Source organism: Gobio gobio (assembly GCF_949357685.1).
Source record: "Gobio gobio genome assembly, chromosome: 24".
Classification (NCBI taxonomy): Eukaryota; Metazoa; Chordata; class Actinopteri; order Cypriniformes; family Gobionidae; genus Gobio; species Gobio gobio.
In genome coordinates this window covers 7146976-7291154 of record NC_137120.1, presented here as the reverse complement: position 1 = coordinate 7291154, position 144179 = coordinate 7146976, and the positions used below count along the sequence as shown (strand labels likewise).

The 144179-nt window shown below is 40.8% G+C and overlaps 1 protein-coding gene across 1 annotated transcript; it reads left to right on the top strand.

The window, feature by feature from the left end:
* Nucleotides 1-41330: 41330 nt before the first annotated feature.
* Nucleotides 41331-113882, top strand: LOC307121190 (uncharacterized protein). The gene is made up of 9 exons (XM_079808682.1): nucleotides 41331-41433; nucleotides 41509-41623; nucleotides 61019-61333; nucleotides 63434-63763; nucleotides 66315-66593; nucleotides 79470-79595; nucleotides 109193-109501; nucleotides 113159-113488; nucleotides 113747-113882. The coding sequence occupies exons 2-9, from the start codon at nucleotides 41578-41580 to the stop codon at nucleotides 113833-113835; spliced, it is 1824 nt and encodes a 607-aa protein (XP_079664808.1). The 5' UTR covers nucleotides 41331-41433; nucleotides 41509-41577; the 3' UTR covers nucleotides 113836-113882.
* Nucleotides 113883-144179: the final 30297 nt, after the last annotated feature.

The window sequence follows — 144179 nt, the reverse complement described above, 5'->3', positions numbered from 1 at the left end:
AGTTCTGATTGTGCCAGCGGTTCCGGTGTTGTGATTCGACAGCAGCTTAGCGCACGTTGCCCGGAAAGGTCACGCCTCTTACCATAACGGAGATGCATGCGCTCAAAATACAGCATCCCTGGGAAGGCCAAACAAAGTGATTTGACTCCGGGATGAAAATAACAGCGTCTCGACGACATGGCGACAAACAAACTATACAAACGCAACACTTCCTCTTCTCCACGCGGGAGCAACAAGACCACGCCCCCTTTTTCGCGTATTCTCTTGGGCGGAGGTTTGTCAACAAACTGTTCTACTGACGTCATTAAAGCAGGAAGTACAGGGATGTAGTACAAACCCTCCGTTCGCTGTAGGCTTTGAAAGGGAACTTCTGTTAAATAAAATATCTCGCTTGGCATTGAACTTTGAGCTTTATAATTTTACAGGTATTATTTATGCTCTAACAGCAACATTACACACTAACTAAAGTTTGAAAAATGGGATCACGAAGAACAGGACCTTTAATGTGAAAAAGTAACTCAGATATTTAGTTGTAAATTTGAAAAGTAATGCGTTACTTTACTAGTTACTTGGAAAAAGTAATATTATTACGTAACTCAAGTTACTTGTAATGCGTTACCCCCAACACTGATCATCAGTATCCTCACTTATACCAGCTGGCACTGGCATTTTCATGTTCAACTGCATCCACTGTTCCTTGTGAAAGGATCTTTTCCAAGACTGGAGAGGTTTTGTCCAAGAAGAGGAATCATCTAAACCCCAACCCTCAATTCACGAGTTTGTGTGCCCATATAATCTTAGTGAAAGTGGTAAAAAGGTTTGGCTTGCTGTCTGCTATAGAGGGGCTCGGAGAGGATATTATACCCGAGCTCCGATTGCCCCCCTATAACTGTTACATGTCGGTCTGTTTCTGTTGTGTTCCTTTTCATGCATCACATGTTCCTTTGTTCAGTTTCCTGCCTCTTGTCTGTCTCCCCGGTTAAGATCATTATTAGTTAATCTATGTCAGCTGTGTTTAGTTATCATCTTCTGTGTCACCTGTGCCCCTCGTTAGTCAGTCATCAGTGTTTGTATTTAAGTTCCTATTGTTCACCCAGTCTTTGTCCGGTCTACGTTATGTTAGTGCTGTTTGGTGGTCTGTTCGTTGCCTATTTTGAATAAAGCCTATCTTTGTGGAAGTCCCGAATCGCCTCTTCTCTGCTGCACCAGACATTCGTAACAGAAGACCGGACCCAAAACAGGAAGGACTTCTAATTAAAGATGGGCCTTTTCCTCATCCCCGTCTCTCCTACGCCTCCTAGGACTGAGGTATCTGCAGAGGATCGTCTATGTGGGCTTCGGCAGGACTGTCGCCCACTGGAGAGGTATGTGGAGGAATTTTCTGAGCTTGCTTATCTGGTGAACTGGCCAGATGCACCGCTTAATGCGTTTTTTCTGATGGGCCTGGATGAGGACACTATTCGTTTCCTGGAACCTGCCTGTTCCTTTTCCCTAGTCAAGACAATCAATCTGAAATTGTTCCTAAATTGTTCCAATTTCGAGATTGTAGATGATGTTCCAAAGAATACGTGTCTTCCTCGTCCAGTCCCCTCAGAAAAGCACGCTGCCTGGTCAGTTCACCCTCAGCCAGTTTCCTCCGTATATCCCTCCAGTGGGCCAGCCGGTGAGGTCCTGCCTGCCCCTAAGCCCAGGCGGAGGAGGAGGGCTGTCGCAAAGCCCTCGATTCTGGTCGTGATGGCCGCGACCACGGCATATCCACATGAGCGGTGGTTAATAGACTTTGGGAGCGATCCTACCGCTCCGTGTCTCCTGGATTCCGCTCCAGACTCACCTGTGACCGCTCGTTCATTAAAAGACATAACCGACTATGTTTATGATGATTCTCGACAAGACATAGCCTAGAAATCTAGACGCACCCTAGCAGCAGCAAATCTAATTTGCCGCGAGTGTAGTCTAGCAACTCTCGGTAGACCTGAAATGAGAATAGACAAAATAGACAAAAATGAGAGACACAGGCACTTTCTCGTCTACGTGCGCTTGAATACTTAAATTGGCAAAGCTTACAAATGCAAAAATGATCAACTTCAGTGAAGATGCAGCACTGACCCGAGCGGGCAAGTAACATGTCCGTCAACTGGCCCGAGTGTCTTTCACACTGGCTCCGGGCCATTGGCAGTCTTTATTGTCGAGCCCTGAATCTAATTGATCTATGTTTTGACCATAGTTCTGAATCCGATCCGGATGTAGTCTTTGACAAAAACATGATTTCCTCCGCTTTTTTTTTAATGAAACCTTTTTTTATGAAACTTTAACATTTAAATATTCATACAACCAAATATTCTGGGGGCCATAAGCATACATTTGTGAATATCATCAAAAATACATACAGTTTGGATTGGCTGTATGGTTCTGTTCTATGCAAGAACAATAATTACAGAGAGCCTTAAGAGATTTTTTTATTTTTATTTTAAAATGATTTAAATTAAAGTAAATTTAAAGTTAAGCCCATGATTTACTCACCCTTACTCACCCTTTATAATGGCAGGGAAAGGGGCTCACAGAGTTTGAAGCTCACAAAAGTGCATCCATCATAAACATACTCAACACGGCTCCGGGGATTCTGAATAATATAGGCCTTCTGAAGCGAATTGATGGGTTTTTGTGAGAAAAATATCCATATTTAACATTTATGTTATAAAGTAAAATATCTAGCTTCCGTATTCAACTTATGAAGAAAGTGTAGTGCCTCTCGCAGTTCAAAATGCTTACGCTACGTTCAACGTCATCATCACGCCAGTTGACCTTTTTTTTTCGAAAGTTGAATATGGAAGGCAGTCTGCCGGAAGCTAAATATTTTACTTCAGAAGGCCTTTATTAACCCTCCGGAGCCGTGTGGAGTATGTTTATGATGAATGGATGTGATTTTTTGAGCTAAAAAATTGTGAGCCCCATTCACTGCCATTATAAGGCTGAGAAGAGCCAGGACATTTTTAATATAAGTCATATTTGTATTTGTCTGAAAGAAGAAAGTCATATACACAGAATGACTTGTGGATGAGTAAATCATAGCTTGGTTCCGCCCTCCTACCTACTTCTGCTCAGTTTTAATTTTTTGTTTTGTTTTTCCGGTCAAATTTTAACCAGTCCAATCAGTGAACAGATGGAGTGGCTGAGAACGATGACGTTGGTGTTGTGCGCTAGTTTGAGATGACATGCGTCATGACCAAATGTTAGTGATGGGTTATGGCAGATCCAGAGGGGCTCTGGGCAGATCCAATAGTTTTAAACTTCAACAGAGTACCCGCCTTCAAGGAAGTAAATGCTTGTCAATGAAGAATGGCCAGACTCTCTGTACAAATGAAATGTACAAGAGTCTGGTAGGACCAGGCTAAGTAAATCATGGGCTAATTTTCATTTTAAAGTGAACTAATCCTTTAAGCAACAAGTATGTTGCCAATAATAACCAGAAATGCCAAAGCAACAAGCATGTTGCTGATACCCAGATAGACAAGCAATGAGGATAAAGAAAAGTTGACTTAAGCCTAGTTCACACTGCCCGATTTTAGCCCCGATTTTGACTCGAAATCACCGACAAATGCCCGAAATCATAGGCAAATCGGTGCTCGTGCACGCGAGTGACAATCGGGCAGTATGAAGGCTCAAAGACGCGATCAGGGAGAATCCGTGAGATATTTGGCATGCTAAATATCTGGACCTGTCGGCGATTCAAACTCCTGCTGTGTGAAATGTGTTCTGACTGAAAAATACATCGGCAATGACCGACAGCCAATGAGAGAGGTTCGCGGAGGAGTTATAGACCATAATATTAGTATTTTAATAGATATATGTACAGTTATATCAAACAAACAAAGCACAAACATTTGCTTGATCAGCCGCAACAGCAGCACATTGCAATATTATTTATTTAACGTTACCTCAAACTCTCTTTGCAGAACACAATCCTTGCTCCCTGTGTCTCCCCAACCATTTCCTCCACCATAATCTTTTTTATTTTTCTCCCTTCTGCTGCAAATCAGCGCACAGACAATTTGGAAGTTTCTGCCCAGGAGTCTATATTTTTAATAACAATTCCAGTCTCGCGATTATTCCTCTTGTACAGTCATGCAGTGTGAAACCTTGTGTCGCCGATCCATCGTGCAGTGTGAACACAGCAGTGACTGAATGCTGGCCCAGATAGTCATGCAGTGTGAAAAGAGCAGTGATCCGACGAGTTTGAAAATCGTGCACTCTGAACTAGGCATTAGTTGCTTTGAAGACACAGTCAGAGGGTGAGCATTAGCCAGATGTGATGAGGATGCTACTTTAATCTTCCTCGGGAGCATGCGGGGAGGACTGATCTTGTCTGAATCTTGCTCTTAAGGCATACATTACCAAAACTCAGTGGGCAAAGATGGGTCCATTGTCAGTAATGCAGCGACGCATGAGCACCGCTAACTTGGAGATCCGTTACAAACCAAGCTGTTTACGTTTCGCATATTTAAGGTTTAACAAACTTGCATCCAATGCAAATTCTGTGTGGATTCCTATTGACTATTCTTCAGAGACTTTCGGCATCTAATTAGCTCCTGAGCAACGTGATACAGACCCCGATCTACCGTCTCCAAGAGAGATGGTACTTTGGCTGGTGGCCAGGGTAACCTGAGGGTTGCAGTGCGGTATAAACAACCCCGACGATCATTCCTCGGGCCACACCCCCCTCTCGCACACCGCTACCCGCGAGTGTTTGGACTGAAGCGGCGGGACCGTCTGTTGACGCCCCTTTGTTTCATTCACTCTCCAGATAGTGATGAGATGTTGATTGCCGCTTCTCAAGGAGGGCTAGAGCCTTTTGGGGATGAAGATTCGGCTGTGCTGCCGCCTTCGGGTGTGCCAGCACTGCCCGGGTCTGACCCAGAGTTGACAGCCATGTTATCTCGGGCAGCCATGGGTCTCGGGCTGGAACTCTCGCCCTATCACGAGCGTGCATGGTTGGGCGATTGGTTTTTGGGGGTGGCACCTGGCAGCTGTCAGGCCCCGCCCCCAATGCCTTTAGTTCCCGTGGTGCATGAGGCAGTCACGAGGGCCTGCAAGTTCCCGTGTCTTCCCGCAGCCTTTCGGTGGCCTCCTTCACCTTCTCTGCCCTCGATGGGGCCGCGGCCAAAGGGTCCCCCCCTGTTGAATGCTCTGTTGTGCACTATGGTGTCCACGGAGTACTTTGACGTGGCGGGGCTATCCTAAGCACCCTTCCAAAGCCTGTGGGCTCTCGTCTACTTCGGTGGCGAGGTCCTTCAGAGCTGTGGGACAGGCCGCCGCTCTTTTACACATGCACGAGGGTAGAGCCGACCTAGGGCTCTTCAATGAGCTGTGTGCCACCACCGATGAAGGTGACCACACGCTCCCTGGGTCGGGCGATGTCCCGGTTCCTCAATCCCAGACTGGCATCTTCAGCGGTGCGGTCGAAGACTTCGTCCAACAGTTCTCGTCCACCCAAAAGCAGACTGAGGCCGTTAAATATGTACTGCCCCCGCGGCCAGCTGCTGCCACCCAGCTGTCGGCTCAGTCGCCTCAGCCTGCTCGCCGCCGAGGGTGCGCTCCTGGAGCTCCCGCCACTCCCGCCTGGCCCCAGCAGCAGCCTTCTCCCGGGCCGCGCCGTGGAGGTAATCGCAGGAAGGCGCCCCAGTCCGCTCCAGCACCGCAGCCTGCCGAACGCCAGGGGCTCGGGTTCCAGTTCTTTCGAGGAGTTGGTAGCAGGGCCTCTCCTTCCCCCGGGTGAGGGCCGGGGGAGAATCCCTTTTCCGCTGCTGGCCCCTGGGAAGGAACTCATGTCCCCATCTCTGAGCCCCCAGAGACCGCGGATGGCAGTGTGCGCCGCCCAAAGGGCCTCGCCACTCTCGTCCCGCTCTGACGCCAGCCTCCTGTCAGAGCAGACCCCAGTGGAACGCTAGTCCTTCCAAGGTCTCTTCTGTCAGGGTGCAGAATTCGACTCTGCCCACACCTCGGGACGCTCCCAAGCCCCCCCATGTCTGGGCCGGTCATTCCCCTTCGCTGCCCCATCGTGGGTACGTCTGTGGCTTGCACGATCACTGGTTCAGTTCTGGATATGGCCTGGATATGTGCCCAAAGTTCCCACCAGTGTACCTTGGTATTCCTGTGCTAAGTTGGAGTCCTTTGTCCATACTAGTCTTACGACAGGGAACTCACACTTACGCAGGGCACTGGACGACAGCCGAGTGGCATGATTAGATTGGACCCCCATTCTCAGTCACTGACATTACTCAGAGTGACTGAACAAAAGGGAACGTCTTGGTTGCGTATATGTAACCCTCGTTCCCTGAGGAGGGAATGGAGACGTAACGTCCCTCTGCCACTTCCACTGTACTGCTGGAACGGCCGGGAGTTACATTCCCAGCTCCTCAGCAGGTAACATAATGCGACATTGTCAGCATACTTCCTTACATACCCACCAGGTGGGGCAGAGTTACACTATGCAAATTCCGCAGGGCCATGGCATTTCACCACCATTGGGCGTTTTCTAAGATCTCGAAAATGATAGGCTTCTAAGCGAAACCCCCATTCGTCATTCACGTTATGTCTTTCATACGTAACCGAGACGTTTTTTTTGTTATGACCCTGTCTTAGTCCGGGAGTAACTACTATTTGCCCCATATACGTTATAAACTAGGCCCTTTCGAGGCCCTAGTAATGGGTTTTGGTGGATGACCTCAGTATTCTGTACCCCTTCGGGCTATATATTCTTGAGTGTCTGTTAGAGCCCTGTTAAATGCTCCACACCCTTATTTGGTCGTCTCCCTACATAGCATGGCGTGATTGTACTGTTCCCGTAGCATCTTGTCTTAGTAGACTTAATAAGACGAACAATGCAGTACTCGTGTAGTATCGCAAAGGAACGTACTCGGTTACTAATGTAACCTTGGTTCCCTTTGAAGCGGAACGAGTACTACGTAATTTGCTATGCTACGCGCGAGACGCCCCTTGCGTTGCTTCAGTCGAAACCAATCGATTTGCCATGGTGAAACAGCCGCTTTTATAGCCCGAGACCCCATCCCTTTTGGCATGCTCGAGCATACCGTGCCGTCTTGGTTCATTTTCTTTAAAGGTCCCATGGCATGGATTTGTTTATTATTAGATAATGTTTCCTGAGGTGTACTTATATTGTTAGTATGGTTTTTACATCAAAAAAATTTATAATTTAGAAATAAAAATAATTTTTCTATCCTGATATTAGCCCTCTGGATTGAATGCTCTATTTCAAGGGGTGTGTCTGCTGTGAGACTTCAGTGAAAACGCCCACTGTTGTGATTGGCTGACATCTTTGCATTTGAAATGAGTATTAGATTATGTGGCAGAGGGGGCGTGGTTTAGCGAGATTTGCATGCACTGCCAGTGCCAGAGAGAGAGAGAGACAGGCTGCATGTGGACCAGAGAGACGCAGAGCTGGATAAAGATAGCTGAGAACTTTTTATTGTACCGAGTTGTTGAGAGCGCAGACCAAGACTGAGTCAGGGAAGAGCGGGATTGGGGCTGTGGTCTGGGTTGTGGATGGCCAGTAGGAGGGACTAATGAGGGAATACTGCTGTGGCCAGATAAGGTATAGCTCTTCGTGGCTGCCAACTTTGAAGGCTTAAAGGGCAAAGCACCTGACAATGCAGTCAAACGAGGCTGTTGAGACTGCAAAGAGCCACATGAAGGTGTCTCATGTCCACGATCTGGCACAGGAACATGATAGGGTCTGAGACGGTTGTAGTGGACAATCTGGGACTTATCAGACTGATCCAGGAGGTAGTGAATCCTGTATGTCACTCCAGGAGAATCCACATCAGATCCAAGGCACTCTAATACTGGGCGGCAGTGGCTCAGTGGTTCATGTAGGTTGTCTACAAACCGGAAGGTTGGTGGTTCGATCCCCGGTTCCACCTGAACAAGTGTCGAGGTGTCCATGAGCAAGACATCTAATCCCAGCTGCTCCTGACGAGCTGGATGGTGCCTTGCATGGCTGACACCGCCGTTGGTGTGTGAATGGGTAAATGTGAGGCAATGTGTAAAGTGCTTTGGATGGCCATTGGTCTGTTAAAAGCGCTATATAAATGCAGTCCATAATATTTCAAAGGGGCCTTTCCAGTGAGGAGCGAGTTTTTGTTTTGCTGTAGTGGGGTAATTTAACCAGACAAAGTCTCCAAGAACATAGGGAGTGTGCTTAACACTCTTGTCATACTGTAGTTTCTGCTGATTGTGGGCACAATCTCTGTTCCATGCAGCAGAACTGAAAGCGGACAGGAGTTTCTGCGTCAACTGTGCAACATAATCAGCAGGAGAACCCGTAGTAAACAAAGATGGTGTGTTGTTAGGTAACAGCATGTTGACAGGCATCCTGGCTTCATGTGTGAGGAAGAATGGTGTGAAACCTGTTGTAGAGTGTGGGTTGGTATTGTAAGCCAAAGCAACTTGGTTGAGGCAATCATCCCATTCACTGAGGATGATATAGTCTGGTTCGTGTTTTCTGCACGCCTAGCAGTTCACATAGATGTTTCACCAGGTCAGACTCAAACTGACATCCCTGATCAGTGTGAAGCATTTCCGGGATGCCATGTTCACAGATTAAGTTTTCAAACAGACATGTCGCAACTGTTATGGAGCGCTGGTCTGGAATGGCATAGAGGTTGACATACTTGGAAAAATAATCTTGGACAACAAGCACATACCTGTTGCCAAGACTTGTGATGGGGAGCTCAAGTATGTCAGCTGCAACCTTTTGGAATCGCTCAGTAGCCACAATTGTTTTCATTGGAGCTCTCTGATGAGGTGTGGGACTCCGTCTGGCATCACATGGAGTACATTGCTTGCACCACATCTTGATGTCACGTTGATGTCACTAGTTACAGAATTTCCATGCAGCATCTGCAGAACATTGTCTTTCAAAGCATGAGGGACAATCAGTTGATGGAGCACTGATGTTGTAGATGGGTTGAAATCTTTACGGCAGAGTACACCATTATGAAAGGTGTTGTGGCGATTTGTCCTTAACCCTGTAAGACCCACTGTTGTAATATTACAACATCAAGCTACTAAAATAAACCTTTAGATATTTTTTTTCGGTCTAAGACCACATTTACACAACTAATAGGTCCTATTGTTCAGTCTTGCAATGCTATTGGATGGAAATATTTGTGAATAGGCCTGTTTACCTGCCCATGAACTCACACAACCTGCGGATTTGACTTGAAGCAGATCATGAAGTTTTACTGGCCTGGATAAATCAACATTCAAGTAAGTAAAATTCCCCCAAATATTTTTTGATGTAATTAGTACTATGTCTAGATCATGCAGATAGTAAGGTACTGTTGAATACTGTAATCATATTAAATTTTGAGCTTGTAATGTCAATGTTGTAATTGTACAACACTGGGTGAAAGGGGTAGCTAAATGTACCCATGCACCTTGCATATTACATGGATGAAATGTACTTCTCACCTTTTCCGTGTTAAGTTAATACTAAAAGAAACAATGTTTTTCATCATTTACAAGTTTTAAAATGTCATCTTTGTTACAATTTTGAGTTTTAATCAACATTTAATTATTATTAAATACGTTCAAGTTGAATTAAGGAATACATTATTTCTTTGAGAATTTGAAAGTATTTGTTTAGCAGTATTTGAAACTATCTGTCTCTTATCATTTATAAAACACACTCAACTGGTTTTCTTGTATGGGCTTTGTTTGCCCAAATATCTGCTTCCTGTATAAGGGACAGGTGATAATGTTCAGGAATGTGGGGGGTAATAGTGCTATTAGCATGATAGTAGAGAGCACAATAAGCTAGCCAGAAGGTATTGTGTGAATTCTGTGGAACGTGTGAATTCTTTATATGTGTAAGTATCATTGGGATATGGAAAATAACCAGTGTTTTTTTTTTCCATTTCAGAATGTCACCAGCCAGGAAAGACTGTATTATCTACAAAGTGTATGATGTCATTGATGGCATCCAAAATGGGAACAGTGATTTTGAAATGGATTCTGATACAAGTTAAGAAGATGAATGTGGAGATGCCTGTGAATTGGAAAAGTAAAATAAACAACCCAGTGACCAGCCATCTGATGATTATGTGGACATCATGACAACAAAATCAATCCCTCAAGAACACAGACCATGCCCTGTGACAGGTATCGCTGGCTGATAAAGGATTTTATCAGTCCCAACACTGATTTTTCAGGTCATATCACTAATGATGCCGAGCTTAATACACCACTGGAGTATTTCTGAAAGTTTGTGTCGGAAGATATTAATAAAATAGAGGACGCTGCAGACACTGTGGTAAAGGCTATACCAACACACTTTGCAGCAAGTGCAATGTCTACCTCTTCTTCTCTGAGGACAAGAACTGCCTTTGGGACTATCATAACTGAATATGGCTATGAATATAGCTAAATCACATAAATGCCAAAGTTTTTATTCAGTTCATCATGTTTTGTAAATACAATCTAAACATATTTTTTTATAATAAATTATTTTTCATAAAAATATGACTTGTCTAATTATCAATATTGTGTGATTATTAGTGTATACATATGCTACTAATATAATCATTACACCGTGCAAATGAACCCTTAGATGTTCTCTACATTTATTCAGATAGTGAATCACTGAAATTCTGCTACCCAACAGGCCCAACGTTGCAATATTACAACATTCCCCTAAAAACGTACTAAAATGTCGAAAATGTAAAAAAAAACATTTATTTCTGCATTAGAGGCCTCCTACAACAACATGTATAGGGTGGAAACATTTTTTACAGTTTTTTTCTATATTTGAGTCTTTCAGGGTTAACTTAAATCAAACAATAAATCAAATGGCCACTGAGGCACCTAAAGATTGTATCTTACGCAGGATACAATAAATCCAATGTCCAGGCAACCATATCGTTCATGCGGTTTATTTCCATTTGAGCAAGCATACAAACAAAGGGTGTCTGCAGCCTTTCTTTCCCTGGTAAAAAACCAACAACCTTTCCCAGTGCCTGCCCGTCCTAAGTGTAATCACCAATATATACTGTACATACAAACAGGTGCTCAGTACTATCAAAATAAAAGTCCCCACAAAAATGGCTCAAATTAATGAAAATAATAACATTAACTTTCTGTATCTACATCAATAAAATAATCATGCAAATTAGTTAAAGTAAAACAAAAATAAAGTAATTTAATTATTAACTTAATTACAAAACAAGAAAATAGCTCCAACAAAAGGTAAGTCTGTGGAACTCGTGCCAAAGTGCCTTCTCAGCAAGTGTGCGTTTTTTCATGCGCCAGTATGGTGGTTTCTGTCCTTTAACTGTCCAGCTAATGGCCTCTGACAGTATGGAGTCTTGCTGTTGTTCCTCTTTGAAATCCTCTTCAGGGAACTGAAGCACAAATGTGGAGGAAACAGACCGTGAAACACACTGCGAGGAGGCTGGAGGAGGATGTAGTCTCGTCAGGTTACAGCAAACTGGCTTTGTATCAGTACTGCCAAGGCTGTGATTTACATAATTTACAGGACTAGACAGACTCACAGGACTCAGACTAGAATGTCTCTTGTCAGAGTGTGGATTACCAGGAGCACTGTAGATGCTCTGCTCTGTTGGTCTGATGTCAACAGGGAGACGTGACATTGCATCTGCATTGAGGTGACTGTGGCCATCCTTGTGAATTACAGTCCATTCAAAAGGATCAAGCTCAAGAGCCCAGCGTGCATGACGACCAGTTCTGTCATTATCAATAGGTATTTTCCTGAGACCCAGGAGAGGTTTGTGGTCAGTGACAATAGCAAAGGGCTGTTTGTAAAGGTATTGGCGGAAATGTCGCACGGCCCAGACAATGGCCCAGAGCTCTCTATGATATGTTGACCATTTGCTTTCTGCTTTTGTGAGGACATGACTAGCATAAGCAACCACTTTTTCTTGATTCCCCTGTCTCTGCGCAAGCACAGCACCAATAGCAGAGCCTGAAGAATCTGTGTAGAGGGAGAATGGCACAGTAAAGTCAGGGAATGTAACCACTGGAGGGTTTGTGAGTGCATGTTGCAGTTAAGTGAATGCATCCTGACATTGAAAAGTCCATTGGAAAGGTGCATTCTTCTCTGTGAGTTAGTGTAGGGGGACACTGTGATGTGCAAAGCTTCGGATGAACTTGCGGTAATTAGGCATGTGCATTTCTGGCAAAAATACTATTCGATATTTGCTGATAAGTATTCGAATATTATTCGAAAATCGGTCAATCAAGAATTCCCCGCGCATGCACGCACGCACAGACACAACTTTGGATACACGCACACACAATGACACAGGGAGAGGTTTTTATGATTTGTATGAAATCAATCTGTTTAATACAACAACTGTACCATCAACATCAATTTATTTCAACGTAGGCTGAGGCAGATAGGCCTACATGCCCGAAAACAGATCGCTATATATATATATATATATATATATATATATATATATATATATATATATATATATATATATATATATATACATATATATATATATATATATATATATATTTTTTTTTTTTTTTTAGTGAATGCATCCTGCATGACTGAACTAGACACGTCTTTAGTCTATGCGGAACACAGTTGCCTAACGTGAACGTTTAACACCTCGTTTTATTAACGAAAGTAAGTGGTCATAGTCTAGTCTAGCACTATCTATGCCATATTTTTGTTCAAAAAAATTAGCATATCCACATGTTCGGGATGAAGACGGGTGCGCAATCTGTTGACAATTAGTCCAGCTGCGGAGAACACGCGCTCTGATGGCACTGATGTAGCAGGCACACCCAAGTATGTGTTTGCCAATTTTGCCAGGCGGGGATATTTGCAGTCGTTGGCTTTCCACCAGGTCATGGGGTCTGTGTGGAGAGGTGGGCATATATCCTGGCAGTAATTATCTAGCTCTGTTGTGTGTGTTGTGTTTGTTTCTCCGCTGTAATCTTCGCCAAACAGTACCGCAATTGCAGATGCAGACAGGCAATCACTCTTTGTTTTTTTAGCTGACGGTTCGGGTTCATTTGATGCAGCTGCGTCTTCTAGGTCCCTCTCGCTATCGGGGCAGGAGAGGAGGGCACTCACCGCGGCCTTCACAGCGCGTCTGACCTCTTCTGTGGCAAACCTGAGGTGTTTGTGTCTCGGGTCCAAGAAGGACGCGATGTATGCAACCTTGCTAGCGTTGCGGATATCTGCAGGTGCAAGTCGCCGTTCCAGTGAGGCAGACACGGTCTGTTTGAACTTCGTGACTTTGGGGGATTCTCCAGGTGTTTCTTTGAGGTGTTTGGACAGTAAAGTTGACGTCACCGGGTAAATCATTGAGATGGATACTCCAAATTCTCCGCAAAGGGCAGTGGTGGCACATTTGAGAGAGTGCAACACAGGTAAGAGCTCTTCCATTACTGTCCAGCTTTTGTCAGTCTGATCAAGGGTACGTGCATCGGATAGTTTAGTGACTGTCCTGTCAGATAAAACAGCAGACACGGCCCACCTCTGCTCCAACAAGCGCTCGAACATATTATGAATAGAGTTCCACCTTGTCTTACAGAACTGCACTAACTTGTGCTCGGGCAAGTTTTGTTGTTGCTGCTTTTGTTTCAACGCCTCGGTTGCAACTGTGCTATGGTGGAAATGTGACACCAGACGATTGCAAGATGAAATTACGTGGTTTATTTGCTGTAGTTTGAAGCCGTCGTTTATGGCCAGTTGTAATGTGTGCGCGAAACAAGGCTGAGAGTCCCAGTAAAGGCCAGTGTTGGCTAGAACCATATTGCTAGCATTGTCATGCACGCAGGCCGACACTTTCCCACCAATACCCCACTGATCCGTCACGTTAGTGAGCACAATTGACAGGTTTTCAGCCGTATGCCGTTCTGACATGGCTTTGGTCTGTAGAACAGCACTGTGCACCTCCCAGTTATGTATATAGTGAGCGGTGATTGTGAGATAGGACTCGGTTGTCAGCGCTGTCCACGAATCTGTTGTCAGTGACACTTTATTGGCACTTGCTAATTGGGTGCGTAGATCGCATGCACCATCATCATATAACTTCTCCAGTCTAGAAGTGACCGTCTTTCTAGATGGGACCGTGTACTCAGGTTCAACAAATGCCATGAACTCGCGAAAACCCTTCCCTTCAACGAAACTGATGGGTAACATGTCTTTCGCGATCATCTTTGAAAGCAAGACAGTCATTTTCTCTGCCCGCTTAGCATCTAACGTTCGTGGTCTAACCAAAAAGCTAGCCACTGACTGCTGACCTGTAGATGGACCCCCAGTGCAAGCATGCTTTGATCGTAGGTGGTTGTGCATGGTTGTGGTCGATCCGTGGTATGCCAGCTTTACTTGACATAGTTTGCACTGAACTTCGTTTGCATTTATTTTATTAAACGAGTTCCATACAGAACTTTTACTCGGCTGAGTCTGCATCGTTCACGCCACGCCGCAGTTAACGGTTGCAAGACAGGCAGTATGCTCTTTTTCTGTTCTCAGGGTTGCCAGATGCCAGCAGGGTTTTCCAGCCCAAAACTTCGCCAAAAACCGCCCAAAACCCGCCCAATTTTTTTTTGGGCTTGTTTCTCGTTTAAATACATTGAAATCATTAACAAGCTTTAAAATGACCCATTTATCGACTAGCCTATCCGATTTCAGAAACAACATTCAATGAAATGAACGCAATGGTCTGTGTACTTTTGCGCCCATTTTTCGTTTTTAACCATGGAAACAAAAAACAAAAATGGAATGGTTGTTGTATTTTTAAATACTATGTTGAATAACAAAATTTAAATCAAAACGTAGGCTATAGCCTACACAAATTCCATGCACACAAAATAAAATAACTTATTTTTGGATTTTTTTAAATTACGTTTTGCATTTTTATAAACTAAAAACGAACAGATTCATATAAAAAATGTCAATTTACAAATGTTCTTTTGTAAAATTATTTCCAGGTAAAGATGGATCAGTCAAATGAAACACAATAAACTTACAAATAATGATTACAAATGAAAAAACCATCGGTTGTTGTCAAACGATGACAACAATACATTTGGAAAACAAAATACAGCCATTTCTGCTTTTTTTCTTTTAAACAAAAAAACAAAGCTGCACCCTTTTTTAAATTTCATCTTTCATTCCGAAATAGAATAATGAATGAACAAAAAAGTACACGGACCTTCTATGCTGTCCGTAGTCATTCTATTGATTCCAGAAGAAAAGGCACTGCTATGGGCACTTTTAGAATCTGTGTAGGCCTATTGACGCAAAAACGCTAGAAATTAAATTGATCATATTTACACATTTAAAAAATAAAAAAAGTTATAAATCACTTATATTATTTTTAATAAAATAATAATAAGGTATTAGGAAAATAACCTTGTATCTGCGAATTCTTTTAATCAGTGTTAAAATAAAAAAAATAGAAGAAACCGCGTTTCCATATTTTATTTCTGGTTTAAAAAAGGAAAACGGAATGGACGCAATAGCGTCCTCAGTCTGACCATTATACTATTAAACTATAAGCTTATGTTACGGAAAATAATGCGATCAACTTAGGCATTCAATGAGTCAGTTTATTGTTTATTGTCAATAAAAGTCGCTTGGAACGAAAGCAGCCTAAAATGAAAACACTGAGTGGATATATGGACATACAAAATAACCCACTTTAACATTTCAATTATTTCAAATAGCCACATGAAACATGCATATTCATGAATAACATTAAATGAAAATCGCGTTGAACATATTATTGATAGAACGTGTCAGTGTGCTCTTTGCAGAAGCAGAACGCCATCTCTACACAAAAAATATTTTCATACGCTAAATATAATAGCAAACTTGAGTTTAACACCTGTGATTTTGAACAATTAGGCCTAATATCATAAAGCTATAGCCTTTATTCCACGAACCGATATGAGCTGAAGGTAGTGGGAGGGAGTGTCTGTTGTGAGTTTATGTCAGGGCACGTCAGCCAGCCCAGAGCTGTAGTGTGTGTGTGTGCGTGCGTGCGTGTGTGTGAGTGAGTGAGACTGCTGCCTGCTGAACAGAGGGTCGCAGGAAGAAGGATCTGAAGTGCCGGTATCTCGGCTACAAAAAACCCGCCGAACTGATCCAAAACCAGCCCAATTTTTATCCACCCGCCCAAACCCATTTTTGCCCGCAAAATAGATTGCGAAACCGCCCAATTGGGCGGGAAACCGCCCGATATGTACAGGAGCACATCTGCCTTTCTAGTGCGTGTTTCTTTTATTTTTTTCTTGAGTTTCTTTAGTAATGGAGATAACGATAGTCACATTCATTATTCGATATTCGACGTGATTCCGACTATTCGACGATCGTTGCCCATCCCTAGAGGTAATATGAACAAAGTTCCAGAAATGCCCTTTGTTTCTGTAGCAGACCGTGGAATAGGCCAGTCTTGAACACTTCACATTCCGCGGGTCTGGCTGAATGCTGTCCTTGGATACAACATGGCCCAGAAACTGGACCTGATCTCTGGCAAAACAGCATTTTGAGGGATTCAGCTTCAGGCCACTTGACTGGAATCTGGAAAGAATTTCTTCCAGGTGCTGGAGATGTTCACTGAAAGAGCGGCTGTAGATGAGGACATCATCCAAATACACCAGGCAGGTTTTCCATGGGAGGCCACGTAGTACCATTTCCATCAAGCGCTGGCATGTGGCTGGAGCGTTGGTGAGACCCATTGGCATAACTTTAAAGTGATAAAGACCACTACCTGTTGTAAATGCTGTTTTTTCACGGTATTCCTCCTGCACCTCAACTTGCCAATAGCCATGTTGCGGTCCATTGTGGAGAACCAGGCAGAGCTCGACAAAGCATCAAGTCATCGACTCTCGGAAGAGGGTGGGAATCTTTGATTGTCACTGCATTAAGTTTTTCTATAGTCCAGGCAGAAACGCCATGTGCCATTTTTCTTGCGCACCAAAACAACTGCCGCAGCCCAGGGACTGTAGCTTTCTTCAATGACGTCTGCTTTTAACAGGTTTTCGACTTGAGTCTGTATTTCAGCTCTCTGTTCTGGTGTCACTCTGTAGGCTTTCTGTTTAATTGGTGTGACATCACTGGTGTGGATTTGATGCTTGATGATGCTCGTGCGACCTCTGTCCTCTGAGTGTTTGCTGAATACTGCTGAGTATTTTTGAAGCAGTGATTTCAGGGACTGAACTTGGGAAGGTGACATGTTGCTGTCATTAATATGGACAGATGGAGTTAAATCATGTACGGGGGAGGTTGCACACCCTGTCCCTTCACCTAATATGTCAACAGATGAAGCTGAATGAAACTCACCCAGGTGTTGACCTGAATACAGCTCAACGTCATCTCTGGAGGGATTTAAGATTCGAACAACAGTTGTGCCATTTTGAACCTCACTGAGAGAATGTTCCACAATGATGTCACACGATGGGTTGGGCATGAGAACACCATAGTAGTCAGTTGGCATGGGAGAAGCAGGTGTGGCTGCTGACACACAGGCTGTGATGAGGGTTTCACTCATAGCTGGAATCTTAGTGGGCACTAGCACAGACACATTACAGCAGGCAGCCACTTCATGTCTTTTGGGCAGGAGAGGAATTTTCATGTCCCAAAGTTGCAAAATGCTGTTGTTGATGTCAAGGAGGGCATGGTGTTTCCGCAGAAGATCGAAACCAAGAATGACTGGCTGGCAAGCACCTCTGAGAATTTCAAAGTCCTGTTGCCATACCTGATGTCCAAGTCTGGTCCCAATCGTTAACTTGCCTAAAATGTCCAGGCACTGACCATTGACTGAGTGAGCTGGCAAAGAGGAGGGTGTCATGGGGCGTTTTCTCAATGCTGGGTGAGAGTTACGAAAATCTTCGATCACAATGGAGACAGTAGAACCAGAGTCAATTAAAGTACACACTTCAATGCCCTCAACAATAGCCAGGATTGTAGAAGCGACAGATTCATCAGGGTGTGAGTCATTCTTGTTAGGCCCTAATTTAGGGGAATTATTCTGGGGCTGTGAGACCGTAGCTGATGTTTGCCCCTCAACAGCAGCTTATGGAAGTTTCCCTGATGGTTGGAGCCAGAGTGTGGATATCTTTCAGGAGACTGGAAGCGAACACTGCCTCTAGCGTGTGGACTCGCATCTCTGTTTCCCCGTGGAGAAGGACTAGGACTGCGTCTGTATCTGTTCGCGTCATGGCGACCATACCTGGAATACTGATAGGACTGGTGTGAGGGAGAGCGATGACTGTCACGTCTGTCATTGTCATGCCATTGACGGTCTCTCTGAGTAACAGGGGAAGGAGGACAACGTTCATAGCAGAACCATGGACAACGACCATGATACTGCTCAGGTAAATAGTTGTCTCTGCGGTGTTGTCTGTTATGGTAGGGTTGTGGAGAGACACTGCGTGTACTGTATCGAGCATCGTCGGAGGAAAACCTTTTTTAGGTTTGAAGTCTACACGCTAAGCCAGGTAACTGTATTTCTCTCGTAACAGGTATACTTCACTTTGTAAGCTGTTGACAGTAAGAGTCAGCTGCTCAACTGCATTCAAAAGCTTGTCATCAGTAGGTTTAGGACGAACCATAGCTACCTGCTCTGAAGACTGAGTATGTGGAGACCCTACAGTTGTTAGTTGGAGCGCTGCACGTGCTCTCTCACAGCGGCTGGCGATACGCAGGGCTTCCTCAAGATCATCCGCACCCATCTCATGGACTTTTGACTGAAGATTTGGGTCCAGGCCAGCAACAAAGCGGCCCTCTAGTGCATTGTGGTCATAGTTGGGAAAGGCTTCTAGTACAAGATGAGTGATGTCTGCACTGTACACATCTAAACTTTCACCTAGTCGACGAGGTCGAGCATTCACATGTGTCTGGAAGAATGGCAGGGAGTATATTGGTCCAAAAACATCCCTGAGTTTCTCCTTTACTGAATCATAGTCCCTCTGGGTCGAAGAAGGAAGGCTGTCGCAATACAGAAATGCAGCATCCGCTAGGCGAGTAGGGAGGACGGAGGCCATCACCATAGGCAGATCCATATCAGTTGAACTCATAGCCTGCACTGCCACTTCAAAACGTTGAGACCACCTTGTGAAAGATTCAGTCCACTCTCCTTTAAGAGCAGGCGGAAGATCAATTTTCAGGGCACTGGAGACAGCACGTGTGGCTAGAGAAGCAGCACCTGTCGATGTAACATCTCACCATCGTTGTGAGGGAGGAGACTGCAGCACAGCTTCACTTTCATCAGCGGACATGGTGACAAAAAGTCTAGTCCGAAAAACACAAAAAGCATGTAGAAAAAAAAAAATACTGCAAAAGTCCATTAATATCACCAACCTAGTTTTTAGGTAATCCACTGCTCTCAAAGAGTGTAAAATCCAGATGGAGCTTCGAAGCTCATGAAGCTTCGAAGCGTTATGAATCAGCGAGTCGAATAAGCGTTTTGAATCGCCAAATTTCAGCAGTTTGGCGGTTTGACACGCGATCCGAATCATGATTCGGCTCATTGATTCATAACGCATCGAAGCTTCATGATGCCTTGTTTTGAAATCGTCATCACTATGTAAGTCGTTATTTAGGGGTTTTTTGCGCACAAAAACTATTCTCGCCGATTTATAAAGTTATTTTAGAACCACTGTAGTGAGATGGACTTTGTAATGACGTCTTTAGTACCTTTTAAGGGTCTTGAGAGTGAACCGTGCCATTGTGCCAATGGAGCCCTTTCAGAGCCATCAGATTTCAACTAAAATATCTTCATTTCTGTTCCGAAGATGAACGGAGGTCTTACGGGTGTCGAACGACATGAGGGTAAGTAATTAATGACAGAATTTTCATTTTTGGGTGAACTAACCCTTTAATGTATTAACATTACAAAGAGCGAATAGCTACATTTTTACAGAAGTTATTATTTTTTGATAATGTTAGTTAAAAAAAGCAACTGTTAGGTCCATTAAATAATACAGTTACAACTTTTGATTTTAATAATGTGTTATTGTTTTGCTGAAATGTACATTTAACTAAGATTAATACATGCTTTAGAAGTATTTTTCATTTTCAGTTTGTTAATGAATTAACTAATGTTAAATAATGGAGCCTTATTGTAAAGTGTGTGATTGAACAAAAATCAGAACATACAGTGAGGAAAATAGCAAGTTCTCCCACATGGAGGGGTCTGAAATTGTCATCGTAGGTGCATGTCCACTGTGAGAGACATAATCTAAAAAAAAAATCCAGAAATCACAATGTATGATTTTTTAACTATTTATTTGTATGATACAGCTGCAAATAAGTATTTGAACACCAGTCTATCAGCTAGAATTCTGACCCTCAAAGACCTGTTAGTCTGCCTTTAAAATGTCCACCTCCACTCCATTTATTATCCTAAATTAGATGCACCTGTTTGAGGTCGTTAGCTGCATAAAGACACCTGTCCACCCCATACAATCAGTAAGAATCCAACTACTAACATGGCCAAGACCAAAGAGCTGTCCAAAGACACTAGAGACAAAATTGTACACCTCCACAAGGCTGGAAAGGGCTACGGGGAAATTGCCAAGCAGCTTGGTAAAAAAAGGTCCAATGTTGGAGCAATCATTAGAAAATGGAAGAAGCTAAACATGACTGTCAATCTCCCTCGGACTGGGGCTCCATGCAAGATCTGACCTCGTGGGGTCTCAATGATCCTAAGAAAGGTGAGAAATCAGCCCAGAACTACACGGGAGGAGCTGGTCAATGACCTGAAAAGAGCTGGGACCACCGTTTCCAAGGTTACTGTTGGTAATACACTAAGATGTCATGGTTTGAAATCATGCAAGGCACGGAAGGTTCCCCTGCTTAAACCAGCACATGTCCAGGCCCGTCTTAAGTTTGCCAATTACCATTTGGATGATCCAGAGGAGTCATGGGAGAAAGTCATGTGGTCAGATGAGACCAAAATAGAACTTTTGGTTATAATTCCACTAAACGTGTTTGGAGGAAGAAGAATGATGAGTTCCATCCCAAGAACACCATCCTTACTGTGAAGCATGGGGGTGGTAGCATCATGCTTTGGGGGTGTTTTTCTGCACATGGGACAGGGCGACTGCACTGTACTAAGGAGAGGATGACCGGGGCCATGTATTGCGAGATTTTGGGGAACAACCTCCTTCCCTCAGTTAGAGCATTGAAGATGGGTCGAGGCTGGGTCTTCCAACATGACAATGACCCGAAGCACACAGCCAGGATAACCAAGGAGTGGCTCTGTAAGAAGCATATCAAGATTCTGGCGTGGCCTAGCCAGTCTCCAGACCTAAACCCAATAGAGAATCTTTGGAGGGAGCTCAAACTCCGTGTTTCTCAGCGACAGGCCAGAAACCTGACTGATCTAGAGAAGATCTGTGTGGAGGAGTGGGCAAAAATCCCTCCTGCAGTGTGTGCAAACCTGGTGAAAAACTACAGGAAACGTTTGACCTCTGTAATTGCAAACAAAGGCTACTGTACCAAATTTTAACATTGATTTTCTCAGGTGTTCAAATACTTATTTGCAGCTGTATCATACAAATAAATAGTTAAAAAAATCATACATTGTGATTACTGGATTTTGTTTTTTGTAGATTATGTCTCTCACAGTGGACATGCACCTACGATGACAATTTCAGACCCCTCCATGATTTCCAAGTGGTAGAACTTGCAAAATAGCAGGGTGTTCAAATACTTATTTTCCTCACTGTATTCAAACAATATCTAGGGCGTGTAATTTAGTCCAGATTAAAATATAAAATGTTTAAGTTTGAAAATGTATTTCTTTAAGTATTAAGTATTAGGTTATGTGATAACAAGCACCATATCATTTTGTTTACGAGGGTTACCAGGGAAACGGCTTCATTTCTGCTGTTCCGTCAGCGCCCTCTGCTGTCAGAGAGTGAATGTGCACTTCAGCGTCTCCTTCACTCCTTCCGCCATGTGCTCGGCTCATGCACGGTCTGTTTACATCAGTGCGTTCCTGTTTGACATGTTGTTCATTTTATAAGATTGATGGGTAAAGTATTCTTAAAATGCATTCTAAAAATCTGAATAATTAAAGAAATAATTTAAGAAATAATTATCCACGGTATTTTGAAGTGCCCACTATAACAATATTGTGCATGTTCATTATTGCGGTATATCGTATTACCGTTTACCGGCACATGTCTAATTTCATCACTTGAATGACTGCAGTGATTGTCAGGTAACTGAAAGAGAGACAGGAGGATCCAATAGCGATTACAGAAACTCTTTATTCTGCTCTCTAGTGAGAGTTAAACAATAATAGTCCGAAGACTACAATGAACCAGGGGCGTAAATTGCGGGGGGGACGGGGGGGACAGGACCCCCCCAATCTGAGGGCTGCCCCCCCCGAAAACCATGCTGAGTATTGTAAATAATATAATGATATATACTTAAAATAAATGTGTAAGTAGTAAAACAATACAAACGCAAACGGGACAAAAAATGCGTTTTAAGTTTAGAAACATTTTGAGTCCCCCCTCCCCCCTTGCCCCACAGTGGTTTGATCCACCGCGCACCTCAACTAACGTTACACATAGAACGTAAAAAAAGTACCACACAAATTTGGGGAGAGAACAAAGCTCTTCAGACAGCAGTTGTGAAACTCCAGTAAGCTGTCAAGGCTATTTTATTCACTTTAAACATCAGATGAAGTGATTATTTTCTCTTTAATACAGATTAGGCAAAACACTGTTAACATCACTTGCCCACCGCGGCACTGCCCCGGGCCACCGTCGTCTTAATTTTTATAGTAATAAAATTATTTGGTTCAGTTAGAGAACAGACACAACTATTAAAAACTGAACGCGTCTGCTCAATACAGCACGAGGCGAACGGGCAAACAGCTGACAGACAAGATGATCGCGGAAGATTTGGTTTCAAAGCGAAATGTAAAAGCGCCTATTTAAGTGAGTATGTCATTGTACTGTTTTCCTGCTGTGTTTTTCATTACGAATAATAGGCTAATGAACCCAAAATGCAAGCAACCCGCCCCCGAATTGGCGCTCATTCTAAACCTAAAGTAGCCTATATGCGCACAGCCACTACGCCAGGTCTGTGTTGGGTTTTGCTCAATATGAAAATAAGTGGCAGATCAGAGGCTTGCTGCAGTTGAATATCTAAAGATCTGAATATCATAGTATAAAATACTATGTGGAGGATGCAAGATAATTTAATAATTATAATATGACTGCGTGGTGAACTTTAATCGTATTTAAACAACTATCAATTTGTGTTGTTGGTAAGATAAAATGAAAGACAAAAGAAAAATGGACATTAGGCTACATCATTTTTCAGTGCACCAAAAGGGCAAATAAGTACGAAAGATTTTTTTTTTTTTTTTTTGGTACACATATCCTTATAAGTACGATTTTGGCTGTATTATATGTGTCCCCTTCAAAATTTGCTCTTGAGAAATCTCATGTTTATTGTCCCCCCCAACTGTTAGATGAGATTTACGCCCCTGCAATGAACACGATGTAACAGAGGCAGGAAGTAAGCAGCAGTATCGTCAGGAAGATCCCAGGTGAAGCAGGCAGGCAACCACCGATGTAAACACGAACTTAGGCAGGTCAGTCCGGGAAAGGCTGTGACGCAGGGAAGCAGCGGGCAACACAGATCACGGCGATCCAGAGACCGGAACGGAGAAGCACTCAGGAACCAGAGGAGAACAAACACACACACGAACAGCATGAACCATAACAGTGATGAGAATTGAGCACACAGACAGTCTGTTGATCGCGTGAATGCAGTGATCTTGTCATTGCAGCCCTATTTCTCACACAAAATGCTTTGACCGCAACTAACAGCAATCATGACATTGACATGAATACAGTAAGAGCTTTGTGCAGTATAACAGTGTCATTCATTATAACGGCAGTTTGGACAAGTGTGCAGATACACTTGCGACGTGTGATTGACAGATCCAACATTATAAAGAGTGTTCTTTGATTGCTCTCTAGTTTAATCATTTAAATAACAGATTTGTTTCATGCTACTAACAGAAACCATGTGAAGTTGATCGTTTAGTCACTGGCTTGATTCACTGATTCATAAACAACAGTTAAACGATTTCGAAAGAAAGTCTGCATGAACTTGAATGATTAGCTACACATCAGAATTCACTGATCACAGATCAGGTATTAATGAACACTGTTACTCACTGTTTGTGGCGGTGCTGTCGAATCCATATGGTAAAAGTCTGTTTGTAAAGCCTGTGCTGACATCGCGACTGACAACGGAATCCATTTATTCCAAATTCTCTGGGCGGGCAAAGCAGAGAGACCCCACTGGATACCACTCATCTCCACTACAAATAGGAAAAAGACAATTTGCACGAGCTCACCAAAATTGGACAGTTGAAGACTGGAAAAATGTTGCCTGGTCTGATGAGTCTCGATTTCTGTTGAGACATTCAGATGGTAGAGTCAGAATTTGGCATAAACATAATGAGAACATGGATCCATCATGCCTTGTTACCACTGTGCAGGCTGGTGGTGGTGGTGTAATGGTGTGGGGAATGTTTTCTTGGCACACTTTACGCCCCTTAGTGCCAATTGGGCATCGTTTAAATGCCACGGCCTACCTGAGCATTGTTTCTGACCATGTCCATCCCTTTATGACCACCATGTACCCATCCTCTGATGGCTACTTCCAGCAGGATAATGCACCATGTCACAAAGCTCCAATCATTTGAAATTGGTTTCTTGAACATGACAATGAGTTCACTGTACTAAAATGGCCGCCACAGTCACCAGATCTCAACCCAATAGAGCATCTTTGGGATGTGGTGGAACAGGAGCTTCGTGCCCTGGATGTGCATCCCACAAATCTCCATCAACTGCAAGATGCTATCCTATCAATATGGGCCAACATTTCTAAAGAATGCTTTCAGCACCTTGTTGAATCAATGCCACATAGAATTAAGGCAGTTCTGAAGGCGAAAGAGGGTCAAACACAGTATTAGTATGGTGTTCCTAATAATCCTTTAGGTGAGTGTATAAAGGCTTCAGAATCTGAGAAAAAGGAGTTTTCCCGTAGCGTCTTGTCTTATTAGGCTTAATAAGACGAAAGACGCAGTACTCGTTCCGTATCTAAGGGAACCAAGGTTACGTTAGTTACCGAGTACGTTTATATGCACACTAGAAAGGTTATTGTAACAAAGGTGTTTAAGATTTGAAAGTGGTGCTCATGCTTAAAGGGATAGTTCTCCCAAAAAATTTTATTCTGTTATTAATTCCTCACCCTCATGTCATTCAGAACCCATAAGACCTTCGTTCATCTTAAGAAAACTAATTAAGATATTTTTGATGAAATCTGAGAGCTTAGCAATGTTATTACCACTTTCAAAGTCCAGAATGGTAGTAAAAACATTGTTACAATAGTCCATGTCACTCCAGTGATTCAACCTTAATTTCAAGAAGTGATGAGAATACATTTCATGCGCAAAAAAACTAACAAAAATAACAACTTTATTCAAGAATTTCTTCTAGCCTGTGTCAGCCTCTTACACTGTTGACGTTGTGTAAACAGTGCAGTGCAATGCTGTTCATGTGAGCACCACGACGCACACACACAAATCACTCTGCCGTACAACTAGAAAGCACTGCACTGTTCACACTAGTGTGGATGTCAATCATTTTACATCAGATTCCAATCAGATACACAAATAATCGGATTTGGACTGACAGTGTGAACGTAGCATGTGTGAACGTGTTTTCTGAAGAGTGCATGAGTATGAGAGATAAAGATAACTAAAGAAACACAAAGGTTTGGTTAAAGCTCATTACTGATATTGGCCATTGTGTATGAAGGTTAAGAGCATGACTCCGCGTTTACATGCACTTTAATGTTACTTTTTTATCAAATATGTTTCTAGTTGTGTTTTTTCTGATTATTGTGATCCTGCATGTTAATGTGTCTTTCAGTTATAGTAAAGGTTAAAAGACAACTGCAGAATAATAGTACACATTTAATATCGTGATAAATATTACCAGCAAACAGATGTTTTTGGTGTATTTGTACAGTATTGTATTCAACAGACTCAAACCACAGAAGGCCTCATTTTTAGATCTGAACGTAGTTTCAGATGTTGGGTAGAGATCATGTGTATGAGAATGTGGTTTATCACTGAATGCTTGTGACTCATGTGCGCTTGTGTTTGCACGTCTTGAGGGATGAATAGTACGAGTGTGTGTTCTTATGAATCTTGTAGGGCTGAAATTGAACTTCCTCTTTATGCAAAACATAACGGCTTATAGCAAAATGTAATTTTACAGAATGGAAAATGTTTGACAAAAATAAAATTTCTGTGAGATCTTACTGTGTGAATGTGAAATGTTAAAATGTATCATATATGATTGTGTATGTGAAATTTAAGAATAATATTCAGCGTGCATCTCTCTGTGTCCATGACCTTATACTGTTATACTCTCATGCTGTGACCCTGCAGGTAAGAAGTGTTAGTTTCAGCTGTTATTTGCAGCTCCAGCAACACTTCCTTATTTCTGAGAAGCCCGTCTATCTTTTTTGCTAAGAACATATCATGTTGGCCTGTCAGTGTCAAAGAAAAACAATTGAATCATTTAAAAAAAATAAATGCAATGCCTTATTTACTGCCAGTTGCAATATTTTGTGTGTATCATGCATGAAGTGATTATTTATTTTTGTTTTCATCCATTTTGGGGAGTTTCTTACTAAAAACATTTTTCATTAGCATAACTGTTGTTTTAAACTGTAATAAACTTTTTTTTCAACCACTAGCAGTGTAGCATGGCAGACAACAACCACTTGAGTGATAGTCATGATGTGACTGATCACTCTAGATTAAAACTTCTTTCAGCAGACAGTGAAAAGCACATCTATTTTACACTCTTTAGAGCAGGGGTGTCCAAACTCGGTCCGTTGTCCTGCAGAGTTTAGCTCCAACTTGCCTCAACACGCCTGCTGGAAGTTTCTAGTATGCCTAGAAAGACCTTGATTAGCTGGTTCAGCTGTGTTTCATCGGGGTTGGAGCTAAACTCTACAGGACAGTGGCCCTCCAGGAGCAGGATTGGACACCCCTACTTTAGAGCCTTTAATTATTTTTTTTTTTACTAAGCCATCAATGGAAATGATTTTATATGATTTTTTTTTTTTGGCATTAAAAGGGTGTAATTACAGTATCTGTAGGGGCTAACAAGGCTATTCTAACCTGCTAAACTCTGACCCCATTATTAGAGAGTCATGATACTGTGTTCTTACTCTGTTACACTGCGCCCTCTAGTGTTCAAAACAAGAATTTACCTTTATAAGAATAGCTTATCAATGAGAGTTTAAATCTAACTTTAGGAAAAATAATAAAAAACTTACAAAATTTTTTTTTTAACATGTTCAGGCCTAAAAATGGTTTTATCTGCAGTAAAGAGTCGTTCACTAATAAATTCAGCTTAAAGGATTAGTTCACTTCAAATTTCCTGATAATTTATTCACCCCATCTTATCCAAGATGTTTATGTTGTTTATGTGTTTCTTTCTTCAGTCGAAAAGAAATGACGTTTTTTGAGGAAAACATTCCAGGATTTTTCTTCACATCATAGACTTCAATGGCAACCAATGGTTGAAGATCCAAATCAATGTTGTTTCAAAGGAAGGGCTTCAGAGGCTCTGCACTATCCCAGATGAGGAATAGGGTCTTATCTAGACAAACCATCAGTCATTTTCAAGAAAGAATAAAGATTTATATACTTTTTAACCACGATTGCTTGACTTCAGTGCTGTGATTCTTCACACTGTATGACATCATCATGTCGGAAAGGTCAGGTCTGTGACGTACGTGGAAATACTGACCCAATGCCAAAAAACTCCATCTCATGTTCTCCTCCAACTTTAAAATTGTCCGACATCGTTGTTTTACCACGGAAGGAGGAAATATCAACTCAAGCCCAGAGCTGGAACCCAGCAGATGTAAACACTAGGGTTGGGTACTGAAACCCGGTGCCACCCATAGACAGTAAAAGAAATGGACACAGCGACCCCATAGACTTCGACGGAGAGAACTGAAGTCAGGATAGGAGCACTTACTTCCTGATGGCTGAGCTACTGCACAGCCTCAGACTGAGCTTGACGACGTAGATGTGATGTGATCAACCTGTCCGACAGTGGCAAGTCTTCTAGTAGTTGTGCAACGTGAAATCTGAATCACCGAATCTTGCAGAGACAGAGAGGGTGAGCAGGAGCAACTTTTGATGAATGAAGCAGGATCTGCAACATCTCTATCTGCGTTTATGCCTCCACGTCCCCCCAATTGCCTCATAGACAGTAAAAGATTTTTATTACCTACGAGCTTCTCCTCAGGTCCATACGGTAATTTGCTCAACAGTACGACACAGTCGCGTGGTTATGACGCAATCGTTAGCCTATATTTTAACAAAACAGCTTCAGCGGGGCGATAGTGTAAGATACAAGGTAATGGAGCCTTTTGTAAATTGTCGTGTTTGTTTAGAAATAAACAATGGACGAATGGAGTCTTTAAACGCTTCAGATGTAAAGATATTCACTGTCAAAGTGAGGCCAAAATGAATGGGAGTCAATGGGATGCTAACAGATGGTTACTACTAACTTGACTACGTGTTTTATTCATATCAGATACACATTATTTAGTAACTTTACTCTATTCTTCTCCCAGTTCAGCGGTCACTTACTTTCATGTATTTCGTGAGACGTGAATGAATTTACTTGATGTAAATCCGACAGATCCGATTCTCTGAGGCGCAAACTAACATGGCGCCGCCCATCGCGCTTTATATATCAGCTAACACACATTTACTCACACATATTTAAAAATCAGAATATCAGACAGTTCATGACATATTTAGCAAGTTTGTGAATATTTTGAATAAAAAAAGAAAAAGCTTAATAAATCCCATACAGCTGAGCTGTCATACAGCACTATTGTGGCAGCTTTGTGTCATGTGAGTGTCAGGGTTCTGTCACTTCTGTCTAGTTTATTCATGGTTTTGTGACAGAGCCCTGACACTCCTGTATTGTTTGTCTTCTGTCCTTGTGTTTTGTGTGCTGGGCGTGGTGTTCGGATCCCAACACTTCGGTCTAGTTTGGGTTTCAGTTTTGTGTTGGGATTTGGACATTCATGCTCCGCGCGTTTGTTTTCTGTCACGAGCGCACGGAGTGAGCATTCGCTCGTTCTCGTGCGCTCTGTCTTGTCATGTGAGCGTGTGCTCTTCTGTCTGTGTGTTCTGTGTAGCACACGGTTCATGTTTACATCGGCCGTGTGCTTTCATGTTATGTTGTCTTATGTTGTCATGTTTTGTGTGAACATGCAGCTGATGAGTTTTCATTAGCTGCATGTTCATGTCATGTTTGGTGTGAGCACATGTCTTGTTAAGTGTTTCTTTGTGCCATGTGCTCGTGTCCATTGTCTAACCCCACCCACCTTGTTTCCTGATTATTGGTTCATTTGCCCCACCTGTCTTCCCTCGTTACCCTCTTTTGTTTGTTCCCTATTTAATCTCCTTGTGTTTGCAGTCCAGTGCGGAATCGTCGTCGAATGTACCTCATGTTTCCCTGCTCCCGCCAAGCCCAAGCCCAAGCCCAAGCCCAAGCCCAAGCCCAAGCCCAAGCCCAAGCCCAAGCCCAAGCCCAAGCCCAAGCCCAAGCCCAAGCCCAGCCCAAGCCAAGCCTTTCCTTTCCCCCTCGGGGTAGTTTTGTTTTGTCTTGTTTTTTGTTTTATTATTATCATTAAAAGCCCATTCCTCTGCATCATTTCCTCGTCCTCGAGGAAGTCCTCGCTCCTTTCCCTACAACAAACCCTGACAGAGAGAGCATGACGTGTTGCCATGGAAACAATAAGGCAATGCGTTCTAAAATATTTAGCCAGAGAATATGGTCATATTTCTGCAAAATAATGCTGAAGCTTGAAGATAGTTTGTAGCATACCAAGAATACAGACTAGTGCTGTACTGTGACTGTTATTTAGTGTTAAATTAGTTGTAGTTGGGTTATGCCTAGTTCAGACTGCACGATTTTCAAACTCGTCGGATCACTGTTGTTTTCACACTGCATGACTATCTGGGCCAGCATTCAGTCACTGCTGTGTTCACACTGACCGATGGATTGGCGACAGGAAGTTTCACACTGCATGACTGTACAAGAGGAAGAATCGCCGACAGCTCTGTCCCGTCCGCAAATTACGTTTCACAACAAAACACACGCAAGAAGTGAGAAGGAAACAACGCAAGATCACACATGAGTCAGACCGGAATTGTTATTAAAAATATAGACTACAGTGCAGAAACTTGTGGTCTAAATTGTCTGTGCGCTGATTTGCAGCAAAAGGGAGAAAAAGTAAAAAGATTATGGTGGAGGAAATGGTTGGAGAGACAAAGGGAGCAAGGATTGTGTTCGTATTTTGGGCATTCGTCGGCGGTTTCGCAAAACCTGTCGGCGAGTCAAAATCGGGGCTAAAATCAGGCAGTCTGAACTAGGCATTAGGTGGCTTTAGTTTTACTGTGAATTTGTTTTGTATTTATTTATATTTATATATTTAATATACTTTAAACTTTAAATATATATATGTATACTTTAAACTTGTAATAAAGTTTTAAATTTAAATAGGCCCTAATAAAAAAAAATCTATAAAAAGCCATTCTTTATTCTAATCCACCTCGTTTTGTGGCTCTTTTTTTTACTGTTTTAAAAGTATCGGTTTGGCACCGGTAACGAAAAAAACCCAAACGATACCCAACCCTTGTAAACACCCTCAGAAATTATAACATAACTAGAGGGAAGAATCATATTCTCATAGATTAAATAGGCAAATAAAAAATAATAAAAAAGGTCATAATTTTTCAAATGAATGGACGTATTCTGATTTATACTGCACTAGAGCGCCATCTGATTATATCTGATATTAACCAGGACTTCACCTTTCCAACATCCAATAAAAATAGGCCTAAATGAAATAGAAAGCTTTTTAAATTACACTTGATTGGACACCGTGTTCAGGACTGAGTTGAGCAGCTAGTCAACGGGATCTAAGGGAACTCGCACTGCGTCGAAAGATGCTATGGGATATAACACCTCAGCGTGACAGGTGTCTGAAATCACTATCGAATCACGGTAATCCTATTGACCGGCGACAGCCCATTATGTCATCAATGTACGACCAGGAAGTATATAAGTGAGCCTTGCAAACACACATTCTTCTTTTCGTCTTCAGGGACTGTTCTGTCTGAAGCGCTTCGAGTTAAGTTAATACAAATTCATTTGTGTGAATTGTGAGCGTTTTTAAATCTGAGATCGCTCCGCGGTCGTCTGGCTCTCTTCTTGAGTGAAGAGGGATTGGCATCTGGGATTGGTGGTGCGGGTCCCACTCATGCCAAGGCAGAGCGCTGACGCGCATCATGGGTTTCCCAGATGGAGATCGTCGCGAGAGGTGTGTAATCCTAACGAGACTTATTAGCGAGTACTCTTAGGGATGGCTGGTGAGAGTGGTAATTAAATCCTGAATCCTCTCAGCCACCCTGCCCGTGTGTGCTGAGCTGATGTTATGGAACGTTATGGATGTTATGGAACGTGCTGCAGGCAGGCTGCAACTGCCATGTTGGCGCATTAGAGGAGAGATCGCTCGTGATAGATTGAATGATCGATTTCTCCCCGGCCATAAACCATCGGCTCAGGTGAGCCTTCCATTCCTTCCTGATCTTCTTACAGAGATCAAGAGGACAGGGAAGAACCTATATTTGGCCCGATCTGCTGAAGGATCTTGATCAGGGATGCGGTGGTCGAACTGCGCCGCACCATAGAGACATCTGTGGTTGAACTTGGATGATATTGTGGAGAAAGGAAAAGGCTTTCTCCTCGATTCGCCAGTTTCGCCTTCCAACCTTTCTGCCACCTCCGTTGGAGCAGTGGTGGGAAAGTTTGGGGAGGCGAAGGCGCGTTCGGCAGCATTTAACCTGTGTACCACTGAAATCCGGATCCATGCCCGAGGGCTGGAGACAGGGCCAAAGTGCCAGTATCGCCTCTCGTGCGCCCCCTCAGAGGAGAAGTAGGTTGCAAAAGAGGGGGGACTCCCAGAAGAAGGATTTGAGGGAGGTGATCCATTACAAGCGCAGTTAGTGTCGGTGGTGGATCTCCTCCCTGGGGGTGAACTGAAAACCTGACTCTCATTGTTCTTCTTCATCGTTTCCCCAGGCACTTCTTACATCAGGCCTGGTGCTGGGCGGAAAGATATTCGATGGCCCGCCTTGGCTTGATCAGTGAGAGAGCCGCTTTCAGGCATGTCACTGTTAGAAAGGTAGGGAGAAGTTTGGGCCCTGAAGTTAGGTGGCAGAATAAAGCACTAGTCATGGGCTTTGTATGTGAGTATGTGTGTATGCTCAAAGCTGCGCGCTCACACAAGACAAACAATACAGGAGTGTCAGGGCTCTGTCACAAAACCATGAATAAACTAGACCGAAGTGACAGAACCCTGACAATAACATTCTTTGTACATAACTTTTTTTCAACACGACTTATTTTAAAAATCGCATGAATAAAGAATAAATAAACTGGATAACCATTGCTCTTTTAATGCACCGTCAACTGGTAATTTCAAAGCAAACACTGCGCAACACGTCCTTGCATCACATAATCAAATTCAGTCAGCTAATAAAGCTTGATCATTTAATGCAATATAACATACCATTTAATACGAAGCATCAACCGTCTAAATAGAAAACATTGACCTGTCCTGTATTGGCAATCTGAAAGACTATAGGAAAAATGTTTGATAGATGCTAGTAACCTACTTGTATAGGCTTAAACGGAATCCATAAACTAGCCTAAATCAGTCTATTTGAGCTTAAAGTCCGTACTGCTTATTTAAACATACGAAAAGAATGTCCTCCAATACCTGCGCTTTCATTGTAGACCTCAGCGGGGAAAGAAATGTACTTGAGGCATGAAAATGCGCACTCTATACTGACTTGCGTTACCGGAAGATTCATAGATGACTGGTGTGCGGGCATTTCACTCTCGCTTGATCCGTCAACGTCACATGCTGTACTACTCTTTTCATGATTGGTCACTGCCAAATTAAAATATTAAAAGAACGATAAAATAACGTTATTAACCGGTTAATGGCCATTCCAAATTAACGTTTCTGTTCTGAATGATTCAAATTGATTTTGATTTCGTTTTCGTTTTTGTTCCTCTTAAAATGTCGTTCGTTTCCGGTTTTCGTTTTTGTTCCTTGAACCGGTTCAGAGCCCTGCCTCTGTCAGATACGATGTCTTCGGGAATGCCATAATACCGGAAGACGTGGTTAAACATGGCTTCCGCGGTCTCCAGGGCTGTGGGAAGCCCTCGTAGTGGGAGCAGCCGGCAGGACTTAGAGAAGCGATCCACCACTACGAGGATACAGGTACAGTTCTCAGAATTGGGCAGGTCTGTAATGAAGTCCACCCCTAGGTGTGACCACGGACGGTTGGGAACGGGCAGAGGCAGGAGTTTCCCAGCTGGCAGGTGTCGAGGACTTTTAGCCATGGCGCATTCCCGGCATCCCCGCACGTACCTTCTGACATCAGCTGGCATGTGTGGCCACCAGAAGCGCTGGCGTAGCAGCGAGAGGGTTTCATTGACCCCAGGGTGACCAGTGCCCAGTGATGTGTGCGAGGAGTGAATGAGAGGGATGCATTGTGCTCGAGTGATGTACTGCAAGCCCGGAGGACAGCCCGGCGGCACGTTGGTGGAGGCATTGGTAGAGGGCAGGGTCTCTTCTGACCAGGTGATGGGCCTGAGGAAGAGCTTCGTGGGGATAATGGGTTCCTCTTCTTCCTCGGAACGTTCCTCTGGGCCGTGGATGCGGGAAAGGGCATCTGCCTTGATGTTCTTGGCCCCTGGCCGGTAGGAAATGTGGAAGTCGAACCTCGTGAAGAAGAGTGCCCAGCGAGCCTGTCGGGGGTTAAGTCGTCTTGCCTCTCGGAGATACCCCAGGTTCTTATGGTCCGTAAGGACCAGGAACGGATGTTTGGCGCCCTCTAACCAGTGCCTCCACTCCTCCTGTGCGAGCTTGATGGCGAGGAGCTCTCGGTTGCCGATGTCGTAGTTAACCTCCGCCGGGCTGAGCTTGCGGGAGAAGAAGGCGCATGGATGGAGACGGCTGGGGTTCCCCTGCTGCTGAGATAGGACCCCACCCACCCCGGTGATGGAGGCGTCCACTTCCACGACAAAGGGAATCTCGGGATCAGGATGGACCAGGAGGGGAGTCTGGAAGGCTTGGGTGGCGGATGGGGTCCAGGACAGAGACTTGGGCTTGTTGCGGAGAAGGCTGGTGAGGGGACTGACGATGGAGCTGTAGTTCTGAATGAAGCGTCGGTAGAAATTTGAGAAACCCAGGAATCGTTGCAGTTCTTTCACAGAAGTTGGAGTTGGCCAGGACCGGATGGCTTCCACCTTCCTCTCATCCATCCGGATGCCACTGTGATCGATGTTGTACCCGAGGAACTGCACAGAGGGCTGATGGAAGGAGCATTTCTCGGCCTTGAGGTAGAGCTGGTAGTTCCTCAGGTGTTTTGTTGGACCTCCGCAACGTGACGGCGATGGTCAGCCATGCTCCGGGAGTAGATCAAGATGTCATCAATGTAGACCAGCACGAACCTGTGGAGACACTCCCGGAGCACCTCATGTATGAAGTCCTGGAATACGGAAGGTATTCGTAGTGACCAGTGGGCGTGACAAAGGCGGTCTTCCACTCGTCCCCCTCACGTATCCGGATGAGGTTATACGCGCTGCGGAGGTCCAACTTTGTGAACACAGTGGCACCACGGAGATGTTCCAGGGCAGCTGGGACGAGAGGAAGGGGATATCGGAATTTGACGGTGATGTTGTTAAGTGAGCGGTAGTCAATACAAGGCCGCAAGCCTCCGTCCTTCTTTGCCACGAAGAAGAAACTCGAAGCAGCAGGGGAGGTACTCGCCGGTGAAGGTGAAGGTGCAGGTGCGCTGGTGGGGAGAGCTCGCCGAACGGCGTCGACGAGCTCTTGGAAGGGATCCGGGGTGCTCATCCTGGTGCGCTGTGTTGGTCCGGTAATCTGTTACAAACAGAGGTGACACGGAGAACAAAGGCAGGTGAAAGCAGAGTTTATTGCTAAACCCGGAAGTGAGCAGGTGCGGTGAGAGTCTGAGAGAGTGTTTCTGGATAATGCTGGATATGCTGGTAATACGATACGTTTCTTGAATCTTGAATACAGGAACAATGGATCGAAGGAGACAAGGACCAGGAGACAGGACGAGATGAGGAGACACTCAGGGTATGTTGGAGATCAGGTAGGTTTTCAGGTGAGTCCGAGGAAGCAAGCATGTAAGGTCATGTGCAAACGTTACCGGACAGTGACTGAGTGTGAGCGTGGTGCTTAAGTGCAGATGGTGATTACTGTGGTGATGACGTGCAGGTGTGTGTGCTCAGTATTCCGGTGATAGGGATCGTTGTGGTTGTGAGAGGGTGGAGCCTGGCGTGCTTGTAACAATCTGCTTGGTTACAAACATTCTTCAAAATATCTTTTGTGTTCAGCAGAACACAGAAACTCATACAGGTGTGGAACAACTTGAGGGTGAGTAAATGATGACAGAATTTTCATTTTTGGGTGAACTACCCCTTTAAGAAGCTCTGCAACCAACAGAAACAAAAAAGGAAAAATAGGGCATCCTTGTCTGATGCCTCTCCCAATGACAAAATGTGGTGAAGTTCCATTTGACAAGGATATATTACTGTTGATGTCTTTATACAAGGTCTGTACAGTTTACACAAATTTTGGACCAAAGCCAAATCGTCCTAAAGCATCATACATAAAGGCATGCTCTACTGTATCAAATGCCTTGTAGAAATCTAAGAACAAAATAAGTGCATCATCATTGACCAACTCAGAGTAATCTAAGATATCTAAAACTTTTCATGAAGCCAGATTGTGTGGGTGAGAACTTCTTCTAAGCAGGGTTTTAGTCTCCTAGCATATTGTAACGTATCAGTCCACTGATGGCAAGTTGGATGAACCGATGTGCAGTTTATTGAAACTTGGACACAGTGACCCCATAGGCTTCAACGGGGTCAATTAGAAGCACTCACTTTCTGATGGCTGAGCGTACTGCGCAGCCTCATGCTGCGTTCCACAGTTTTAGACACGCACTTGCAAACTTCCCTAAGCACTTCCCCTCGGGGGAATCCCCGCCGCCATTTTGAAGTGTGTTCCACTTCGTGAAGTGGACAAGGAAAGTTTATATGGACAGATTTTGACAGAGGGAGCGAGTCTACTTCATATGTACACTTCAGGCAGCTTCATATACCACAATGCAACACTATTGTGATGTCATCGTATATCGCGTTTAATTTACCCCACCACAAACAACTCTATGATAATTTTATTATTTTTAAAAACATTTAAAACAACCCAAATACACCTATATACATATATAATGCTGCATTAAACAATTTCGTAAAGGAAAAAAATAAATACTAAATCAACTCCATAGTGGATTCGAAGTGATCATGGGCTTAGGACGTTCCAGTTCAGTCCATTGCAAATGTTCCTCCAGTAGTGGGCACTCATGCAACGTAAGCAATAACCCACATCCGAGTGAACGAGATGGAGGGAAGTTAACGAGTGAAGGGCATAATAAAAATGAACTGGAACTCAGCATCAGACTGAGCTTGACGACGTAGATGTGACTTGAGCAACCTGTCTGACAGTTGTAAGCATTCTAGTAGTTGTGCAAGTGAAATCTGAATCACGTTGTTTAAATATTTTGTCCCATTGCTTTTGTCTCTATGGGCTTCTCCCCATGCTTCTCCCTTGACTTTATCGGACTTTATGCCTCCACATCCCCCCAATTGTCTCATAGACAGTAAAAGATTGCCTGCATCTGCTTCTCTGCTTCTCCTTGGGTCTACACTGTAATTTCTCAACTATGCGACGAGAGTAGCGTGGTTATGATGCAATCGTTAGCCTATTTTTACAAAAACGGCTTCTACGGGGCGATAGTGTAAGATACAAAGTAATGGAGCCTTTTATACATTGTCGTGTTTCTTTAGAAATAAACAATGGACAAATGGATTCTTTAAATGCCTCAGATGTAAAGTTATTCGCTGTCAAAGTGACGCCAAAATGAATGGGAGTCAATGGGATGCTAACAGCAGGTGATGGCTTGGTTAGCAATGGCTGCCCCTATGGCAGGTATGCTTTCCGGGTGTAGGATTACCCGCTTGCTCTCAACGCACTGTGAGAGTTGCGCTCTGAATGAATTAACTTACCGCTGTCCGATTCGCCCCATGTACCCTCATTCTCCATTAATTCACTACTCCAAAAACGAGCCCTATAGCTCTTTAATTGTGTGGCACTGAATTTACTGGGGAAGGGTAATGAATAATAAAGTAACTCATGAGCATTTAATTTAAAAATAAAGACTTAATATTTGTATGTACAAATGTTATAGTATAAAATAGCCTATATATAGTATAGTATACATTTTATACTATATAGTAGGCTACTATTTATACTGCATGGGCGTCAGAAGCAAAAAAATTTGGGTGGGTCCTTTCACACAATTTTTTTTTCTGGAGTAGATGCAATTTACATTAAGTACAGATATTTCGGCTTGTTTACTAAACGTCTGGATGAGGCAGACAAAACTACGGAAAACTCAAAAGCTTTTGCAGCAACAATAGTGTATGGGTAAGAGGCATGGCATCAAGACTTGATGCAAATTGACCAGAGGTTCGAATCTGCCTTTTGCCGAACTCGCTCTATTCCTTTTTCCCATCACATCAGATCGGAAAGGCATTTATTTTCAATGAAAATGAAGAAAATATTAGAAAAGTGAAAATAAAGCTTCTAACGGTTTAATCAGTGTTTATCAGGGTAAACAGATGTGTGCTCAATTAGAGATAACGAACACACGCACGCAGCAGCCATTGTAAGTCCACAAGACCGAAAGTGCACATGAAGTGTGCCATTTGGGACAGGGACTGCCTCATTCCTGAACGAATCAGCCGTTTGAACGAATCGACGCAATGATTCACTCATTAAGACCTGCCGCCACCTACTGGCAGTTTAGTTTCATGTTTAAACATTCTTTCCAACATTTCTTATTTGTATTCAAAAAAAATATTTAAAACTCATAACATTATTTAATGCAGTTGTAGTTTTTCAGTATAAATGATTTAACTTGATTGGTAACAGCCCTATAGTGTCTTATTCTAATTGAATGTATTGATCAAATTTAAGAATATAAAAGGAAAGCTGAAGCATAGCCTATATGTAATAAAAAATGCCCTTTATATAAGGTAAAAATATAATAAATATGCAGATTTAAATACGTCAAAGCTGATTGATTATGGAATTGAAAAGAAAAATATATATATATATACAAATAAATGTAAAAAAGCAAAATAAATAAACAAATATATAAATAAATATACATAGAAGAGCAAAAAACTAAAATAAATAATTATTTATACATTTATTTCCTTATTTATGTATATATTTATTTTTTTCCATATTTATTTATACATTTCTACATTTATTCATTTCTATTTTTATTTATTTCCACATTTATTCATTTCTACATTTATTTATTTATACATTTTTTTTATTTTTACATTTATGTATTTCTACATTTATTTATATATACATTTATTTATTTTTACATTTATGTATTTCTAGATTTCTTTATTTCTACATTTCTTTATTTTTACATTTATGTAACTTTTATTTTTCCCAACATGGTTTTAAAACATCTTTTGCTGGATGATCTGTATTACATCCCTGTATACTGACCCAATAATTCAATGACAATTGCATTTCCCTAAGTGCTAAGGGCATTTCCCCCTGTTTCAATCTGTAATGCTGCAGTAGGTATGGAGTGGACCTTATAGCCCCTGTTAATAACCTTAATGTCTTATATTGAATCTTGTCCAATTCCTTCAACATGCTAGTAGAAGCCGATTGAAATACTATACACCAGGCACGTGCAGGGGTGGGGGGTTGGGGGGGGGGGCTTTGGGTGCTCGAGCCCCTGCCCTTTTTCAAAATGAATCAAAAGTACCCCTCTCAGACAAATATCAATGATAATATCGTAGTCAATAAAACTGAATACATGTGATTATTATAACATGACAATGTATACAATAGTAACGAACGGCTCAAAAGTCGGACAATATCTGTTGAGTCGTTGCCATAACGAGTTGCTATGGGTTGCGTGCGTTTTGATTGACGGCTGATTTTCCACTGCTCGGAAACGGCTCTTGAGCCAAATATGGTCCTTTCAGAGAGTGTGTGGCCTCACGGGAAAAAAGTAAACCAATATTTTTTTTTTCATCCATAATCAGAGCTAATGTGTTAATTTAATTACAAATCTATATATTATATATTTTAAAGTATTACACAATTCACCAATGCTCGTTTGTCATGTATATACACCAACCAATCGTGATCTGGCAGAACAAGTTTCAAATTCCATTGGGGATGTGAAGTGGAGTGGAAGTTAAGTCCATTCATAAATCGGTTGAAAATTACATGGTCAGATGAACTAACATTTGTGGAATGATTTCCTGCGGTTTGTCTCATTTTATTAATTGCATCCCTGACAAAATGGATTTTAACAGACAACAAACAAATCCCTGCACAAAACCACAGCAGCAAAAGTCGCATTAATGGTAAGTGTTAAATTCACTTGTATTCATGTATATTGATACACCGTTTACTATTTCATGAAACTATCAAAGTTAACAAACCCCAAGTGCCACCGGCACCTACAGGCCTATTATGTGAAGTGTAGGCTGGCGAAATGGTGACGTGAAAGGACTTTATTATATTACCATTTTTGAATATTAGGCAGCATTATGAAAGAACTCTATGTTCATCAAGCCTGCATTTATTTGATAAAAAACAGCAATATTGTGAAATATTATTAAAATAATGGTTTTCTATTTTAAAATACATTAAAATATAATTTATTCCAGTGAACACAGCTGGATTTTCAGCATCATTACTCCACTCTTCAGTGTCACATGATCCTTCAGAAATCATTCTAATATGAGGATTTAATGTCAATGATGGAAACTGTGATACTCTTTTCAAGATTTTTTGATTAATAAAAAGTTTAAAAGAATATAATGTAATTATATTTCATAATATGTATATATATATATATATATATATATATATATATATATATATATATATATATATATATATATATATATATATATATATATATATATATATATATATTTACATATTTACATATTTACATATTGCCCCTTTTTTACATTTGAGCCCCTGCCCCTGAAGAACTCTCTGCACGGCCCTGCTATATCCATAAGAAGTACTGAAAGTATTAGTGTGGTATACATATATATTTCCCAATGCCAACCTCTCGGCCGCCCCAGTCCTTTCCCACCAAACATCTCATTAAATTCTGTACTTTCTTGCATTTATCAATAATTTTCTCAATATGTATTTTAAATTTGAGTTTCTCATCAAACCCACTAAATACTTAAAACAATAAATTCTTTCTATATCTTTATCATATCATTTTATTTTTACCCCCTTGTTAACCTTACTTTTTGAGAAAATTACTGTTTTTGTTGTACCCCTACTGATATGACCATTTTCAAATTCAGTAATAGCATTTTCCTAACAATAAAATCCACATTCCTTCCACTTTTCCAAATTGCTCCGTCATCTGCAAAAAGAGAGAATCCTATTCCTTTCAAATAGATCATTAATCACAATAGAAAATAAGTGACTAATTATGCTTCCTTGTGGTGTACCATTCTCTACAATCAGAAAAGTTTTGCCCTAACTTGATCTGCCCAATAATGGGCAAAAACCCAGGCCAAACATGCATAAAAACACCTTTTACAAATCTATTGAAAATGTTTTATTGAAAGTAAAATATTTCAAATGCAATTAACTAATCATCTAATAAAAATAAATATTAAATATGAAGTGTTTTATGTTCTTTTATCAATTGTCAGGGCTTGTTTTGTTTGTTCCATGGATGGCTCAGATAAACAGGTCCATACGAGACTATTAACTACTAGTATTCCTTTTAATTATACTAATGTCTCATTAAACATCTGCAAATGTATAAAACTTATCAGAGATCAGGTAAAATCCACTCATGGGTTCACAGAGATCATCGCCCTCTAGCGGTGAACAATTGACTTTAAAGTGTTTCAAAACAATAATGACGTCCTTTGGCATTTTGATGCATGCATTGCTCCGAACCAATTGATTCGAAACAGAAGATTCGTAAAGCTTCATGAGACAGTGTTTTTAAATTGCCATCACTAATAAATAACTGTCTCTTTCATCATAATATAAATTATCAAGATAATTAACCGGTAAATCCTGTGTAAGTGTAAGTGTTAACTATGTAAGTCAGGTTTGTTTCTCATGTAATAAGTTCTCTGTTTCAGGGTGCGGCTCAGAAGCGCTGAGAGGACTTCGGAGGACTATCATCTACAACCACTCAACTCTGCATCAATATGAAGAGCGCACTTATACTCTTTCTTTTCTCGTTATTCTTTGTCGGTAAGTGTTTTTTCCTCTCGCTTTCCGCAAACCGACAATGCGCGTACTCTTTTCAATAATTAATCAAATTATTTTTTATTTTTGCCATAGTTTCTACATCATTCGGTGTTGTGGCGAACAATGCAAACTATTTGCGCTGCCAACACTATATTTGCATTGTTTTTAGGGTAGGCATGGATGTTAATCAAGCCTAAAACCGCATGAATATGATTCTGGTAGCACAATCTGATTTCTTGGTGATGGTAAAAGGTGCTTAACATTTCAGACGGGACGCTAATAATTTTTTTAACTGCATCAATAATTCCATTTCTTGAACGTCTTTACTCTACCAGCTCTTTGAATCATTATTTCTTCTTTTATTTATTTGTAATTTTTAACATAAATGTTTCCATTTCATGCATTGTACTGGATTCAGCCAAAGGCAGGTCAACACTAACATAGGTAAATGAGAAAAAAACAATGCCTATGTACCATAAAAACATACATGCACACATACCACATATCAAGGCCACACACACACACACACACACACAAAAAAAATCTTAAAGAATCTATTAAACTGTACAAAGTTGGTTCGATTTTATAAAATATTTTAACTTGTTTAAAATGTAAAAAGACCAATACATTTACACCCGTTTATATTATCTGGTTATGCATTCCAATGAGTAGTAGCTTTCACTGTGAAAGATGATAGACCAAAAGCAGAATGACGAAAAGAAACAAATGGTATGCATGGTATCTAGTATATCTCACAGAGTTCAACCAATCAACAATGGTTTATTGAAACCTGCAGACTGACAGTCCCATAGAAATATATATGGAATGATATTCCGTACAATATTCGAAAGGAATTGCAAATTGTATTTGCAATTGCATTTTCAATTTGTCCGTGCATGCATTGTGACATAATGGAAACACGAATGTGTGATTTGCAATTGCGTTTGGATTTTCTTTTCCGTGTGTTTAACATGTCTGCCAAATTTGGAAACGCAAAGTCTGTTTGCAATTGCATTTACAATGTCGAATGAATTATGACCCTGCCATTTTTGAATAGCAATAGAAAATCACCCATCTGGAATAGAAGAGAAATCAGAGCATCCTCCTACGAAACAAACATGAACTGCGATTGAATGTCAGTCCAGGGCTTGACATTAACTTTTTTGCTCACCAGCCACTGTGGCTAGTGGTTTTCCAAAGTTACTAGCCCCTCAGCATTTTCACTGGCCAGAATTTTACTGTTTGGAAATTACATTTTATATGATTAAAGTTGACTTTGGCATGCTTAAATGACTTGATTTTGAGTAATTTTACTTGATTTGGAAGATTTAAAACCCTTTCAAACTTTCAAATGCAGAGTGACCACCCAAATCAAGACTACATTGGATATCAACTGGTATGTGCAGGTGGGCAAGGGGTGGACAATATGAGCATAGGCTAATATGAGAAATTAGTTTTTTTTTTTTAAGTATATTTAATATACATATTATTTATTTAATAAGATAATATTTACATATTAGGTTTATTTAATATGTTTACATTTATTTAACATCTGTAGTTGTTTGATTAACATTAATGACAGACAGGTATTTAATCGGGCTGCTGAATGCATGGACGTAATATTCTGACACATATCCAGTTATTACCCACGATGGACATTTTGACATCTGTGTACACGTGTATTTGACTATTCAGGCGCAAGGATATGGAATTCCAAAGCTGCCAATATTAAAAATAAATAAACATACAAATAAATGTAAAAAAAGCAAAAATAAATAATTAAATATGTATTGAAAAGCAAAAAAATCAAAATAAATAATTATTTATACGTTTATTTCCTTATTTATGTATATATATTTTTTTCATATTTATATTTATTCTATTTATTTATACATTTTCTATTTCTATTTTTATTTATTTCCACATTTATTTATTTATACATTTCTTTGTGCGTAGGGTAATGATGAGGGCGTGGTTTACCTCAGACATAGCAATCAAGCTCAGAGTAGGCGAGGGCGAAGCGTTCAGGCCACAGTGACACCTTGTGGTCGAAATACAATAAGTATAGCCTACTGACGCTGATACGGTCTATGACTTGGATAGGTATAGTGGTGTTAAAGGATTAGTTCACTTTTAAATAAACTTTTGCTGATAATTTACTCACCCCCATGTCATCCAAGATGTCCATGTCTTTCTTTCTGCAGTCGAAAAGAAATTAAGGTTTTGGATGAAAACAGTCCAGGGTTTTTCTCCATATAATGGACTTCAGTGGGACCCAAACGGTTCAAGGTCCAAATGACAGTTTCAGTGCAGCTTCAAAGGGCTTTAAACGATACCAGACGGTGAATAAGGGTCTTATCTAGCGAAACGATCAGTTTCTGCGAGAAACCGAGCCATTATTTATGCTATTATTTTACCTCTTAACAGTGGAACGCGATCGTCTCTGAGCTCCGCCATTACTTCCGGAGAGTGAGGTCAAATTAGATCGTGGTCATAGATGTATCGATTGTAGATTCCTCATTCTACTGATCCGTGCAGTCGCTAATCAGGCATCTATCAGCAAAAGTTTATTTAAAAGTGAATTAATCCTTTAAGTAACGAATTACAAATACTCTCGTTACTGTAATTGAGTAGTTTTTCTCAGGAATTGTACTTTTATTAAGTATTTTAAAAACAGTGAACTTTTACTTGAGTACATTTTAAGTGCTGTATCGGTACTTTTCCTGCGCTATTTTCCCTAAACCTGCCGTTGCTACATTATGTAATTTTTTTTCTTGTCAACGTGATTGGCTAAGACAAATAATCAGTCCTGTGACTCCATGCATCACGGATGCGTGTGACTCCCGTCAAATCAACCATGATAGTGACCAGGCTAGAGTGAGAGGCACGCGCTTTATGAAAGGGTTGCTGGCTACTGTATGATGACTGAAATCGTGAAATTGCCTTAAACAATTACTAAAAACTGACTGCAGAATATTACATTTTCTAATACATGCACAAATGATACGTATACTGCTGTTAGCGCCGCACAGTGCTCTGCTGGAAACACTTAATTTAACTTGATTGTTTGCCAGGCTTCAAAGTGCATTACGCCCGTTTCACACATAGGGCCTACTCCGTCTGCAGTGCGTATGCGGTGCGTGTTGCGGTGCGTATGCGGTGCAGGAGCAGCACGCGCTGTTGTGCTTTCATATATGCTGCGTTTGCAGCGCGCAACTGATCCGCGGTTGTATACCACAAACACAGCATTTATTCATTTTTTTATTTTTATTTCAAATCCAAAAGTTGTTACTGAACATGGCTTGTCAGAATTGCAATTCTCTTTGTTTACACTTTCATAGATGTCACGTTTTAACGTAGTAGCCTACATTTAAACAACGTTTTATTCAATTCATTACTTTATATTTATATAGCCTATATTTTAGATTTAGCTCACACAAGTGGCAAAACATTTAAATATAACTTATAGCCTATAAACATTTTAAATTAGAAACTTACAATAGGCTATATACAAAAACAGCCGACTCTCGTCTTTTCTTTCGTTTTTAAATCCTTTTAAAAGCAGGTCATAAAGACCTTTGTTTTTCCACCTCCAGGAACGTACGTGCTCTCCATTATTTCAATTTTTTTTAACCTAAATGCCAGGTAAGGTGTCGTTTCCTTGCTTTACACGAGAAAAAAAAGCCATGTGTTGACTTTGAAACAGAGTATATTTTAAATTATATGCATATGTGGTAAAATTACTAGATTTTCGCGTCAGTACATGTTTATTTTAAAGCGAACAATGCGCTGTCGCTTTAATTCCGCAGTGCAGCACAGCAAAAAATAGACTCGGTACGGAAACGATCGCCGGACTGCTGCAGACGCACCGCACCTGGAACGGACTGACGGACAGCATCCGCGTGCAGTGTGAAAGCTGTAATCCGTTAACATGGGTACGGAAAAAAATACGCACCGCATACGCACTGCAAACGGAGTATGTGTGAAACGGGCGTTAGGCATGCTTCCTTTCCGTGTGTTCTGACCGCTAATGGAAAATATCAAGCGCTTGCATTTCAGAGTCCCTGTTATCAGATCTGTTGAAGATGTTGCTGTTCATGTTTGTTAGCCCAGGACATTTTACAAATCCAGACCAGACGATGTTCTACGGCCAAGTCCGGAATAAAGAGTAGCCTATCCATGTCACACAGTAAAGGACGAAAGGGACGATTTTCGCGCGCGTTTATCGCAGACGTTTAACGCCTCGTGACTAAACAAAGGGCGCCAATGTGAGTGTGCACACCGACGCGCAAAACGGCAGGCGTAAAACCGTCATTTAAAAAAAAAAAAACTAATTTTTTTATTTTGACGCGGCATGTTAAAAACTGGCCGACCAAACGATTTTCAAAAATCGACCAAAGTGGCTAGTGGGAGTGGCTGCCTTACCCACCACAGCTGAAATCTACCCGCATTTGGCGGGCTGGTGGGTGTTAATGTCAAGCCCTGAATGTCACTACTACTGTAAATTTCTTTTTTAAATTTTCGTGAGCACAGTCATATAGTCATATAGACAACACACTACTCAGATCATGTCATGCTTCTACAGATTCTCTGATTTTAACTCATCAAGATAATTCACTGTGGCAGCAGGAACTACGATGATGATATTCGTCTGACATGCCGACTGCAGACACGGCAGTTTTATTTTTGCTCCTTTTTTTCTGGTTGCCAGGTGAACATAAATTCAGTTCTGGATTTTTGACTTAGTTTGAATTTAAGTGAAAATTGGCCTGTTTTAATTGCAAAAATAGCCGTTTTCACCACTTGAGGGCGTGGCATACTTTCGACTATATCAATAAACCCCACCCTCAAGACTGCTGTGTTAAGGCCAATTTATACTTCTGCGTCAAGTGTACGCCGTAGTGTACGCCGTAGTGCACGCTCGTAGCCGACGCCGTCGTGAGCATTTATACTTCAGCGCTGTTGTCGGCGTCAATGTGCAATTACACATGCAGACGCTAGTAGGCGCTGTCCTCGGGCATGTTGGTGTAATCAAGACAACAGCCGAAGAAGAAGCAGCTTGTTGTGTAGAATGTGTACATTCATGTCTGAATATCAGCAGCAGTGAGAGTGGCTTTTCTTGCAGCTTGAGTTATTGTATCTAATACAAATTTAGCATCTCTAGTTGATTAGTTAAATAAGGCGATCTGGCGCTGGAATGCGTTTGTGAAATCATGCAGAGCTCGTGGCCGCTGTTTTCACTAGCGGTGGCTCGAGCAATCGATTGCTGTTGCGGAGACTTCATTCACGAAATGTACCCTAATGTGTCCCTGTTCTTGATATACAATTACTGATTAACATCTTTGGTTTTAATGAGAAAATACAAATTTTCAAAAAAATTTTTTTGCTGGACTACAAAATATTGTGTTATAGCAGACATAAGGAACTATCATCCCATTTTTGGACACACACACACACACACTCCTATCGCAGATTTTTTATTTATTTATTGACCTGAGGGATGGGTTCTGGCAGACCAATCACAACGCTTGCGGTCCACGCAGAATTGACGCGTTGTTACATTTTTGGAGAGGTGCGCGTCAGGGTACGGCGTAGGGTACGCGCGTATCACACAGCCTACGGCGTAGGTCCGACGCAGAAGTATAAATTGGCCTTTAGACATAGGAAATGCAAGTGCAATGAGGATTAGCAAATGGGTTATTCCAAAATGGCAGGGTCATAACTCGCAAGTCATTGTAAATGCAATTGCAAACAGACTTTGCGTTTCCATTTGAAATGTGGTAGGCATCAAGGGGTGTCGCTAGACCCCTTTTACTGGGGCACGTGCGTCACCAAACGTCACCAAAGAGCACTTGGGTTGAATTAGTTCTAATCCTAAATGGAGAACTTGTCCGTATATGCGTTCACCTTTACTATTGCTCTGAAAAATGATGATCGTGTTGGTAAGTACTCCCTGTATCCTTAAATTCTTTTTACAACACCGGCAAAGCAGTGGCGTTGGCAGAAAGTTGATGATGGGTGGGCCTCCAATAGTGTGGGTGGGCCGGAATAATTCGCATTACCCCCTTAATTTGGAAGAAAAATCCAAAAATCCGACTGAAATTTAGCTAAAAGTATTCCATAGCCTATATGTTGGACCTTTTATTGTCTATTGTCTTTTAATATAGTCAACTTCTACATGTTGATGCTTTCTCAAGCCCCGTACGAGCTGTGTTTGTAATATTTGAGCACGACGTGCGGATGGACCGTTTGCAAGGTTGCTTTAAAATTCCGCTATTGCTGTAATAGTGTCACTGAAACTAAATACTGTAAGCACTAAGCTCTGTGCGATCAAACAAAGTGTGGACGGCTGTAACGTGTAACACTGTAACCTGATAACTATATCACGAAGAGAAATCACAATGTCCTGTATCGACAACCTGCCAATAATAAATATTACTCACAAATATTACATGCAAATATATGATTGTCATGCCACCCACGGCGGGCCAGACTAAAAACCTACCCATAGCTTACCTTGTATGGCTGATGTCTGTTCTAAACAAGTCGGAGTTGGCTGGGTTTTGAATTGAAGATGTTGAGAATATGACTTATCATTTAGTTCACTTTCAAACGACAAAAGGGTTATGGTGTCCTGTCATCTTTGTCAAGACGTGTTTCTTTCTTAAACTGTCATAACTGACAGTTTAGCCATTTTTTTTAATGACAAAAAAGGCGCTGCTAGTTGGATTCGAATCCGCTTATTGCCGCGAACATAACATGACTATTGGCGTGACGTAACTGAAGAGACTAATTAGCATATTTATATTAATATTAGAATAGAGCTCTAATGCATGACAAAATAAATCACATTTAAAATAATTACTGAAGACTTAGAAAATAGAAAATAGTATTATTAAAAAAAATGTATTTCCCTGGATCTAACAGGATGGGCAAGCTGTCAATGTGGGTGGGCCCAGGCCCATCCGTAGTTACGCTAGTGCGGCAAAGATTGTTTACACTCATCTTCTTCTTCTACTTCTTGCGTGCAGTTGAGTTCTGCTTACAACTATGCATCGATTTGTTCTTTGTGAACTAATCTTTAATATGATTTTGGACCAAGCCTGTAGCACTCCTGTCAGAAACTGAAGCCGACGCGTCTCGATCGTCCCCCGGTGGTTGGTCCCAGTATAGGTCATAACCCCCGCCCCTCCGTGTTTTCTAATTTTAGGCAGTTTGTATCACGCTGATGTTAGTTCAAGTGTTTTCTTTTTAAAAAAAGTTTAGTTTTAGTTAGTTAGTTGATGCTATAAAAACAGGGGGTGTGACGTCCTGATTGACAGCTGAGATTGACAGTTTCTCTGAGTGAAGTTGGCAATAAATGTGAAGTGACAAAAGAAAGAACGACTTGGATTCGGAGGTTAGGTGAACTAACAGACTGCATAGCCTGAATACCCAGCTAAGCAATTAATTAATAATTTCTTTCTTAAAGTTTGGCCTTGGCTGCATTAGCTTATAATTTATTCCGAATGTGATCAACGTTTGCATAAGTACTACATGTGTTGGGGAATTTAACATGTGATATTTTAATAATATTCTGCTGAAATGAACGAAATGACTTGGAAAAAAGATTTGTTCATTTTGCTGAACGAGATTCAAAGAGTCCGTAAAATGATCCTGATTAGAATCTGAGTATGACCACGTGGTAAATTTACCTGGAAGATACTTTGACGTTTTGTTCTACAATGTACACTGCACACACTCACTATGGCAAGCCGTTTTGACTTTTATTCTTTCACAGGATTTGAATTCTTGATTATCAACAATTAAATATCAGCTTGTAAAAACTCTTAATTCTTGATGTCAGTAATTGTATTTTTACTAGTGAAATGTCACCATAGACTGCCATTCAAATTAAATTGTTGATATCAGGAATTGAATTGCTACTAGTAAAAATGTTAATTTTTGATATCAACAATTTTCAATTCACTATAGTGACAATGTTAATTACTGATATCATGAATGTGATTGTTACTAGTAAGAAAGCCATTTTAGATATCTGAAATTATATTGATATCAGGAATTAAATTCTTTATCAGAAATGCTAATGGTTGATATCAGGAATTGAATGCTTGATATCAAGAAAAAATTTGAATGGCAGCTCATGGTGACATTTCACTAGTGAAAATACAATTAGATATCAAGAATGAGCATTTTATCTAGTGAAAATTGAATTGTTGATATAATGAATTCATATCCTGTGAATAAATAAAAGTCAAAACGGCTTGCCATACACTCACACCCCAAACTGCCTTATCTAACAGTTACTTATTAAAAACGTAGGCCCACGTTTTCAAGAATAACCATATTAACTACTTAAAAATTCTGTGATGCACACATTTGACATTTTTGGTATTTATTCAAATAAACTGTCAATTCATGTGTAAATATTGCTGTTTTTTCACTACTGTATTGGATCATATACAAAATATGCCTTTCTATGTCACAAATGGAGTTGAACAGAGCTCAAAAGGTTGACTGAAAGTGCTGCCTATGCAAATAATTGTGAATTACTTTTGGCTCCTAATCATAGTCAGTACACATAAATAATTCACATTTACAGTAAACATTACAGTTCCCTACAATAACAAGATGTTGGCAGATGAGTCAGCAAGGCAGTTATCTTGTGGCCAGCTGACAAATAAAATGCAGAAAGCAAATAAACATTTTTGATATATTAAATATATATATATCAGTTTTATAGCAGATTTCCAGTGAGGTGTTAAAATGTCTGTAAACACTGGAGACAGCTGATCAGCACAATACTTCAGGGTGGAAGGAGAGACAGAATCTGGTCCCGCTGCTTTATGGTGTTTCTGCCTTTTGAAAGCTCTAGTTACATCTCTATCCAGAATGTAGAGATGCGTTTCTGTAGTGAAGGGGGAGGGGAGAGGGAGGGAGGGGGGACTGTTGAATGGTCCAACTGTGAAGATGCCTCAGCTCCTGCTAATGGTCTGGTAATGGAGTTGATGGCCATTTCAGACAGAAGCAGGGTTGTTTGCTGATAAATGCTGTTGTAGTTTCTCAGAATACAGCTGTTTAGCGTCTCTCACTGCTTTGCTAAACTTGTATTTTGACTCCCTATACCTAGCTCTATCTCCACTTTTAAATGCAGCTTCCTTCTCCAGCCTCAGCTTTCTAGGTCTGGCTGTGAACCAGGGTTTATCATTATTGTAACTCACCCCGGTACGTGTCGATGCAGCTATCCTCGCAGAAGCTTATGATATAGTGAAGGGGGAGGGGAGAGAGAGAGAGGGAGGAGGGACTGTTGAATGGTCCAACTTCCAGTGGGAAGCAATCCCTTACGAAACAAAAATATATTGCAATATACTAGAATTTATATTGCAATACATTAGAAAATATATTTCAATGTATCAGAAACTTCCTCATATATTTAAAAATATATAGCAATATATGGATGGACAACCTATTGCTATATATTGATTCATATATTAAAATACATTGATATACTAACAAAACTGTATTACATCATTGCATGTATGTTTATTGAAACAAAGTATTTTTTTTATGAGTTAAGCAAGCTCATGCATAGGTTTACAGAGAGGTTGATTAACAATAGTCCAAATCAAATTTTGCATGACGTTCATTATATTTTACATTATATAGCCACATGGATGGACCATATATGGCTATGTATTGATTCATATATTGTAAAATTGAGATGAGAGTATTATAAATTAAATGAAATCATCATTAACAGCAGCAATTACAACACTTTTTATTCCTCCACATGACATTTCATCATCAACATGACATTTCAGTCCTCCACACTGTTCTCAGGTCACTGTCCCTTCAGTGTCACGGTTCATGAATACATCGTCTCACCTTCTCTGTGTGTGTGGTTGTGTTGGAGGCGTGGTTTCTGATTGCTGAACATTTTGATCACTTCCACCTGCTGCACTCATCATCACCTGGGCTATTTATATGTGTGTCTCACTCAGCCTTGTTGTCAGATTGTTGCAGTTTGTCTGGAGGTTCCTGTCTGTTTCTGATCGTGGCTCTGTTCCGGATTTCTGGATTCTGCTGGTTTGGTTTGCCCATTGCGTCCCTGCGTCACTGTTCTGAGTGGTGTTCTCTTCAGCCTGCCTTACCCTTAAAGGGTTAGTTCACCCAAAAATGAAAATTCTGTCATTAATTACTCACCCTCATGTCGTTCGACACCCCTAAGACCTCCGTTCATCTTCAGAACACAAATGAAGATATTTTTGTTGAAAGCTGATGGCTGAGAAAGGCTTCAGATAGGCCTCCATTGGCATTCAGTACATTTACACTCACAAGACCCATAAAAGGCACTTAAAACGTCGTTACAAAGTCCATCTCACCACAGTGGCTCTACAATCATTTTACGGTGCGACGACAATAGTTTTTGTGCGCAAAAAAAAATCAAAATAGCGCCTTTATCCAACTTGTTCTTGTCTTGCGTGTGTGCCTCCACGACGCATGCGCGAGAATATGATGCAGATCCGGCGTTCGGACACATGACCCAGAAGCGATTTGTTTACAAGCAGAGGAAGACGCGCGTATCTAAGCTGTTGAATTCTACTTTGATCGTGCTTTAGGTCTCGGCGTAGTGCTCAAATGGGACTAAAGTGTGCATTCCATGGATTCCCGAACGCCGGCGCTACATCATATTCTCGCGCATGCGTCGTGGAGGCACACACGGAAGACAATAAGAGGTTGAATAAAGTCATTATTTTTATTTTTTTTGCCGCACAAAAACTATTGTCGTCGCTTCGTAAAATTATTGTAGAGTCACTGTGGTGAGATGGACTTTGTAACAACGTTTTAAGTGCCTTTTATGGGTCTTGTGAGTGTAAATGTACTGAATGCCAATGGAGGCCTATCTGAAGCCTTTCCCAGCATCAGCTTTCAACAAAAATATCTTCATTTGTGTTCCAAAGATGAACGGAGGTCTTACGGGTGTCGAACGACATGAGGGTGAGTAATTAATGACAGAATTTTCATTTTTGGGTGAACTAACCCTTTAAGCAACAAAAATATATTACGTGACAATATATTTCATGTGTCTCCATATATTGTGAGATTTATATTGTGTATATTATATTGTATATTTATTTGTATATATTCTTGTATTATATTGTGTATTTATATTGTATATATCCATATATTGTGAGATTTATACTCCATACATTGTGAGCCATTGTATATACTGTATATGTAAATATATATATATATAATTGTACATGTGATAATATACCTCAATGTACAAGATAATATAATCAGATTTATATGGGAACATATGTCTTAAATATATTGATTTATATTACATAATTATATATAATTATCATATTACATATTGTATACATGGTAAATATGAAATAATAATGTACAATGTCTATCATATATTTTAAAATATAGATTGAATAAGACATCAATATATTTCACAGTTAACTGAATGAGGTTTATTTAAAAAGCAGCAGCTGAATGTTACGTCTGGTGACAGGAAAAAGGCAGAAGATCCAATAGCGAGTTCAGCAACAGGTATTTATTATACTCAGGTTCACAGTAGAGTTAGGACAGATCGCTGGATAAAGAACAGACGAATGAAGCAGGACTGAAGCAGGCAAAGGTAGGCTGAAGAGAACACCACTCAGAACAGCAACGCAATGGGCAAACCTGAAGACTAAAAATTGTTGTTTATTGTATTGTTTTCCATTATTATTTTTTATTAGTATTCATAATCATTTGTAATCATTGTATGCTTGAATACATTGGAGTGTGTGCGTAGTGTAAGTTTCGATGCATATGTGGACTTAGTGGTTTGTTATACATTTAATGCTAATGGAGACTTAATGGTTTGTTATATAGTCCATGTATATGTGGACTTATACATTTATACATTCCATTTTAATGGACGTCACATGTTCCTCTGGTACTGTAGTTTTCCAGAATATATAACACCCAACACTTTAGTCCAGAAGACCAGAAAAAGCTGGAATGAAGACCATATCCCAGAAATGTGTCTTTCTCTCCTATGCAGAGGTGGACAAAGTACACAACTCCATTACTTGAGTGAAAGTAAAAGTACTGCTAGTCAAATATTACTCTGTTACAAGTGAAAGTTGTTAAAAACAATTTTTACTTAAGTAAAAGTACAGAAGTACTTGCTTTTAAAAGTACTTAAGTATCAAAAGTAAATTTCCTTTTTTATGTCAATGCATTATTTTATTATTGTTGCATTGTTGTATAAATGCAAGCTATGCCATGGTGGTTTAAGCCAGTCTGTGATGCTCCATCCGACATGCTAGCATACGACTACCTTGAGCTCATTTAAATACTTAAAAGTTACAAAGCTTTTTACAAAGCTGCTGTCCCTTTAAGGCAGAATGCACAAATCCTACACACTGATACACATCCGATATTTCCCCAACTGTTTACGTTCACTTAAGACATAATCAACTTTGTTTACGTGAATACTTTCCAAAATGAAAATGTTGACATTTTGTGTGTATTGGTCTGTTTAAGTGCGAAAAAAACCACACAAAAGAAAGCTCTATTCAGCACTCGTGCTCTGGCATCTCAGAAGCACAAAAACCAGACTGAACTGAGCTCGTTCATCATGCTTTCTCAGATTCATCCATATGTCTATGCTTCTCTTTCTCCCAGACATTTACATTTTGCACAAAAAAAACACTTTTAAAGAAGAAGAAAAAATCATCCACTGACTTGCAAAGCTGCTACAGAAACGACTTTTGACTTCGAGGACCTTGATAGAAATGTAGTGGAGTAAAAAGTACGATATTTGTCTTTCAAATGTAGTGAAGTTAAAGTAAAAGTTTCCCTAAAAACTAATACTTCAGTAAAGTACAGATACTCAAAAAGTGTACTTAAGTACAGTACTCAAGTAAATGTACTTCGTTACTGTCCACCTCTGCTCCTATGTCTGATATAAAATAATAAAAAAGAAAATCTCTTGGCAAAATAACTGGTGTCCGGTCCTGTGAATTAAACTACAACGGGGAAAGAGCTTAATTCCAAGTCTACAAACCAAACCAGCAGGATCCAGAAATCCGGAACGAAGAGCCACGATCAGGAACACACGAAACAGACAGGAACATCCAGACAAACTGCAACAATCTGACAACAAGGCTTCTTCTTCTTCTTAACGGCGGATCGCAAACAAATACGTGCATTACCGCCACCTATATCAGAAATGGACCATTGACACTTCCTACATTTCTATACCTCAACATAAATTCCCTTTATTTACCCGCATAGAGACATCATCGAATTTAATCCGGCGCTGCGTGTTCAGCTCCTCCGTCCACTCTCAGCCCCCATGACAGGAAAAAAAAAAAAAAAAAAAAAAAAAATTAATAATACAAAAAAACACCTATTTTAAATACGCTTATTTAACCCAGTACTTCCCAAATAATCTACCAATAAATTTATTATAGTCCTATCTGATTTTAATACATTTTGAATAGTCAACTTAAGTCCTATATTATTTAATTCATCCTTCAACTCTTTCCTTTCAACCTTATATCTCCTACAGTGCATTATTACATGTTCAACTGTTTCACTAACTTCACATACCTCACATAAACCTGTTGGATGCTTACTTATTAAGTGCAATGAGCTATTCAATCTTGTATGCCCCAATCTTAGTCTTGTAATCATATTCTCTTCATTCCTATTCCTACCTGATATTCTTCCCTTACCCACTGTTGACTGTATTTGATGCATATGTCTACCTTTTAGTTCATTGTCCCAATACTGCTGCCATAATTTCAAAATATTCTTTTTAATAATTGATTTAATTTCTGACCTACTAAATAAAATCTGTATATCTAATATTTCTCGTTCTATTGCCTTTTTTGCTAATGCATCCGCCTCCTCATTACCTCTCAACCCAATGTGAGCTGGAACCCACAAAAACTGTACCTCTAAATTAGCTTGTTTAATTAAATATAATTCTTGTACTATCTCTATAACCATATCCTGTCTTGTTTCTGACTTCATCTCCTTCAAACTTATTAGAGCTGAACCACAATCTGAACATATTACTGCCTTGGATATTTTAACTTCCCTAATCCACCTGATTGCCATAATTATTGCAAACATCTCTCCAGTATACACCGATAAACAATCTGATATCCTTTTATTCTTATACACTTTAACCTTTGGAATAATGAATGCAGAACCCACATGACCAGTTTTTGAATCTTTTGAAGCATCTGTAAAAATGTGCATATATTCCCCATATCTTGACCCAATATACTCCCTTACATTATATACTTCGGTTTCATATGAACCTTCCTTTTGCCTTTTTTCTAATAAACTTAAATCTACTTCTGGTTGGGGCATGATCCATAATGGTATTCGAGATAAAGGAATTATTGGAGCATATCCAACCTCCTCCAATCTCATATCTCTAACCAATTTCCTCACACTCCATCCAAAACTATTACACTCTCTCTTCTCATATTCCCAACTAGGACTCATTACTTTCCTTGTCGGGTGTTCCTCACTCTGACCTTTTAAATTTGCCCAGTAAGATGCCATTAATTGCTGTCTTCTTATATGCAAAGGCATTTCACCCATCTCTACCTGAAGAGCCGAAACTGGAGAAGTTGGATATGCTCTGCAGCAAATTCTTAGTGCTTGAGACTGAATTCTCTCTAATTTAATTAAATGAGATTTATTTGCAGTACCATATACAATACAACCATAATCAATTATAGATCTTATCATAGATATATATATAGTTTTTAAAGCCAATCTATCTGCTCCCCATTCCTGACCTGAAATACATCTCATTACATTCACCACACGCTTACATCTTCCCACCATTTTTTCAATATGCTCTCTCCAAGTTAATCTACTATCAAACCAAACTCCTAGAAATCTTACTATACTTACACGCTCTAATTCTTTTTTGTATAATTTTAACTTAACATCCACATTCCTCCTCATTTTAGTAAAAAGTATTATTTTTGTTTTTTCCACTGAAAACTTAAAACCATTTTCCCCTGACCACTTTTCAACTTCATTTAGCGCACTTTGCATTTCTTTATGTTATAATCTATATTCTTTCCTCTAAACCAGATAGCCCCATCATCAGCAAACAATGATTTCCCCATACTTCTATCAATCCTTGAGAAAACATCATTAATCATAATAATAAATAAAAGTGGACTTATTACACTGCCCTGAGGTGTACCATTATCAATTGCTCCACTTAAAGATATAGCTCCACCCACCTTTACTCGAATACTTCTTCCAATTAAAAACTCTTTTATCCAATTATACATTCTTCCTTTTATACTCATTTTCTGTAACTTTATTAATAACCCCTCTTTCCACAACATATCATAAGCCTTTTCTATATCAAAGAAAACAGCAAAGACACTCTCCTTATTTATAAATGCCTTTCTTATTTCATCTTCTAAAGATACTATTGGATCCATAGTCCCTCTACCACACCTAAACCCACTTTGATAAGAAAAAAACCATTTCATTTTTTCCAAATGATAATTCAATCTATCAGCTCATTCTCTCCATTACCTTACATAAATGAGAAGTTAAAGCTATTGGACGATAATTTATAGGATTACTTGGATCTTTCCCAGGCTTTTTAATAGGTATAATTAATGCTTCCTTCCAACTTTGAGGAATTATACCTTCTATCCATATTCTATTATAAAATGTTAACATCACTTCCATTGATGTATCACTAAAATGCTTCATCATACAGTAACTAATCCCATCCACTCCTGGAGTAGATTGTTTCATTCTTCTTACTGCATTCTTAAACTCACTCATAGAAAATGGTACATCTAACAAATTATCTTCAGCCTCTTTTTTCTTCTTTATATCAGGATATTCCTTCATCACACTCTTCCTCATTTCCTTACTCTGTTCAGTCAAATTCTCTGAACTATTTACTTTTATAAATGCCTTTAAAAACATTTCCACTTTATCTCCATCCTCCACAGCTATTTCTCCCTCCATACTTAAAACTGGATACCCATTACACTTTTGAATCCCTTTCATTTTCTTAATCATCCCCCATACTTCCTGTACTGGTGTATTCTTCCCGATTTCATCACAATAAGCCATCCAATACGGTTTTCTGGCTTTCCTTATTATCCTCCTTACCTCAGCTTGTGCTTGTTTATACTCTATTAAATCTTGAAAATTATGTGTTTTCTTAACTATCCTAAATGCTTTCCTTTTCCTTCTAATTGCACTAGTACATTCTTCAGTCCACCATGGAACTATCTTATTCTTCCTACGTCCTTTCCTTTTTGGTATATATTTATTTGCTGCTACCTGAATAGCATAAACAACATCATCACTAATCATTTCTACAGATCTATCTGGTTCTATTATAATGTTCTTTAATCCCTCTTCACTCAGACTCATGAATTCTTCCCAATTCGCTTTGTCAAACCTCCAGCTACCAATATTTCCTTGACTTGCCTTACTTCCTCTCACATTTACACTAACAGATATCATTATTGGATAATGATCACTCCCAATAGTATCTTGTCGCATTATTTCCCACTCCGCACTTCCTGCAATTGAATCAGACACCATTGTTAGGTCTAACACAGACTCTTTACCTGTAGCCACATCTATTCTTGTATTACCCCCATCATTCAGACACACCAAATTTCTCCGATCTATCAAATCTTCCACCACCATTCCATTACAATCTGTCACAAAACCTCCCCATAACATGCTCTGTGCATTAAAATCCCCTCACCAAATTACCCTATCTTCATTAAGACCCTCTATTTGTTCTAACTCACTCAACACTAATTTCTTACAAGGATTATAAAAGTTTATTATTACATACTTTATTCCATTCACCCATACCTCTACTACAACATACTCTTGTGTTACACCTTTGCCTACTGATCTATATTGCATGCCTTCCTTAATCAGAGTAATACACCCTCCACCATTTCCCTCCTCTCTATCTCTTCTCTCACTCACATATCCTTTAATAACAAAATCAAATCTAGGTTTAAGCCATGACTCTTGAATACATATCAGATCCGGTTTAACTTCCATCTCATTAATAACACCTTTAAACTCCAATCCATTAGCCACAAGACTTCTCGCATTCCATTGTAAAATTAAAATCATCCTTCTATCCAAACCATGCTTCCTGGCTAGATTGTATCTCACTAATCAGCCCATCCCTAACCATTTCCCATGATATGTCCTTTACTCCCAAGAATCTCTCTGCTGCCTTGACTATAATTTGAATCTTAGTTGTCTTCTTTTCAGTTTGTGCAGTACAATTAATTACTTCAGCTACGAACAACAAGAAATTTACTTTACTTACAATCATTGTCTCTTCTGTGATCCTGCCTTCCATCTCTGATTTTCCCTCAATTCTCCTCTCTTTTTGCACATCCCTCTCTTTTCCTTTCTCTCTATTCCTTGTATCAACCACTTTAACAGCTTCTGCAAATGTTATTTTCCTCTTGGCTCTCTCATTCTGTACTTCAATTGCTTTCTTCCTCACCTCACATCCTCCAAACGCAACACTATGCTCCCCTCCACAGTTGCAGCATTTTGGTCTTGCTCCTTCACATTTGCCATAATCATGTTCACCCCCACATCTTGCACATCGTTTCTTAGCTTTACACACCATAGCAACATGCCCATATTTTTGACAATTATAACATCTTAAAGGAGGAGGCACAAAAGGCCTCACTGAATAACTGATAAATTCAAGCTTGACCTTATCTGGCAATATAACTCCTTCAAACCTAAGCTCAACAGAGAGACTCTCCATTCTGTTCCCTTCTCCACTCATAAACAATCGCCTAGCACCAACTATTTTTCCTCCACTGATGTTACTTTTAAGCTCTTCCATAGTCACTCCTAATGGCACTCCAGATATTACTCCACTTACCCACTGCCTCTGTCCTACAATCTTACTACTCACCACTTCCTGCTTACACATTACTTTAATCTTCATCACTTTCCTTCTTTGCTCTTCACTATTACAAACAATCATCAAATCTCCATTACTTAACACTTTTGCAATCTTAATTTCTCCAACTACTTTCCTCAACTCTTTTGTTAATACAATTGGACTTACCTTTTGTATTCCACCATCCTCTTTAAATTTCAATATTACCTTCAACTCATCCAAATTTACATTCCTCACCTCCTGTTCATTTCCACTCTCCCCTGAACTTCTTACCTCTATCTGATGTTTTTTCTTTCTTTTCTTTGTACCTACATCTTCCCTTATATCTAAATTCCTCTCTTCTCCTGTCTTTCCTAATTCCATTTGATCATCTTCCACATCCGTATCATCAACACTAACTAGTGTCTCTGGTCCATTTCCACTATAATTTTTCTTATATTTAGACATGATCGATTTCGCTGCATTTGCCGCCATCCACCAAACACCTCCGACAAGTCATCAACGTCCGACCTGACAACAAGGCTGAGTGAGACACACATATAAATAGCCCAGGTGATGAGTGCAGCAGGTGGAAGTGATCAAAGTGTTCAGCAATCAGAAACCACACCTCCAACACAACCACACACACACAGAGAGAAGGTGAGACGATGTATTCATGAACCGTGACACTGAAGGGACAGTGACCTGAGAACAGTGTGGAGGACTGAAATGTCATGTTGATGATGAAATGTCATGTGGAGGAATAAAAAGTGGACTCAAAAAATAAATGTTGTAATTGCTGCTAATACTTAACATAAGGACAGGAGAGCTGTCAGTCAAGTAACTTGCATTACTTGTTTGAAAAAGTAACTTAGATTTTGTTGTAAATTCATAAGTAATGTGGTATTTTAATAGCAATGTGTTACTGTACAATGTGCTATTGTAATACACAGAGATCAAACAGGCAAGTATAGCAGGTAAGTATCCAAACAGTTTAAAGATTCACTTATCTCTTAAACTCAGGAAAGACAAACCATCAACAGGCAACAAAAACACAGGCAAGTCCTAATCAAGCAAAGTTTATGAAACATTCAACCACAAGGTTATACATGCACATGCACATACATGGACAATGAACTCGCTTAAAATATGTTTGAATAAAGTGTTTGCTTTAGCAAGATAAGTGTGACATTTTGCATTGTATGTATTTTGGTGTTTTGTAGAGTTTGGAATAAAGGAACCATTATTTTGTCTTCGGCTTCGGCTTATTTTGGCTCAGTCAATCATAATACATGACCTCTCCAGTATCAGATCAGTAGACCTTTATCTGTGCCTGTATCAATGTAGACTCAGATTTAATGTGGACTGCAGCAAGTTACATGAGATTTATTAGGCAAGAATGATCTTAAGTTTAAAGTTTAATGTTTCTGTTTGGTTTTCAGGTGTGTTTGGTGATGATGTGGAGTCAGTGTCAGTGATGGTGGGAGATTCTGTCACTCTACACACTGGTCTTACTGAAATACAGAAAGATGAAATAATCGAGTGGATGTTTGGACGGGATTCCATTGCTAGAATCAATAGAGGGATCAGTGGTGATATCACAGTAAAGGTTAAAACTAATGGACCATTCAAAAACAGACTGGAGCTGGATAATCAAACTGGAAATCTCAAAATCATGAACATCACAATCTTAGACTCTGGACTCTATAGACTTGAGATCAGCAGGACCATAAAGTCATCAAAGATATTCAAACTCAGTGAGTATGTCTGTTTGTTGTTTTTTGTTTTTGTTTACGGAAAGGTATAGTTCACCAAAAAATGAAAATTAACCCATGATTTACTCACCCTCAAGTCATCCGAGGTGTATATGACATTCTTCTTTCAGGCAAATAAAATTTGAGTTATATTAAAAATGTTCTGGCTAATCCAAGCTTTATAATAGCAGTAATAGTTGCTCTGTTTTTGAAGTCCATAAAAAATCCATCTGTCCGTCAAATAACGTGCTCCACGCGGCTCCGGGGTGTTAATAAGGCCTTCTGAAACGAATCGATGCGTTTGTGTAAGAAAAATATCCATATTTAAAAATTTATTTCATTTTTTTCTATGACTCTGCATCAGCCGTCCCCGCACCATCACTTCTGGCGAATAAGGTCAAAATACATGCAAAATACCGGCGCGATCAATAATATATAAATAGATTCCTCATCAGTGCCTGCGGTGATCGGTCGAATGAGGCATCTACGTATAAATATCTTTGATCGCGCTAGTGTTTGACCTTATTCGCCGGAAGTTATGGCGCTGGGAATACTAGATGACATTAGTCTGATAGAAAATAACATAAATACTGTTCGGTTTCTCGCAGAAACCGATTGTTTCGTGTCTTAAGACATCAATGTGTTATCACAAGCCGCATGGTTTAATAAGGATTCGTATGTCTGTGTGTTTTTACTCTCATTGCTCTCATTCTCTAAAATATCCCCATTGACATGCATTATACGACTATCACACTGCAACGGTTGGAGTTAAAAAATGTAATTTGTGTTCTACTGAAGAAACAAAGACACCTACATATTGGATGCCCTGGGGGTAAGCAGATAAACATAAATATTTCATCTTTGGGTGAACTATCCCTTTAAAGGTACACTGTAAATTTTAGCGGCATCTAGTGGTGAGGTTGTAAATTACAACCCCCCAACGCTTACCCCTCCTTTGGAAGCACATAGAGAAGCTACAGTGGCCGACACAGGACAAAGATATCGTCGTCTGAGACAGCAGAGAGTAGCTAGCGCTCTGTAGAGAAGTCACTGTAGAAACATGATGGTGCAATATGGCGACTTCACTGTAAGGGGACCCGCGGTGTATGTAGATAGAAATGGTTCATTCTAAGGTAATAAAAACATAATGATTAATCATGTAAGGTCTTTATACACCACTTAAAACATAGGTGTGTATACTATATTGCATTTATTTCAATAGATCCTCATAAATACTACACACTGCACCTTTAGGCTCAGGGGCCTTATTCACAAAACATTTTATCTTGCCACAGAGATCTCCTAAATAGCAGTGAAGCAAATTTTTAAATATTAATAATTAATCATAGCTTGTTCCCAGCAAACATTTGGACATTTAATGACCGCTCAAAAGACGTCCCGAAAATTAGTTTTTGGTTTTACAGTTTACTTGTTAGTGTTTTTTAGGTTGTTGTTTTATAAGTGACAAAGTCTGTTTGTTGGGTGCAGGGTGTTCAAATACTTATTTTCCTTACTGTATCTTTGATCGCGCCGGTATTTTGCATGTATTTTGACCTTATTCGCCGGAAGTGATGGCGCGGGGACGGCTGATGCAGAGCCATAGAAAAAAGTGAAATACATTTTTAAATATGGATATTTTTCTTACACAAACGCATCGATTCGCTTCAGAAGGCCTTTATTAACACCCCAGAGCCATGTGGAGCACTTTATTTGATGGACAGAAGCACTTTTTATGGACTTTCAAAACAGAGCAACTATTACTGCTATTATAAAGCTTGGATTAGCCAGAACATTTTTAATATAACTCAAATTTTATTCGTCTGAAAGAAGAATGTCATATACACCTCGGATGACCTGAGGGTGAGTAAATCATGGGCTAATTTTCATTTTTGAGTGAACTATCCCTTTAATAAATGTAGATGTAGATGTGGATTCACTGAACTCAGGAGTTATGGCATGTCAAATTGATTTTATGAACAATAGATGTCTAGATGTTGCTGCCTCATCCAGAAAATCTCTTTGCAGACTTGACATGTTGGTTTTGGACCAGTGAAGATCTGAATAGTTGCAGTGCAAATCTTATTAATTATGTTTCTTCTCCAGTTATGCCAGCTGATCCAGTGAAGACCGTGTCAGTGATGGAGGGAGATTCAGTCACTCTAAACTCTGGTGTTACTGAAATACTGAGATATGATGTGATGCAGTGGAGGTTTGGACATGAAAACTCTTCTGTAGCTGAAATCAATAGAACGGCTGGAATCTTCTCTACACATGATGGCACTGATGGGAGATTCAGAGACAGACTGAAGCTGGACTATTTGACTGGATCTCTGACCATCAGGAACATCACAACCAAATACTCTGGACTCTATGAAGTTGACATCAGCAGCAGCAAACACACCATACACAAATCATTCAATGTGACTGTCAGCGGTGAGTCCATCAATGTAATAAGTATGTTTAGATCAGCACTGTGTGAATGGTTTAGATCAGTGGTTCCCAACCTTTTCCAACTCGCTGCCCACACAACCAAACGTGCAAGTTTCCCCGGCCCACTGCATGAGATTTACCGGACCCGGCTATTTGTGTTGCATTAGTTAGGACTTGGAAATGGAGATTGAAAACCACTCGTTTAGATGAACAGATGTTTGCAAACATCTATTTGTGGTGTTAGTTTAATTATATTTTTCACAAAATCTTAAGGATAAAGCAGCGTCACACTACACATTTTGTTCCACCGTGTCCTCATTGGTGATAAAAGTGGTATGCATCTATTTGTGCTTAGGACATTACATACTATTTTTTTGTTGTGCATACATTAGACTGATTAAAGGGGGGTTCATGCATACTGAGCTTTTTACACAGTTAAACACTTGGATTCCCATCCTACACATGGACAAAGTTTAAAAAAAACAAGTTGGACGTTTGATGGAGTATTTCTGTGCCAAAAATACTCCTTCCGGTTTCTCATAAGTTTCGGAAAGTTTTTTTCGAGTATGGGTATATGTGACGTCAGATGGGGTGGAATCTCCTTGTACGGGCCATACGGGCTCTTCTCCCCGAAGGGCGCACGCGTGACTAGAGCGAGAGAGCAAACGCTTAAGCCGGCTGTGCTGTAGGCACAGGACTTAACGAAATCAACAATGTCACCAAAGAAGTGTGTTTTTGGTTGTCATGGCAAGACAACCCTGTAGCTTCCCAAAGAACCCAGTGTTAATGGGACAGTGGATGGAGTTTGTTCCAGAGCAGCAACGGAGTTGTGCAAGTGTTTTTGTTCCCTGAATTTTGGCAACGATGGTTTATAAACAAGGTACAGTTCAACTCCGGATTTGTAGCTCGTCTAACGCTGAAAGACGGAGCAATCCCAGTGATTAAGGTTCACGGTCGTGTGTTGGTAGCAGGCGGTGAGTAAAACTGCTTCAAATGTCTTTGTGTTGTTAGCTATCGATTCCATTGTTTTTCTATGTAAACATGCGCTCGTCATTCTTTAGCTCCGGCCGAACGATACGCCCCCAGCCGCTCGGCTTTTTCTGGAAAGACTCGGTACAGCGTATCTTTCTTTTATAAATATAATAAAAACGAAAGACTTTTTGGAGATTGCAGTACTCAGTGGCAGCTGGTGATAATTTTTTTTTTTTTTTTGGTGATATCAAGATGCAAAACAGTGTCTTCACTTCTATCTTTTTACACATTCATTTCCCACATATAATTGAATGAGGAAAGGAAAAACAAAAGAGAACAGCAACAACAGACTAGCATGTTGACTACTTGAACATACATTTTGCTCTCCTTTCTTTCTGGCCAGCAAATTTCTCAATGACTCTCTGATTAAAGTCAGTTATCTCAGTAGTGCCATGACGTTTGTATTGTTCAGTCAGATATTTGAGGTCTCTTACCCCCGTTGTTGTCCACAAAACTTCAGTACCGACACTTAGAAATAAAAGACAGGGAAAGCAATAAAGGGCATTGCTAACAACACATCCAGTCAGCCACCTACGTTTCTCATGTCAAGCGCGTGAAGCTCCGAGTGTTGCTTCATCCTCTGTCACTGGCCTGCTGCTGCTGGATTTGTTAATCGCGTTTATCCCAGTTCGGGATCCTTTATCATTTTGTTTTCTTGTGAAAGAATTTGGTCCTGCCATCTCCATCTCTACGAAACTGATCATCCTAATAAGGTTTTGGCGGAGTCGGAGTGACGTTGCCCGCGCACTTTCGCTTTAGTGGCCAAGAGTGTAAAGTTGAATGACAGGTGACGAGAACCAATCAGATTGAATAAAATAACACGCATCCAATTCTGATTCACCAGGGACGAAAAGACCTGCGTCCGGAGGAGGATCTTTTAGAACCAATTAGAGACCAGCTTCAGGTCACATGCTGCCTGTATATTTTTAGACTCAGATAGACATCCATTTGTCCGGCGTCCCTCATGCATGAAACCGCATGAAACATATTGAAGAACATATAAAACAGTTAACCCATCAAAGCCAGTTTTTATTAAATGCTGAGGCTCTTACTAACAGCTAGCACATCGTATGAGTAAACAATTTTATTTTTATTTCACTTTTATATCATTTTTGTATACATGTATATTTCTGGAATTTTGATGGGGGCGGCGCCCCAGCGCCCTCTATTGACCAGCCGCCACTGGCAGTACTACTACTGTATAGGCACTCAAGATTGACATGAGATTTACTGAAAATGTGTGTTTTATCCCCCCCCCCCTTAAAGCGTATCTCTTGCTTGTGCTGATATAGGAGTGTCTGCGTGAATCATAGATGCTTAATTTAAATTTTTTGTTTAGGGTTCAGTCAACTTATGTTTACTTGTACTATCATGTCATCATATGAACACATTTCTCTTCTACTTTTTAATGTTCTAATTAGACCTAAATGTGCCTTTCTGAGCAGTGAAGAGTTGTTGTATAAATTAAACTTTAACTGAGATTGAATTGAGCTTTATGTTCTTTGTGTGTTTGTTGTGACAGGTGAAAGGAAGTCAGTATCAGTGATGGAGGGAGATCCTGTCACTTTACACACTGGTCTTACTGAAATACAGAAAGATGATTCTATACATTGGATGTTTGGAGACACTCTCATACCTGAATTTTCATTAAATGAGAGATTCAGAGACAGACTGAAGCTGGACGATCAGACTGGATCTCTGACCATCACAGACACCACATTCACAGACTCTGGACATTATGAACTGAAGATCATCAGCAGCAGACGCACCATAGACAAAAGATTCATTGTTACTGTCACTGGTGAGTAGATCATATCTGCCAATATGATGATGCTATTGAGTTGAGAGCTCTGAGATCAACACTGAAGTTCAATGAACACAAGTTAGCACTCACTTACACTGAATTTGAATTGTTAAAAATAGACAATGTATATTGAACTGTTTAAGAATTGTTATCATTTGTTAGTCGTTTGAAAGATTTTGGTGCAAAAGACTACAAGATATTCATAAAGGGAATATTATTGTTATTATTTTAACTAACAATGTTTCAACATTTAATACTTGAGAACAACTCTTTTTAAGTTATTAAATGATTGATGGCATTGCTAAAATGCATTACTGTAATGATCACACCAAACTTGCATGCATTTGTATGTTTTACTATAATTTTTATTACAAGTATTTATCATTTTCTCAGTCTCCTAACGAAGAAAATAAAAATGATGACACTACGCACTTGTCATTCATGTAAGTTATCTATGAACATTTCACGCCTGTTTCACAAATACTCCGTCTGCAGTGCGTATGCGGTGCATATTTTTTCCGTACTCATGTTAACGGATTACAGCTTTCACACTGCACGCAGATGCGATCCGGTGGTGCATTCCAGGAGCGGTGCGTCTGCAGCAGTGCGGCGATCGTTTATGCACCGAGTTTATTTTTTGCTGTGCTGCACGCGCTGAATTAAAGTGACAGCGCATTGTTTGCATTAAAGCAAACATGTATTGACGCAAAAATCTAGTATTTTCACCACAGACGCATATACTATAAAGTCTACTCTGTTTCAAAGTCAACACATGGCTTTTTGCATCGGGTAAAGCAAGGAAAACATCACATTAGGGCGTGTTCACACTTGATGTATTTTTTGAAGCTGCTTATGTCGGTTTTACATTATAATCCTATGGAGTAAACTAGGGCTTTCTCGCTTTTAATCAATTATCCTTTTTCAGAGGTGGACAAAGTACACAACTCCATTACTTGAGTAAAAGTAAAAGTACTATTGGTTAAATATTACTTCATTACAAGTGAAAGTTGTAAAGATAGATTTTTACTTAAGTAAAAGTACAGAAATACTTGCTTTTAAAACTACTTAAAGGGTTAGTTCACCCAAAAATGAAAATTCTGTCATTAATTGCTCACCCTCATGTCGTTGGACACCCGTAATAATATTCGGAACACAAATGAAGATATTTTAGTTGAAAGCTGATGGCTGAGAAAGGCTTCAGATAGGCCTCCATTGGCTCCATCTTCCTCTGCTTGTAAACAAATCACTTCTGGGTCATGTGTCCGAACGCCGGATCTGCGTCATATTCTCGCGCATGCGTCGTGGAGGCACACACGGAAGACAATAACAAGTTGGATAAAGGTGTTATTTAGATTTTTTTTTGCGCACAAAAACTATTGTCGTCACATCGTAAAATTATTGTTGAGCCACTGTGGTGAGATGGACTTTGTAGCGACGTTTTAAGTGCCTTTTAAGCGTCTTGGGAGTGTAAATGTACTGAATGCCAATGGAGGCCTATCTGAAGCCTTTCTCAGCCATCAGCTTTCAACAAAAATATCTTCATTTGTGTTCCGAATATGAACGGAGGTCTTACGGGTGTCGAACGACATGAGGGTGAGTAATTAATGACAGAATTTTCATTTTTGGGTGAACTAACCCTTTAAGTATCAAAAGTAAAAGTAAACGCATTATTTTATTATCGTTGCATTGTTGTATGAATGCACTGTTCCATCATGGTGGTTTAAGCCAGTCATGCTCCATATAACATGCCAGCATACCTTGAACTCATTTAAATACTTGTTTAAAAGTTACAAAGCTCTTATCAAAGTCAAAATCATACTAGAAAAGAAAGGTTTCTACATTGTGTTTATTTGACAGGATTATGTAAAAACATATTACTGAAAGGACTTCAGTTAACATTATTAGCCCAACTACGTCGTTTTTGCATGCTAACTAACATCATTGTGGAACGTTAGCTATGCGTTAGCGCTGTATCCACAAGGCTATGGCAACTTGGCGGGTAAATCTATAAAAATCATTTGACCAACCATACTTCATACCACAGCAAATTTTGATTTAGTTTTAGTCAGTCTTTTGACTACAACATTTTATGGTGCGTTCACACCGGACGCGATTCGCGCGAGTGATTTACAAGTCAATGCAGAGACGCGAAATGGCATTCTGCGGCGCGATTCGCGCGATTGAGGCAGCGTGAAGGACGTGAATTGAGCGTTTTGAACGCGCGATTCACGCGAATCGCGGGAATCGCTCAAGTTAAAAAATCTGAACTTTGGCGGATATTTCGCGCCGCGTTAACCAATCAGGAGCTTGCTCTAGTAGTGACAACAATGAGGAGAAAATCTGTATATTAATATCTGGTTCAGACAATATGATTATCATTGTGATAACATTAAATGACATGAAACACAACCCAGTCTCTTTTTGTTAAATGCAAGTTTATGTATGATCAATAATACAAAAGTATAAGTAATGTATAACAAGCTATACATGAAATAAAGCAAACAATGCAGTCAAACATTCAAAGTCAGTGCTAGTAGGCTAACGTTACAACTGCAACGTACAGTTATAGCCTAAAAATATAAAGTAATGAAACTTCTTTGCCCTCAGCATAGACGATTTGCCAGGGAACAAATTATAGATCCATGAGACCAAAGATCGGCCGTTACAAGACGAATTATAGCTCGAGACACACCACAGAGACATCAGAGCCAGCGGCAGACGGCAGAAGGACTGGCCGAGGAAAGGTTGCCCTCGCCGGCTTTGAAGTGCGCTGAGCGCCGCTGTCCGCTGGAGCTCACAACTCCGACAACGGCAGATAAAATGTTCAAATAGGCACTCTTTATATAAATAAACCACAGATTTGAGCTTTAAACAACTACATTATCGACTGAAAAAGTCTTAAAACGACGTTTTGTCACACATTAACAGTAGATTTTAACAAAAAAAAGACATGTAAACACAGCCCATGTCAGCCACATCTCAACGAGACGAGCTGCTGGCGGAAGCCCCGCCCATGACGCGGATTCGCGTCTGTTGTGTAGTGAATGTCACGCGCGATTCGCGCGAATTTCTCAAAATGTACACGCGTCCACCTTCGCGCGATTAGCGCGAATTGTAGGCCTATGCATTTCCAAACTGCGGATGTTTACGTCTCATATCGTCAGCCTGCTGAAATGTTCCCATCCAAATGTGCATTCTGAATAATAAATACATTTCTAACCTGCCGCGAATCGCGTCCGGTGTGAACGCCACATTAGGCATCTGAATTTGCCATCAATTGATTGGTGCTCAAAAAATACTTAGAAATCATTGAACTTCATGTGACCCTACAAGAGTGATTACTGATAGGCTGTCTGCAAAAAAAATCCCGTTTTAAAGAAGAAAACAAATCATCCACTGACTTTCAAAGTGGCTACGACTTTCTACTTCGAGGGCCTTGATCAAAATGTAGTGGAGTAAAAAGTACGATATTTGTCTTTCAAATGTAGTGAAGTAAAAGTCATAAGTTTCCAGAAACAATACTACTCAAGGAAAGTACAGATACTCAAAAAGTGTACTTAAGTACAGTACTCAAGTAAATGTACTTAGTTACTGTCCACCTCTGTCATTTTTACAAACCGATATCGATTCTTAAATCATTCAGTTGATTTTTCAGTTGATGAATGAACAGAACATTGTAGCGCGCCTCCCATCTAATAAATCACAATCATCATCTTTGTCCTTTGTTACTACTGATATGAAACAAAGTCTCAGATTTCAAATTACATCCATTTTATTACGAAATTCTAAAACATAAATACAGTTTAGGCACTGTGGCGCTAGATCGCTCTGACAGTGGCGCAGCTCAGCTCAAGAGAAGCGGCACATGAATGGATATTCTCTTCCGCCTTAATAGGCCTTTATCACACTTCCTATTTCCGGTAAGTGAAGCAGTGCACCTCTACTTCCGGTCCCATCGCGACTCAATCAAAACGCGGGTGTAACTGCAGCGATCCCGTGCTCTAATACTAAATAATGACATCCTTACCTCAGATTTGAACATTTCCTGACACTAAAATAGAGGAGAGCATGGGTGAGACTGATATGGTGGGATGAAGTTGTATGTTTGTGTGTTGTAGGCCTATGCATTTCCAAACTGCGGATGTTTACGTCTCATATCGTCAGCCTGCTGAAATGTTCCCATCCAAATGTGCATTCTGAATAATAAATACATTTCTAACCTGCCGCAGTCCAGTGATTGTCTTCTCATTAACTGTTTCTCTTACTAATCATATTTCATACCTGTTGTTACATTTTTTAATTAATTTGACTGATAAACACCCTTACGAAAGTTAACCATGGTTTTATTATAGTAAGAATGTAGTAACCATGTTTTTTTTTCGTGGATTGACTACCATTTGTATTAGTTTTACTAAAAAATACCATGATAAACTACAATAACCATGTTTTATTTTATTTGTAATAAAAACCATGGTTCATTTTCTTGTAATAAATAGATGAATGAATGAGCGGGAAATGATTGTCACTGAAAAGTGACAGAACAATGACTAAAATATTAATACAAATCAATATGTTCAATCAGATCTTATTCGTTAGGTCTCACACACACTTAATCGCGGACACTATTTAGACGTGCACTGACACCGTGTGGTGAAATAATCACGTATGTTTACGACCCTCGGCTTATGTCGGATTAAAAAACGACAAGTTCAACAGAGTTTGGAAAATCCTGTACACAGTAATGATCAGTTTATCTCTTCTCCTGTCTCGGAAAATGTCCGGATTTTTAAATCATCCTCCAGATGCTTATTTTAATGGTCGTTTGTTCAGCTAGGTGTTCACAGCACATTGAAAACATGCATAACCGGAAGAATCAGCACACTGCTTCGACGCGCACTTCCGGTATTCGATTCCTCTGTGATAAAGGCCTATAGCCTACCAGTAACAGCGCAAAATAAACACAAGTGAGCATCTGAATACGGAAGCCCTAAACGGCCATGGATAATATTTTCTCATGATCACGACTTATTTTTCTCATGATTGTTTGTTTCGTTCTGAAACACTGCACTGCACCTGGAGTCTACTGTTGCTATAGCAATGAACACAACTTCCACGTGCATCTGATCGATGGATAAACCGTGCGCTCTTTTATGTTGTGGATCTTTCAGCAAAATCTTTGCTTCACTTAATAAACATTTTATTTGTGTAATTAACATGTTTAAATTATCAACAGAGCATTCAACAGCTCAAGCGCAGATGGAGTGCCTTTAGAAGGATGGCCGATTATTCTGTAACTGCTATTCTAAAAATCATTTAGAGCTGCTTGGATTGGATTCAACCCACTTTATTTTCCTCATTCGTTCAAAATAAAATTGCATTACATATTTTGTTTGTTATTATCCTACTATCATGTAGGATATGCTGTGACTGGTAGCATGTGTGTTTCTATGCTATAGGCTTCCATTAAAAAGAGGTGCAACAGGCTACTCCAGATTTCTAAAAAAAAAACAAATGTTTAATCTAGTTTATATAAATAGCTACAATCTCAAGATGCTTTTTGAAAAGAGTGTTTATGTACACTGAAAAAAAGGATTCGTTGAATTTACTAAACATTTTTATAGTAAGTGGTTGCAATCAATTTATTTGATCTCAATTTAAACAAAAACACATGCAATTCCCATAGAACCAAATAATTTTTTTTATTAAAATCAAACAACTAAATTTAAATTATTTAAACGAGCACAAATTAATTATGCTTAATTTAATCGGGCCATAATAATTTTTTTCAGTGTATATGTAGTTTGCTACACATTTTTTTTTACAAAATACAATAGTTTTTATATCGGTGAGTTCAGGTTTATTAGTATGCCTACTAACAGTACTAACCAGTAATGTATAAATGTAGACGAAATAGTTCAACAACAACAACAAAAAAAGTAAGGTTTAGAATTCTCTCCAGTAGCCTATATTTATGTAATTAAATTAATTGTAATAAAAAAAGGTGTTTAGTCGACAAATGGCTTAAATGAACAACTATTAAAAAAAAAAAACTTCTGGGGCAGCCTTATATTATTTCACATATTTTCGAACCAGCATGTTACAGGGCATTCTGGGTGATAGTGGCCCTGAGCGGAATGAGCGGCTCGCTACTACACATCTTTATAGGCTATAAATCATATTTCTTATTGAGGCTATACATTGAGTGACACAATGTGATAAATTATGTTTTATAAACAAGGTTCGGGAGAAGTACGTTCAGATAATTGACACAGGTGGAGAGCACTCAGCTAATCAACAATAGAGGTATACACCCAGCAGTCCTACCTCCGTTTGTTGACAGTTATCAGCAACCCTTCCACCACCCCTTCGCCACACCTTTTAATTCTAAAACCACTTACATATACGGGGGGGGGGTTTGGTACTCTAGGTTCGGGCCTAATTCCGAGCTCGAAGCCCTCCCCCCGGACGCCAAATACGCATTGAATTACTCTCTATAGCCTAAATTATATGTAAGTGCGTACTCGGGAAATAACAGTTACTTAGACTGATTAAAATGGTGTCTTAAAGATGCACAATACAAACTTTTAATGTCACTGTATTCTGTTTGCAACTTATTGTGCATCAAAAAGCATCCCAAGATTGTATTTATATCAACTGTATTAAACAGGTTTTTTTTTTTTTTTTTATCTGGAGTATTGCACCTCTTTTTAATGGAAGCCTAGCATAGAAATACATGATACCAGTCACAGCATATCCTCCATGATAGTAGGATAATAGCAAACAAAATATGTAATGCAATTTTATTTTAAACGAATGAGGAAAATAAAGTGGGTTGAATCCAATCCTAACAAAACACTGATCAATTATGTTAGTTATCTATGAACATGTATAACTGAGCCCATGACATCTGCAGTAAATGCTTTAAGACTGTTTGCACTTCCCTTTCGAGGGAACTTCACACTGCGTCCAATAGGGACAGCTTTGGGAACGCCCACAGCGTGATAGCGTCTGATGCACTTATGTCAACTCAGCCAATGGCGAGAGTGAGCATCACGGGCGGGTGACGTCACGTCCAGGAAAGGATAAATATACATCCGGTCCGATCGCACTTCAGCTTTTCTGCCTCAGCTAAGCGATCTGTGTGAAAACTGTCTCTGTCTATTTATTGTTGTCCGTCAAAAGCACAATAAGTCTCAGTTTAAAAATGGCGAATGCATCAGTATTCAAACAGTGTACTCCTCCGTGTCCCCGTTTCCTTACGGGTGGAGATACACATGATTTGTGTGTGATGTGTTTGGGAGTGGAGCATGCTCTGTCAGCCTTCGAGGGGGCTGAGTGTGAGCATTGTGAGAAGCTGCCGCTTCGCATGCTCCGCTCCCGCCTGTCACTCTTCGAGAAGGGTGATCAGGATCGCGTTCCCATTGGTTCTGGACCCGCTGCTGCTGAGGCACAGCGGAGAAGGACATCATGGGGTTCGCAGATGGATCTCTCGGCAGGGTTTGAGACGAGCGCGAGCGCTCTTTCTCTGCCTTCACCCGGGAGATCTGTCGCTCAATCTCTGGTGTCGGAAGCCCGCGCTGCGGCTTCTTCCGCCCAGAGTGAGAGCCCGTCGCTTCAACACTCCAGCTCTGAGGAGGTGGATGTGTTGAGCGTCGGATTGGGGGAAGATGATTCGCCATCTCTTTCCCCCGCACACGAAGAGCTGGTGGAGGTGATTACTCGCGCTGTGGCGAAGTTAAATATTGATTGGCCAGCCGAGAAACAAGGCGCTCGTCCGAAAAGCAAATTAGACGAGCGCTTTTTGACGTCAAATGTGTCACCTTCACCACGGGGTCTTCCTTTCTTTCCTGATTTACACAGTGAGCTGTGTAGATCATAGAAGAAACCATATTCATCACGTCTTTTCAGCCCTCAAGTAAAAACATACAGTGATATAAGGGGGCTGAAAGAATATGGTTATGGGGCGATGCCTAAAGTGGATCAGACGCTTGCTAGTTATCTGTCCCCTACTTCAGCATCGTCCCTGAAGGCCCCCACGCTCCCCACTAAACCATTAAAAACAACATCAGGGCTAGTGGGGAAAGCGTACACGGCAGCAGGGCAGGCTGGTGCATGTTTGCATACAATGAGTATTTTGCAAGCGTACCAGGCTGAACTGCTGGGGGATTTGGATGGCGGCGAAATAGTGAGCCCTGAGGCAGTGCGCGAACTGCGTCGGGCCACAGATTTATCTCTGAGAGCCACCAAGGAGACCGCTAGAGCTATTGGGCGGTCTATGGCAGCCTTGGTGGCGGCAGAGAGACATCTGTGGCTCAATTTATCTGATATTAAGGATAAAGACAGGGCTTTTCTCCTTGATGCGCCAGTTGAACCCGCTGGTCTGTTCGGCGACGCTGTAAATGAAGTCGTCGACAGATTTCAGGAGAATAAAAAGCAAGCGGAGGCTTTTAAAAAATATCTCCCGCGCCGCCACCAACCCTCTGGGGCTGCTGGGCGTGAGCAGCCCCAGCCGTCTAGCTCTTCGTACAGGCAGCAGCAAAAAGAGAGTGTCGCATCTCGTGCTCCACCTCAGAGATACGGTGGGCCAGGTCGGCACTCTCAGCCGAAGCCTTCTAAGCCGAAGACCGACCTGAGGGTCGTGCTTCAGGCGAAGATGGCTTCAGGCCAAAAGAGGTCCTGACGCCAGCAGCGTCAGGTCTCCGAGGGCGCCCCCCTGCGGGGTGGATTGGTGTTCACCTCAGTATACGGTGCCCACTCCACTTCGTTGCCCTCAGGGGACCGTTCTGCCAACCCCGCCACCCTTGGTGCTTCGGGGCGCAGCGGTTTCCAGCGAGCTCGTGACTCGGCGTCCACAGGACAAGGTGTCACACTCGCAGCCTCCAAGGAGGTTAGAAACGCAGCCAGATCGGTTAGGTGCTGCCAGTATGCTTCAGGCCACCGAGATGGTTGCAGTGGAAATATCAGAGACCAGCCTCGAGAGGCTGGTTCCCTTAGTAGATTTTCTGGCAGAATGGAAACGTCTACCAAATATATCGCTATGGGTCCTGCAGACGGTAGAAAAGGGGTACAGAATTCAGTTTGGGTTCCACCCACCTCGTTTTAACGGAGTGCTGGTAACATCAGTACGTCCCGAGCAGGCTCTGATAATGGAACAGGAAGTAGAAACCTTGTTAAAAAAGGAGGCTATAGAACAGGTCCCTGTACAGAACAGAGAGTCGGGTTTTTACAGCCGGTACTTCTTGGTTCCAAAAAACGATGGAGGGTTGCGCCCCATATTAGATCTTCGTCGTCTGAATTGTACGGTCAGGAAACTAAAATTCAAGATGCTGACGCTAAGTCAGATTGTGACCCAAATCAGATCCGAGGATTGGTTTGTCACAATAGATCTGAAGGACGCATACTTCCATGTCTCCATCCTTCCACAACACAGGAAGTTCCTGAGGTTCGCTTTCGGGGGCAAAGCGTACCAGTATCGGGTTCTTCCATTTGGTCTAGCTCTCTCACCCCGCACGTTCACGAAATGCGTAGATGCAGCTCTGGCCCCGCTCAGGCTGCAGGGCATACGCATTCTGAACTATATAGACGACTGGCTGATTCTGGCACAGTCGCAGGAGATGGCGGTTCGGCATCGAGATGTCGTCCTCGCGCATATTCAAAAGTTGGGGTTGAGGCTGAACGCGAAGAAGAGTGTGCTTTCTCCAGTACAGAGGACCACTTTCCTAGGCGTGGTTTGGGATTCCGTAGCAATGCGGGCAGTGCTTTCACCCACGCGCATTGCTGCGATTCTGTCAGCTATAAAGAGAGTCAAACTAGGCCAGTCATTCACTGTCAAGCAGTTTCAAAAGTTGCTGGGGTTATTGGCAGCGGCGTCCAACGTGATTCCTTTTGGCCTGCTGTACATGAGGCCCTTACAGTGGTGGCTCAGGACCACAGGGTTTTCCCCGAAGGGGAACCCTTTTCGTATGATCAAGATCACGTGGCGGTGTCTCCGCGCCTTGGTCATATGGAAGAAAGCCTGGTTCCTGTCCCAGGGTCCGGTGCTGGGGGCACTATGTCGTCGAGTCACCCTGACGACAGATGCCTCTCTCACGGGCTGGGGAGCGGTAATGGAAGGCCGCTCAGCTCAGGGTCTGTGGGGGGACCATCATCTTTCGTGGCACATCAACTGCCTGGAGATGATGGCAGTCTTCAATGCTTTGAAGTTCTTCCTCCCGGACCTGAGGGGCCATCATGTGTTGGTCCGTACGGACAACACATCGGTGGTTTCCTATGTAAATCGTCAGGGGGGTCTGCGTTCGCGCCCACTGTGCAAACTAGCGCACCAGATCCTCCTGTGGTCTCTGGGGAAGTTACTCTCCTTGAGAGCAATCTTTATCCCGGGGGCCCAGAATATTGGAGCGAACATCCTGTCGAGACAGGGGCTGAGGCCAGGGGAATGGAGACTTCACCCCGAGGTGGTGAAGCTCATTTGGGAGATTTACGGCCAGGCGGAAGTGTATCTGTTTGCGTCTCAGAATACGACGCACTGTCCACTCTGGTTCTCGTTGACACATCCAGCTCCTCTGGGACTGGATGCCATGGTACAGACGTGGCCGAGGCGGCGTCTGTACGCATTTCCCCCAGTGGTTCTGCTCCAGGGAGTTCTGGAGAAAGTTCGCCGGGAGGGGATAAGTCTACTGCTAGTAGCTCCTTACTGGCCGAGCCGGATTTGGTTCTCGAACCTTGTAACACTGCTCGATGGCTCACCTTGGAAGATTCCGATAAGGAGGGATCTTCTATCTCAGGCGGAGGGCTCAATATTTCACCCCCGCCCAGAAATGTGGAACCTATGGGTTTGGCCGCTGAGGGGGCTGAGCTCATAGAGTCTGGTCTCTCTACCGAGGTAGTGGAGACCATTCTTAGCTCCAGAGCTCCATCCACGAGGAGACTATATGCCCTGAAGTGGAAGTTGTTCACTTCTTGGTGTCAAGAACGACATTTAGATCCAGTCAACTGCCCTGTTGGTTCAGTGCTAGATTTTTTACAAGAGCGATTCTCTTCTGGGTTGACCCCTGCTACACTAAAGGTGTATGTTTCATCTATTTCTGCTTACCATGCCCATGTGGATGGTATTACTGTGGGGAGAGACCCGTTGGTAACTCGTTTCCTTCGTGGCACTAAGAGGCTGAGGCCTGCGGTGCGTACTAGAGTTCCTACTTGGGATTTGGCTATAGTGTTGGAAGGTTTATCTGCGGCTCCGTTCGAGCCACTTGACATCATCTCAGAAAAGTTTCTGACTCTGAAAACCATCTTCCTTCTTGCCATCTCTTCTATTAAGAGAGTAGGAGACCTTCAGGCCTTATCAATATCCCCTTCGTGCTTGGAGTTTGCACCAGGTATGGTTAAAGCTTTCCTTTACCCTAGATTAGGGTATGTTCCGAAGGTGTTAACCAATGTTCCACGGCCTATAGTGTTGCAGGCTCTCTGTCCTCCTCCATTTGTTAATCCAGACCAGGAAAGATTGAACCTTATATGTCCAGTGCGAGCACTGGATGCTTATGTCCACAGAGCTGCCCTGTGGAGAAAAGCGGATCAATTGTTTGTTTGTTTTGGACCTCAGAACAGGGGTCTCCCTGCGTCCAAACATACAATGAGCAAGTGGATAGTCGAGGCTATCTCACTGGCTTATGGGTCTTCTGATCAGCAGTGTCCCTTAGCTGTCAAAGCCCACTCTACTAGGAGTATGGCGGCCTCTAAGGCCTTGGTATCGGGGGTTTCCCTCAAAGAAGTCTGCGATGCGGCCGGTTGGTCCTCACCTCTTACGTTTGTGAGATACTATGATCTTGACCTGGAATGTGCTCCAGGTTCTTCAGTGCTCCTGTCTTGAATGTACCACAGTTTCACCACTGTCCCTAGTGGACGCAGTGTGAAGTTCCCTCGAAAGGGAACGTCTCAGGTTATGACTATAACCATAGTTCCCTGAGAAGGGAACGAAACACTGCGTCCCTTTGCCATACTCCCTGCATCCCTGTGATCCCTTGCTTCGGCAGTTTAGCTGAAGTGCGATCGGACCGGATGTATATTTATCCTTTCCTGGACGTGACGTCACCCGCCCGTGACGCTCACTCTCGCCATTGGCTGAGTTGACATACGTGCATCAGACGCTATCACGCTGTGGGCGTTCCCAAAGCTGTCCCTAGTGGACGCAGTGTTTCGTTCCCTTCTCAGGGAACTATGGTTATAGTCATAACCTGAGACGATTTCTGAAGGTTTGTAAACTGTTTAATCTGCATTTACTGCGTGTAGGAGCCATTTATATTCACTTTTAGACATGTTAATTTAGTTATTACTTATTTTAGCCACTGGGGGCGCATTGCACTAGGTGTGGCACTTCACTGGGAGTTGGGTATATTTACTGGTGTGGTAATTAGTTAGACAAGGTGTGGATGGCGGGGAACACACAGTTCTTACCATAGCCGTCAGTACCCTTTCCACCAACAGCACAACAGCATTTTATTTATAGCCACACTGGGTGAAGAATCATCTGATGGAAAATACCCTTTCTACTTTTGTAATAAATGAGAAAAGAAAGCTAATGCTTGGACTTGGCTTCCTTTGCTATGAGTTGAGAACACCATGCCATCCATGCCGAGGCTTATAGGATAGCCTCAACAGTGTGTAATGTTTTTTATTGAAATCAGTCCTATGTTCACATCAAACACCTGCTGTAACACACAGTAATACAGGAGATGAACACAGTGAGAATCATGATATCTGAAGTTACATTAAAGGATCATTTATGATTCACTCCTTAAACAGAATCAGATTCATATTGATATAGATCAGACTGTCAGATTCACTCACACTAATGATGACTGTCTGTATCTGTTTCAGGTTCAGGTTGGTCTGCAGGAGCTGTAGTAGGGATTGTTGTTCCTGTTATTCTGGTGATTGGAGCTGTAGCTGCAGCTGCTGTGATATACTATCGCCGCCGGATCGCTGAACTAAAAAGTCAAATGCGTAAGTATTACAGCTGATAAAGCTAAAAGAAAAATCCTGGGCATTGTTATGCTACAGTAAAGATTAAAAATATAAAAAAGGATATGTTGTTTTGTTTTATAATGAGGGACTTTAAATAGATTTTTATAAAAAATACACTACCCAACATGAAACACATTTAGCAGATACTTAGTATTTAAAATGAAGCATCTTGTATTCAATGATGAGTACAAAACAAAACATGAATATTGAAGCAGTATATCAAATAATGTGTTAGTTTATATTATCTTGTGGTGTGAGTGTGAATGTGATTCAGTGTGAACATGTCAAGGTTCAGAAAGAGGAGGATTCAATTTGCAGGGTAATACAGTTTATTGGGAGGAGAAACAAACAGAAGCAAGAGCTAGGTCCACAGTCAATGACCGCCTTGGGTAGTAAAAAACAAAGTTTGCCGCCAGGGAATCTGTATGACTGGAGAAAAAATTATAATAATAAAAAATAAAAAAGGAAAAACAAGTCAAAACTGATCTGAAGACAAGCCACAGGAGACAAATAAAACAAGAACTGCAAGCAGTTTTATGGGGCCAAGCCCGAGAAGGGGCTGTAGTGCAGTGCAGAGCCAGAAGAGAAAAAACAGCAGAAATAGAATGTACATGAGGAAAAGATAAGTTCAGAAGTACAGGTAGGAGGATGAACTAAAAATGAACAGAAGTTCAGATGAACAACAATGAACAAAAAACACTTTTTTCTAATCCAAAAGGAAGGAAGAAAGAAAGAAAGAAAGAAAGAAAGAAAGAAAGAAAGAAAGAAAGAAAGAAAGAAAGAAAGAAAGAATAGAAAGATAAGTACAACACTTACCCGGATAATAAAAGAATTGAAATGACACAACATTACATTGTGTCGCCCCACGCGGGACTCAAACCCCCTATCTTTGGGTCAGGTGTCTGTCTCTCATCTTGTTGCACCACTGGGCACGCATGTGTTTGAACGTCTGCCGAAGTTTCATAGTTCTAGAGATATCTGACTCAAAATTAAGATTTTTTTATATAAATGCACAGCATTGAATATTTAAAAAGTTCACTTTAAGCTGTAAAAAATACTGTGCCCGTTGTACTCAAAATTGAGGCAACTATTTGCATCAGCTTTTTGAGTATTTCAAACTAATTTTATTTGTGTTTATCCTATTAGACTTTGCATATTTTCAACCTGGACTCTTAAAGGACAACTCCGGTGAACCTAGGGGTAATTAACACATGGTTACCGAGTAGATCGTTCTCTGGGATGCGTTTTCATGAAAATCGAATGTAAAGAGTTTTATCTCTAAAAACAGATTAGCTTATAACGCTAGTATATGGGGCATATAATAAGTAAAATTAAAACGCTAGTTAAAGGGGTGGTAAAACACATTCTTTCGAAGGCTTGATTGTGTTTGTGGGGTGCACTGTAACATGTGTTCATGCTTCGTTTTTAAAAAAAAAAATCTTTATTTTTCATATATTTGACCTTTATTCTACACTGCTCTGTCCCTCATTGTAAAAATGGTCTGATTTCCGGGTTGTATGAAGCCAGTCCCTCAAAAATACGCAATGGGCTCAGATTGGTTAGCTGGCCCAGTGTGTTGTGATTCGCCAACCGCCTAGTGCACGTTTGTCGGAAACGTCACACCCATTACCTTTTACTGGTAGACTGTGCTTTGGGTAGTATTAGAAACAATGCCGTCAATAAAACCATACCAATTTGAGCCCGAATCAGACCCAGACAATTTTAGTGAAGATGATCGAGCAGAACCTGTTCAGACCTCAAGAGTAAAGACTGCGGATCTATAGTGATCGCTACTGAATGGCACTGTTACTTTTGTATTTTTAGAACGATTATAGCCAAATATCTGTCGCAAGAACTTTTAACCCAAAACGAACAACAAACATTGGCTTTACAAGTAGCCAAATCAAACACAGAACCATGTTTAGCATGCCTGTAGATAAACAAGCATGTAGATAAACAATACATAAAAGTTCTAATCAAAGAATAATTTACACTAATGCCAAGTTCGCTGTTGAGATTTTAAAAAAAGTTTGTAACGTTAGGTGTTTGTCAGATAACGTTAAGTATGAATGAGCATTTAACAAACTGGTTTGCAGAGCCAAACAGCGTTGTCATCTGTTTACTTCCTTGCTACAATGTACAATTAAAAATACTAACTATTACAGGAAAACACATCGACGAAAAATAAATCATACTTACAGGTTGTGGCCCATAAACAGCTTCTGTTTTTAAATCCATCTTTCAGGACAAGCCGTTGTGCGAATCCTTCATTGAACTCTCGAAGATTGTGGAAGCTTTCCTCCGTGAGATGTGCAGCGGGAGCCGCGCGCACCCGTTGTGCATTCACACTGGCAGTGTTTGTCTCGCGCAGCTGAACCGCGGCTCATGTATTGCAAATACAGATGAATATTGTCTATTATGTCACATTTTCCGGTCTTCATCTCCGACCCCTGTCTGTCTTGTGCTTTGATTTATGATGGGCAGCATATATCTGCTGCAAATGCGACCTGTTCCCCTCTGTCTCATACACACATGCATATAACATGTTGTATGTTAAACACACTGGAATGCACCCCCATCCCTAGGAAGGCTGAACAAAGTGGACCTGCAATCCGGATGAAAATAACAGCGTTTCGTCGGCATTGCGGCAACAACACTCCAGCCTACTAACTATACCACAACAACGCTTCCCCGCGGCGATACAAAATGGCCTCTCCCCCCTTAATTAATATTCTCGGAGGAGGGGTTTATGTAAATATTGGGGCTGGTGATGTCAGAGACCCTGGAGGAATGTCTAGTAGTCCCTACCGGCCGTTTGCTGTAGTCCTTAGAAATTGATTTCTTTAAAAGCAAATATCTCCCTTTGCTTTAAACTTTGAACGTTGTAACTTTGCAGATGTTGTTTATGCTCAAACAGCAACATTACACACTAGCTAAAGTTAGAAAAGTGAAATCGTGGTTTACCACCCCTTTAATACCACTAACAAGGCTCAAAATAGCCTCACACTAACACGGTAGCATAATGAGGGTCCCTACATGCAAACCTGTCAGGACTCCTGGGTGATCGTGTGTGTATGTATGTCTTACCTGTTGGTGGTGGTTCCTCACGGGTTCACTGGCTCCTCCCGCTCGTTTCAGTAATTGTTCACCTGTTGTGTCTCATCAGCTGTTCTCTTTTTATAGCACTCTGTCCTGTCTCCCGTCGCGTGCTCATTGTCTTGGTTGGTCTCAGTCTCGCTGTCCTAGTCCAGTCGGTAGTTCTTGCTGTTTCTTCAGGTTCATCGCAGGCATCTGGAGGCTAGTCTTAGCCCAGAGTTTACCCGCCTGTGGATATCGTGAACTTGACCTCGAGTGAACTGTGCTCTGTTTTCTGGTATTACTGGTGCGCTTTGTTTTCAGGCGAGATCCAGTATCATCCAGGTTCCTGTGAGCTGCCTTTTCTGTCGGACGTTGTTTTGCCTTCTGTCCAGTGTTCTGAGGTTATCGTCAGTCTCTTGCGTGTGAGGATTTCTTCCCGGTCACCGACCAGAGTGGATTACTTCGTGGGACGCCGCGGGTGGTCTCTGTGCCGTGGACTGTGACTGTTGTGCTTCATCTGACCCTCTCTTTACTCCTCTAAAATAAACCATGTGAACTTGCATCTGGCTCCGAGACTTATTCTGACAAAACCGAAGCATTGAGAACTTTGTAAGCGTACAAATAGTTTAATAAGATACTTTATAAAGACAGTACATTACGCATATACAGACAGGAGCCATCTTGGAAAACAGTCTCAACAAGTAGAGAAATGGAAGTGGTCCGAGGAGGGGTCTGACTGTGAGGCACACAAACCTGCATCCGCTGAGGGGACGGGCGAGTGTGAGGAGGCACATTGTGTGCGTCCCGACAGCCAACGCCCCCTGCTGGCGAAGGGAGAGGCGTCTGAGGGGGGAAAGGCATGGTAGCGTCGAATACCGCCAGACACGCTCTCTTGGCACCCAGAGATGTCGGAAACTGCTCTTTTATTGATAATTTGGGTACTGAACAGAAACAACAGAACAAATGATTTTCCCCCAGCCCTCCTCCGGGGGAAGGAGTGGTGCTGCAGCCATCTCCTGAAGAGCAATCTCCGACATCTCTGGGTGGCCCGTCTCAGGGTCTCTTACGACGGCGCTTGCCACCTGGCTTGCCAGCGGCCTGAGCGGGCTGGACATCCTTCCCGCGGCCGGCTCCATGCCTACACCCGGGTGGAGGCTGCTGCTGGGCTGGGGCAGGAGCGGGGGCGGCAGCAGGTCGACGTCCTCAGCGACAGGCAAACAAATGCGCTGCGGCCGGCGGCGGGGTGGAGGCAGCAGCGGACCGCCGGGGCAGGATGTGTTTGATAGCCTCCGTCTGCTTCTGGGCGGCCGAGAACTGCTGGGCAAAGTCAGGCCTACCCTCGTGCATGTCCATGAGTGCCTGGGCCTGGTGCACCTGAAGCAACGCCATTGGCATACAAGGCAGACGCGGCCTGTCCGCAGGACCTGTAGGCCTTCGCAGTCAGACTGGAAGAAAACCTACAAGCCTTGGACGGGAGACGAGGGTCACCACGGCAGTTGGAGGTGGTCGCGGGTGCCCCGAAGGTCATCGCCGACCGCCCATGGGAGGGGCCAGCGGTTTCCTCCGGAAGCACCACCGGCTGCGGCGCTTGTGAGGGATCAGGGGCCCGCGGAGGTACGCTTTGCGGGTTTGCCCTGAACGTAATCCTCAGGTCAACCCGGCCATCCATCAAAATAGGTCTTTCTTGGGAGATAGCTCTAGATCGAGGTATGGGGAGGGGGACTCCACCTTCCCGGAGGTAGGCGAGTCTCGCAGAGATAATCATGTTCCCGCAGTGAGAACATGAGCTATCCACAAAAGCTGCCTCAGCGTGCTGAATGCCCAGGCACGTGAGACAGCGATTGTGACCGTCAGCGGCCGACAGGGAACGACCGCATCCAGAAACGCACGGGTGGAATGACATCTTGAAAAAGACGCAGTGTCACACCCGTGTTGCTCTTTTTGTGAGGAAACGCTCTTTTCAGAAGTGCTGAAGCACTCAGGGCAGACCGCGGCAACACACAGGAAATAGTGCAGGCTGTGCACAGGGCGAGATGCAAATCTCGCACGCCAATGGCCCATTGGCCCGTTCTCTATATCTCGAAGCTGATAGGGGCTCTCTGAAGTGATCCCAATTGTCGAACGTGACCAACTGAAAGGGAACAGTAATTCAGTCATCTATTTAAAAATGTGTTTTGAACAATGTTAAAACATAAAATTCAAATAATTATTAAATCAATTGAAATTATTACATCAATTGAAACCCTCGTCTCCCGTCCAAGGCTTGTAGGTTTTCTTCCAGTCTGACTGCGAAGGCCTACAGGTCCTGCGGACAGGCCGCGTCTGCCTTGTATGCCAATGGCCAATTAACTCCTGTAACTGCTCCAGGGTCGTTATCTTATTAGATAGACACACTTATCAAAGAGAACCTTCTTCTCCCTCGCAAACCCGACATAAGATTGTCAGGCTGTTTTCTCATGATGCCGAAATTTCTGTCGGTATGCTTCAGGGACGAGCTCATACACACGTAAAACAGCGGTTTTAATTGTGTCATAGTCAAGAGAAGACTCAATTGACAAAGACAAACAAACTTCCTGTGCCTTTCCTGTGAGACTACACTGCAGTAAAAGAGCCCACATATCTCTCGACCACCCTAACTTTCCTGCAACCCGCTCAAACGCAGTGAAATAAGTAGGAATCGACTTCCGCTTCTCTGAATGGTGGTACCAGTTTAATATATCTGCTGGGATCAAAATGAACATCAGCAGATACGTGGCTAGACTGTACAACCAAAGGACTAGCTACCGTTGACACAGGAGAGGAAATCGATTGGGTTTTGGTACGCGGTAAAGGGACGGGTTGCGCAGCCACACGCTGAGCTTCTAAAAGCGAGTTCTCTCAACTTAATATCCCTATCGGCTTCTGCTTCAACAGTTCTCAATTTAATCACTTGAGCTTCACACTCCTGCTTCTTTATCTCTAGATCTAACTCCTTTAACCTCACTGCTAACATAGGGTTCTGCAAAACCATAGCATCAGTATTAAGTGTACTTACCCTAACCACTTCTTTACCTGCTACAGCCTCAAGTCGTTCTACCCCCTCATTATCATCGCTTTGCCTCAGCAAAATGCCTTCAATTACTAATTTGTCAAACAGCTCATCTTTAATGACTTGTTTAGTGGCCTCCTTAGGAATGTTAATTCTAAAGAAATCTGCTATAAGCAAAAGATCTCTCTTTCTACAGCGGTTAAAGACTTCAATAGTTGGTGCAAGAGTAAACAAAATCAGATCAAAGTCCATCTTTAGATTGTCTTACTAATATTCTCCTCTCTACCCAGTGAAGAAAACAGCCAGAAAATCAAGAAAGGAGTAGTACTCACCAAAGTTGCGTTGCTAACGACGAATCCTAAATTTTGCAATGACAAACACACAATTGTCACGTAGTGTGGAAAAAAAAAGAGAAAGAAATTAGTACACAAGGAAAATCATAGGACGAGCCCCCTTTTGTTAAGGCCACCCCAAATCTAGGGTTTTAGGAAGGGAGTTACAAAAGAAAAATTATAATTATAATTACATAAATGAATAAATAAACGTTGAGGAATCTCCTCGTCCACTTTCCCAGCTCTTTTCACTCTTATTACACTTGTTGTTTTTAGTAAAAAGGTTCCCTAAGATTTTTACTGACACTCAAACAAAAGATCAGAACAGGAATCTAGTTAACCAGTGTTTTATTAAAGGGGTTAACATAAATTCAGGAATAACATAAGGAACAGAAAACATAAAGCAGATGTAAATAACCAAATCGTCAGGAGAGGGCAAGGCCAAAATAACAAACAAAACAGTCTCTTACTAAAGGGTATTAAGTTAACTAAAGTCCCTAACAAGGAAAGTTAAAAAGAAAGACAATAACTCTTACCTCTCTCCCTAACTAAAAAAAAACATAAACAGGAGAAAACTTAGGAGTGGGTAAACCCAAATAAATTGGTGCCCACCTCCCTACACGGTTACAGGACTCAAGGTAAACATATATTGACATATGGTCCTTTAAATCATAATCTATAGGTTATAAAAATAAATAGGTTTTGACTATTGTATGTTAATGTAAAAATATTTGAAAAGGTGTTGGGGCATCTGAAGTCTCCATGAGAGGCTGGATACAAACTGGAGCTGACAAACTATTTTCCTCGGGACTAGTGTCCCGAGATAACAACAGAAAAGCAGATGAGAAATAATTAGCATAGCTGCTGTTCAGAATATTAATGCTTTTGATCCGATTTAACTGTAGTATAAAAGGTAATTATAATGTGAATGCTTGGCTAAAGAGATGCGTCTTTAATCTAGTTTTAAACTGGGACAGCGAGTCTGAACCTCAAACAATATCAGGAAGACTATTCCAGAGTTTAGGAGCTAAATGTGAAAATGCCCTCCCTCCTTTAGTGGACTTAGATATACTAGAAAAGACCAGAAGCCTCGAGTTTAGTGATCTTAAAGAGCGCAATGGATTGTAGGGCGATAGAAGATCTGTTAAATACACTGGAGCTAAACCATTTAGGGCTTTATAGGTCATTAGCAATACTTTGTAATTGATACGGAACTTAATAGGTAACCAGTGTAGAGATGATAAAATTGGTGTTGTTGTATGATCATATTTTCTTGACCTAGTAAGAACTCTAGCAGCTGCGTTTTGGACTAACTGTAGCTTGTTTATTGATGATGCAGGACAACCAGCTAATAAAGCATTACAGTAATCTAGTCTCGAGTTCATGAATGCATGAACTAACTTTTCTGCATCAGAAATAGATAGTTACGTAGCTTAGCAATGTTTCTAGGGTGGAAAAATGCCGTTCTCGTAACATATGAAATATGATTTTCGAAAGACAAGTTGCGGTCTAATATAACACCCAGGTCTTTTACTGTAGGGGATAAAGTGACAGGACATCCTTCCAAGTTAAAGTTGTATTGTGAGAGGTTTTGTGGGCAGTTTTTTGGACCATAAAGTAATACCTCCGTTTTATCTGAATTTAATAGCAGAAAATTACACGTCATCCAGTATTTAATATCTTCAACACACGCTGTCAGTTTAGATAATTTAGCGTTTTCATCTGGTCGTGATGAAATATATAATTGAGTGTCATCAGCATAACAGTGGAAATTAATTCCATGTTTTCTTATAATATTACCAAGTGGCAGCATATATATTGAGAATAGCAGAGGGCCTAGCACGGATCCTTGCGGCACCCCATAGTCTACTGACGTTATCTTTGATTTTTCCCCATTTAGACAGACAAAATGGTAGCGGTCTGATAGGTACGATCTAAAGTATTTTATGATCTATAGTATTGAACGCAGCACTAAGATCGAGTAGAACTAGTATTGAGATACAGCCTTGGTCAGAAGCTAGAAGTAAATCATTTGTGATTTTAACGAGCGCGGTTTCTGTGCTATGATGCGGCCTGAATCCTGATTAAAATTTTTCATAGATATAATTTTCTTGCAAAAAAGAGCACAATTGAGCGGACACAACTTTTTCTAGTATTTTAGACAAGAATGGAAGATTTGAAATTGGTCTGTAATTTGCTAGGTTATTATGATCTAATTGTGGCTTCTTAATGAGAGGTTGTATGACTGCCAACTTGAATATTCTTGGAACATGACCTAAAGATAAAGACGAGTTAATAATATTGAGAAGAGGCTCTTCCACTACAGGTAACAACTCTTTCAGTAGTTTAGTGGGTATTGGATCTAATAAACATGTTGTTGGTTTAGATGCAATGATAAGTTTATTTAGCTCTTCCTGTCCTATAGTTGTAAAGCTGTGTTCTTGAGGGGCGATAATTGCGGTTGAATCATAAGACATCATTAAAGATTGTACATTTACAATTTTGTTTCTGATGCTTTCTATTTTCTCAGTGAAGAAATTCATAAAATCATTACTACTAAACTGTAACGGAATATTTTGCTCAGGCGATGCTTGTTTATTTGTTAGTCTAGCCACAGTGTTAAATAAAAACCTTGGATTATTTTGGTTATTTTCTATTAGTTTGCGGAGATGCTCAGCCCCGGCTGCTTTTAGGGCCTTTTTATAACGTGACAAACTATCTTTCAACGCGATTCTAAAGACCTCTAAATTAGTTTGTTTCCATTTACGCTCTAAGTTACAAGTTTCTCTCTTGATTACATGTGTAGCACTGTTGTACCATGGTGCTTTAGTTTTCTCTCTAACCTTTTTTAATCTAATTGGTGCAACAATTTCTAATGTACTAGAGAAAATGGTGCTCATACTGCTAGTCATTTCCTCTAGTTCATCTGTTTGTTTGGGTTCACTTAGCAGCTGAGACAGATCAGGTAAGGTATTTGAAAATCTATCTATAGTGGTTGGAAGGATTGTTCTGCCTGGCCGATAACGTGGCACTACATGACAGATTTCAGCAGTACGCAATATGCAAGTTACCATGTAATGGTCAGTGAAATCATCACTTTGCGGTATAATATCTATATCGGTTGGGTTGGTTCCATGTGATATAATTAAATCTAGTGTGTGATTAAGACGATGAGTGGGACCAGTGACGTTTTGCTTGACCCCAAAGGAATTTAATAGATCTGTAAACGCAGCCCCTAACGCATCATTTTTGTTATCTACGTGTATGTTAAAATCTCCAACAATTAATGCTTTATCGACGTTGACCAATAGATCTGAGAGAAAGACTGCAAACTCTTTTAGGAAATCAGCATAGGGCCCTGGAGGTCTATATACAGTAGCCAAGGTTAGAGATAATACGGATTTCTTTCTTACATCTAAGAGCGTAACATTTAGCACTAGTACTTCAAACTAATTAAACCTGTGACCTGTTTTCTGGGTAACATTAAGAATATCTCTATAGATTGTTGCAACACTGCCGCCACGACCAATCAGACGGGGCTCATGCTTATAACAGTATCCTGGTGGAGTAGACTCATTAAGACCGAAATAATCATTTGGCTTAAGCTAGGTTTCAGTAAGGCAAAGTACATCAAAACTATTATCTGTGACCATTTCATTTACAATAACCGCCTTAGGTGTGAGCGATCTAATGTTTAGAAGACCTAGTTTTAGAAATTGTTTTTGTTCACTATTATTGAGATTTTCTGGTTTAATCACAATTAGATTTTTCCTAGATCCTACAGTAGATTTAATGTTTGACCTCACTAAACGAGGAATAGACACAGTTTCTATATAATGTTCTACATTTGTACTTATGTCAATTAAGTTAGGACAAAATTGTTTTTGTTCACTAATATTGAGATTTTCTGGTTTAATCACAATTAGTTTTTTCCTAGATCCTACAGTAGATTTAATGTTTGACCTCACTAAACGAGGAATAGACACAGTTTCTAGATAATGTTCTACATTGGTACTTATGTCAATTAAGTTAGGACAGCAAAGACTGTGATTTGGACTTTGACTTACTAGTCATATTGTGTTCAACGCCCTGGAGATGTTGTCCGACAGAAGAGCCGCTTCAATTCTGCTGGGGTGAAGGCCATCAGGACGGAAGAGCCTAGGTCGCTCCCTGAACAGATTCCAATTATTTACAAAGAGCAGCTTCTGTTCATTACACCATGACATTAACCATTCATTTAGAGCAAATAATCTACTGAACTTTTCATGTCCTAGTCGGTACGTGGGAAGTGGTCCAGACACGATGATCATTGCTTCAGGTGATGTTCTGCGCACCGTCTCGATCAGGCTCCTGTAGTCCCTCTTCAGAACCTCCGTCTGCCGCAGCCTGGTGTCGTTCGTTCCCGCGTGCAGCACGACAGCTCCGATGCGCTCGTCACCGTTCAGGATCTCGGGAACCTGTGTAGCGACATCGAGAACACGAGCACCAGGAAAGCAGTGAGTGATAACCTTGCCTTTACCTGAGGTAGCGTGGACATGCCGGACGATGGAAGTACCGATGACCACAGCGTCGCGTTCCGTCTCGCGAAGAGGGGAGAAGCGGTTCCGGGTGGAGATCTCGAAGACCGGGAGGGGCGGAGAGGTCCTAGCTCTGGTTCTGGCTCGCGTCTTCTGCTGTGGAGACATCCAGGGTCCATGGCGCTGTGTCGGTGCCGGAGTGAACGAAACCAGGGATGATGATCACGTCCTGGGTGCTTGGGTCCTGTGCAGAGAAACACGCGGAGTAGACGAGGTCGGAGTCAAAAGGTTACTATCCACTTGAGAGCATCGGCGCGCAATGTCTCAAGCGCTGTTCGTCGCTCTCTCAGCACGGCTTGTCTGTCTAGTAGACCGCGAATCTGCTTCTCCAACGACTCCAACTCCAACTGCACCGAATGCAGCTCGAACGTGTCCTCACCTGCACTCAAAGGTAACATTAGACACACATCCGAGTTATTCGCCATTGTAGCAGATGTGCTACGATGGCGAATTATAGGTTTCAGTGGTTACCGGGTGTAAACAAGTTACCACGCGTGGAATGCTAGCGGGCTACGGCTAGTAGCGGAAGATCGGATATAAGTAGCGATATCAAAGCAATCCGATTGTTTTTTTATAGAGAATCGTATCGGAGATATGTTCACACGCTGTAAATAATAGAAAGTATTTGTTTGTAAGCGAGTGTTAAGAAGAAAATCAAGGATTATTAATCAATTTGACGGAGCTTCAAACACAAACAACGCGCTCACAACCATGCGCATGCCTTAGCCCTCTCTCTTCCACCTCTTCACTCACTTCATGCTGTATTTTCTTCTGTCTCATCACCTCTATCTGGCTCTGTCATACATTTCTATATTTATTTCTTCCACCGCTCCATCTTCTCCTCTGCTGCCTTCCACAATTTAATTTGTACATATACCTTTTTCTGTCTTATCTGCACCTTCCACTCCCACATTATCTGACTCTGATTTCTTTTTGGTTTAATAAAACTCTGGATGTCAGCCTTTCTTTTCATAGTATCCCGCAAGACGTAACAACAAGTATGAAGTTTAGACTTTCTAGCTTTCTAAATGTACACTACACTCAATAGTTTCATCTCCTTAATGAATGCAAATTAAAAAATTACACCCGTTACACACACTCCGTCTGCAGTGTGTGTTGCGGTGCATATGCGATGCAGGAGCCGTACGCGCTGTTGTGCTTTCACATTTGCCGCGTTTGCAGTGCGCAACTGATCCACGGTTGTATACCATGAACACTACATTTATTCATTATTTTTTATTTAAAATCCAAACGTTGTTACTGAACATGGCTTGTCAGCATTGCAATGGCACTCTTTCATAGATGTTAAACGCACTACATTTAAACAACGTTTTATAAACACTACATTTATTCATTATTTTTTTTTCAAATCCAAACTTTGTTACTGAATGATGTTTCAGTAACAAAGTTCTGGAGGAGCACGTTCAAATGATCTATCTAATCATCATGTCATTCCAACCAGCTGTCAGCAATCAGTAATCAACATGTCTACCCAATCATCACAAGTGGAGGATCATATAAATACCCAGTCAACTCACCAATGTTTCTCGACAAGTTTTGCAGCATCCCTCCACCACCCCATCTTCCTCACACTCACCTTGTTGCTTCCTAAACCAGACATACGGGGGGAGTACTCTGGGTTCGGAACACATACAGAGCTCGGAGCCCTCTTCTCAGACAGCACGCCAAATACGCATACCATTCATTCTATCTGACTTATTTGTAAGTGTGAACTCGTGAAACATGGCTTGTCAGTATTGCAATGGCACTCTTTCATAGATGTTAAACGCACTACATTTAAACAACGTTTTATTAAATTAATTCACCTACTTGTGAGGAACGAGACTGAGGAATCTGATGCAATCTAAGAAGTTTATTGAATTGATGAGAGCAGACAGCAGAGAGAAAAGATGCAAATTCCACCATGGTTCTCAGGTTAAACAGTCACGGTACAGTCCTCCTCGGGTCTCAGGGCAGCAGTAGAAAACTCGGATATGCGTTGATCTCTGGAACACAATGCACGCTCAACCCGATCCAGTCTAAAGGCAAGACACACCGATGAGCAATGTAGAAGAAAAGACCAATGTTCACAGGATACACAGTACCGAGAGAGAACAAAGATGCCAGCTCCTGTCTAACGGCAAGACACGCTGACAGCAGATAAGTCCAAAGATCCACGGAGGAAATCCACTGGAGAGAGAGAGAGAGACCCACAGAGAGATCCAAACAAAACAGGTGAGAGGAGAAACGGACCGAGGCTAAACAAAAGGTGAATAAACAAAAAACACGATCAAAGACCAACAAGAGCCGGACAACACACGGCAGCGACCACCCAGAAGTAAACAATGAACGCGCAATGAGAACAGAACATCAGGACATTAAATAGAGAGATGAACACGAGACAACAGTGGAAAACAATCATGGATAATGAGGAGGGAGGAGACAGAAAGTGCACATGTGGAAAACAAAAGGTAAACAAACAAATAGTGCAGTCGATCACACCGGAATCCTGACAGTACCTCCCCCCCCCCAGGGCCGGCACTGGACGGACCCGGAAGGAGCTCACCTAGTCGACGACGGAGATCCTCCGGTGCGGTACTGTCCCGCGCCGGTACCCAACACCTCTCCTCCGGACCTGACCGAATAGGTAGGAGCACCATCCACTAGTTGCGGGGCAAGGGGCTTAGGGGCAGAGACGGGGGAATTAATGTGGGCAAAAATCACTGGTTTAACCCTGGATACATGAAAAACAGGGTGAACCCGACCAAGAGAAGGAGATAACTTAAGCTTAACTGCCACTGGACTGACGACCTTGACAATACTGAATGTCCAAATGAATCGCGGAGCCAGCTTACGAGATGACTCGAGGAGAGGTAGATCCTTGGAAGAAAGCCAAACCTTTTGTCCACAAATGTAATGGGGAGGAGGTCGCCGGTGGCGGTCAGCCGCAGCTTTGGTTCGTCTGGAACTTTATAATAAGAGTGTTCTAGCTCTCCTCCAGGTGCGTTTGCACCTTCGGACAAAAGCTAGGTTGAAAACCAATAGATGATTCAAACAGGGACAGATTGGCCGAGGAAACGGGAAGTGAGTTATGAGAATACTCTACCCAGGTTAGCTGTTGGCACCAGGAGTTCGGATAACGGGACGACAGACAGCAGAGCGTACTACCGAGATCCTGATTAGCCCGTTCACATTGTCCATTGGTCTGCGGGTGATACCCAGAAGACAAGCTGGCAGTAGTGCCGATCTGTCTACAAAACTCCTGCCAGAAACGCAAGATGAACTGAGGACCCCTATCTAAAACCACGTCAGTCGGAAGACCGTGTAAACGAAAAACATGGTTAATCAGAACCTGAGCCATCTCTTTTGCAGAAGGAAGTTTGGGCAGGGGAATTAAATGAACTGCTTTAGAGAAGTGATCCAACACAATCAAAATAAGTGTTACCATCAGACGCCGGTAAGCCGGTGACAAAATCAAGGGCTATGTGAGACCAGGGGTGGGAGGGCACGGGCAAAGGTTTAAGCAGACCAACGGATGGTTGATGAGAGGCTTTATTACGAGCACAAACCTGACAGGCTAACACAAACTGTCTGACATCCGAACCCATAGAAGGCCACCAAAAACATTGACGGACGGCTGCCAACGTTCTCCGAACACCGGGATGGCCGACAAACCTGGACTCCTGACACCACCGGACGACATCGGAGCGCACCGCCTCGGGAACCCACAGACGACCCCCCGGGCACCCCTCAGGGACTTCCACCCCTCGACCGGCCTCTCTCACCCGCTGTTCGATGCCCCAGACGAGAGCCCCAACCACCCTCTCCTCCGGGAGAATGGTCTCGGACCGCTCAGACTCTGTGCTACCGAACAGACGGGAGAGAGCGTCAGGTTTAACGGTTTTAGAGCCCGGCCGGTATGAGAGGGTGAAGTTAAAACGATCAAAGAAGAGCGCCCAGCGAGCCGGTCTGGATGTTAACCTCCTGGCTGAACAGATGTATTCTAAATTCTTGTGGTCCGTCCAGACCAGAAAGGGCTCCGAAGCTCCTTCTAACCAGTGGCACCATTCACCCAAGGCGAGTCTAACCGCCAGCAGCTCCCGGTTACCTATGTAGTAATTACGCTCTGCTGGGTTTAACCGGTGGGGGAAAAAAAGCGCACGGATGCACTTTCCCATCAATGGATGACCGCTGAGACGAAACGGCGCCTACCCCGACATCAGAGGCATCTACTTCCACTATAAATTGATGAGCCGGATCAGGAAAAGAAAGAACAGGAGCAGAGATGAAACAGGACTTTAATTCACCAAAGGCTTTCTGAGCTTCGTTATTCCAACGGAAACCTACTTTAGTGGAAGTAAGAGTAGTAAGGGGTCTAGCGATCTGACCGGAATTTCTGATAAAACGCCGGTAAAAATTGGTGAAACCCAGAAATCGCTGTAAATCTTTACGTGTGTCGGGTACTGGCAAATCAGCGACTGCTTTGATCTTAGTGGGATCGGGACGAATCTCCCCAGCGGCGATAATAAAACCCAAGAACGAAACCGACTCCTTGTGAAACTCGCACTTATCCGCCTTGACAAGTAACTGATTCTCCAATAACCGTTGTAAGACTAGGCGAAACTACTGGGTGTGTATCTGCATAGAGGGGGAGAAGATGAGAATGTCATCTAGATACACAAAGACAAACTTGTTAATCATGTCTCCCAACACTTCATTTACCATAGTCTGGAAGACAGCTGGTGCGTTCGCGAGACCGAACGATAAAAAGGAGTATTCCCAGTGTCCCGAAGGGGTATTAAACGCTGTCTTCCACTCATCGCCCTCCCTTATGCGAACCAAGTGATAAGCGTTGCGCAGACTAACTTGGTGAAGACACAAGCTCCCTGTAATAATTCGAAGGCAGTCGACATTAATAGTAAGGGGTACTTATTTTTAACAGTAATGTCTTTTAACCCTCTGTAATCAATACATGGACGGAGGGAGCCGTCTTTCTTCTTAACAAAGAAAAAACCTGCCCCAGCAGGGGAGGTGGAGCGGCGACTGAGACCGGCGGCAAGAGCTTCGTTAATGTATTTATCCATAGCCTCTCTTTCAGGACCAGAAAGGGAAAAAACGCGACCCTTCGGCAGAAAAGTACCTGAGAGGAGATCGATAGCACAATCATACGACCGGTGAGGAGGCAGGGACGTAGCTCGAGCCTTACTGAACACCCGATGTAGATCAGAATACTCCGCCGGAACCCCTGAGACATCGACCGCAGGAACCTGTAAAACAGGACCAGGAGGAGCAGGACCAAGACAAGAAACATGACAAGACTGTGACCATGACAAGACAACACTATTCTGCCAATCAACGTGAGGATTATGTCTAGTCAACCAGTCATGCCCTAAAATGATGGGTGACTGGAAAGAATGTAACAAGAAAAATTTTACATCCTCAAGATGATTGCCAGAAACAAAAAGACTTACAGAGGGAGTGCGGTGACTGATCTCTGCCATGTGTTGACCCTTTAACGTGAAAGAAGATAATTTATCAGTAAGGGGCACAGCAGGAATGCCCCAAGACTCGGCTAAAGACACGTCCATAAAACTTGCCTCGGCACCGGAATCCAGCAAAGCCTGTGAGTGAAACACATGATTATCGAAGTAGATGGAGACAGCCAGCAAGGTACGAGAGAAGAGCTGATCTGAGAAACGCCCACCAATACTCCCGGAGCTACCGGCAGGCGGACCCTTTTACCGGGCAGTTTAGAGCCTTATGCCCCGGTTTACCACAGTAAAGACAGAGGCTGTTGATGAGTCGGTGTTGTCTCTCCTCAGCGGTAAGCCGGAGCCGACCCAGTTGCATAGGCTCTCCCAAGGAGGAAGATGGTGTAGGGGTGTTTTCACTCGCACGCAGCGAAGGGTCGAAGAGAAGATGTTGAAATGAACGACAAACCCTCCGCTGCCTGTGACAGGCCTCGACTCGGAGAGACAGATCGATAGCTGCTCCCAGAGAGACGGGAAGATCATGAGACGCGATCTCATCTTGTATGTTCTCGTTGAGACCTCTCAAGAACTGGGCTTTCTGGGCTGCATCATTCCACCCGCTGGACATGGCGAGGGTCCGAAACTCAATAGCGTAATCTGTGACAGAAGATTTGTCCTGGGTGAGATGGGTCAATTCGGCCGCAGCTAAATCACCTTGCACTGTCCGGTCGAAAAGCTTGATCATCTCAGAACGAAGAGACTCAAATGATGAACAACAAGGTTGCTGTGCCTCCCAGACTGCCATTCCCCAGTCTCGTGCACTGCCCGTTAGAAGAGTAAGGAGATATGCTACCTTCGACACCTCTGCAGCATACCTCCGAGGCAGGAGCGCGAAGACTCGGGAGCACTGTGACAGAAAAGCTCTGCAGGTCTTGGCGTCTCCGTCGTAATTGGAAGGATTAACTGCCTGAGGCTCACGTTCGGATCCGCTCGGACTCTCAGCTGAGAGAGTGGAACCCTCTCTCTCCCCAACAACCTGTGCCACCTGTTCCAACCTGTTGTGGATATCGGTGAGTCGACCAGATAGCAGTTGAAAATCATGGGAAGCCTCTGTGAGTAAGGAGGAATGCTGGTCCAATCTCACCCCCTGCTGGGCCAAGGCCGCCTGAACAGACTCTCCGCTTGCCTGACTTGCAGACTCCATTCTGTGGCGCGTTCGTCCTGTGAGGAACGAGACTGAGGAATCTGATGCAAGCTAACAAGTTTATTGAATTGATGAGAGCAGACAGCAGAGAGAGAAGATGCAAATTCCACCACGGTTCTCAGGTTAAACAGTCATACAGTACAGTCCTCCTCGGGTCTCAGGGCAGCAGTAGAAAACTCGTATATGTGGTGATCTCTGGAACACAATGCACGCTCAACCGGATCCAGTCTAAAGGCAAGACACACCGATGAGCAATGTAGAAGAAAAGACCAATGTTCACAGGATACACAGTACTGAGAGAGAACGAAGATGCCAGCTCCTGTCTAACGGCGAGACATGCTGACAGCAGATAAGTCCAAAGATCCACGGAGGAAATCCACTGGAGAGAGAGAGAGAGACCCACAGAGAGATCCAAACAAAACAGGTGAGAGGAGAAACGGACCGAGGCTAAACACAGTCTCAGCAGAGTCCTGGGGCCTATACCATGAAGCCGGTTTAGCTGGCTAGCCAGATATGTTTAAGCTTAGTTTGTGCCAATCCTGGGTTTTAGGTACCATTAAAGTGGTTTGGCTTTTAGCAGTGTTCATCTCCATAGTAACTTACGCTCCACGGCTAACCTGCTCCAGGGCAGGTTATGTTCTGGATAAGAGATCTCAAACTGAAATTAGACCAATCAGCTGCGAGCAAAGTGACACGCCTCTGATGCAATGAAGTCACTCCCCCTGTTTCTACTCCAAATTAAAGGTCACTACATAGCAAATGGTTTTAAAAGACTAAAGTGTCTGGCTTTTAACAATGCTTATTTATTATAATAATAATTTTGAATGACTTAGATATCATTTAAGTAATTATTATACCCTTAATCACTTACACATGTATCATTTTAGTTAATCAATCATTAATAGGCACATAGTTCAAATTAATATAAATAGCCTATATAAAGGTCATACAAATAAGCTTTAAAATCAATAAATAAAGCTATAAAAATGACTACATGCGAGTTTAAATGTTCAATTCTCTCTATATATCAACTAAACTAACTTCATAACTTTTACTTGTACTGACTAAGTAAGATTTTTCTTAAAGTTGACAGCTTTCATAGACAGCTCTTTTCTTCTTCCTGTGTACATTTGTTTAAATTCTTAATATTTTCAATCATGTAATATTCTGCAGAAGAGATAAATCAATTTCGCTGCTTCTCTCGCGAGAAGTAGATGTCAGTTTCACTGATCCACAGCATGTGATTGGCTGTTCAGTACGGATGTCACAGCTAAAATCCTAAACTCAGGATCAAAGCCTGAGTTGACAGAGAAAGTTGATGAGCTGCGTCATGGTACCAATAAAGCTTGATTGCATCGGTTTGGTTTTGTCAACTCAAAACCAATCCTGTAACCCTGAGTTTGTTCAACTACCTTCATGGTACAGGCCCCTGGAGGCAAAACAAAAGGTGAATAAACAAAAAACACGATCCAAGACCAACAAGAGCCGGACAACACACGGCAGCGACCACCCAGAAGTAAACAACGAATGCACAATGAGAACAGAACATCAGGACATTAAATAGAGAGACAAACACGAGACAACAGTGGAAAACAATCAGGGATAACGAGGAGGGAGGAGACAGAAAGTGCACATGTGGAAAACAAAAGGTAAACAAACAAATAGTGCAGTCGATCACACCGGTATCCTGACCCTACTTTATATTTATATAGTCTAGTACTTTAGATTTATATATTACGTTGCTCACGCAAGTGGCAAAACATTTAAACATAGGCTTATGTTAAATAAAAAACATTTTACATTAAAACTTACAATAGACAAATATATCATCTTTTCGTTCATTTTAAAATCTTTTTACATTAAATCCTGCAGGTCATAAAGAACTTTGTTTTTCCACCTCCAAGAAAGGACGAGTGCTCTCATTGGCCCTCATTTATCAAAAGTGCGTACACCAAATTTCCAGCGTTCACCCAAAACCACGGTGACTTTGAGATTTATCGATATGGACGTTGGCGTCCGGCACGCTCAAATCCTACACCAGCTCAGGAGGTGGTGTACGCACGTTTTGAGTTAGTGCGAAAATGCGCAGAAAAACAATTCCTAACACCACAAAACGCACTGACAAAGATATGCTAATTTATGACCCACTGTAAAACAACAACAACTAAAGCCCTATTCGCACGGGATAAGTAGGCTATTATCTGGGGACCTCGTGTGAATTAGAAATTACTCCCCCACATCTGAATTTTGCGTGGCGCATTCGCACGGGATAAGCTGTGATTTTACTCGAATTTACTGACTTATCTCCCGGATATGATGTAAAGACTTGAAAATATTTTTTCGTTATAGATATAGCTGTATGAAATTATAAACAGTCGTATCGATATCATTTTGATTGTTTTATAGTAATAAAAATAATTTTGTTCAGCTAGAGAACAGACGCAATTAAAAACGTAACTGAGCAATATAATAACAATATACGACGGAAGATTCAGTTTCAAAGCTAAATGTAAAAGTGCCCATTTAAGCGAGTTGTCATTGTACTGTTCTGTTTTTGTGTTTTTCATTAACCTGTTAACTGTCACTGGCCCACCGGTGGGCCCATTTGCCACTGCATGTTAAAACAATTATATCCTATATTTATCCTGAGCTAATGTTGACAAACTATATATCATTCGAAAGCTTACGAACTCAAGATTCATCCTGTGAAAAAAGTTTTGAAATCGGATTTTGCGTTACCATGGAAACAGTACTCTAAATTCTTCTAGCGGCTCCTCCCCTAGTGGGCGTCGTCATGTTTCATATTACAACAATTATTATAAAAACTTTAAAATAAAAACCTTTTCTAATCTTGACAAAACACATATTGTCGGAAAGGTCTGAGTCTCACGGTTCTATATCTGCCCACTGTTTTGTGATATTTGGACAAAAATATATACATTTGTTACAGGAGATTGTGTAAAAAAAATCAATGGAATTTCAATGACACCCGGTGGCTATTTGTGGTACAGCGCCTAAACAAAATCTCATGGGAACTTCAATTTTTGTGATATCAACTTCAAATTTGGAACACAAATTGATTAGACATTTGGCTTTTATGTGATAGTAATTTTAGAGTACAAATAATTTTGTAACATATATATTTTACATAAAATATAAAATATTTAGTACAGTACATTTGCTTTACAGTATATTTAAACTTTCATAACTTTTTCATACTTTAATTTTTTGAAGTGTTTTCACTTGAGCCATAATCTGCTCACTATCTTCTTTAAAATGAGACCAACCTTATGTCTATAGTCCAAAGCATTCTGGAATTGCAACCATTTAAGTTTGGATAGTGCATTTTCATGTATTTTTCAAAAAGGGGGGTGACAGTTAACAGGTTAAGAATAATATTAAACACACCATTCAAGCAATTTACTCCCATATTGGTGCTCTTTCTAAAGTGAAAGTAATCCGCGCGGCCGCACAGGAATTCATGACGGTGCGCATTATATGCAGCCTAGCTCCATTCTTCGTGAAAGATAAAGATAGAAATGCGCACAGGACACAAAAACCTTGCAAAAATGATATACGATCCGCCTAATCCCGGCCAAATCACAGAGATGCCGATTCGCACGGGACTAATGGGACCTCGGTGTTTGGCAAAATATGGTAGGTAATATATCAAAGCAGGGTGTCAATATAGTGTCAATATGTCATTGCAGAGATATAGCCTCAAGAGGCCATTTCATTATAAGTATGGACCACATGGCGGTGCTGTTTTGAAACCGTTTAAGTAGCTTAAAGGCATGGTGCTGATGGCAAATATCAAGTTTCGTAATGATACACCAATTCATTTGTGAAGCATAGCATTTTATATCATAATACTGCATTGTAGTCAATGGGAATTTCATGTTTTGTTCTATTATAGCGCCACCAAGTGGCACAATCCTACCATTTTTTTATGGGTCTTCGGAGTGAGCCCATACATGTCTGTGTCAATTTTGGTGAAAATATCTCATTTCGTTTTGGAGTTATAGACATTTATATGAAAAAACACATGAAAAATGACTGACACCTGACTTTGATTGGATTTTACACCCCCTTACTATCAATATTTTGACATTTGGGCATTGGCGTTTAGCTATCGACCTATGTTTACAAACTTCTGACGCTATTTTCGTCTCGATCGGACGAGCGGTTTCGAAGATATCAGCTAATGTTTTTAAAGCGCTAAATTACAACGCTGCACAAACCATATGCCGAAACCTGGCAAGTCTAGTATCGTTGGACTCGGCAAGGATTCAGGAGACAAAAAAGTTACTCTCATGAAAATAAGTCAATCTCACCTAAAGTTATAAGCATTTGAAAAAAAAAAAGATCCACTAGGTGGCGCTGTTTCGAAACTTGCCAGGCTACTTCCGGTTCTCGTGCTGATGACCCATACCGAGTTTCGTAACAATCCGTTCATGCGTTCATAAAATACAGCATTTTAGTACATAATTCAAAATCGCCGACAGTCAAAATGGCCGATATTGTAAAATTGGATATCAGACGACAATAAAGCGTTGCGGAGATATTGCCTTAAGTGTGTTTTTTCAAGCGTTACGTAAAATTTGTTTGCATGTTAATCAAAAACGATTTAACGAATCAACTTGAATTCCATGTTTTTTTGTCAACCGTGTCTGGAGATGATCTGGTTCAATTTTCGTGAAAATCGGAACAACGGCCTAGGAGGAGTTCGAAAAAGTTGGGTTTCGGTTAATTCACAATGGCGGGAACATTGTAATGACGGAAATGACGTCATAGGGTGCGATCAAATCGGCTTGAACCAATGAATCGAAAGAAAAAAAGATTTTGTTTCTAGCCCTTATGGTTCAAAAGTTATTAGCAAAAACATGAGTCAAACTTTGGACAGGTGGTGGCGCTAGAGAGATTGATATAGTACTATTGGTAATGACCTCTATCAGTGTACCAAATTTCATAATTTTCCCGCAAACGGTTCTATGGGCTGCCATAGACTTCCATGGCGGAATAATAATAATAAGAAATCTAACGGTTTCAATAGGTGCCTTCGCACCTTCGGTGCTTGGCCCCTAATAATAGGAACGGGAACGGTTTCAATAGGTGCCTTCGCACCTTCGGTGCTTGGCCCCTAATAAGAACAGGAGCGGTTTCAATAGGTGCCTTCGCACCTTCGGTGCTTGGCCCCTAATAATAATAATAATAGGAACGGGAACGGTTTCAATAGGTGCCTTCGCACCTTCGGTGCTTGGCCCCTAATAATAATAATAATAGGAACGGGAACGGTTTCAATAGGTGCCTTCGCACCTTCGGTGCTTGGCCCCTAATAAGAAGAATCTTACAAATTGTCATGCAATTATATTAATGTGAATGAATGGTACTCCACATCACATCATCATCACTATTGTACACCCCAATACATGTGACGTGATACGAAATTAAATGCATATTATGTTGCATTATTTCAAAACATGTGCTGTAAAATAATGAATTGTGATAGGTAATTTCTCATCCAAACAGCTATTTAAACTGGATTTCCACCGTACACCTTTTTGTGGGCGCCTTTAATCCCACTCTTTAAACTCCCAAATAAAACAATTTAGTTTTTTTTCCACTTCCCCGTCTTCCGTGTGTCCATGGCGTAAAATGAGGGCGTGGGGGAGGCAGAGACTTGAAAATATAGGGGCGTGTTATTCTGACGATCGTTTTTAACCACAGCATTTATCAAGGGCAGGTTTTGTGGTGCGCACAGCTTCATAAATCAGGCGGTGAGAGGAGTGTAAGCATAATCTACGCCAACATACGCCCGTTTCTACGCAAGATTGATAAATGAGGGCCATTATGTCTCCTTGTTTACCTTAAGGTGTCGTTTTCCTTGCTTTATCCGAGGCACAAAAAAGCCACGTGTTGACTTTGAAACAGAGTAGACTTTGTTATATGCATCTGTGGCCAAGTTACTAGATTTTCACGTCAATGCATGTTTATTTTAATGCAAACAAAGCTCTCCAAATCTGTCACTTTAATTCAGCGCGTACAGCACAGACTTGGCGCAGAAACAATCGCCGCACTGCTGCAGACACACCACTCCTGGAACGCACTGACGGACCACATCCGCGTGCAGTGTGAAAGCTTTAGCCGGTTAACATGGGTACATGGGTATAAATATTTATATTTTATACATTGGGAATTTGGGATACACTGCTGGGGTGTATTGCCACCCCGGTAGATCCGCCCCTGGAAGGCATGCATGTGCAATGTTCATTCTGATCATCAGGAGCAGTTATACGATTCATTAACAGTTCATGAAGTATTGTGTATTCAACATGGTAACTGTTGTTTCCATAACCACAAAATGCCACTTTATTTTCACTTTATGGTATTTTGTTTATTTTTAAATTAGTGTGGTGTACTTTAACAAAAACTGCTATTTAATCTCTTTAACTTAAAGGCCTATTTATTCATCAGTATTAGTCATATTCTTACAATTAATGTGTTTGTTAAGTAGGCTACAGTGGCGCACATTGCTTGTCCATGGCATCAATTTTTATGAAATAAATGTGCTTTTTTAATGTATAAAATTAAATTATTGCTGTTATTATTAAGTTAAAAGTGAATCTATTGTTATTATTGCTGGTGCCCGCCATGAACCATGACTCCACAGCAAACAGAACCGAACCGAACCGTGGCTCCAAAACCGTGACATGAACCGAACCGTGGCATGGGTGTTTCGTTACACCCCTAACGAACATTTTCATTTTTTGTATGTATACAAAAAATGAAAATAAGAGCAGAAAACATGATTTTGTGAGCGATTCAGATCATTTTGAATTTGTGATTCAGTTTTGAGCAATATTTTTTTAAACTTGTTTAATTTACGCTAATTAATTTTATTTCCGTGACTGCGTTGTTTGTGATTCTCGTTAACTTTGCATTGATTTTTCAGTTTTGTGTGTAATATTTTCACGTGTTTTTAATTTTTTGATTCACGCGTATTATTTTTTGATGCATGACCGCAATACATTATCCAGTAATCTGATCCCATACGAGCCGCCCTGTCTCTATGGCAACGCACTGCAGAACACAACAACATTATCCGTCTGCAATACCGGAGGCTGCACTTTCAGGACTGCATTTCTAGGACCGCATTTCTTGGACCCAGTTTTTGCGACAGCGCCACCTACCGAATCAGAGAACCGCAATCCCAGGAACGCATTTCCAGGACCCTAGTTTTGGAGATCTGAAACAAGTGCCACCAAGGCAGTATTTTAACCCTTTTTTTTTTGTTGAGGTTTTTAAAGGTTGATTACACCCAAATACTGATTTCTTTATTGCAATTAAATCTGGTTTCTAGGAATGTTGAGTAATTATTGGGTCCAAGTTGCATAATTTAATAACTCATCAAGTAAAATAAACAAGGAATGGTATAGCCTTTTCAGTCAATCACATTTTCAAGTACAGAGAGAATACACAAAGATGACTCTGGGGGTAGATTTAAGATTGTGTATATTTTATAAAATAATATATTGCAACAGTTGAATTTGAACACACACAAAAAAAAAAATTGTTCATGACGTGAACCACATAGGAAGAACTTCATGGACGTCTTCACTGACTCCTAAGAGAGACAAAGACAGAGACGTGAATGAAATAAGGAACATTGAGTTGAACTTGTTCAACTCTCTCATTTTTAATTTAAAATTTTAATTTTTCAAATCTTAGTCCCCACAGAGCACACACATTATATACAATACAAAATTAAATCAATCTTCATACCAAATAATGTTCATATTACTGTAATTGCATACTGTTCAAAGATTTGGGTGAACTTGAAACATTCATGTCAATAAAGCGCATCTGAACCAAGAAAAAAAAAGAGAGATGCAAGAAATCTGAATAGAAATAATGACTTTTCCTGTCCTTTAAATATTTAAAACACACATTGCAGCAGCACTACCTAACTGGATGCTTCCCTCTTTTCAATAAGTTAATTTTATATAAATAAATAGACATAGCCCTAATTTAAGTCTAGGACTTGACCAATTAATTCATCTTTTGTCATTCTTCTGCCTGCCCTGAGCTGTGTCCTTAAAAGCACTTCATATAGAGTACAGTACACAATCTAACACGTGGTATTTTGACAGTCAATTATTATGATGACCTCTTTTATGTCTGACTATAAAAACGTCATATCTCAATCAACATTAAAACTTTGTGTTGATGCTCCACACAAAGCCTTTTCTCTCGACATCCGCCATGACTGCTTTTCTCTCTTCCCCACTGTCGGTTGCTCGTCTTGGTCACACTTTCACTCACCTCTGCTGGTCTGGTTTCACGTGTGCAGAACAATCGTCACCTCACCGGTACTCGTTCTGGTGAAAGCAGGATCCATGCATCACCCAATCTTCCTCTCACTTCAAGCCTGAAGAGATGTCAGCTCTTGGAACATGTCAACTGCTGATTCTGGTCGTGCTTGTAGCCTGCGCATCTACTGCCATTCCCCGTACGGGCAACCAAAAATCTGTAACGGGTACCGTGGCGACGGCACCCAAAAGGGACAGATTATTCTCCTGTAACACACAGGAGAGAAACGAGGAGACTGTGTCACGTTCAAGCTCTCTGGAGTAATTTATTCACAATATCATTAAACAAATATCTGTCTCTCAAAGTCACATTATGCTTCACATATCACATTTTCACGTCTTCTTAACATCACAATTACTTTCAGTGTTCATGTCAATTCACAATCTGCAATAAAATAAACTTTTCATTTTCACATTCATGTTCACTGACTTTTTATATTTCACTCTATTCATGTCAAGTCAAGTCAAGTCAACTTTATTTATATAGCGCTTTTAACAATGTAGATTGTTTCAAAAAAAATATATAAAAAATATAAAAAAATAATGCAGCATAATTTTATTCAGCTGTATAGCCATTCTGGAAAAATTTCAAGTATCATACAGTGACAGTGTGGGCTTTAGATCAATAATTTGATCAGTAATTTAGTTTAAATGGTTAATTTAGTTTATTATTTAGATGTATTTCGATGTTTAGTTGAAAAATTTAGTGTCCCCAACTGAGCACGCCAATTCATCAAAAAAGAAATACAAAATCCATAGTAATACACCTCAATTACTTCTCTTAAATGATTAAACATTTCTATTCACAATATTTTACCAGTATCACATTGATACAATGCTGCAAATCACTCTCAGAATTATTAATATACTTCAAATATAACTTTAAACCTTATTTAACACATTAACCATTATCAATCGACATTCAATACACATATAGTACATTAAACAATGCTCATTCACCCTTTAAAGCTTATAGAATACCTTCATGTGCATTTGCATAAGGAAAAATCTATATTTTGAACTGACGCGCTCACCAACGTTACATGCGCGTTTTCAGTAGGCTGCTAATCGGTCGAGCTTTTCTCTCTCGCTTCAATCAACTCAAAAACAACCTCTGACGAACATCACTTCTCTAAAACAATTCACTTATTGTCTAAACACATTTCAGCATGGTTAAATTCAACTTTTAAGTGTTTTTATTCATTTACCCACCTATAACACACAGGAGAGAAACGAGGAGACAGTGTGTCACGTTCAAGCTCTCTGGAGTAATAACAAACTCACGACTCGCACAGCTTAACACCGTTCGCTCGACTCTGCCCCTAACGGTCAGGAATAGCATTGCACACTTCTCTTCTTTTTTTATTTTTTACAAGGAATCACATTAAAGCTACACTGTGTAACTTTTTTAGTCTATTCTTAGCTAAACACACTTAGTTCTTTCAAAAATATATGTGCTCATTAATGTATATTTACTTCTTTCAAGTAATAAAGTATTCTCGTAAGTTTATAATATGCCATTGAAAATACATTAGGTAATGGGATCTAACGGTGGTCGCCATGTTGCCCCTCCATCTTGAAAGTACATTAGCCAAAGAGGGACATACCCGTAAATTCAAGCTTCGTCTTTCGCGTTTTAACCGGTTTTAATACTCGATGGCACTGTACAAAATTCTCTGCCTCGCGCATGTGCGCGTCAACTTGTTCAGACTTGTCTGGTGCATGTGCAGAGAGTTTTCATCTCAGCAGCTCCAGTAACAGAGTTATAAGGAGTTTTCCTGGCTTGTTTATTCCTCAAAAGTCTGTTTTTCCTTGTGTGGTATTTCTGTGCGTTAATAACTCCGTAAGTAATAATAGTTATTGTCATTGTAGATGTGTTTCAGAGTGTGTCATCACGTAAATCAGTTGATGTCACCTCAGAAGTATTTTTGTGTCAATATACAATAGCGTAATGCTCACCTATTTGAATAATCATTCAGTTATTTTGTTATCAACAATGTTTATTCGTTTATAGAAAATATTTGCTTGTACTGTATGTTGATGGAAATATGTATCAGGTCTGATCGGCATATTAACAATTGTTATACAGAGCGCACTGCAGTGATAAAGCGCCGCACAGACTTTTGTAACCGGACACCGCTTGTTAGCAGCAGCTGCGGCAGCTCCGCTCCTTTTAATGCAGCTGCCTTTAGCGCCTATATATGGTACAATAAGCTCTGGTTTACGGTTACATTATACAAATGTAACTTATAAGTATAGTTATACAGTTCTTAACTGTGTATGTATATTTACCATCCTTATTTGTTCTCTCACAGAAACCACATTTATGTACATATCCACGCAAACCTGTTTATGCCTTGCAATTGGATGACTGAATAAACATTACTATCATCAAAGTTCACTCTGGATTAGCTGCAGTTCTTTCTAGCCGAATAATTAGGCCAGTTGAGTTCCAACAGTCCCACTGGGCACAGAATATCCCACAGGCACCGTGTCGAATGTGGACGAGGTCGAACTGGAAGCCATGTTAATCTTGGACTAAATCGGCCACCGTAGGAGTTGAAACGAAATCGGAATTGAGAGGAACAGAAACTAAAGTTCACTGGATGGTCATATACCTTTTCAGATGGGGGAAAATATCACAGTGTAGCTTTAAAATAAAACCCTTCTGAATGTTTCTTTTTCCAAAATAACACAATAACATATTCAAAATGAAACCAATAATTTTGAATATACCTAAAGTACAATTAACATACTTGTGTGATCGCCACACATGCAAGTTTAGTTAAACGAATGTGCTAACAATTCATTTACAGCACTATCTAATATACGTATGATAGCTATGCATTCAAGACTATTTAGCAAATCACGATCACTTCGGCTACGTTAACTTTCCAATGAAATGCATCATGATTGATTTTGATGTTGAAATAAAAACTGATTCACATGTGATACTCACACTGATCGTCATCCATCTTTGCTGGTCCTCTAATTCGCTAGGTGGCATTGTCAATAAAAATCTAGGGTCCTAGAAATTCGTTCCTAGGACTGCGTTCCTGAAAATGCAGCCTACGGTTGTGCAGGCAGATGCTCTCCAACACAACAGAAGAACACACGTGCCGAACGAACACAAACACCACACGCCAAAGCACGCTCCGAACGAACGACGAGAGCACAACAGGATGGATCAAACCAGACTCCTGACAGCAGGGGCGCAGCTAAGGGGGGGAAAGTTAGGACGATTCTAAGGGCCCACACACTTTTGGGGCCCCCTGAGATGATCTTGGATAGCTAGGTTGGTGTGGTAGAGGGCCCAACATCAAATTCTTTCATAGGGCCCAAAATTGCTAGCGGCGCCCCTGCCTGACAGTACAAGCTTTAATGACCAATCATTGAGCAGGTTCAGATGTGGAGCAGTTGATCATGATGATTTTGTTTCTTTCTGCTTTTATTGGTGTTTTCTCCAGCTAATGTCTGTTCTGTGTTTCTCTGTCTCTGTTTGCTCCTGTACATGAAGGTCGCACGCTGTCAGTGATTGAGGAAGAATCTGTCACTCTAACCCCTCACGGTATCAAAATACGTGAAGACGACCACATACAGTGGAAGTTTGAAGACGCTCTTTTAGCTGAAAGAAAAGGAGCGAATAGAGAGATCACTCTACATGATGGTGATGATGTTCGTGAAGGGATATTCAAAGGCCGATTGAAGCTGGATTCTGGATCTCTGAAAATCACAAACACCAGATTACGAATGTCTGGACGTTATGAACTATGGATCCTCAGACCAGGAAATACATCATTGAAGACATTCCGTGTTTCTGTCTTTGGTGAGTAACTCAAATCTTTGTGTAATAATGATTTTATGTTAGATCAACTGTTGAGGCTAATCTTCTTTAAAACTTTCTTTAGCCCTTTGAGGTTAGCGGAGGAGTCTCTCATGTCCATAAAGCATGCACGGAGTCAGCAACGAAAAGCCGCGATTTATTGTTCACAATCTCTGGTTTACTGTCAAACCAAAATACAAAATTAAACTTTCAAAGAAAACAAAACATTCGTGTGAACAGCGATACCACATGCGATTGAATAAACTGTTGCTCTCCACACCGTGTCTACCAAACATTTCTAATCCATATGACCTGCACTTTCGCGCCGTAGTGACGTCTATGGAAGGATATCGCGGACAATTTTCAAAAGGAATTGCAAATTGTATTTGCAATTGCGTTTTCAATTTGCGGACGCATAAAATGTTACATAATCCAAACGCAATTGCACATCACGCATTGCCATTTGCATTTTCGCTTACACGAACGCACAACGACTGCCAAATTTCAAATGGAAAAGCAAAGTCTGTTTGCAATTGCATTTCCAATGTCTTACAAGTTATGACCCTGCCATTTTGGAATAGCAATAGAATATCACCTATTTGCTCTTTCATTCCCTCCGTGTCCTGCCACAACCTGCACAAAATTCAAATGGAATCGCAATCCCCTTTGCGTTTGCATTTCCGATGCCTAACACAGTCAACTGTCAATCAGGCTTGAGGGCAGGGTTTATTGATGTAGTCTGAAAGTAGGCCACGCCCCCAAGTGGTGGAAAACAGGGGATTTGGCTATTTTTGTAATAAAAACCAAGTTTAAACTTTTTAGTTCAAACAAAGTCAAAATGAAGAACTGATTGTATGTTCACCGGCAACCAGAAAAACCCAGCAAATAAGACAAGTGACATGACTGCATTCGGCTATATATCAGACAAATATCATCATAGTCCAGCGGACACAGTAAATTATCATGATGAGTTAAAATCAGAAAATCTATAGAAACTTGACATGATGTGAGTGGTGTGTTGTCCATATGATTCTGTGCTCAAGAGCCAAAAGCGATCAAAAAAGAAAAGAAAACTACATTAGAGACATTCAATCGCAGTTCATGTTCGTTTCGTATGCCTCCTCTGATGGTCTGATTTTCATTTTCATTTCAGCATTTTATTCAACATTATTATTTTCATCATATGTAGCCTATTCCTATTCATTTAACTATATTTGTATATTTATTTTGACATTTAACAGATTTGACAGAACCGCTCAACAACAGAACCTGGATTCACACATTATCAAATTTTCACGCCGCTGCAGCGTTTCTGACAACAGAGAAAAACTGAATAAAATAATATAAATAAAAAGCATAAAATAAATAAACACTAAATATTTCTCACTTAGCCTAAATAATTAATACATTAAGATGACAAAACGAAAAACTTCTAAATCAGATTGAATCTTAAAAAGAACCAGCATTTTTTTTCTCGTCAGACTAATTATTTTTGTCCAAAAAAATAGCAGTCTATTCGCTCGCTCAGCGCTGCTGGCTCAACCCAGAATGCCCTTTGTGAAATGCTGGCTCGAAAATATGTTTTTTTTTCTATACTCAACTTGTTCATTTAAGCCAGGAGTCGGGAACCTTTTTGGACCAAAGAGCCATTTTTAATTTTTGGTTAAAGCATTTAAAGGGTTAGTTCACCCAAAAATGAAAATTCTGTCATTAATTACTCACCCTCATGTCATTGGACACCCGTAAGACCTCCGTTCATATTCGGAACACAAATGAAGATATTTTAGTTGAAAGCTGATGGCTGAGAAAGGCTTCACACAGGCCTCCATTGGCATTCAGTACATTGACACTTCCAAGATCCATGAAAGGCACTTAAAACGTCGTTACAAAGTCTATCTCACCACAGTGGCTCTACAATAATCATACAATGCGACGACAATAGTTTTTGTGCGCAAAAAAAAATCAAAATAACACCTTTATCCAACTTGTTCTTGTCTTCCGTGTGCGCCTCCATGCGCGAGAATATGACGTAGCGCCGGTGTTCGGGAATCGATGAAATACACACTTAAGCCCCATTTTGAGCACTACGCCGAGACCTAAAGCACGATCAATGTAGAATCCAACAGCTTAGATACGCGCGTCTTCCTCTGCTCGTAAACAAATCGCTTCTGGGTCATATGTCCGAACGCCGGATCTGCGTCATATTCTCGCGCATGCGTCGTGGAGGCATACACGGAAGTCGAGAACAAGTTGGATAAAGGTGTTATTTTGATTTTTTTTTGCGCACAAAAACTATTGTCGTCGCATTGTATGATTATTGTAGAGCCACTGTGGTGAGATAGACTTTGTAACGACGTTTTAAGTGCCTTTCATGGATCTTGGAAGTGTCAATGTACTGAATGCCAATGGAGGCCTGTGTGAAGCCTTTCTCAGCCATCAGCTTTCAACTAAAATATCTTCATTTGTGTTCCGAAGATGAACGGAGGTCTTACGGGTGTCCAACGACATGAGGGTGAGTAATTAATGACAGAATTTTCATTTTTGGGTGAACTAACCCTTTAAGCATCAAGAGCCACAGTAAAAATATATACAATTATTATTTAAACTTTTTTTTTTACCCCCAATAACATTTCAACAGTAGTATAACTAAAAACAAACAAATATGCAGCAAACAGTAAATAAGTTGCAATATGGAAATAATTGTGCAGGGCTTTCACTTTGAGGTCCAGTTATACATTTGTGTGTGTGCACAGTGCTTACATCTACTGTGTTTATGTGAATACTCGACTTGGCATTTTGATATAGCCTATTTCTGTGTTTATTTGGCCGTTTGGGCACGCTATGCTTGTCCGTGTTGCGCTCGGAACGCGCGTACAGCATCCTGTTAGTAATTCATGTCTTTCATTGTCTTTCGTGACTTATTATTTATTTTCGTCAACTGAAATCTACGCGGATTATCATAAATACAACACATTTATTTATCACAAGGGTCTCTGCGGCAAAACCGAAAGTAGCTACCAGCGAAATGTTTCAAAATGTCTTTTTGCCCCAGTTTCAATAAAAGGATAGGCCTATTTTAAAGATTATATATTATTAGTGCTGTCAAACGATTAAAATATTTAATTGCGATTAATCGCATTACTGGCAATGTTTGGTGTTTGGTGTAGAGGCAGTCTGTGCTGGGATTGACATCTTAAAAATCGGCTGCAGGGCGGCATTGGCCTGGCCTCTGACGTCACACTTGGATATGGGCCGGGTTGGACGTCCACCGCAGGCTTCAGCGATATCTGACACATACAGCGGTGCATTTCAACACTCAACTCCTTTTCCCCATTTGCTTTCTCATCTCTCTTCTTTTCCACTCCCCCAAACTCACAAGAACCATCACACATCACCTCTACCTACGTATCAGGCAGGCGTATAAAATTATACACCAATGAATAAAAGATTAACTCTAACTCTCTTGCAAAACCCACGTTTTCCCCATTTAAATTACAACCGAACATTATTGCAGAACGACTCTCTTAAACGGTCTTCATATACACATCATAACGAATCCTGAATTCAGAAACATTTTAGTAAGTGTTTTTAAATAGTCACTGTTTTTACTATGGTATGTTTGTTTTCTTGTTCTGATTTCTGTTGTGTTTCTATGTGCAGCTAAGAAAGATCAATTGGAGGATAAAGAAGTGAAGGAGGGAGAGTCTGTCACTCTGAAGACTGGTGTTACAAGAATAGAGAGAGATGATGAGATCCAGTGGGTTTTTGTGTTTCGACTTGAAGACTATCTCATAGCTCAAATCAAAGGAGGGACCAAAAAATTATTTCCGTTTGCTGCTGGTGGGAGATTAAAATGCAGACTGAATCTGAATCCTCAGAACGGATCACTGACCATTAAAAAGACCAAACCCCTAGACGTTGGATTTTATATGCTATACATCATCCAAAGTGGAAATATCTCAATGAAAGTATTCAGGGTCAAAGTCCTTAGTGAGTAAATCAAATATTTCAGTATAATAATGATCTTTTTTATTTGATCAACACTGCCTGCCAGACATTCAGATTAAAGACTGTGAGTCTGTATGACGAGTGTATGACACTTCCTGATATCTGTTAGAGCGGACTCTGTCACTGTGTGTGTAGAATTGTAAATGATTGTGTTAATATTAAAAACATTGAAGCCAAACATCTCCTTACTATATAAGAAAAGCTTTTCTTTAATATGATCTGTCTCGTGTTTTCTTTCAGATCCCCAAGATAACGGAAATAACGCAGAGGAGGGAAACCAAAATAACCCAGAGGAGGGGACTACTTTGATGCAAGGAGGCATTTCCTGACTCCTGACTGACATTATCAACATTCAGAATCGGATCAGATTTCTCATGTGAGCATCTGAAATCCCGTATGAACGAGCTCTTGCTGTGTTTGTGTGCGGTCGAGCTGTGCAGTTAAACAACTGTAAAATACACAAACATTTCATTCACTGATCTGTAGACTAACTCTCATCTTTATTTGATCCTCTCATGTATATCTAATCAAAATCTCACATTTCATGCCTGTTACTCATTATATAATGCATCCTGGACTAACCACTTATTGTTTATGCAGTTGTTAGCCAAAATATCTGATGAGCTATATCATGTTTCATACATTATATATTACACAAGAATGTGTGTACTAAACCAGTATTTCTCTGACTAATGTGTGTTTTTCATAGCCTGGGAAAACCCAGACAACTTCTGGCAAATTTAGATTTGCTCTGCAAGTAGTCTGGCAAAGAGCCCATTCAAGCCCATTTCTAATCCCTCGAAATCGCGGCACCAATCAGAAACATTGGGGCGGGCTTTACACGATGACGACAGCACAGCGACGGTGAAGCAGATTTTGTACACTACAAAGATGGATGCCGCCGTGGAACATCACTCGTTCGAATCAGCTATCGCATCTGTTTTAAGCGATTTAAACTTTTCCTTTTCGTTAAAACCCGAGCAAAGAACAGCACTCGAATATCTAAAAAAGATGTTATCGCTGTCTTACCGACTGGATTCGGCAAAAGTCTGATACCAGCTTGGCCCTTTGGTGGCTAAACGAATGGGTCTTAGCAAGAGACCTCTGGTAGTGTTAATGTTTCACAAAATATAGATTTAAGTCCTTTTCAGGCGAGAATGTAGTTGTTTAAAGCTCAAATATGTGTTTTTTTTTATAAAGAGAGCACCTTTTTGAAAATTAGACCCGCCGTTTTCGGAGTTGTGAGCTCCAGTGGACCAGCGGCGCTCAATCGATCATTAACCCCACGAGAGGCGCCTTTCCTCGGCCAGTCCTTCAGCCGTCTGCCGCTGGCTCTGATGTCTCTGTAGTGGTTAAACCGTCTCGTCTTGTGTAGATCTAACGGCTGATCTTTGCTCTCATTAATCTATAACTTGTTCCCTGACAGATCGTTTTGTCTGAGGGCAAAGTGAAGTTTCATAACTTTATATTTTTAAGCTATTAAACTTTACCGTTGTAGTCTCCTAGCGCTGACTTTGTTTGACTGAATTGCTTTATTTATTGTATAGCTTCTTATACCTTTTAATTATATTTTTTAATGGTGATTAATCACACATAAACTGACATTTAACAAAAAGAGACTGGGTTGTGTTTTATGTCATATTTCATTTTATTACAGTGATAATCATAGCCTATATATGCACACATATTAATGTTTTTGTTTTTAATGTAAACGAAAAGAGGCCGGGTTTTTTTTATATTTCGTTTTGTTATATACATGCATTGAAGATAATAGGCATTGCCTGCACTACATTTGTGTGGCTATAATATGTTTAATATATTTTTTAATGAAAATGAAAAGAGGCAGAGTGGTGTTTTATCATATATTTTGTTTTATTGTAGCCTAAAATATACAAATATATACTGAGTGATTAGCAGAGTACTGGACTAGTGTCCTCCCGTCCTCGGGAGTTCGTTCTCCAGAGTCAAACTTGGCAAGCCAGAAGTTAGCGTACGAAATATGTCATAAGCACCACTGCCTCATTTAATATCATTTAATAGTCACACAAATGTGGTTCAGGCAACGCGTAGCTAGGCCTACATTGATGATCTTATATATTTATAATAAAACGAAGTATAAAACACCCTGCCTCTTTTCGTTTACATTTAAAAAAATATATTAAACATTAATATGTGGTTTAGGTAAGGTGACCAGATTTCTGAAATGGAAACTGGGGACATTTCCTATTTGAGAACACAAGTACAGACAAGAACGCATATTGAGAAACGGCCAAATGTTTCTCCGTCGCTCTGCATACGTCATCTCCCTCATCGCTCTGATTGGTTTTAGGTCTATCCAATTGCGCCCCTTTGGAAATGATTTGTCTATGAAGCTTTGCCAGACCATAACTCAGTTTCTACTGAGAATGGTCTGGTTTTAACCAGGCTATGTTTTTCATATAGCATGTTCATGTTTAATCCTAATCAAATCAGTGACACTTTAACAGTCTCATCACTTCTAGAAGTTTCTAGAAAACACGTGAGTTTGTGTTTAATTGAAGAAGCTTCAGTGTCACTTTGACTGTTCATCTCTGTGTGAAAACTCTTTGTGACGCTTTTATTGCAGAAATTATCTGCACATTTATACTACTTTAGTATTATTTAGCTTTACACGATTTGCTTATGTTACAATCTGTGCCTTATTTCTTATTAAACATAATTGCACTTATATTGTATCATCTATATATTTTTTGTATCTATATATTTTTTGTATTATCTTAAGTAAATCTGCCCATTTGTCTCTGATCAGACATTATTGATATGACAGATTTCTGATCGTTCTTTATTTAATTTTATTAGAGAAGCTTCAGCTGAAATATTTTGTATTTTGAGCCGGACGCACAGCGTTCACTTCATGCTGTTACTGAATAAAACAATAAAAATAACCCACAGAAAAATAATTGAGGCCTTTTGTCTGGTTTATGCTCATCCTTATCCTGTCAGATTGGTTCTTCAGAATGTCACACTGATGTATAAAGAAATAATAAAGTTGCTCAGAATAAATTAAAAGCCTGGTAAAAACAAAAGTATGATGTAAAAGGTATGACACTGATAGGCTATAAACCAAAAATATATAAATGCACACAAAAACTTAAGGAGAGGATCACAACATTCAGAAAACTTTAACATCACTTGTATTAGATTTACACAAAGCCCATTATGTTGTTCGGGGGGGAAATATTAATACTGTAATATTTCATTCTCTGCTTGTGAATTAAAGGGTTAGTTCACCCAAAAATGAAATTTCTTCCATTAATGACTCACCCCAATGTTATTCCACACCCGTAAGACCTCCGTTCATCCTCGGAACACAGTTTAAGATGTTTTAGATTTAGTCCGAGGGCTTTCAGTCCTTTGAATGTAAGCGTATGCACACTTTGCTGTCCACGTCCAGAAAGGTAATGAAAACATCATCAAAGTAGTCCATATGTGACATCATTTGGTTAGTTAGACTCTTTTGAAGCGTCAACAATACATTTTGGTCCAAAAATAACAAAAACTAAGACTTTATTAAGCATTGTCTTCTCTTCCGGTTTTGTTTGAATCAGCATTAATGACGCCACAGTGACGCTGCAGACGTAAGACGCTGTGATGTGTTATCTGGTGCGACAGAGCTTCGTTTGTAGTCTAAGGGAGACGCACGCTTTAAACAAGACAACCATCGCAAAAAACAAAAAAAATTGCAATACAAACAATGTAGAACAGCTTGTTTACAGCATGCGTCTCCCTCAGACTACAAACGAAGCTCTGTCACACCAGATAACACGTCACAGCGTCTTACGTCAGCAGCGTCACTGTGGCATTGTGAACGAGGATTCAAACAAAAACGGAAGAGAAGACAATGCTTAAAGTCTTAGTTTTTGTTATTTTTGGACCAAAATGTATTGTCGACGCTTCAAAAGAGTCTAACTAACCAAATGATGTCACATATGGACTACTTTGATTATGTTTTCATTACCTTTCTGGACGTGGACAGCAAAGTGTGCATACACTTACATTCAAAGGTCTGAAAGCCCTCGGACTAAATCTAAAACATCTTAAACTGTGTTCCGAGGATGAACGGAGGTCTTACGGGTGTGGAACAACATTGGGGTGAGTCATTAATGGAAGAAATTTCATTTTTGGGTGAACTAACCCTTTAAGTGTTAATCTGAGTTATAAACATTTTATTCATACGTTTATAAGGAAATTGCAATAAATGAGCTGTTTCGATGCTCATACACTAGTTGGCGCTCCTGCAGTGTCATTGTGTCTCTTTAATTCAACAGTCTTTGCTTTTTTCACGTATTATTTTCTTAGTTAACATGTTAATTGAAAACTAAACACATTAATATTGTGTTACAGTTACTGTTATTGTTCGTAGTTCGGCCACAGTGACGCGCCGCTAGCGCTGGTAAGAAATCAACCAGTGCTTCCCAAAATATCCTCCTGGGGCCCAGGACTTTTGTTCACTGTAGTGTGCATTTTATTTTAGTAAATTTCTCTGACATCATACATGTCACAGTTTTAAGTCTGGATGTCCTGAAAAGAACACATTCAGGGCTTTTCAGAGATACCAAATGTGTGGAGGTTTCAACATGACAACAACTCCTTGGTGTTTAAACATGGCTGACATTAATTTAGTGATCACATTTAGCACTCTTATGGACATATATTGTAATTGTCATTTAAATCAGATTAATGTTCAAATTGTTTGTCTTAAAGCAGCACTAGGTAGTTTTTGCTCTCGGGGTCCCCCTACAGTTGGGAAACAGTATTGTCCTCTACTACTGTCGTAAACTGTCATTCTACATCAGTGGATGCATCGCACGTGCATTTATTGACATGACAACCATGATAGCCCTGAACACTGCAGGAGTTCACATGCAGGTGTTCTGCTTGCGTCGCGTGTGAAATGTCTTCATCCCAGGTACAGTGGCATATGTTTCAGCATGTCATATGAATATCATTTCATGGGTTTTATTTTTTTCAAACGCCAAATGATCACGGTGCTCACGTTTACTAGCCAGCGTCATTATAGTAGCCTAGTCTATTGGTTCCCGTTTTACAGAATCTATATGATACTTCAATTCAATGTTTGAGTGGTAGGTAATAACCATATATCGTCAATATTATAATATCAAGCTACCATAGATGAATCTGCAAATGTGAAAAATCGATTTGCATTATAGCTTGAGGAAAGACAAATAAACCAATATCACAGACATGTTAGGTATCCTAAAATATGATTTTGTACGTCTTACTTGCAAGAATGTAGCCCCTCCTCCTTCAGCTCACGCCCGCGAGCAAACGCTGGCCGGCCCAATGTTGATCCTCGTCCTGCCTTTAATCCGATCACTTTCTCGTTTCCTCTTTTTGCTTTCCTCCGACAAAACCTTTGCTTTCTTGTTTTTCTGTGCTGCTTCGGCCATGACTATAACATTCGGCAAACAAATAATAGTTTGGCTCGCACGTCCGAATTTAAGGAAGTGGGGGTGGTGGTGGAAGTGACGTATATGCCGTAAAGCGGTCGAATTTTGTAGTTCTTTTTTTTCTCGGGTTACTACACGAAACCCAAAGTTTAAAAGTACGATTAAAAAAGATACAGACCCCGTCAGGCTATGGCAAACGTGTCATTCAACCTATTGTAAGTCGATGTATCATCACAAGAGGTTTGAAAATATATTATAAAGGTTGAAAAGTTACCTAGTGCTGGTTTAAATCAACATCAAAACAGGAAAATGTTATGGGGTTTAAAACAGGCATTGATTCATCATGTCCACTGTAGAGACACCAGGACTTCAATCATTTTGGGAGACATAAGTGAATAGAGAAAGAAATTATATATCAATATTCCTATGAAATATTAGATATTATTATGAAGATTTTTTTTTTAGAGAAATCATCCATCAGGGATGGCCAGACAGGATTCAAGACCTGCCAAAAGATCTACGCAGCTATTGGCCTTTCCGAGATGAACTTGCCATAGAAGCAGGAGTTGTATTTAAAGGCAGACAAGTTCTTATACCAGAATGCATGACCAGCGACATTCTGACTCAACTCCATGCAGCCCACCAAGGTATCGAAAAAACACGCAGGTTGGCTCGAGAAAGCGTATATTGGACTAAGATAAACACAGACATTGAAAAAATGTGCAGATCCTGCAGTACCTGTGCAGAACACCAAGATGCACCACCAAAAGAACCTCTCATTCCACACAAAACACCCACAAAGCCATGGCAGTACCTATCGTCTGATCTGTTTGAGATTCATGGACATCAGTACCTACTTACAGTGGACAGGTATTCCAAGTATCCATTGGTTGATGAAATGCCTATGCCAGTAAGCAGCCATGCAGTTGCACAAAAAATGCAAAGCTATATGTCCTTATTTGGTCGTCCAGATGAAATAATGACAGACAATGGACCACAGTACACAGGACAACCTTTCAGAAAATTCATAGCTGACTGGGGAATAAAACACACCACAAGTTCACCACATTACCCAAAAAGCAATGGATTTATTGAAAGACATGTGAGACACATCAAATCCATCATCAAAAAGACAATGCAGCACAAAGGAGATGTACAAGTGGCTCTGATGCAAGTGCGGGTGACACCCATTGACAGTGATCTACCGTCCCCTGCAGAATTACTCCTTGGCAGACCTATCACCACACTCCTACCGAGTCATTCAGATCCGGGTAAACTGGAACACAGACAGCACCTGGAAAGAAGGACGATAAGGATGAAAACACATCATGATCAATGTAGTGGTAGAGACTTACCCCCATTGTTTCGTGGACAGGATGTGAGAGTGCTGGACAAGGAGAGGAAAATATGGCACCCAGGGACTATTGTGGAAAGATGCAGGGAGCCAAGAAGTTACCTGATCCAAACACCAAATGGAAACACAATTATGCGTACCAGGAGCCATCTTCGTGAAATGTATGCAACACACACACAGAAAATCCAGAAGAAGGTACAATTCGCTGAAACACCCAAAAGAGATGTGACTGAACAAAATCCCAAGGATCCAGTTGAAAACAAAGTCACACAACCTCTTGAAGCAAAAACAGACAATACAGGCCCTGAGACAACAAAACAAACATGCACAAGGTCCGGACGGGTCATAATCAAGCCAGTGCGATACAAGGACTATGTGTAAAACTGAATGAAAAGTTAAGCATTACTATTAATACCAAATATAGGCTGAATGTTCATTTCTGCACACTTAACCCAAACAGGTTGTTATTGTTTAAATTTGCATAGTGTGCACCCTATTGAAACAACATGCAATCTTGTTATGATCTGGGTTGTCTATGTTATACACTTATGTTAAACAGGGGGGGATGTTGTGATACGTAATACGTGATGATGTAATACGCTGTGTGCATGTACCGGATGTACTGTGAAGTAGAGCACGTTGATCCCTAGTAAAAGATGTTCTTCCTAATCTCTGATTCTGTCTATTAATACTTCAGTACCAGGCTGTAAACATGTTTTCTTCTGCTGTAACACTTTTCATACTTAAGGACAATAAATATCACATAGTTTAAAACTGGTAAGATATCTCAAGTGTGGCTTTCAGGTACTTTATCCTCTGGTAAACGGCGCCTTCAATAGTAGATCAGTGTGTGTTGGCTTTGCCGGGTCAGCGTTGAATGGAACGGTTGAGCAATGAGAACGGTTTGACCGCACACTTACCTCAGATTGACCAATGCACATTTTGAACAGTGAAATATGTGACCCTGGAGCACAAAACCATTCATGCGTCTCACGGGTGTGTTTGTGTCAATAGCCAACAATACATTGTATGGGTCAAAATTATCCATTTTCTGGTAACACTTTACAATAAGGTTTCGTTAGTTAACATTAGTTAAAGTATGAATAAACATGAACTAACGTGTTACTGTATCTACTAATGTTCATTAACGTTAGTTAAATACAGTTGTACATGTTAGTTCACAGTGCATTAACTAATGTTAACAAGATTTTAATAAAGTATTAACATTAACAAAGATAAGTAAATGCTTTATATGTGCAGTTCATTATTAGTTCATGTTTACGTGTTAGATAATGAACCTTATTGTAAAATGTTACCATTTTCCATGAAGATATTTTGTAAATTTCCTCCCGTAAATATATAAAAAATGTATTATTATTAGCTATGCCTTGCTATGGACTTCATTTGGACAACTTTAAAGGCAATTTTCTCAATATTCAGATTTTTTTTTTTGGTCCTATTATAACAAACCATTAATCAATGGAAAGCTTTCTTATTCAGCTTTCAGATGATGCATAAATCTCAATTTTAAAATTTTTTAAATTTTCCCTTATGACTTTTTGTGGTTTTGTGGTCCAGGGTCACACGTGTGTGTTATTAGATTCCGTGTTGAAAAAGATACAAATGAAGTCCATTCGGTGCCATGTTTGTTGTGCATTTATGTCAGGTTGTTGTAAATTAAAATAATTTTAAACAAACTTAACTGTCTTTGTCTTCATTTACTGTTTAACACAGTTCTCAATTAGTTGTTTGGGATGTAGTCTCATAATGTAAAATACAGTGCAGACTTTTATTCATCAAACACACAGATGAGAAACTTTGGATGCTGTTCTTCATTTTTTGATGTAGTGTCTCAGGAATGATCTGTAGTGTTTATGTTTTCACTGCTGTGTGTATGATCTGAAAGCATTGTTTGATTTTGAGCACAGATAAAAAGGTTGTGGCAGTTTTTTGATTTTCCCAGAAGAGTCAGAGTCAGAGGTTCTCTAATGTAGTTTGAAGATTTGTTTTGTGTTTAAGATTTTGAGAAAGTGGATGATGGTTTCAAGAAATGTGTTTTAGCAATTAAAAAAAAAAAACTGTAATGATAAATGTGTCCATGTGTGGATTTGACTTCTTATGATGCCATGCTAAATAAATCTGAGGCGGCTGCTTTCCCATGATTGCTGTAAGATGATGGAAACTATTCTCAGCCTCAGGCATCACCCGACCACGGACCTGAGTTTCTGATGCATATGGCATAAAAAATTGGAAAAACTTCAAAAAATTGGAAGTTTAAGTCGACATCTGATTGTTTGACTTCTACAGGATGTACGGGAGACGTGTGTGTGTGTGTGTGTGTGTGTGTCATGTTCTTTAATCGTCCTCTTGGAAACAAAGTTGTTGTGGCGCCAAACTCACAGCCTCTTGGGCGGTCCTTGGCCAATGAAAGCTATAGTCTAGTCTAGCTCTTCTGCGGTCAGTCTGAAGCTCTGCTGAAGTCGGCAAAATGGGACACTTTTTGGAAAACTGTGTATTAAATACAAATAAATCTAGTGAGACGCAGCCCTTCTTGTCTGCCAGGAGTTCTCAGAGCGGTCTTAAATGAGTTAAATAACCTCTTAAATAAGTTAAATAACGTCTTAAATGAACTCAAAGAGTTGTAGGAAAATGAGGTGCGCGTGAGAGCGTCAGATTCGCGTCATGTTCGGCAGCGGCAGATCTTTCAGTGACAGCAGTCACTAATGATTGATATAGCTTTTACTGTAATGTTGAATGTATCATTACTGTTTAAAAAATCACAGACATCAGTAGCAGTTTTAGTATCAGTGATACTGGCCTTCATTCATAAAAAGATGCCATTACAACAAATATTTTAAATGGGATATACCATATTTAAGTTGTTTCTACATTAATTAATTAGTAACTGTGAAAGTATTATTAAATATTAAAAACGCAGATGTTTTTAATCGCGATTAATTACAAAAAAAGTGTGATTAATTCGTTATTTTAACCGATTGACAGCACATTGTACAAATCTTTTTTTCCCAATCTTTTATTATTATTATTATTATTATTATTATTATTATTATTATTATTATTATTATTATTATTTATTTTAAATAAAGTTATAACTATATAACAGCCACACATGAATTTTGATGATGATGATGTTTCATGTCCAGCTCCAGTTCTTTTTTAAATATATTTAATGTATTATCTTTTACTTAATAGGATGTCCTACTTTAGCTGAATGCTATTTTATCTGGGTCATTCCACGAAATCGGTGCCTTTTCAACTTAGAAAAATTAAAATATAAAATAAGTTTAATCTATGTTTTAAAAATATCCATGAAATGAAGACAGCTTAAAATGACAATAAATTCTATTGTGCCATCTCAGGCTACGAAATTTTTTATTTTATGACTATTTATCTACCTCATGTTTTGATATTTTTGTCATCCCTGTTACAGACACAAGCGTTAGTATATACAATAGTTTTAATTAGAAATATGTTATGTTTTAACGTATTTGGGCAGTATTTTAGTCCCTCTTTTCAGTTGGATTGTTTCAAATTTTGGATAATTTTTTTCAATCTTATATTTGTCATTCAGATGGCCAAGAATTTACTAATTTTAGAGGATGATCACATGCCAATTAAGAAAAATATATATTTTTACAAGAGAGATATTAAAAGAAGGGCTTTGTTCAAAATACAATGTTGATAGGTTTACAATGGAAAAACTGGGAAGGCCATTTTAAATATAATTTTTATATTTTTTATGAAATGAATGACTGTAACAGGACTGACCAGAGTAACAGGGATGACAGGACACACATTCTTCAGCATACACTGCACAAATTTGTTTACATAATATTGTAAACTTTTTAAATTGCATTATATTTTTTGCACTTACTTGGCATAGTTGTATTAGTGAAGCACATTACATTTCAAAGATATCTAAAATGTTGACTACCATACCATAGTAGGAAAAAAATACTATGGTAGTCAATGGAGGGCGAGATCTGCTTGGTTACAAACATTCTTTCAATATCATTTGTTTTTCTGCTGCACTTAATGGCATACTACTATCATCTGAAAAAGTGCATTAAAATGCAAATATAAAATAGAATTTAAATCATCACACAAATGTTAAAACTATTTAAACAGTTAATACTTTAATTACCAATAATACTAATACCAACAATTTTAAATAAAAATGTAACTGATCCTCATATACCACCCGCTCTGAATAATTTAGGCATTAGCTCAATAATACACGCAGGATGACATTTAAAAATGTTTGCATTTTACACAGATAAACTTTAAAAACAGTGTGGATTAGGTGACACATGTAATGTCATCCCTGTTACCCACATGTCACAACCTGTTACTAGAAAAGTAACAGGGCTGACGGTAACAGGTTTGACAAATTCAAGCTAATTTGCTACCTGCTAGCTAACAGTCAATACCACAAAAGCACATGGTGTAAACTTTGAAGCGATATTACTTGTAGATATTGATTTCATTATGTTAAATAAATAATCATTTTAATTTATACTTTAAAAATGGTAACAGTTTTGACATTGCATGATGTCCCCACCTCAGTCAACCCTCATAAATCATCAAAATAGAACATTATAAAAGAGAGAGAGAAAATTACTTGTGTTTTAACTGTTGCAATAATGATGAGAGATTATGTAATTTCCTGGAAGTGATGTCACTGGAATGTACAATTATTTTAAAGGGGTTTTTGGTGAGGGTAACAGGAATGACATGGAATCAAGGGACAACGATAAAATGATTTATATGTAAAAAAAAAAAAAAAAGTATACTTATGCCCAAACACTGCTTAACAATGAGAATATACTTATAGCTATATGCAAATGTGATTTTAGAATAATTTTGCCTTCAGTTTGCAAATTAAAAGTCCTGCTGAAAAAGAACAATCATATCGAGGGACATGGCAAAAACATTACCCTTATCATCTTAGAAGCAATTTTAATTACTTAAAATAATATTTAATTGACTTTAATTTAATGTAATATTGAGGAAACAATACATAGTATTATTATGTTTTTAAATCACAAATTTTTGTGTTGTTATAATAATTCTGTCTGATTATTTCTTAGGGACACAAAAGGCACCGATTTCGTGGAATGACCCATCTAACACGTTAAGGTAAATTAGGACAGTAAAAAAACTTTAGCCTATACTTTTTAAAAATCGAAAGAAGAAACTTGCACATCTTTGCATAAAACTGAATGATCACATGACAATACAAATGTATATTTTAGATTGAAATAGTTTGTATTAGAACTTAAACCTGAATGTGCTTTCTCAGACATTCCAGCGCTTGAGTACTGACCACGCCCACACGATTTACATTTGACCATTCAGTCTGGAGTTAAACGCAGCCCTGAAGAGAACTGACCGTCTTGACTCTCCTCACTGAAACTTTCTCATGTCATTACAATGCGGAGGCGTCTGGCATCTCAAAGGATCGCGTGGTCTCTGACAGCAACAACGACACACCACCAGACACATAAATAGCGCTGTAGATCAGCAATGCTGTTCAATTCGTTCAAAATAGCCTACCAAAGCACGTTTGAGAAGAAACATGGAGACGAATAAGTTTTTCGTTGGTTTGTTCGCGGTTTCTGCATTCCTCTTGCACGGTAAGACATTTATTTATTTATTTCTCTTCAGGTCAACGATAAAAAGAATGATCCAGAAAAATACCTGTCAGTCCAAGAACCAGCCTAAATATTAATGAACCAAAATAATATTCAATAACTTTTCATTTGTTTTTCTTTACTGAACAAATGTCAATGACAACTAAACATTTTATTTGTTTCAAGTTTAAAAAAATGTAAATAAAAAAGTAAATACACTTTATTAATTAGGCTACCTAATTTTGTTGTAATTACGGGTTGTTGTCAATGCAAATTAACCAAATTTCGAGTGTCTTTAGGCTTCGACTTCATGTCAAATGCAATGCATTCTGGTTAGAAAGTTTGTCCGACTTTGATTGGAACTGCAGCCCTAATGTAATATTATTTAAACGTGAACTAACACACTATTTTGAAACTCTTTAAGACCTGAGGGAAAAAAGCAAAACGACGTTGGTTCTGCACACTACGGAAAGCACGAAGTGTCCGACCTCCAACCAGCAGATCTCGCCAGCCGGTGCCAGTCTCAATCATAGACAGTAAAAGAAATGGACACAGCGACCCCATAGACTTCGACGGGGAAAATTGAAGTCAGTTAGAAGCACTCACTTCCTGATGGCTGATGTACTGCGCAGCCTCAGACTGAGCTTGACGACGTAGATGTGACATGAGCAACCTGTCTGACAGTGGCAAGTCTTCTAGTAGTTGTGCAACGAAAAATCTGAATCACAGAATCTTGTAGAGACAGAGAGAGTGAGCAGGAGCAACTTTTGATGAATGAGGCAGGATTTGCGACATCTCTATCTGCGTTTTTGCCTCCACGTCCCCCCGATTGCCTCATAGACAGTAAAAGATTGCCTACGAGCTTCTATACGGGTCTATGCGGTACAGCGCGACAGAGTCTTTTTCCCCAAAAAATTTTGGGGAAAAATTGTGAAAATTGATCATTACATATTGGCCCAATAAATGACTTCCAAATAATTGTCCCCATGCAAAAATTTGCATTGTACTAATCATAGCTTAAGGTCTTCACTCAAAATTAAAATTGTATATTCACCGAACATATTTAATTGTGCTCAGTCAATCAATGAAGTCGAAGTGAAAAATCCATGTTGGACGAACAAGTCCTACGTCCGAAAAACTGTATACGTATGCGCAAAATGTGCGTTCATGTGGAGATTTCAAATGCGGTGCGAGGGAGCGCGAGCAGACTGCAGAGCCAAACCAGCCAGTGCTGAAGAACGAAACAAACGTTCCCAAGAAAATAGAGAGATATTCATCGTCACAAGACGTTGGTGAGTATTGAGCACTGAAATTATTCTCAAGAGTTTTGCTTCATGACCCGGTATGAAGTTTAAAATACATTTTGTATAATCTCAAGTTCATGCATGAGTGTGTTCTCATTTACCACATAATTGTCTAATGGTAGCCAATATTTTTATTTTCCTCATGTCTTAATATGTCTAAAATAATAGGTAATAAGTAAATAAAGTCATATATGTGTGATGATATGTGCGCCATGCGACCGTTGAACACGGTGCTGTTAGATTGCGTTTGGCGTCGGCCTCTGTCAGGGCTTGAGTTATTGCCTTTTAATATCAAACACGTCAAGCTCATGGTTTTCTTATTCGTCCGTTCATTCGTTTCATCCTCATTATATAATGAAGAAACTTCTGTTCTGTCATTTGCCAGATGTGATGCAGGGGAACTTTGTCATTAATGTTAGTTTTTATTTTTATTTGCAGGTTTTTAGCCTATGCTGCATTTTCTTCATCACATTAAGACATCCTGTCAGTGGCGGCTGGTGATAATTATTTTTTGGGGGGGCAGTATCAAGATGCATGTTGACTAAATTCAAGCATTAATGAGAAAACATTGTCTTCACTTTTATCTTTTTACACATTCATTTCCCACATATAATTGAACGAGGAAAGGATAAACAAAAGAAAACAGCCACAACAGACTAGCATGTTGACTACTAGAACATACATTTTGCTCTCCTTTGTTTCTGGCCAGCAAATTTCTCAATGACTCTCTGATTAAAGTCAGTCATCTCAGTAGTGTCATGACGTTTGCATTGTTCAGTCAGATATTTGAGGTCTCTTACCCCCGTTGTTGTCCACAAAACTTCAGTACCGACACTTTGAAATAGAAGACAGGGAAAGCAATAAAGGGCATTGCTAACCACACATCCAGCCAGCCACTTACGTTTCTCATAACAAGCGCGTGAAGCTCCGAGTGCAGCTGCTTTCTGTCACTGGCCTGCTGCTGCTGGATTTGTAAATCGCATTGGTCCGGTTCGGGATCTTCCAGCGAACGCCTTGTGAAAGAATTTGGTTTAACTGCTACCATCTCTACGAAACTGATCATCCAAGCAAGGTTTTGGCAGAGTCGGAGTGACTGCGTCGCCTGTGCACTTTCGCTTTAGTGGCCAAGAACGGAAAGTTGAATGACAGGTGACGAGAACCAATCAGATTGGATAAAATAACACGCATCCAATTCTGATTCGCCAGGGACGCAACGACCTGCGTCCGGAGGAGGATCTTTAAGAACCAGTTAGAGACCAGCTTCAGGTCACATGCTGCCTGTATATTTTTAGACTCAGATAGACATCCATTTGTCTGGCGTCCCTCGCGCATGAAACCACATGAAACATATTGAAGAACATATAAAATAGTTAACCCATCAAAGCCAGTTTTTATTAAATGCTGAGTCTCTTACTAACAGCCAGCACATCGTATGAGTAAACTATTTTATTTTAATTTCAATTTTATATCATTTTTGTATACATGTATATTTCTGAAATTTTGATGGGGGCGGCGCCCCAGCGCCCTCTATTGACCAGCCGCCACTGCATCCTGTTATGCAGAAAGGCTCCATTACCTTGTATCTTACACTATCGCCCCGTTGAAGCTGTTTTTGTAAAATATAGGCTAACGATTGCGTCATAACCATGCGACTGTGTCATGCTTTTGAGCAAATTACCGTATAGACCCGAGGAGAAGCTCGTAGGCAATCTTTTACTGTCTATGAGGCAATTGGGGGGACGTGGAGGCATAAATGCAGATAGAGATGTTGCAGATCCTGCTTCATTCATCAAAAGTTGCTCCTGCTCACCCTCTCTGTCTCTGCAAGATTCGGTGATTCAGATTTCACTTTGCACAACTACTAGAAGACTTGCCACTGTCAGACAGGTTGCTCACGTCACATCTACGTCGTCAAGCTCAGTCTGAGGCTGCGCAGTACATCAGCCATCAGGAAGTGAGTGCTTCTATCTGACTTAAATTATCTCCGTTGAAGTCTATGGTCGCTCTGTCCATTTCTTTTACTGTCTATGGGATTACCCCCTTGGTATCAATTGACTGACAGATAGATTAGCCAATCAGAATCTGCTTTACAGAGTGTGAACATTTGACAAAACTAGAGCGCGCTTATAATAAACAGAATGTTATCATACGTTTGTGTAAATGCTAATATAGATATCTTTATAGTTATAGCTGCAGTGTGCGCTTCGTTTCTGTTAATATGCCTGGAGGTGAGAAATAAGGCAAATGGTCTCTCAGTATTACTTGATCTATTCCACAGCCATCTCAATTACAAAGAACAAATTCAGTGCATTCAGTTGTGTTGTGGGCACTAAAAAAATTATATTTCTGTTATACCTCAGACTGATTGCTGTCTCCTGCCTGGCCACCCCTATCATCCTGGCTCCGCCCCTGTTAGAAGGGTAATATGCCAGATGTTGAAATAATTAGACCAGATGTAGAGCATTTGGTAGTTTGAAGATGTCCAGAGATCACACATGATCAAGACTCCACCTCTGGCTCAAACTATGCTGGTGTGTTTAGGCTGGTCTCCCGTCTGGCCGAGCAATTAATTTAAAAAGCATTGTGCACTGAAGTTAAGAATATCAGTTTGAATACCTCTGCCGTATTGTTGACGTGTACAGGGTTCTAGTTCTGTGCGTACCCTGAGATAAAATCCTGCAGGCGCCTGGTAGACATGACATAATTATCTGTTCATTTCTTCTCCAGGTGTTTTCGCTGTTGATGCAGAAGAAGTCTCAGTGTCTGTGATGGAGGCAGATTCAGTCACTTTAAACACTAATGTTACAACAAACCAACAAGATGATATTAAATGGGGTTTTAGTGGCACTCTCATCGCTCACATCAGTGGAGATCTCAGTGAGATCTGTACAGATGTTCGGTGTGAAGAGAGATTCAGAGACAGAGTGAAGCTGGATCATCAGACTGGATCTCTGACCATCACAAACATCAGAACCACAGACTCTGGAGAATATAAACTAGAGATCAACAAAGGCAGCGACAATGAAACAACCTTCAATGTTACTGTTCATGGTGAGTCTTTATGTTTGAAAGCAGGTTATATTAAAATCATATTGAGTTTTTTATATGAGTGACATTCAGAGCTGTTTTTCTCTTTATCTCTGTCATTGAACAGAACAGAATTACTTTAAACCGTTTAGTTTTTCCACTGGTGATCTGTTAGTTCCCTTTCGAGAGGTCTCTCGTATTGCGTATGGGAAAACTCCTTTTCTCGAGAATATGAAGCAAAAACTTTATTCTATAAAGTGTCTATGTAAAACGCAGTGCCGCTGCACAGCCGATAGACCAGCGCGAGCTGCGCGCTGATTGGCTGTGCAGTGGGAACTGCATGAACATGGAAGCTTTAGCATAAGTTCTGCCGGGAAGACTTAATTGTCATGTCACTTTAATTTTATCTATCCAATCACATGCTAAATACCTGGGTATAAAAGATCGGTACTTACGCATGTTTGAGTTCGCAGATGCTGACGCTCCAATTCACTTGACGATCCGGGCGTTCCGTAGTGGTCGATCGCTGGTCTATGATAACTAATAATGTGTTTACAGTGGCGTTCTAAGTCCATGTCAGCCTTTCATTCTGTTCAATGGGTTACCGCAGTAACAGACGCGAGTGCTTCACTAACAAGAGCAAGTCTCACGTCAGACTCAGATCAATCGCTTCATGAGGACTATCTGGGCATGTTATCAAAGACACGGCTGTGGTTTTCATCACCATTCTGGCGACATCACTACATCAGCATTTATCACAGTGATATGCATATGGTTATGCATTCCGATGCCGATTGGGTGTAGTATCTTACTCTTTTTCAACTTTGTCGCAAGCATGTCTGTATAGAGCACACACATGCATCGTGTGAGACGCGCACAGGTGTTTGCCGGTCTGCTCGTGCAACGTGATCTCTCGTTGTGACTCGTTTGTGCCCATAGTGCTCGTAAATGATTCGCATGACACCGGTTACCGTTATAGATAGTATTTTGTTATTGTTATGGCAAAAATTAGTTCATTGACATCACTAATAAGAAACAAACCATAATCCAATTGTCTTTATAAAGATTTATTTTCCTTGCAAGGAAGAGTCACGGTCAAACGCAGCCGCTCGAGGCTACCTTGAGTGTGAACTGGAGACACAAAGAAGCCACAAGCTTCTTATACCCCCAATGTCTAAATAACCCCCTCAGTAATTTCCCATACATCTGGCGAAACCCACTGAAGGTTTCGCCTTGAGCAATTAAAAGCAAGAAACACAATGGTCCTTCATCTGTAACAACAGACAGAGTATCACCTACTCCTAATCAGCATACGCATAGATGCTAGTCAGGAACTCCAATTCCAAGAGCCATAAAAGATAAAAGGGGCAATGTTTGGGCTCCCACAGGTGGGGCCTCTTTGATCTGACTCATTTAAAACACAATAGAGAAAACAGGTCTGGAAGATTAAATCTTCTGTGATTAAATTTTTCCCTAACAATTTCCCCCTTTTATCATTCTTTGATAACTTACAAAAAAGAAACATTTAAAATGTGTATATAATAAAAATAGAAGTAGTAATAATAGTCACTCATCACGTTCATTAAAGCTGGGTAACAGCAAACCTGTCCAGTCTTTTTGTGGCATGAAATTATATGCTCTGTTACCACAAACCCAAACTACCGCATGCGAAGTGTCACTTGGTTTGCTAAACGTACAGTTAAAACCTGTTGTGATACTGCCTATCACCGCTGTGCAGTTCCTTGTGGTCGAATTCTTGATGTCAATTCTGACTCTGCAGTCAGATCACCCTGCTTTCACATTCAGCTTCAGTCTCGTGAGCACACGCACACATCTCCTTGAACATGCATCACTCTCAATGGTGTAATCAACATGTCTGTGTGGTTGTACCGCTGCGTTCTCTTGCGAGCAGACGTTGGATGTTTTGTTGGAATCTTCCCTTGCTCGATGTCCGCTGCAGCTCTAAGCACCCCCTACTGGATTCTGTAGGCTTGAAATAGGGTTTAACTTGAAAACTGGTTGGCTCAGCACCACGTTGTGCCAGTGTCTCTGCTCCTGAGATGATAATGGCAAATGATGTTTATATATCTGCTCGCACAGACGTTTTCCTCCTGCTTCTCTCTCCTCTCGGCTCCTCCTCCCCGATCACTGGTGGGACCTTTCTACAATGGCTCGCATGCACCCACGCCGCTCTCTCCGCTACCGTGACGGCAGTGTCGTCAGAAGCCTGACAAAAGGCCCTAGCCACCTTTCCGCCTTCCAGGTCTTCGTACTCAGGTCCTGTTTTACCACGTAATCTCCTGGCTCGATTTTGTGCAAGCAGCTTTCACCTGCACACAGATATCAGACAACAGAGAAGACATTTCTTTGCAATAATTCACAATTCTAATGATGCAAGCTATTGTTTACCCCCTTCCATTCCCATGAATGGTGGTCTTCCAAAAAAAAAAAAATGTCTCAAACGGGCTCAGATTTACTCAAGGCCAAATCAATATGCATCAAAATGCGAAATTTTCAGCAAATATTGTAACCCCCTTATAAACTTCATTCATTTGAGTACCATTACCATTACCATTCCCCCTTTGGCTGCAGGCTCGCCCATGCAGCCATTTATCATAATCATTGAAAATATTGTTGGGGTAAACAAGGCTTGCCATCACTTCTTGTCTAGACGCCATTTTGTACATTCACACATCATTCATAAGTTTCCAGCCACGTCTCCACAGGTGCTTCTCCACTGCTGTGGCAAATGCCTGCATACTCTGTAAGGAAATCAAAGCATTTGTGTTAGTTTCAGATAATAAAAGACATTCTGGTTCCTTTGACTGCTGTGCTGCCGCTGCTGCTCTCACAGTTTCCTGTTGAAATAAACTCTGTTGTTAGTTACGCTGCGCATTTATACATAGCTACAAACTAATAAAGTCTTAACTAGAAAGTTTCCCATAAACATACTGAAAATATCCAATAAAATGAAAGACAAATCCGTATTTCATCTCTGTAAGCCGGGCTAAGTCAGTAATCACTGTCACTGCTCTCCCATCATGTTAGGGGTGTGTGATACCTCCAAAATCCAAACATGCCAACTTTCTGCTATCAACCGTTTGACGACACACACATCCCTAGGTCAGACCCACAGTCACTCCTCAGAGACTAAACACTTTAGAAAACATATATGAAAAACAAACAATCAGTGGTTCTTTTGATTAATCAAAATCATAACAGACCTTTTTGGCATTCACTCAAACTCAAACTAAACAATACAAATAAGTAAGATAGATAATAATCCATTTTTGCGCTTAAATCTCTACATAAAACATCTTTGCCCACAGTTTCTCACTGTGCATCACATTCTTATCAACCTTCCTTCAGTCAGTCATTTCAACACAATTCTTCACAAACTACCCTACTTACTATTTCCAACAGACCCATTTTCACTCATCATAGCCCACCTCATATTTAACCATTAACAAATATAAATCTAAATTTGTTAATGTTAAATATACTTCATCAAAATGACAAAATTATCAATTTGTATTACGTTCAATCAGCTCGTTCACTCATCTTTATCTCGTGACATCATACTTAATCATACTCAATACCCAATTCTTTATCAAAATCTTTTCAGCTCCTGTTATCAGTAAACAAAATTAATTAATTAATCAATTAGGATTTCTTTTAAAGTACCCTTTTCTCCATGCCCTGTCCATTAAAACTCCTCTTATATCATGTAATTTGGCAGTGATTCTTATCATCAAACTTGCCACATCAATTTCTTTAACGCTGGTTAAAACCAATCTGTATTTTAAAAAGCATTCATATTTCAATATCCATTTTAGCCTAATTTGACTTTGGTTGTTCACAATCCCTGTCAGAAATCCTAATTTTTTATTTTTATTTTCTATTTATTTTTTGTTTCCTGTATGAAGTTATCTAGATATTCTTTTAGAAGTTATCTTTTTGGTTCGCCCTCCGGCCTTTCGTAAATATGAGGGAGTCTCTAGATCATTTGGATAGTGACTTCAGTTAAATTGTCACTTTGTCTCTTAATTAATCCAGAGATTAATTCAAACAGTCTTCATCCATGACAAATTTGGTCATAATTACTAGTGACAGACAGAGCTGGATGTCCAATCCACTTAAAGCTCGTCCAATGTTCTGATCATCTTTTCATCAGTTTCACTCAGAATAATCAACTTCCTCTAAAGTTTTTTTTGTTTTGTTTAACTTAACCCATCTGTAATGATAAAGACACTAATTCCAGAGGTTACTGACACACTACACTCAATCATGACACATAAATATGAACTGCTCATTCTCAAAATGTGCTTTTACATGGTCTCTTAACCAGTTTCAAATATGTTCGTTCATTAGTTGTTTATTTTTAGAAAAGTCAGCTGGGTTGTTTTGTTCTGATATCATTGTTTTTGTGTAGTCTCAGCTTTAACTGAGCAATAACAGATAGAGTACAATCCCTGTTTCCAGCCTCTCTCTCTCTCTCTTAACCAGTTAATCTTTTCAACAGTCTTCTAAGACTTTAACTATAATGTTAAATTCATTAACCCTTAACTATAATGTTAAATTCATTAACCCTTAAGTCATTAACCCTTCACAAAGTTTAGAAATTTCATAGTGTAACTTATTGTTTCAAGTTATCTTTAGTTTAGATACCTTTGTTATTCAGACCTTCTCTTTAAACTTCAAAAGCCGTCCTCATCTTAAAGCCATCACCATGTCTCTGAATTATGCCTGCTGAAGTAAACTCATAATAACATTAGTTCCTGATCACACAGTTTTCCTGATACAAATTAATAAATTTTGTTCTGTTCTCCGCAAGGTTAAGGATGATCAGCATGGTCTCAGCTGGCTCTTGAATGCCAATCTCGTCATTGCTCTTTTCTTCAGGGTGTTTCCTGGCTCTCAATTTATGCGGTATTTGGTGAGCGGTATAGAGGGGCCAATATTAGGGCAGGGGCTGCTGCGTCCAGGCTTGACCTTGGCCCTTACGAAACACAGCTTCCCCCCCCAACAGAGATGCTGCTGGCCTCACAGACATCTGCCTCACCTCTCATACACACCTCACATAAAACCCCCTCCTCCTTTTTTTTTTTTTTTTGGGTCCAAGGCGACTTATCGTGATTTCCCTGGCTCGGGTTGCTATCCTGTCAGGCCGTAGGAAGTCTTACCCGTCATCGGGAACAAGCACATTGTGCTCAACCTCTCATCGCTTGAGATCTTTGACCCTAAACAGGATCCGATATTTTCTGGAGCCTTTTGGAAAGTGCATTCAAGAGTCATCAGAGCCATCTGGTCTGCTTTCAAATTAGCAAAAACATGGAGACAGGTTAATTATAACACAACTTAATCACTAAAATCCATCATACTTCTTCAAAGCTGCCCCATAGCAGTGCTTAGATTATTTTCAGTGAATTTAGCCAAAACACCTGTCCATTCATTTTAATGTTCTGCTACATCTGTGACCAAGGCCATCAGTTCTGTACATGCAAGGCTAAAAGCAGACAGAAGTTACTGGTCATATCATACATTAGTCAAACATTTCAGTTCATTAAAAGTCTGTATTTTTAAAACATGTCTTATTGAACCCTTGATGGCACCTTTTTCTATCTTAACAAATAACTGTCTATTATGTTCACATGATGCCATGTGCTTTTACTCATCAATATCTTCTATCATCTGTGGCACATGCTCATATATCAGCTTTGAGCTGGTCTGGGATGAGAGAGAGACTCTGAGGCCTTCAGGGCTGGTACACTGCATTTTCGTAAACCTTTCACTCCTCACACTAGCTCAGCGTAAGATCTGGCTTTGTTTTCAAATAAATATAAGACATTTTCCTTTTAACTCTATCCTTAGAAATCACATTTTCAAGTGATCATAACTTTATATTTGTCTTTTGCCCCCAAAATAAATTCAGAAGCTATAATTTCCACTCAGATTGAGTCTCTGTTACTCAAATTAGGCCACGTGGTGGCCGGATTGAGATTACAAATTGTTTATTTCAGCTCAGCACAGGCTTATCTTTTGAAACCAAAACATCAACTTCTAGGGTTTTCAACATTTTAACACCTATAGTTATTTCAACAACCCAAAATTCAGTCAAATCATCATTATCAGAGTTTTGCAAAGGTGAGAAGAGCAAGAACATATTTATTATATCTTTTTCATTTAACTCGGTTAATCAGGATTTATATATTTTATATATCTTTCACAACATGTTTTATCATCTTTAACTTTAATTTTAACCTCATATTAAAATTATCTCAAATCCTTCCTTCAAAAATAATCACTAAAGAATTTATCAAGCTTATTATTTTCTCATTTTCTTAGTGTAAATCTCTGTTTTATTCTTTTTTTTTTTTTTTTTTACTGATTTCGTTTACAGAATTTAGTCTGGTGGCCTGATTTGCCACACTTTTTACACCTTATGGGTGTTCAGACACAGTTACGCGCAAAATCAATGGCCCAGCTGACCACAATTAAAACACTCTCATCTTTAGCTTATGGAGCAACGTTCAGCAACCTGTGTGCTCCAAAAGTGGCAGTCTGTCTGAGAACAGAGCTCGCTCAGGGTCCAATAAAACAGACAATGGCTTGCAATTTATGGTGCTATCTGCTTTTTTTTTCACCAACATTATTTTCAGTTACTCAATTGTATATCTCCCTTCGGGTATGGCACCTCACCCATTTTATAAATTAATAAATACGCACAAACATCTACAAATTTGAATTTTCTTGTTCTCTCTTTGTTTGTAGCCAGTCAACTTCCAATTACAATAAAAACATGTCTGCCCATTATCTTCATCAGTCCAGCAAATGTCTTTGAAGTCAGGGTTTCAGAGCGGAGCTGCTTACAGCATTTGCTCTTGTTCATCTTAAAATCTTTATACCGACTAATCAAATTACTGATCATATCACTCAAATTGTTAGCTAAAATTTAGTCAAAGTTCATACTCACCGGCGATCTTTAAACAGCTGTGGCATTTTCATTTCTCCGTTTCATTTCTCCACAGTCAATGCCTCTCACACCCAGCATTTCAGCGTCTGCTCACATTTCTCACACACGTTTTCTCACAACAGCCCATCGATTTATCCTTTTCCTTCAACTGACTCTTTCACAGTCCCAGTCCGGTCACTCAGCGGTGACACTCAAATCATGACATTTAATGAACTTTGTATACGTTGCATGCATTTCTGGCCATATAATTTTCTCATTTGATAAAATACCGGTGTCTCGTATTCAGCTAGCTTGCTTTGGGATTTCCCCATATTGGCAGTCTGATTCTGTTGCTTTTTCGCGCACGCGCTATTAATCTGTTGGACGTCTCCGTACAGATGTGATCTCTTCACCCAAGATCAGCCGGGCGGACACTCGCAATAGTGCCCTTTTCGGGACTGCACACAACTCAGTCCCCGGACCGCACACAACTCAGTCCCCGGACTGCACACAACTCAGTCCCCCAATTCGCCCACGTGATTTCAGTTTCTATCCCATAAACAAATCAACCACGTTGCATTCGTCACAGAGTCAGACTTCCCCTATGGTTTATCCCTATCAATTCAATTTTCAATTTAACCAAATTTCTATAAAATAAAATAAAATTCCCCCTGAAAATTTTTTTTAAAAAGTTTGTCTCTTACCAGAAGCGCCCCGTTGCCATCGGATTCGTTTTCTCTGATTCCAGTGTCTGGACCCTCCGAACACCCCAGAGCAGTCAGCCCTTCTCCCTCAATCCTTCGGGGTAAGGCTGTGACTCTAAGTCCAGGATGATCGGTCACTGTCTGCTCTCGGGGTCCAGAAGGCACATCCAAGGAATCCCAAACTTCTGAAACCAATTGTTATGGCAAAAATTAATTCATTGACATCACTAATAAGAAACAAACCATAATCCAATTGTCTTTATAAAGATTTATTTTCCTTGCAAGGAAGAGCCACGGTCAAATGCAGCCGCTCGAGGCTACCTTGAGTGTGAACTGGAGACACAAAGAAGCCACAAGCTTCTTTACCCCCAATGTCTAAATAACCCCCTCAGTAATTTCCCATACATCTGGCGAAACCCACTGAAGGTTTCGCCTTGAGCAATTAAAAGCAAGAAACACAATGGTCCTTCATCTGTAACAACAGACAGAGTATCACCTACTCCTAATCAGCATACGCATAGATGCTAGTCAGGAACTCCAATTCCAAGAGCCATAAAAGATAAAAGGGGCAATGTTTGGGCTCCCACAGGTGGGGCCTCTTTGATCTGACTCAGTTCAAAAACTGAAACAGAACAGATATGCACAGCATATTTTGACTCTATCATTCTCCCTACGAATGCAAGGAAAATAACACGGGTTTTAAAGCAACATGCACCCATTTAATCGGGGCTTCATGTTGAACTGAAGTTAAGCTGAAATCGCGATTGGGTTCAGTGTTATCAGATCGCTAAAATTGAATTTAAAAACTATGCTGAGCAAATAAGCTTATTTAGGTACAGCACCGACATCAGTGCTTTGATCCGGTCTGATTCAATGGCGTTAGATTCATCTTCCAAGTGCTGTGAGTTCGTCACATATGCAATTTAACTGTCACAACAAAGTTTCAAGCTTGAAGTGTTTGCTGTCATCCAGCAGAGTACATATTTTGCTCAAACATACGGGGCACCAAGCGTTGGACTGGCTTCCTTTCGTGATTCGATATGGCTACCTTCCCTATGAGGAAGATCTGTAGCGTTCTTTGCTCATATAAAGGTGCTTTGCTTATTGCATTATTAATGCGCTACATATTAATACATTAGTTAATCAAAACAAACACGTCATATATATATTAACGTTATATATATATATATATATTATATGTAATTGTGTGCTTTTTTCTTCGCTTTACTCTAGTTAATTTGACTCTATTCGTATTTTATTCAGCTACTGATATCTGGATACCTCTTTATATTTCTAGAAACTTAGAATTTGGTGTTATGTCTCCCTTGGTCTTCCGTGCTAGGACGCCATGGCTACATTCATGAATAAAACAAATGTGTATCTCGCTTGTACTCTCAGCATCATATGTTGGGTAAGGTTTGCATACAAAACAAGGTTGACTTGATATTCGATAGCAGTACTAATCTAATTCCTTACTCAATCCGACCTGTTAACATAAAGATTGCATCGCACAGCATCTAAATCGCAGCACGGGAATACAATTATTAAAATCTTTTATGAATATAGTGAGCAGAGTGCACTCCTTTATAAACGCATGAAACTGCCAAATGCTTCAGTTCAGATAAACTCAGTGGAAACTGCTGTGGTCAATCTGACTACACCGAATCATGATCTATTGGATGGTCTACTATTCGTTGGTCAAACGTATGCACTGGAAGGCAGAATTAGCGGTGAACAAGCTCTGAGCCATTCAATCCTGATTGTGTGTTTTCTGTTTTGTGTAGCGCCTCCAATTGGGCATTGTATTCGAGTGCCCAACGGACATTACATTTATGCATTTGGCGGACGCTTTTGTCCGGGCACCTTGAGTTGCATTCAGGGTGCACATTTGGCGTTTTTCGGGTCTTGCTTTTCCTGGGAATCGGGCCCGTGGCTCGGCGTTGCTGGTGCCATGCTCTACTGTTTGAGCTACAGAAAAGACATGCCTGTGATCAGTTGCACTTGCACTGAATTCTATCATGACTAAAACAATATACAGGGGAGTAAATATAGCATTGACTGTTGCACAGTCTGCATATGCGTATTGATTTCTGGCTGCGCCGCAAACAGCGAGTTCTCTCGCAGTAAGTTTTTTTTTCTCTTCACTAAAGCTGGCACACACGGTGCGCTTATTGACATTGTGATTTGTTGCTTTTCAGACTGCGATCCTGATGCCACCCTGGGGGATCTCAGTGCATTTACAGCAGGCTGTATGTTAATCAGACGCACGAAGACGTGTCTGGAGTTTTACATCAACCCATTCACTAAATGATCATGGCGTTGGGGAACATGTCAAACTAACTATTAAAGACATCAGATTTTATTCTAGGAATTTTTAGGATTGCGATATTGTCTCATACTGCCAAACGTGGCTAAAATCACACAGTATTATCCTGGCTTAGGTTATCAAATGAAGATTTCGCTTTGATCTCTTTCATAGGTTCGGTAGCGGTGTCGGTTCCTATATAGCTAGTTATGGTTTTATTAGCTAGTAAAGCTTAAACATATAAAACATTATTTTTCCTTTTGCAAGGGCGTCGTCCAGTGTTCTCAATCACATGCGCATGTTATGTATTTGTCATGCTGTTCTGGTTTATTTTCTTTTGGGGGTTCTCTCAGCAGGTTGACGGTTAGATGGTGTTCTATCAAGATATGAGCGGGAGCTACGCCCAGGGGTTTAGAATCCTCCTAACTGCAGATGGAAAGATGTGTGATCTCTAACTCACCTGTGCATGGGCCATTCTTTCAGATTGGTGTTGCTACGAACATAGCTCAACGTGCGGAGTTGGCATCCTCTACTAAGGTCTCTCCTATCAAGAAGCATTTGAATGCAGGATTCCATGATGGTCAAGATGGTTTCTTCAGCAATGCTTAAACCATCAGGCATGTTCATTAAACTCTCCCATAATTCCAAAGGTAAAACTAAGATTACCTACTTGTCTTAACAAACATCAGGTACGTTCAAAGCTTTTAAGGTTGATTTTCCACTTACACCGATATTCCGATAGAAGCCATGTTTTATCAGCCTTTCGGCTTCATGTGTCCAGGGAAATTCACTTTAGAAACTAATCAGTTTGATTCTACTCTCGGTCTTTCCTGTTCTGATCGTCACTTCTCACTCAATTTCTTTACTCTTTTACTTAAGCATTCTAGAATGACTTTAAAGGTTCTGGTATCACATGAACAATTTCTAAGATGAAGAATAATTACTGTCCCTTCACTTCTAAGGTTAAATATCTTCACGTTCATCCTAAGACTTCTGACCACTCCCCCCTATTTTTATCTAATGGAGCACCTCTCTCTAAGGCCTGGTTCAGACCCACTTTTATACTGACTTAAAAGCTGCAGTTTACCTCCTTCTCTTCATATCAGACTTTCTACAGCTACGACAGCGGAAATTCTAGGCCAGCATTTAAGCTACCGGGGAGATGATGTTCTTCTACATTCAAGTCTTATATAAGACAGATTCTAAAATCATCCTTGAAGCTCAGCAAGCTCTCCAGTAATGGTTCTGGTAAATCCCTATGCAACTACTGGTGGTGGTGTTCCGGCCAATTCGGCTCGGTACGTTATGATAGCATGGTCTTTCTACTATATCAAAGATGGTGTGTGGCCCTGCGGCCTTGTCTCTGTGGTTTATACATGTTTAAATAAAAAAAAATTAAAAAAAATATATATATATAAAAACCTGTTACATTTATGCAGCAACAGATATGAATTGCTCATGTGTAGTACTCCTCTACAAATTATAACTTCAAGTTCTGTTATATCATGAATTGACCTTTTTAGCCATCAGCAGGCGGCGTTCCATGTTCACGCTTAACATGTTAACTCTTATTATTCTTCTTTGTAGGAACTCCAGGACACAAGACCGGTGGGTCTATTTTATTTACCTTTTTTCGTGTGGCCCTGCGGCCTTGTCTCTGTGGTCTAGCAGACCGTGTGGCCCTGCGGCCTTGTCTCTGTGGTCTAGCAGACCGTGTGGCCCTGCGGCCTTGTCTCTGTGGTCTAGCAGACCGTGTGGCCCTGCGGCCTTGTCTCTGTGGTCTAGCAGACCGTGTGGCCCTGCGGCCTTGTCTCTGTGGTCTAGCAGACCGCGCGGCCCTGCGGCCTTGTTTCTGTGGTCTAGCAGACCGTGCGGCCCTGCGGCCTTGTCTCTGTGGTCTACCAGACCGTGTGGCCCGGCGGCCTTGTCTCTGTGGTCTATCAGGCCGTGTGGCCCGGCGGCCTTGTCTCTGTGGCCCGGCGGCCTTGTCTCTGTGGCCCTGCGGCCTTGTCTCTGTGGTCTAACAGACCGCACGGCCCTGCGGCCTTGTTTCTGTGGTCTAGCAGACCGCGCGGCCCTGCGGCCTTGTCTCTGTGGTCTAGCAGACCGCGCGGCCCTGCGGCCTTGTCTCTGTGGTTTATACGTGTTTCATAAAAAAAAAATAATAAAAAAAAAAAAAAAAACATCAGCAGGCGGTGTCCCATGTTCACGCTTAACATGTTAACTCTTGTTTTTCTCCTTTGTAGGAACTTCAGGATACAAGACCGGTGGGTCTATTTTATTTACCATTTTTGGGGGTAGGATAGGCTCCGTCCAGGTGGAAGCATTCTTCCACTTATTTTTGGGGGTCGGCTGCGCCTCTGCCTTCGTCTTCAGGCAGGATATGCAGAGTCCGGACCCTCAGATTGCTAGCTACGGACGGGGCCTATGCCAATATACTTTATTGCTTGCTGGGTTGTTAATAAATGGATTATTGTCACAGTATTTAATCTCCCGAGTCTTTCTGGCAGAAATGGAAGCTTTAGCATAAGTTCTGCTGGGAAGACTTAATTGTCATGTCACTTTAATTTTATCTATCCAATCACATGCTAAATACCTGGGTATAAAAGATCGGTGCTTACGCATGTTTGAGTTCGCAGATGCTGACGCTCCAATTCACCGCCATCCTCCCCACCACCTCCAAGTTAAATCCTTCCCTACATCAACCCCACCACCACCAGGATGGTCCCTTCCATACCTCACGGGGGTCGGCTGCGCCTCTGCCTTCGTCTTCAGGCAGGATATGCAGAGTCCGGACCCTCAGATTGCTAGCTACGGACGGGGCCTATGCCAATATACTTTATTGCTTGCTGGGTTGTTAATAATTGGATTATTGTCACAGTATTTAATCTCCCGAGTCTTTCTGGCAGAACTATGGCGAGGCGGCTGAGAGAGCGAACCAATAGGGGTCGCTAGAATTCCCGCCGAACAAGGTCTCTAGAATTAGCATATCTGAGGCTATAAAAGACCGTGTTTTGCCAGAGGGAATCAGATTTAATCTCCTTCAGCGATACCTCGTTGACCTTCGGAATTGAAGCCTCGCCGTCGAACAGCACTCAGCGGAACTTCTCTGCAGCCCTGAGGACGCCGGATTCCCGCCTGGTCTCCGCCTTCAGCCGCCTGCCGTTCCAGCTGCGCCATCCGGCGATATATCCTTTATTCTGTCTGTGTTATTTTGTTATTTGGTTATTTACACCTCAAAAAGAGAGCGAGCGTTGATTCAAATGCCTCGCTTTTCCTGCGCCTCGTGCCGAGCACCTCTCCTCGGCGGGGACGCCACATCATCTGTGTGGCATGCCTGGGACGCGACCACGCTGCACTCAACAAGGGCGGCTGCCCCGAGTGCGACGAGATGGCTCTACAGACCCTTCGGGCTCGCCTCGCCAGCTTCAATGTCTCCGCCTCGACCGCGCTCCTCGGACCGTGCAAAAAGAAACGTCGCGACCAGAGGCCACCTGAGCGTTCGAGCGACTGCACGCCGAGTACTTCTCCACATGCCTCGCTCTCTCCGGTGAAGTTCACCCAGGAGGAACAGCGCCCCTCACCTGGAGTGGCCTGTTCCATCTCTTTCGGTGGACCAGTAGGTGAAGAAGAAGAGGGGTAGGACAGCCTTTCACTGGCTGCATCTGGCAGCGAGTGGTCAGACTCTGTCTCGGAGCCCGCTTCGATGCAGACTGCCACTAACGCTAAAGCCAGCTTTGACACGGAGATGGTCCGGGTGCTCACTAAGGCCGTGGAGGACCTCGGGCTCGAGTGGTCCCACCCAACTGAAGCACCACGGAGTAGGCTGGACGAGTGGTATCTTCAAAGTCGTCGCCTTTCCTCTCCTCAAAAGAGTCTAACGCGCAGGCTATCGGGAGGACTATGGCCAACCTGACCGTTCT

What these genes read in the sequence shown, in the direction of transcription:
- LOC307121190 (XM_079808682.1), top strand. Translation starts at nt 41,578, where the DNA reads ATGAAGAGCGCACTTATACTCTTTCTTTTCTCGTTATTCTTTGTCG. An exon ending in TGAACTAAAAAGTCAAATGC is followed by an intron (nt 79,596 to 109,192) that starts GTAAGTATTACA and finishes CTGTACATGAAG; the next exon opens with GTCGCACGCTGTCAGTGATT. An exon ending in ATTCAGGGTCAAAGTCCTTA is followed by an intron (nt 113,489 to 113,746) that starts GTGAGTAAATCA and finishes GTTTTCTTTCAG; the next exon opens with ATCCCCAAGATAACGGAAAT.